Here is a 144179-nt window from a genome sequence, read left to right as displayed (position 1 = left end):
TTTCTTACAGGTTATTTTAACCAATTTGAGTTCAGTGAACCCGACCCGTGTCAATGGGGAGGTTTTTCAGCAGTCTGAATGTTTGAAACATGGAGATCTAATCACAATTATTGACCGTTCTTTCAGGTTTGTGCATCTTATGTCAGTTTATAACATAGTCAGAGAAATATAATTTGGATGTGTTTAATCTGCTTACTGTCTGTTTAAAATTTGATGGACATCATGTCATAGTTGGACAAGTATTTGGCATTTTATACATACACTTGGATAGACAATATGATAATGGCTCTTTGTTTTTTTACATTTCATTTTTTATTTTTCAGGTTTGAATACCCTCCTGCACCCACTCCAAAGAAAAATAGATCTTCTACTGCTAGCAAAAGTGAAACTCCTCAGGTATTATGCATGTTATACACTAAAGTAAAAGCCTGAAGCATATTTGGTAATAAAGCATTACTTACTATTTATATGCACCGTTGAGGAAATCTACTGCATGAATCTCCCTAGAAAGTCTGTGCTCAAGCTGTCTCTGTTTGTCACAGGTTTTACATGAAACCCAAGCGAGGGATACCAGCGCTAAAGATGGAACCAACACTTCTGATGTCAAACCCAAGGAGGATGGAAGTCTTGAACAGAACAAGCCGAGCTCCCCCTTCTGTGAGCTGTACCAAATGTTCAAACAAGATCTGGATTCCAAGACTCCAAAGAAAGCACCTGGAACACCTGCTTCAAGGCTTTGCCCACAGAACCCTATCTCAACCAAGAAAGTGGATGGGGCGTCTGTCATTTCCACACCCAAGAAGGCGGAAACTGAAAATGTGTCACCTATCACTGGAGTGACTCCAAAATCAGCTCAGAAGAAGCGAAAGTCCCTCAAAGGTTTGGTTGTTGAGGGGAATGTGCCAGTTGAAGATTTCATCCAACTGCCTCAATCTATTCAAGAAACTCCCAAAGGTAAAAGGCGTTCTTCAAAGTCCAAAACACCCACTACGGTTGAAGAAAAATCCACCCCTGTTTCTCAGAGGAAAAGTCGCCCGGCAACCCCCGAGAAATTCACTGCTCGTGAAGTGGTTGAGCATATTTCTGAGTGTCCGACTGCAGAAACCCATAAGACACCCACTAGAAGGAGGAGCAAAGAAGCCACTCCAATCAAATCTTTGGTAACTGGGGTAGAACCACCTGCTGATGCTGTCATCTCAAACCAAGACCAGACCGTACTAACTGAGAATTCCACGCCAAGTACTCCTAAGACAGAGTTCTCCCGCTCTCCAAGGTCTGCTGGGAAAAAGCTTCAAGCTCATGATGTGCTTTGTGAGCTGGAGGCGACCACACCCACCAATGGTGAGAAAACAATGCAAGGTTATTTCCCAATGGCGGTCACATTCTTTACGCATACATTTAATGAGTTCAATAATTATTAGCCTACTTTGTTTTAGTTTCAATGTCAATTCTTTGATTATTACATACTGTACGATTATTATGTTTAACCTAATGCCTGTATATACGTATGAACAAAGTTATCGATCATGTGACACCATTCCTATGTGAACACTCAAGTGTATTGAAGTCTGTTAAGATGGCTCTCATGGAGGCAACATGTGCAGTTTGAGCTACTCCAGGAAGTGACTTTGCAGGCTAGCTCAGTGCTGCCTCCTCTCAATGAGTAACTTGAGTTCAAGGCCGACCAGAGTACTGCAGGCCGCCATTAGCGACTAACTTCTTCTGTGTGATATTTTTTAATAATTGGTTCAAGAACACATCTGGTGTATTGGACGCAATTATTGGTACCATGATTGTCTTCAAAACATTTTATTTACACAAAGATTGCGATTTTTCAATTCACTATAATAGGGGATACTGTTTTCTGCTAACAATGCCTGAAGTACTGCGGTTCGCCATGAACTTCTGTGGCTTCAATGAGAAGGGCAGTCGTTCTCCCTTGGTTTAACCTAAGGGGTGCATGCCCTCTTGTGATTGAATGTGTTTGACCGGTATAATAAAACATTTTTCATTTCCATCTTCAGTTAAACAGTCGTCTGCTAAGAAACGGAAGAGTGGAGAACTTGAAACTGAATTTCCAACACCGCTGTGCAAGAGGAAAAGGGTTTCATTCGGAGGTCATTTGGAGCCGGAACTGTTCGATAAACGTCTTCCTCCTGACTCCCCACTATGCAAAGGAGCCACTCCTGGACGGCGAAGCCTGTGTGTCCCCAAAACGAAACAGTCACTCCTCAGGAGAGCGTCTGCAATTGGTCTGATAAAGGTACGTTCAATAATATACTGTAGGTTGTGTGCTGACTTTGCTCCTCATTTCACATATATTGATGATGAACTGATTCTGACTCAATTTTTTTCATTTCATAGGAGCATGAACAATCTGCCCCAGAGAGTCTTAAAGTGAAAGGAAGTCCAGGAAAGAACGCATCTCCCAAGACTCCCTCGCCTGCCAAGAAGTCACCGAAGGCAACTCCCAAGACTCCCTCACCTGCCAAGAAGTCACCGAAGGCAACTCCCAAGACTCCCTCACCTGCCAAGAAGACACCGAAGGCAACTCCCAAGACTCCCTCACCTGCCAAGAAGACACCGAAGGCAACTCCCAAGACTCCCTCACCTGCCAAGAAGTCACCGAAGGCAACTCCCAAGACTCCCTCACCTGCCAAGAAGACACCGAAAGCTAAAACTCCATCTCCGGGTAAAGAGAAGACCCCGAAAACCGCTGTGAAGACTCCATCTCCTGCTCGAAGAAAGTCTCCATTAAAAGATGGATCTCAAACACCCAAGGCTGGAAAAACTCAGAAGACCCCTGCAAGTTTGCCTTCAGCCAACACAACACCCACCGTGCAAGGCCGGTTCTCAGTGTCCCTCATCAGCACCCCATCACCCACCACAGACCAGGACTCTGTCCTACAGACGTCTGTCACTGTAACGCCTCGTGTTCCCTTGAGGCGAACAAGCATGAAGTCTACCTCGAAGACAATACAGAACAGCGCAATAACGAATGCCCTGCAAGTCATCCGTAGAAGAAGTGGTGTTTCTCGGGCATCAATGAAAGGTATGCATCTATTTACTTTATTTTCTCTTTGGGATTCAATAACTTTTTGTTGATTGGGTATTGATTTTATTTTGATTGCAATCTAAGTGTTTAATTTCCATTGTTTCGAGTTGTGAATTCCTGGGCTGACATTGTGAAGTTTGGCCAGACCAAGGCCCAAGCTGTTATCCCAACCAAGAGAACTTCCACCCGAGTGACTAAGACGAAGACTGTTGTACCAAAACCCAAGGTATGCTTCGATTAGTATTTTGCCCTCCATGACTGCACTTCATGAAATGTGTCTAGTGTAGCAAATATGAAGCTTGTTGTTAAGTTGACTTCAATGGTTTTGTCTTGATTTAGTTTTTCTACATTACCTAACCTGTTGATGTTAATTATGTTACAGACGCCTACGAGGAAACTCATAGGACATGTCAGCACTGGTCATGCAGATTCACCTGTGACCATTGTTGTGGGCAAAGCTCACAGGCTGAAAGCCATTCAGCCAAGTGGGGCTGCCCCAAAGCTTGTCCACAACATTGCACTGCTAAGAAATAACATGAGAATGGATGAGGATTTGTCAGGTAATTAGTCAAATTTCCTAATCCCACTACTCTATGTGCATATGTTTTTCATATGGGGTGTGTTGGTAAATTCACTCTAGTGTCAGTGCGCACTGGGACGTTCGTAAATTCACAGAGTTGTTAAGATTGTCCGTTCCTAAATTCAGAGCATTTCTCTCTGGAAGTGCACTCTGGCCGAGGAGTAGGGTTGATCCGAGCGTTCTGACCTCACAACGGCAGTCAAGCACCCAAGCTAACTGGCTAAAGTTAGCTAGCTACTTCCAGACACATGAGAGAACATCTCACTCTGAATATTTTACTCACCCTAGCAGAGCTGATCAGTGTTTTCATGTTATGAAGAGGGTTAGTGACTAACTCTGTTACTGGCAACAATTTAATTACTTTTTTAAGCTTATGTTTATGTAAACCTGTCTTAACAAATGAGTTTAGGGCCTTCGAAAATTCCTCATTTATTCTGCACTCTCAAACCAGGGTGCTCAGAATTCGGAGTAGATTGCCAGGGTGAATTTACGAACGCACCCATGGTATATAAAGGACTTGTTGCATTGTCATATTGTGCTCAAGTAAAGCAACTGGGTTTTGTTTGTGGTTTCAGGAGTTGCAGACATGTTCAAGACCCCTGCAAGGCAGAGTAAGTCTGTGGTCAATGTGCAGAGTGCCCTCAAGACCCCCCAGAGATCCCAGTCTACATCTATGATTGACTCATCACTGATGAATACCCCAGAGGAGACTAGTAAGTGATTTTGGGAGAATCTCAATTGCATACTCCTGTCCTCTCGCCTCTTCTCAAAATCCATTGGAGAAGGTCAGAGGGGCGGGACCTCTGGCTTTCTCATCTAATGGGTTTTTAGGAGGAGAAGGGATGCAAGGAGTATGCAATTGAGATCATGTCAAGATGAGTAGGAATTATGAAGAATCTGGTGTGAGGGATTTCTTTGAATTGTACACTGTGTATTAGATGTTTCATACATTGTTTTCATGCTCGTCAAACTATTCATTGACCACTCGTGCCCTGTGGATGGGGGCATTGTCATCCTATGGGGGAGTAGCCAAAATAATGACCTGCCCAGCATTTTTATACATGACCCTAAGCATGATGGGATGTTAATTGCTTAACTAACTCAGGAACCACACCTGTGTGGAAGCACCTGCTTTCAATATACTTTGTATCCCTTATTTACTCAAGCATTACTGTTATTTTGGCAGTTAACTGTATCAATCATGTTGAAATCAGTTGACACTAAATATACCCTATCTGTTTATTCTCTATCTTCGCAGGTGAAATGGTGGTGTCTCCACTTTTTGTTTCTACTGCTCAACGGGGAGCATACAACAGCGATGCAGTCACTAGACTCCTTCGAGATGATCAAGAATCCAGTTTCATCACTGCAAATGCCACTGAGGAAGCTGACTCACATACTGCACAAAATGAGATTCCTGCCTTAGAGATGTCTTCCGAAGAATCGAAGGAAGAACAGCAGCCAGAATCTGAAAAAATTATTTTGACTCCCAAACAGAAGAAACCTGAACAACCCGAGTGTCTCACTGGAGTGAAGAGGATTATGAAGACCCCAAGACAGAAGGTGCAACCCATTGAAGACCTCAGAGGAAAACTGTTGAAAACTCCCAAACAGAAACTTGAACAACCCGAGTGTCTCACTGGCGTGAAGAGGATCATGAAGACCCCAAGACAGAAGGTTCAACCCATTGAAGACCTCAGAGGAAAACTGATGACAACTCCAAGAGGGCCTAAGGCTGCTCAGGAAGTAAGCTTAGATGGTATGAAGGAACTCCTGATGACCCCCAAACAAATCGCTGAACCTGTTGAAGAGATTTCTGGTAAAGCCCAAGATGATGACAATGTCCACAGCGAGACAAAAGAGGTAAAGGCAACACAGGGCTATTTCTGTGTAGTTTTAACTAATTTTTTGTAACACAGATGTTATTTGGTATAATGGTATATTGACATACCAAAATATGTAAGCATAACTTATTTGCCTGTAATGTTTATTTCATCTTATCCCATGGCTACTATAATAGGTTCTGAATATTTAAACTTCACACATTTTTAATTACAAAGGTCTTATTTTGTTTCATATTTTTTTTTAGATTCAAGGCGACTCTATTTCTCCTAAATGCCTCTCAGGTAACGTATATCTGCTTGCTTGCTAGCTAACATAAGCATTCACAATGCACAGTGACAATAACAGTTAGCTTTGCCCGTCAGTCCACATCAATGTTGGAATAGAAATTCTAAATTGGTGTTTGAAGCTCTGCTTATTCTGCTACCGGTAATTCGTTTACACTGAAGCGCGTGGTTACTTGGCTAGCTAGGTTGGTTAGCATGGTGGCATGCGTGTTCAATGCAGCAATGCATGTTGGTTGGCGATTTCAATTTTTAACTCATGTAACCTACGATTAGTTAACTACTATCAAGAGGCACTGCAATCATTAAATGTATCCTTGCTAGGCAGTAGTAACCATTTTGCACACAGATAATAAATTGTTGCCGTTCTTTTACGAATCGGAAGAACTTGGCTGGCTAGCTAGCGCCAGTAGCTATAATGATTGAGTCAGACACATTTCACACGATTGCTCAATGTCTTTTAACATTTGTTTCTTTTTATTTAGGTAACGTTGAATTCAAAATGCCCTTGTACGGGAAAATTTTTGTAATCAAAAGGAGTGGAGGAGATGGGACTGAGTTTCCACTGACTGCATCATGCTTATTTGGAAGGTGAGAAAAAGCCCCCTGTGCCCATATTCGGCAATACCGTATACCCCGGTGTGATATAGAAATGGTATGAATGTCTGGATACTGCCCAACCCTACTTGGGTCCATTTTTTAATTTGTAAAGAGGCGGGCTTTCTACTGCTGTCTTCGGTTGTTGAGCTTTGTTCACTATTGCAGCGTTTCATAACGTTTCAATAGACATGTCACCACAGACCCTAGAGATCCATTCAGCCTTATCCACTGAAAATGAATTATGGATTGGATTTAGCCAGCTCTTGTTGATAAATTGTCAGGCATTTACTCAACTGAACTTTTGTTTCCATATGTGTGCTGTTCGAACCCCAGGAAGTGTAGCTGTTGCTTTAGTAACAGCTTATGGGGATAAAGATAAACCATGAAATAAAATGTAAATGCCTTAAACAGTAAAACATAATAATGACATAATCCTATATTTGCATAGCTGCTGACAGGTATACAAAAATGTTGACAACCTTTTTACAGAATATTTATTATGTTCTTATTGTCTCTTAGGAAACCTGACTGCGACATTTGCATTAAACTTCCCCAAGTATCCAAGGAGCATTGCAGGATTGAGTTGAATGAAAATAATGAGGTAATTGCAGAGTCAGACAATATAATTGCTGCCTTCAATAAGTCAGTCACTTTAATTTTAGTCTCTGTAGAGCAAATGTTGAAATGCAATTTTTTTTTTCTCTTACAGGTTATTTTAACCAATTTGAGTTCCGCGAACCCGACCTGTGTCAATGGGGAGGTTTTGCAGCAGTCTGAACGTTTGAAACATGGAGATCTAATCACAATTATTGACCGTTCTTTCAGGTTTGTGCATCTTATGTCAGTTTAACGCAATAGTCAGAATAATAATTTATTTAATGTGTTTAGTCTAGAGGCCGACCTATATGGGATTTTTGGATCCGATTTTAGTGGAAAATTCACTGTCACCGATATCTGCCTATTCTTTTTATTTTATATTTTATTACTATAGCTGTATAGGAAAAAAATAACATTTTCTGTATGGATCGTGCTTAAAACAGCCCTACAAAGATACTCAGAAAACGTACTTACTCAATTTGATTAAAGAACGTTAATGTAAGCACCACACAAAATTTAGGAGCACCAGAATGACAAAATTTTTTTGTGGAAAAACTGTTACTGTAGTGAAAGGAGGATAAACTGCACAGATTCCAGCAAATAAATTTGCCTCTGAAGACCGCTGCCTCATGCTAGGCTGCTGGAAAACGACATGGGACACATTTTCAATGTATTGGTATTTACTGTAGCTATGTTGTCAACAGCTGTAGCCATTGAATTCTGGTAGTTGTCACTTAAAATGACAAACATCAATCATAACATTTGCCTCTGGCATATTGATGCGCGTTGCCTCAGTGAACGGTCCTTGCTACCCCATTGAAGTTTAAATGTAAAATGGTAAGGGTTAAGGTTCGGCATAGGTAAGGGTTATGGTTGGGGCAAGGCGAGGCGCATCAATATGCCAGAGGCAAATGTTATGATTGATGGTTTTCATTTTAAGTGACACTGCAAAAAAATATTTTAGAAGCTATAGAAATGCATTTATTAATGTCTACATTCTTTTTTGCCGCATTTATTCTATTACAGACACCTTTTAATTCATACTATTAAATTGTGATCCCCCCACACTTGACTTTTTCCACATATTATTTGGCATGTTAAACCACACACTTGGATCCATATGGTAATGATTTACTGTTTTTAAGATTTCATTTGATATTTTCCTTTTCAGGTTTGAATACCCTCCAGCACCCACTCCAAAGAAAAATATATATTCTAAACAGAACACTCCAAGAGGGCCTAAGGCTGCGCAGAAAGTAAGCTTAGATGGTGTGAAGACCCCCAAACACATCGCTCAACCTGTTGAAGAGATTTCTGGTGACGCCCAAGAGATTTCGGATGCCATGACGACAGTGGAGGTAGTGGAAGAGCTTGCTGCTGCTCCTTCTGAGGCAGTGGAGGAAGAACAACTTGCTGCTCTTGCTGAGGCAGTAGAGGAAGAACAGCCTGCTGCTTTTGCTGAGGCAATGGAGGAAGAACAACCTGCTGCTCTTGCTGAGGCAGTGCAGGAGGTAGAAGAGCCAGTTGCTGCGCCTGCTGAGGCAGTGGAGGTAGTGCCAGTTGCTGCACCTGCTGAGGCAGTGGCGGTAGAAGAGCCAGTTGCTGCACCTGCTGAGGCAGTGGAGGTAGAAGAGCCAGTTGCTGCATCTGCTGAGGCAGTGGCGGTAGAAGAGCCAGTTGCTGCACATGCTGAGGCAGTGGAGGTAGAAGAGCCAGTTGCTGCATCTGCTGAGGTAGAAGAGCCAGTTGCTGCATCTGCTGAGGTAGAAGAGCCAGATGCTGCATCTGCTGAGGCAGTGGTGGTAGAAGAGCCAGTTGCTGCATCTGCTGAGGTAGAAGAGCCAGTTGCTGCTTCTGCTGAGGCAGTGGCGGTAGCACATCTGAACAGTGAAGAGCCTGCTGCACCTTCTGTTCCAGTAAAAGGTAGAAGAGGCAAGAAAACGGAGGGGATTGTTCCACCACCTGCCAGACCATCTGCTAGAGGGAGAGCGGCAAGGCGTAATGAAACCAGTAGCGTTGAGGCACCAGCGGAAACTATGGACTCTGTGGATGTCCCAGAGAAAATGGCAGCTGACCCAGGTCCTGCTGAAAAGCCAAAGAGAGGAAGAAAGGCCAAACAGGCTTCTGTAGAGAAAGTTGAAACCGTGCAGGAGAATGCTGTTGAAAGTGAGAGTGCTGAAATTCCTCCAATTGAGGACCAACAGCCAACTTCTGATGTCCCTGTGGAAAAACCCAGAAGAGGAAGAAAGGCCAAACAGGCTTCTGTAAAACAAGTTGAAACTGTGCCGGAGAACACTGTTGAAGCCGTGAATGTTCCTGTCACTGAGAAGGTTGAGGCCCAGACTCCAGTCTTTAGATCTAAGAGAGGAAGAAAACTGGATTCAGTAGAAAAAGTTGAAGCGGAGGTTCTTGAAATTCCTCCAATTGAGATTGTGGAAGCCAAGGAAATGCCTGCTAGTGTTGCTGTTGAGAAACCACGGGCAAGAGGAAGACGGGCTAAACAGGAGTCTGAAGAAGCCAAAACAATGGAAGAAAATGTTGCTGAAGTTGTGGCGGTTGATATTCCTCCTACAGAAACGGTGGATGCCCTAGTCCCTGTTGCAAAACCCAAAAGAGGAAGAAAGACTAAGCAGGAGTCTGTAGAGCAAGTGGAGTCTGTGATTGTTGAAACTCCCATCGAACAGGTTGAGGCACAGGAGCAGGCCACTGTGGCTCCAGTTGAGAAACCCAAAAGAGGAGGAAGAAAGACTAAGCAGGCTTCTGTAGAGCAAGTTGAGGATCACCCCGTTGAGTCTCTGACTGTTGAAGTCCAGGAGCAGACTAACGTGGCTCTGGTTGAGAAACCCAAAAGAGGAGGAAGAAGGACTAAACAGGACCCTGAGTGTGTCGTCCCGCCAGTATCCACAGAGACTCAGGAGGAAACGTCTGCTCCCCCTACCGAGAAACCTAAAAGAGGAGGAAGAAGGACTAAGCAGGCTTCTGTTGAGCCTGTTGAGGATCACCCCGTTGAGTCTCTGACTGTTGAAGCCCAGGAGCAGACTACCGTGGCTCCGGTTGAGAAACCTAAAAGAGGAGGAAGGACTAAACAGGACCCTGAGTGTGTCGTCCCGCCAGTATCCACAGAGACTCAGGAGGAAACGTCTGCTCCCCCTACCGAGAAACCTAAAAGAGGAGGAAGAAGAGCAAAGCAGCAGAAGGTTCCTGAAGTGGTGGAAGTTGAGAACATGGTAGTGAAGGAGGTCCACCTTTCTGCACAAACTGAGGAGGTTGATGCTAAACCAGAGCGTGAAGAGACCGTTGCTGAGGCTGAAGAACTGCTGGAAGCTCGTGTTGTCAAACCAGGATGGGGAAGGAAGGCAAGAGCTGTTGTGAAGGATGAAGTGCCTGCCAAGCGGGCACGCAGAGGAGCAGCTGATTCCACAAAGGTGACCACTGCTGCAGAAGCAACTGTCGAAGTTCCAAATGAGCCTGTCAAGCGAGCCAGAAGGGCAGCTAAATCCAAAGTCTCTGCGGATGAAACCACCATTGCAGCCGAGAGCGCTCCATTGGAGTCTGAGGTAACAGACACTGAGGTCATGACTGTTGTGGTTAAAAAAGGAAGAGGAAAAGCCCCTAAAAAGGGAAATGTTTCTGAAACTACCTCTGACAAGGCAAATTATATTGAAGGCATGGAAACCATTGACGAAGACTCAAAAAATACCTCAACGTCTGTGAATTGGAAACCTGATTTGGAAGTTACACACAAGGTCACCCCTCTTCCTAAACAGAAGAAATCCAGACGGAATGATACTGTTCCTGTTACTGAGGTTGAAGAACAGCCTGAACGGATTGAAGAACAGCAGGTTGTGAAGGCAGTGCGAGGAAGAAGGGCAAGAACTAATGTCGAGGTCAAAGAGGAGACTGTACAATCAACACCCTCAAAAAGGGCACGCCATAGCGCCCCAGAGACCGCCGCTGCTGAAGCCACGGTCCCCATTTCAAAGCCTGTAAACAAAAGAAATATGAAAACTGAAGAGCCAGATCTCTCCGATAAAGCTGTTCCGAAGGAGCCTGTCAAGAAAACAAGAGGAGCAGCAAAGTCTACTGATGCAGCTACCATTGAGGCCACTAGCACTGCTCCTGCTGTCCCGGAGGAAGTGCCAGAGACCGTCTCAGAAGCCACAGTTGTGACAGCTACAAAAGGAAGAGGTAAAGCGCCAAAAAAGGGAAAAGCTGTATCTCAGGAAATTGACATTGAGCAAGCTACCGAGTCAGAGCAGCCAAGTAAACCCCGCAGAGGTAGAGCGGCAAGAAAATAGAGCATAGGCATTCATAGATTTTTGTTTGTTTAATACTTTGGTATAAAAATGCTAATGCGTGATTGCTCAATTTATTATTTTTATTTTTTGTTGTCTGGTGTTATAGTTAGATGTATAATTGAAGTCCTTAGCAGTGCTTTACTAGATTTAGATTATTGGTCTTAATTGTGGGTATTTTTGCTACATTGTCTTACAATCCTTTTAAAGTGTAAAAAAATATTATGGTTTTCTATTCAGTCTGCAAATACTTTGGGGAAAATGGTTCATATTAAAAATCTTAAATTAAGTTGTCAGAGAATTTCTTACTGTGTTGCAGCATTATTGAGGAGGCATGATTGTTTGATTCTCACAAATTGAGTAGGCTCTGGTACTATACATTTTTATATTTGTCTTTGATTTAACTCAAACACATACAATACCACATGCATGGATGTTATCCCCCACATATAATTCATTCAAATTATTGAGGATAAATTCACTGATTTAAATATTTCCATTGTGGTTGTCTTGGCTAAAACGGCATGCCTGTTAAAGGAATAACAAGGCTTTAATGTTTGACACAACACACACAAATAAAGCAAGGAGGCAGGTCTTATATAAAGTGGCTCCAACAGAACCTGTGAAGAGAACAAATGGTGCAAAGCTCCCCATCTCTGCCCCCAGACCCTCTGAGGAAACAAGTGGTCATCTTTACTGTCAAAAAGAAGCCCTGTGACATGTTGTAAGCTTTAAACATTTACCATCTGCTTAAAGCATGTGTCAAACTCATTCCACGAAGGGCCGAGTGTCTGCGGGTTTTCGCTCCAACCTTGTACTTGATAGATGAATTGAGGTCAATGATTAGTTAGGAACTCCCCACATCTAGTTGTCTAGGTCTTAATTGAAAGCAAAGAACAGCAGACACTAGGCCCTCCATCGAATGAGGTTGACACCCATGTCATAAAGGAATGGACATGCTGACTGTCACAGTTGTCTGGGAGTAAAAAAAAAAAAGGAATATTTCAAAAGTTCACGTACTGTGCAGAAAAATGCATCGTGGCCTAGCCTAGACTACCTCTGACTGCGTCCAGAAATAAAGATAAAGATGCAGTTTTCAGCTGCAAGTATGTTGTCCCTGCCAGATATTGTATTCCTCGTAGTTATAATTTCTAGTCTGTGCAAACAAGCGGTGTAGGCAATGTTCCATGTCTTTTAGCTGCATTATAAACATACAATAATTGTGAGTATGATCATTGACCGTCTTCTACCGAGTAGGAAGGAAGTGCATCTCCCCTAAATATCGCAGAAAGACATGCAACATTCTCTGACCCATCCAGAGATAGAGGGGATGCAGTTTATAGCAGATACTCTGTGAAACAAGTTTTACATGCCATGTCTATCTTAGGTTATTAACATACACTGCTCAAAAAAATAAAGGGAACACTTAAACAACACATCCTAGATCTGAATGAATGAAATAATCTTATTAAATACTTTTTCCTTTACATAGTTGAATGTGCTGACAACAAAATCACACAAAAATTATCAATGGAAATCAAATTTATCAACCCATGGAGGTCTGGATTTGGAGTCACCCTCAAAATTAAAGTGGAAAACCACACTACAGGCTGATCCAACTTTGATGTAATGTCCTTAAAACAAGTCATAATAAGGCTCAGTTGTGTGTGTGGCCTCCACGTGCCTGTATGACCTCCCTACAACGCCTGGGCATGCTCCTGATGAGGTGGCGGATGGTCTCCTGAGGGATCTCCTCCCAGACCTGGACTAAAGCATCCGCCAACTCCTGGACAGTCTGTGGTGCAACGTGGTGTTGGTGGATGGAGCGAGACATGATGTCCCAGATGTGCTCAATTGGATTCAGGTCTGGGGAACGGGCGGGCCAGTCCATAGCATCAATGCCTTCCTCTTGCAGGAACTGCTGACACACTCCAGCCACATGAGGTCTAGCATTGTCTTGCATTAGGAGGAACCCAGGGCCAACCACACCAGCATATGGTCTCACAAGGGGTCTGAGAATCTCATCTCGGTACCTAATGGCAGTCAGGCTACCTCTGGCGAGCACATGGAGGGCTGTGCGGCCCCCCAAAGAAATGCCACCCCACACCATGACTGACCCACCGCCAAACCGGTCATGCTGGAGGATGTTGTAGGCAGCAGAACGTTCTCCACGGCGTCTCCAGACTCTGTCACGTCTTTCACGTGCTCAGTGTGAACCTGCTTTCATCTGTGAAGAGCACAGGGTGCCAGTGGCGAATTTGCCAATCTTGGTGTTCTCTGGCAAATGCCAAACGTCCTGCACGGTGTTGGGCTGTAAGCACAACCCCCACCTGTGGACGTCGGGCCCTCATACCACCCTCATGGAGTCTGTTTCTGACCGTTTGAGCAGACATATGCACATTTGTGGCCTGCTGGAGGTCATTTTGCATGGCTCTGGCAGTGCTCCTCTTGCTCCTCCTTGCACAAAGGCGGAGGTAGCGGTCCTGCTGCTGGGTTGTTGCCCTCCTACGGCCTCCTCCACGTCTCCTGATGTACTGGCCTGTCTCCTGGTAGCGCCTCCATGCTCTGGACACTACGCTGACAGACACAGCAAACCTTCTTGCCACAGCTCTCATTGATGTGCCATCCTGGACGAGCTGCACTACCTGAGCCACTTGTGTGGGTTGTAGACTCCATCTCATGCTACCACTAGAGTGAAAGCACCGCCAGCATTCAAAAGTGACCAAAACATCAGCCAGGAAGCATAGGAACTGAGAAGTGGTCTGTGGTCACCACCTGCAGAACCACTTCTTTATTGGGGGTGTCTTGCTAATTGCCTATAATTTCCAACTGTTGTCTATTCCATTTGCACAACAGCATGTGAAATGTATTGTCAATCAGTGTTGCTTCCTAAGTGGACAGTTTGATTTCACAGAAGTGTGATTGACTTGGAGTTACATTGTGATGTTTAAGTGTTCCCTTTATTTTTTTGAGCAGTGTATTTAGATTTTAATATGTATAGAAAAATGCAAAACAGAATGCAATATTTCCATTTCAAATTATGAAATTAATATTTCTAGCGGAACTAATAATTGAGGTTTGCACATTTACCCGGACGAGAGAGCGGATGGACTAAGGAGAAGAACGCACGGTGAACGACGGAGGGAGATTTGACTGAAGTTTTTTTTTTTTTTCAATAACTTTGCTGAATTGTTTATTTGTTTTCTTTCAAAATGGAAGATTTGGACAAGGACATACGAGCCACTGCGAGAGGTTTTCATTGCATCCTATGCAATGTAAATGTACCAAATAGTAAGTGAATGTCGTAGTTTAGCTATTTGATTGCAGTTAGCTAGCTAACGGCTAACCACAAACCAACCAGCTATATGGCTAACTTACTTTGTAAGATGGCTAACGTTAGCTAGCTTAACTAGATAACTGTTAACTAGCTAGTTCATTACCATATCGTCTCTGTAAACTAATAAGCCAATCTTACAGGTGGCTAGGACAGTAACGTTAGCTAGCTAACCTTTTAGAATTTCTATGATATTTTAGCAATTTCAGTTAGGCTTAGCTAACTATATCAATTCATGACAATTGATATGCACGCTGGCTTAGTTTTACACATGTCTGCTGGATAATCTAACGTTATGCATATCAGTTTTGTGAACAATTTTCTTTACTGACTGGAAAACACTGAATCAACAGAGGCCAGTCTGGATGCCCATGTGAAAGGGCGAAAGCATGTGAAGCTGAGCACTGTGCGGGCGACTCGGAAGGCTCAGGTGGAGAACAGTGTGTTTGTCAGTGGGATCAAACCTGATACAGCTCAAGCCGACCTTGTAGACTACTTCCAAAGGTTTGGACCAGTGTCAGAGGTCATCATGGACAAGGACAAGGTGCGCTCTCTAAGTAGTAGGAGTGCTGATCTAGGATCGGGTCCCTTCTGTCAATATAATCTTATTCATTATGGTCTAAAAGGCTAAACTGATCCTATATCAGGATTCCTACTCTGACACTCATTGTGAATATGGTGTGTTTGAGAGCAGTATGAAAGCTGGTTGGGTAGTAGCTATGGAAATAACCTTTTTATATTGCGATGGATTATCCTTGTTATGGCTTGGAATGGGATTAGTTTTCAACCAACCTTTATTTGGCGATACTTCCTTAATTCTCGACTTGGAAGGCACCAGTTCTAAACTTCCATAGTTTGTTGCAGGGGAACTTTGGAATTTAGGAAATGCTCTGTTATTAAATGAAATAAATTTTTGCACCATGAAGTATTCCAACAATGTATATCTTTTTGATTTCTGATCTTCTCTCAATTATCGAGACAGGTGGGTGTCCACCCCAAAGTGCTACACGCCATGACTGGACTCAGAAATCAAGTGTCGCTTTGAATGGCACTCGCCTTAATCGATCAATGAGAAAATATCAGAAATCGAAAAGATGGCGGCATATACATTGTTGATTACTTCATGACGCAAAACTTAATTACATTTAACGGAGCATTTGCTAAATTCCACCTGCAACTAGCCATGTGAGTTTAATAATAATATGCCATTTAGCAGACGCTTTTATCCAAAGCGACCTACAGTCATGTGTGCATACATTTTTACGTATGGGTGGTCCCGGGGATCGAACCCACTATCCTGGCGTTACAAGCGCCATGCTCTACCAATTGAGCTACAATTGAAATCACTGGTGACTTCCAAGCTGAATTAAGGAAGTATCGGCAAGTAAAGGTTGGTTGAAAAATAATGCCTGATGGATTGAACATCCCAAACCATAACTATTAAAGGAAAACTCCACCCAAAAACTATATTTTGGTATTTGTTTCATTAGTCCATTGTTGATATAGTCCCAAAATGTTTTGCATGTCAGCAATCAAGTTTTCAAGACATGTAACTTTCAAAATACAGAAATCTGGCAGATTTCTTTATTTTGAAAGATACGTATCTTAAACTTGATTGCTGACATGCAAAACATTTAATGGTAGGATAATCTATTGCATTATAAATGTTATTTCCATAGCTAGCCGGAGAGGAATATTCTTTGCAGTATTCTTATGGCCCCCCACCCCTAACAGTTGGTTAATACAATCCTCGGACATACCCCTTGTCATAAGTCTATAATCCATTGTGTTCCGTCCACAGGGTGTGTATGCTATCGTGGAGTTCAGTGAGAAGGACAGTCTGCAGGCCACGCTGTCCCGGTTAGAGCATGACATGAATGGTCTAAAGCTGCGGGTGAAACCCAGGGAGAACAAGGAGTTCAAACTGATCCCTAAGAAGAGGCAGGATTCCAAGAACCTGCAGCAGATACTGGAGCGGCTCACCCCAGAGCTGTGCCAGACTGCTTCTGTGAGTGTTCTTTAGTTTAGTATCTCTCTTCATTTCATGTTCCATTACTCTTTCACTCTGGTATGCGCTAGTAAGGCTTTATTCCCTGTAAGGAATGATAAAGAGGGTAAGTATTAAAGTGCTGATGAATATGATGTTATTGAAGTGGTCCTCTGTCTCCAGGTGAATGAACAGATGCAGAAGGTGGTGGAGCGATTCCAACTGGGGGAGAATGAGAAAAAGGCCAGAGAGTTACTGGTGCAACTGCTCCAGGAGGTGTTCACAGAGTTCTTCCCAGGTAGGCCAACTCTTATTGAGCCCAACTCTCATTGAGCCAAAACATGTAGCTTGAAGTACAAATTGCCCCTAACCACAGATCAAGGATCAGATTACCCCCACTCATAATCTTAACCACAAGGGGGATGAAAAATAGCTAACCCCGTGTCAGTGAATAGGGGCAGAAATTGTGGCCTTTGATGTTTGTGTGTTGGCTTGGTGCAGATAGTCAGATCCTGGCCTTCGGTTCCTCCGTCAACACATTTGACATCCACTCCTGTGACTTGGATCTGTTCCTGGACCTGGACAACACCAAGGTGTTCCAAGCTCGGGCCAAGAGTTCTTCCGAACAGGTGTGGTGGTGTCACCTTTTATAATGTCCCCCAGCGTCTCAATGTCTTTTAAATTAGCACTCCTCTTCCTCTGATGCCCTCCAGGCAGGGGAAGGTCCGTCGGACGACGCCCGCTCTGAGGACTCCATCCTGTCCGACATCGACCTCTCCACCGCCTCGCCGGCCGACGTGCTGGAGCTGGTGGCGGCCATCTTGAAAAAGTGCGTCCCTGGGGTGCACAAGGTCATGCCGGTCAGCGGCGCTCGCCTCCCTGTTGTTAAGTTCATCCACAAGGAGCTCAATCTCCAGGGGGACGTGACTATCAATAACAGGTCAGCCTATACGATGCTACTGTCATAATTAAATAGAACAAGTCATTTAATGTATCTCTATTGCTACTGTACTGTATGTGGCCCAGACCCAAACTGACCCCTAGCCCTACATCCTAGAAACCCAATAATGATCAGAAAAGTCCCCGACAACAACTCTTAGTATTTCGGGTATGAAGATAAGCGTGATGGGTCCCCACCAACCAACCTTCCTAATCTCTCTTCCTCCATCCCTCAGACTGGCGGTGAGGAACACCCGTTTCCTGCAGCTGTGCTCAGGGCTGGACTCCAGGCTGCGCCCTCTGGTCTACACCATCCGCTACTGGGCTAAACAGAAGCAGCTGGCTGGTGAGTGATCTTCACAGCACCCTGTATGAGAAACTAACATCTTAGATCAAAACCATTTTGAACTGTATTCTGTAGGGGGCAGCAGAACCTTGCATGTGGACTTTCTATCACCTTTTTGGTTACAGACAAAACAGTATTATGCTTCTTTGTGCCACATGCTTGTCATGACTGTTTTGTTTCTATGCTGTTTCTCCAATAGGTAATCCCAGTGGTGCTGGACCCTTGCTGAATAACTATGCTTTGACCCTGCTGGTGATCTTCTATCTGCAGAAGTGTGACCCTCCTGTTCTCCCCACATTGGACCAGCTGAAGGGCATGGCCTGTATGTACTTCTTCCTGTCTGCACCGCTTTAAAGCTCAACACAAATACCACATGCATGCTGATAACATACATCTCATCTCAAGTCATTTCTAAACTAAACAAAAATATAAATGCAACATACAACATGTCTGGTGAGTATGCAGGCCATGGAAGAACTGGGACAGTTTCCGCTTCCAGGAGTTGTGTACAGATCCTTTAGACATGAGGTCGTGCATTATCATGCTGAAACATGAGGTGATGGCGGCGGATGAATGGCACGACAATGGGCCTCAGGATATCGTCACGGTATCTCTGTGCGTTCAAATTGCCATTGATAAAATGCAATTGTGTTCATTGTCCGTAGCTTATGCCTGCCCATACCTTAACCCCATCGCCACCATGGGGCCTTCTGTTCACAGCGTTGACATCAGCAAAGACGCCCACATGACGCAATAGACGTGGTCTGCAGTTGTGAGCCCGGTTGGAAGTACTGCCTCATCCTCTAAAATGACTTTGGAGGCGGCATATGGTAGAGAAATTAACATAAAATTCTCTGGCCACAACTCTGGTGGACGTTGCTGCAGTTAGCATGCCAATTGCACGCTCCCTCAAAACTTTTGAGAGAAATAAACTTTTTGTGATTATTGAACAATTCTGGGATCTTTTAATTCAGCTCATGAAACATGGGACCAACACTTTACATGTTGCGTTTATATTTTTGTTCAATGTAATTAGCGTGTACATGACTTCTATTACTATTATGACTAGTATTTGTACCCTATATTAACTGACATAGTCCACTATATGGCAGACAATAGGTTTAACCTGAGGATGTGTATAGTTTTGTACTTAGTGAATTCAATTATTATTTGTGTTCATGTTTTTTTCACTGTTCTTCTCTTCCTCTAAGGTGAGGAGGAAGTATGTGTGATCGAAGGCTGGAACTGCACCTTCCCCAGTCAGCCCATTGCTGTGCCCCCCAGCAAGAACACCCAGGATCTGTGTAGGTTACACCAGAAATTGCATGAAAAATACATCCAACCATGCAGGGAAAAAAAGAATGGGCCGCGTAAAATTATTTATATACAGTGAGGGAAAAAAGTATTTGATCCCCTGCTGATTTTGTACGTTTGCCCACTGACAAAGAAATGATCAGTCTATAATTTTAATGGTAGGTTTATTTGAACAGTGAGAGACATAATAACAACAAAAGAATCCAGAAAAACGCATGTCAAAAATGTTATATATTGATTTGCATTTAATGAGGGAAATAAGTATTTGACCCCCTCTCAATCAGAATGATTTCTGGCTCCCAGGTGTCTTTTATACAGGTAACGAGCTGATATTAGGAGCACACTCTTAAAGGGAGTGCTCCTAATCTCAGCTTGTTACCTGTATAAAAGACACCTGTCCACAGAAGCAATTAATCAATCAGACTCCAAACTCTCCACCATGGCCAAGACCAAAGAGCTCTCCAAGGATGTCAGGGACAAGATTGTAGACCTACACAAGGCTGGAATGGGCTACAAGGCCATCGCCAAGCAGCTTGGTGAGAAGGTGACAACAGTTGGTGCGATTGTTCGCAAATGGAAGAAACACAAAATAACTGTCAATCTCCCTCGGCCTGGGGCTCCGTGCAAGATCTCACCTCGTGGAGTTGCAATGATCATGAGAACGGTGAGGAATCAGCCCAGAACTACACGGGAGGATCTTGTCAATGATCTCAAGGCAGCTGGGACCATAGTCACCAAGAAAACAATTGGTAACACACTACGCCGTGAAGGACTGAAATCCTGCAGCGCCCGCAAGGACCCCTGCTCAAGAAAGCACATATACATGCCCGTCTGAAGTTTGCCAATGAACATCTGAATGATTCAGAGGAGAACTGGGTGAAAGTGTTGTGGTCAGATGAGACCAAAATGGAGCTCTTTAGCATCAACTCAACTCGCCGTGTTTGGAGGAGGAGGAATGCTGCCTATGACCCCAAGAACACCATCCCCACCGTCAAACATGGAGGTGGAAACATTATGCTTTGGGGGTGTTTTTCTGCTAAGGGGACAGGACAACTTCACCGCATCAAAGGGACGATGGACGGGGCCATGTACCGTCAAATCTTGGGTGAGAACCTCCTTCCTCAGCCAGGGCATTGAATATGGGTCGTGGATGGGTATTCCAGCATGACAATGACCCAAAACACACGGCCAAGGCAGCAAAGGAGTGGCTCAAGAAGAAGCACATTAAGGTCCTGGAGTGGCCTAGCCAGTCTCCAGACCTTAATCCCATAGAAAATCTGTGGAGGGAGCTGAAGGTTTGAGTTGCCAAACATCAGCCTCGAAACCTTAATGACTTGGAGAAGATCTGCAAAGAAGAGTGGGACAAAATCCCTCCTGAGATGTCTGCAAACCTGGTGGCCAACTACAAGAAACGTCTGACCTCTGGGATTGCCAACAAGGGTTTTGCCACCAAGTACTAAGTCATGTTTTGCAGAGGGGTCAAATACTTATTTCCATCATTAAAATGCAAATCAATTTATAAAATGTTTGACATGCTTTCTTCTGGATTTTCTTGTTGTTATTCAGTCTCTCACTGTTCAAATAAACCTACCATTAAAATTATAGACTGATTTCTTTTTATAGACTTTTTTTCATTTCTTTGTCAGTGGGGAAACGTACAAAATCAGCAGGGGATCAAATACTTTTTTTCCCTCACTGTATACACTACCAGTCAAAAGTTTGGACACCTACTCATTCAAGGGGTTTCCTTTATTTTTACAATTTTTTACATTGTAGAATAATAGTGAAGATGTCATAACTCTGAAAGAACACATATGGAATCATGAAGTAACCAATAAAAGTGTTAAACAAATCTAAATATTTTATATTTGAGATTCTTCAAATAGCCACCCTTTTCCTTGATGACAGCTTTGCACACTCTTGGCATTCTCTCAACCAGCTTCATGAGGTAGTCTCCTGGAATGCATTTCAATTAACATGTGTGCCTTGTTAAAAGTTAATTTGTGGATTTCTTTCCTTCTTAATGTGTTTGAGCCAATCAGTTGTGTTGTGACAAGGTATGGGTGGTATACAGAAGATAGCCCTATTTGGTAAAAGACCAAGTGCATATTATGGCAAGAACAGCTCAAATAAGCAAAGAGAAACGACAGTCCATCATTACTTTAAGACAGGAAGGTCAGTCAATACGGAAAATGTGAAGAACTTTTAAAGTTTCTTCAAGTGCAGTCGCTAAAACCATCAAGTGTTATGAAACTGGCTCTCATGAGGACCGCTACAGGAATGGAAGACCCAGAGTTACCTCTGCTGCAGAGGATAAGTTCATTAGAGTTACCAGCCTCAGAAATTGCAGCCCAAATAAATGCTTCAGAGTTCAAGTCACACACATCTCAACATCAACTGTTCAGAGGGGACTGTGTGAATCAGGCCTTCATGGTTGAATTGCTGCAAAGAAACCACTACTAAAGGACACCAATAAGAAGAAGAGACCTGCTTGGGCCAAGAAACACGAGCAATGGACATTAGACTGGTGGAAAGTTGTCCTTTGGTCTGGAGTCCAAATTGGAGGTTTTTGGTTCCAACCGCCGTGTCTTTGTGAGACGCGGTGTGGGTGAACGGATGATCTCTGCATGTGTAGTTAGGCGTTATGGTGTGGGGGTGCTTTGCGGGTGACACTGTCTGTGATTTATTTAGAATTCAAGGCACACCTAACCAGCATGGCTACCACAGCATTCTGCCATTCCCATCTGGTTTGGGCTTAGTGGGACTATCATTTGTTTTTCAGCAGGACAGTGACCCAACACACCTCCAGGCTGTGTAAGGGCTATTTTACCAAGAAGGAGAGTGATGGAGTGCTGCACCAGATGACCTGGCCTCCACAATCCACCGACCTCAACCCAATTGAGATGGTTTGGGATGAGTCGGACGGCAGAGTGAAGGAAAAGCAGCCAACAAGTGCTAAGCATATGTGGGAACTCCTTCAAGACTGTTGGAAAAGCATTCCAGGTGAATCTGGTGGAGAGAATGCCAAGAGTGTGCAAAGCTGTCATCAAGGCAAAGGGTGGCTATTTGAAGAATCTCAAATATAACATATTTTGATTTGTTTAACACTTTTATTGGTTACTTCATGATTCCATATGAGTTTATTCATAGTTTTGATGTTTTCTCCAGTATTCTACAATGTAGAAAATAGTAAAAATAAAGAAAAACTGAGTACTGTATATATCCATTTATCAGACACTTTTATCCAAAGCGACTTAGTCATGTGTGCATACATGGGTGATTCCGGGAATCAAACCCTCTATCCTGGCGTTGCAAGCGCCATGCTCTACCAACTGAGCTACAGAAGACCAGACCAAGCTACAGAAGATGTGAGAACAGTTAGCACCTTCAATTCTACTATTGATATTCTATTTGGTTTAGAGAAAAACTAAGAGGACCAAGCCGCTCTTCATAAAAGTAATTGAAATGCCTTAGTTGTATTGGCAGATAAAATCTGTTTTTAGACATATTTTTAAAACTCTGCCGCCGTTTGGCATTCGTTAGGGCGTGATGGTGGAGTTGGATGTATTTTTTTCAGGTTCTTAATGAAATACGTCCTCCTCTTGCCCAACTTGCCCCAAGTAAATCTTTGGTTTAACACCCTCTGATGTTTTTCCACTGATTGATTTTAGGCTGAAGAATAGTGTGAAGCTTTCATTTGTTTTTCTCTGTAGGTGCCCTGCTCTCGGGCTTCTTCTCCTTCTACGCCCAGTTCGACTTTGCCAGCTCTGTCATCTCCATCAGGGAGGGCTGCTCTCTCCCCATCACCAGCTTTCTTAGCCTAGACAAGGTAAAGGGGGAAGGGGCGGCCATGGAGCAGGAGAGGTCCTCAGGCCCTAAGCTGGGCCCCCTCAACGTGCTGGACCCCTTCGAGCTGCACCACAATGTGGCGGGAAACCTAACGGAGCGCAGCCAGAGAAGCTTTCAAAGGGAGTGCCAGGAGGCAGAGAAGTACTGCCGCAGCCTGCAGTACAAGCGCAAGTCCACCAAAGGTAAGGTGTGGGGCCTGGTGCGCCTTTTCACCCCCCGGGACGAGGGCCCTCACCCCCACCACCACAAGAGGGCTGAGGGGGCGGAGAGGGAGCTAGCCATCAGCATCCCCTTCAAGGCGGCTTCGCTCCCCGAGGTGGTCCGCAGCCAGCTGCGCTCTGCAGGGGATGGCTTCCGCCTGCTCTGGTTCCAGAGGGTGTGCTCTGCAGTGGAGGGGGTGTTTCAGGGAGTCCTCAAGTGCAGCCTAACTAACACATTCATGGGGGAAAGTACTGGAGCTGAAGGAATGGATACTGCATCACCGATTGGCAAATCAACAAACAACAATGGTGAGGACACCAGCCGCCGTGACTGCAGCCCCCAGAGCAAGGCCACCCCGGGAGCCAAGAGAGCCCTGCTGTCCTCTGAGAGCAGCGACGCCTCCGTGTCCCCGCAGGGCAAGAGGCCCAGGCTGGACAGTTACATTGGGCCCCAGCCTGGGTCTCCACGCTGGACCTACGTCCAGAGGCACAGGGTGTGGGCGGGCCGTCGGAAGGTAAGGAGGGAGCTGCTAAAAGGGGTGATGGACATGGACTCCAGGCCAGAGGGCAGCAGTGTGGAGCTGGAGACCCAGGTGACTCAGAACATAGTGGACAAGGAGCCGGAGGACAAGGAGCCGCTGGAGTTCCAGGTTCAGGCCCAGGTGGTGGGCGGCACAGAGAGCACCAAAGCCATGATCAAGTTCCGACCCTCTGCCGATTGCGCTGGACTGTTCCAGGACTTCTTTCACTTCTTGGAGATGTTCTTGCCCAAGATGGCCGACACACTGATGGGGAAGACTGGGTAGAAGATGGCAGATGATGCCGGACTGTTTTTTAAAAGGGTTGTGTGTGTTCTGATAATTATCCCTTTTTCTTTTTTTTTTCTGGAAAAGTGGGTGAAACTGGCCATTTACATTATTTTCATATTATTAGATTTTTTTGTTGTTGATAAAAGTAAAGAAGTTGTCTCTTCTTGAAAGCTGTTCCGACCAAGATGGCTCTGAAGTGTTATGAAAGGGCTTGAGTAAAGCTTGTATTGATAAAGCCATGAAAAATATTGATTGTGCGCTGTTATGGAATTAAGTTATGTTTTATTTGTCTTAGATTAAGGTTGGCCATTGTTTTATTTGAAGTGCCCTGCAGCAATACTCCTTTATATTGTTTCAGTGATTTGTTTGATTTGACCTCTTGTTTTAGTGTGCCCCCTTATGAGGGGCAAAAAATTGTTTGAAGGGAATTAATGTAAGTAACAGACATTGCCTCTGCACACAACCACCATTAACTGAGGCTATTGAAAACTGTTCTCAACAGTTGGAATTAAATGAAAAACAACTTTATCAAGCAATAGGACAACTTGAATCTTTTTTTAAATATATTTTTTCATACGCCGACTTTTGCGCTCTGTCCTGGCGGCGTTGTGCCACAGAATCTATCCAATGTTTAAGTATTGTAGAAGCTCCCATGTCCATAAATCACAATGGTAGGCAGTCCACTTTAGGTCTCCAGGAGGACTTGTCTGTTTGTTACACAGGTCATAAATACATGCATGCATCATTGACCCTCTGTCCACCATTGAAACAGCCTGGCAGACACAGGTCTATGCCAGGGGAAGTGTGTTTACTGGAAGCCTGGTCCAGATAGGCCCCTCTGCTCATACGACTCAGACAAACAACTGCAGTTGTTAGTTTGAATCCCTGAGCCGACAAGGTGAAAAATCTGTCTGTTGCCTTGAGCAATGCACTTAACACTAATTGCTTCAGGGTCGCCATTGATAATGGCAGACCCTGGCCGTGACCCCACTCGCCAAACCAAATAGGACAAATATAAGCACCCACCGAATGTGTATTATTATTGTTATTAAGCAGGAGCCACAGCTCCGGGAGGCGCAGCGCTCACAACCCCATGCTCAGATTAACATCGTACATCTCATCTTTTGGCCAAATCAGATTAATAGCAGTAGACTTCAGCTATCATATGTGTCTGTTGGTGGCCACTGGTCACATTATCTGTGTTTGATGTTGGTGTCTAGCAATGTTCTTCTTGGATCCAACCTCATTTAAATTAGAACTATGCCATGATTATGAATGGCTGGCTTGGAACCCATTTTTTTTCTCCAGTGGAATAAAAGCACTTGATAATGATGGACATCTGTGTATATTTTACAAAAATAATGTGGACACCCCTTCAAATTAGTGGATTGGGCTATTTCGGCCACACCCGTTGCTGACCGGTGTATAAAATCGAGCACACAGCCATGCAATCTCAATAGACAAACATTGGCAGTAGACTGGCTTGTAATGAAGAGCTCAGTGACTTTCAATGTGGCGCCGTCATAGGATGCCCCCTTTCCAACAAGTAAGTTCGTCAAATTTTTGCCCTGCTAGAGCTACCCCGGTCAACTGTAAGTGCTGTTATTGTGAAGTGGTAACGTCTAGGAGCAACAACGGCTCAGCCGCGAAGTGGTAGGCCACACAAGCTCACAGAACGGGACCGCCGAGTGCTGAAGCGCGTAAAAATCGTCTCTCATCGGTTGCAACACTCACAACCGAGTTCCTAACTGCCTCTGGAAGCAACGTCAGCACAAGAACTGTTCGTCAGGAGCTTCATGAAATGGGTTTCCATGGCCGAGCAGCCGCACACAAGCCTAAAATCACCATGCGTAATGCCAAACGTCGGCTGGAGTAGTGTAAAACTCTCCGCCATTGGACTCTGGATCAGTGGAAACACGTTCTCTGGAATGATGAATCACGCTTCACCATCTGGCAGTCCGACAGACAAATCTGGGTTTGCCGGATGCCAGGAGCACGCTACCTGCCCGAATGCATAGTGCCAACTGTAAAGTTTGGTGGGGGAGGAATAATGGCCTGGGGCTGTTTTTCATGGTTTGGCCTAGTTCCAGTGAAGGGAAATCTTAACGCTACAGCATACAATTACATTCTTGACGATTCTGTGCTTCCAACTTTGTGGCAACAGTTTGGGGAAGGCCCTTTCCTGTTTCAGCATGACAATGCCCCCTTGCACAAAGCGAGGTTCATACAGAAATGATTTGTCGATCGGTGTGGAGGAACTTGACTGGCCTGCACAGCGCCCTGACCTCAACCCCATCGAACACCTTTGGAATGAATTGGAATGCAGACTGCGAGCCAGGCCTAATCTCTAAACATCAGTACCTAACTTCACTAATGCTCTTGTGGCAGAATGGGAGCAAGTCCCCGCAGCAATGTTCCAACATATAGTGGAAAGCCTTCCCAGAAGAGTGGAGGTTATTATAGCAGCAAAGGGGGGACCAACTCCATATTAATGCCCATGAATTTTTAATGAGATGTATGACGAGCAGCTGTCCACATACTTTTGGCAATGTCGTGTAGCTACTAGAACCATGCCATCACTGAAGACTGAAGTGTCCACAGAACATAATGTACTGTAGCATGTTCAATACATGAAACAAAGGCTAAAGGCTCTGTCACAATTGCCAATTCAGTGAGCACCCATCATTCCTGTACAGTCTTTGAAGCCTGTCTTGGCAGCTACATCAAAGACTCACAGAAACTCTGCTTCTTTGTGAGATGTTTTACACATTTCCTAGAACACAGCTATGTCAGAAAATAACAAGGCTGGAAGAAATTGAATAAAAAATGGAGTTTTGCCATATGGCAAAGTACCTGCTATTGTCCTCAATGATCAGTCCCAAAGAAGTCCAACAGGGAAGCTCCATCATTGAACCCCTCACAAACCACCTAATTTAATATTCAGTGTCATTGGTGTCCATGTACAGCCACTGCGTCCATTAGTCCTAACTCCCAATAAACTTTGAGTCAATCGAAGTTACCCATGAAAATAGGGATTATGTGGCTGTCTTTTCTGTCAACAACAGATATATCAGGTGGCTTTCTATTGGTTTAATTAGTCAGATCTGTTTTTAAGGAGGGAAAAAAACAGTTAATTGCTTCTACAGGCAGACTGGCTTTGTTCCTCTGGAGATGACGATTTGCATCTGTTGTGAGGGAAATCAAAGCAACGTTTCTCATCCATAGCTAGCAGAACTGATGGCTGCCGATTTGTGGTGAGAGACATGGAGTTTAATATGTTGCGTGGGTGTCATTATGAGAAGTAATATGTATACATAGAGGGATTTATGTGTAAAAAGAGTAAACCCTTTTTGGACACATAAGCTACAAATGACATACCGATAGCCAGGCATTTCTTACTATACCTATTCTCTCCCATGTGTGGTGACTCAAAGGTTATATTCCTCACATTAAAAGGATAACCCCGTCTCATTGTTTGGTTTGTGTCTTTCGATAGTGCTTCTGAGTGACACTCAGAGGGTTTTCAGGGCAGTTCATGTATTCATCAATTATTGCGCTAACAGTCGTCAACCTCCGTTTTCTATCCAATGAAGAAGTCTGCAGTGCAAACAGACCGGGTTGACTGGATCACTGGAAAGCACTCTGCTCACATTAGTGGCTGCCTCACTTGGAAGATAAGGCTAAATAAACCTCGCAATACTACCGGAAGGAGTCAGAGATTTCTTTGGGGAGACATCCATGATATGAAGCCAGTCAGTGTCAGTGTATTAGTCCTCCCTCTACTACACTACTATATTTAGAAGTAGCAAGCGTCATGAGTACAAAATAGGGTACAATCATGTTGTCTAGTCTTCAAAGCGAGAGGTTTTTCAAACAATAGAGGATTTTGGTCTAGCATTCTAACATGCATACTAACATAGTATTAGCATATCTGGTTTTCCATGGAATATATTTATATTTAAATATCAAATGTTCACTGTTAAAGAAGGATCATCAGCACATAAATTGGTATCAGTTATATCTGTAATTGAGTAGTGGGCACAACAACATTAGTAACAAAATATGGCAAGGCCTGATGCAGATGTGAAACATCATAAATCCAGTGTACTGTAATCTCAGCCAGATTCTGTTGGCATTGAGCCAGGTTGTGACTGAGTTGGAAATGAGTTGTATCTCCTGCTGTCTTGGAGTGCATTAGCCTGAGACTTATCTGGGGGAGTTTATTGGGCCCGATGAGCCATGGAAATACTCAACTGTTTGCCTTTTTGTTATCTTCCATCACTTCTGAATGTTTACCCGTAGAGACGGAGATCTAGTGAGGAGATGAGTTTGCCTTCTGCCTGTTGTTGTTTCTTGTCATTGACTTTTATTGCGAGTAGGGTAAACAGAAAGAGGCAGCAGATTGTGATCACGGGAGAACGGACAAGTTGTAGTGGGATACACTGTGCTTTTACTGCTATCCCATAGACAAGATGTGAGGGGTGCAAGAGAAAGGTACAGTGGGGTCCCAAATTATTGACACCCTTGATAAAGATGAACAAAAATGACTAAAATAAATAATGCAAAACTGAGCTATTATTGTGTGCTCCAGAAAATTGGGAAATTATATTTTATATTAATACAATTGCTCAGAGAAAGATATTTTGTTTAACAAGTAAAAATTATATTTCTCAAAAAGGTAGGGGTCAAAATTATTGACACCCCTGTTTTCAATACCTTTCAATACCTCACCTTGCAAGGATAACGGCACTGAGCCTTTTTCTAAAACATTTCATGAGTTGGAGAACACATTGGGAATGATCTTAGACCATTCCTCCATTCAGAATCATTCCAGATCCCTGATATACTTTGTGTACTGTAAAATATGGTGGCAGGTCTTTTATGTTATGGTGCTATTTTGCTTCTACTGGTCCTGGGGCCCTTGTTAAGGTCAACAGCATCATGAACTTTACCCAGTACCAGGACATTTTAGCCAAAAACCTAGTTGCCTCTGGCCGCAAGTGGATCTTCCAGCAAGACAATAACCCCAAGCACACATCAAAATCCACAAAGAAATCAACATTTTGCAATGGCCATCTCAGTCTCAGGACTTGAAACTAATTGAAAACACTTTGGGTTTCTACAGCACAACAGCAGAGTCATGCCGTAAGTGTAAAACTAATAATGACTCAATAATCCATGCTTTCTGGGAATGCTATAAAGTCCAGAAATTGTGGGCAGAGCTAGAAAGCTGGCTGTCAGAAGTATTACAATGTACATTTTTAATCTGTGTGTCTGCATATTTCAAGACATGGCATATGGGGTGTAGTGAGAGAGCCAATGGGCTGTACTCATCACACATCTTGAAAAAATGTGGAAATCAATCAATCTGCCATCATTAACACAATGGAAAAGTCAAATGATTATTGAAATATTGAAATAGCATGGGTGACTGAGAAAAACAAATGGATACAATTTGCAGGCAATAATGCATGCGCTAGGAATGGGGGCGTGAACATGCGGGTCTGGGAAGATTAGATGCAGTCATTGTGTGCGTCTGTAAGTTGTTGTTCGTATGAATATGTTTTTATATGGAGTTGATAATTTTTTTTATTATAATTGAAAAAATAAAACCTGTGGTTTGAATTGAAGAGGGCAGTCCATAAGCGCAGACGAAGGATATCAAGGATCTGGAAAGATTCAGTTTGGGGGAAGGATCTAAGATCCCTCCCAATGTGTTCTCCAATCTCATAAAACATTTTTTAAAAAGGCTGTCGTTATTCTTGCAAGGGTAGGGTGCTGGAATACAGAAAACGGGTGCCAATCAATTTTACCCCTATCTTTTTTTAGATTTTTTTTTATTACGTGTTAAACAAAATCTCTTTCTCTGTATTAGTATAAAATAATATAATTTCAACAAAAACAATATCATACAATATAGCTCAGTATTAGTTTTTGTTTGTTTTTGATACAGTATTTTTTGCTCTTCTTTATCTTTATGAAGGGTGCCAATAATTAATTCATTTGTATACCTAATTCTTATGAGGGATTCTCTATATATCATTTAGCATTTGTTCTCAGCAATGATTCCGATTATGCAAAAAATCCTGGTATTAACACGTTTCATATTGCTTTTCAGGCTAGATAAGAGGGATACACTTGGGGATGAGCAGTCGCAAACATAGTTTCTTCCCCCATCTCTCTATGTATCGACATCACAGTCAACTTCTCAGACACCAGGAAATGAGTCTCCATGTCTCACACACACACACACACACACGTCATAAGAATATATGCACTCACACATGCAAAAGAATGTACGCACTCCCACACGCACACCAATCTTTCTGCCTACGTACCATTACTATAACTACGTAAGTGCTGTGACTCAGTCTAATGTGTGGGACCAGGCCAATGGCCTCTGTTTATCTTAGATCTTCATGGTCGGCAGGTAGCTTAGTGGTTAAGAGCGTTGTGCCAGTAACCGAAAGGTTGCTGGTTCTAATCCCCGAGCCAACTAGGTGAAAAAACTGTCGATGTGCCCTTGAGCAAGGCACTTAATCCTAATTGCTCCTGTAAGTCGCTCTGGATAAGAGCGTCTGCTAAATGACTAAAATAAAAATAAATAAAATAATGGTCAAGAACATTATGCCTATTACATTTACATTTACGTCATTTAGCAGACGCTCTTATCCAGAGCGACTTACAAATTGGTGCATTCACCTTATAGCCAGTAGTACAACCACTTTACAATGTTTTTTTTTTTTTTTTTTATTGATTTAATTTTTTTTTTAAAAATTAGGGGGGTGGGTTGGGGTAAGGGGGGGGTAGAAGGATTACTTTATCCTATCCCAGGTATTCCTTAAAGAGGTGGGGTTTCAAATGTCTCCGGAAGGTGGTGAGTGACTCCGCTGTCCTGGCGTCGTGATGGAGCTTGTTCCACCATTGGGGTGCCAGAGCAGCGAACAGTTTTGACTGGGCTGAGCGGGAACTATGCTTCCGCAGAGGAAGGGGAGCCAGCAGGCCAGAGGTAGATGAACGCAATGCCCTCGTTTGGGTGTAGGGACTGATCAGAGCCTGAAGGTACGGAGGTGCCGTTCCCCTCACAGCTCCATAGGCAAGCACCATAGTCTTGTAACAGATGCGAGCTTCAACTGGAAGCCAGTGGAGTGTGCGGAGGAGCGGGGTGACGTGAGAGAACTTGGGAAGGTTGAACACCAGGCGGGCTGCGGCATTCTGGATGAGTTGTAGGGGTTTAATGGCACAGGCAGGGAGCCCAGCCAACAGCGAGTTGCAGTAATCCAGACGGGAGATGACAAGTGCCTGGATTAGGACCTGTGCCGCTTCCTGTGTAAGGCAGGGTCGTACTCTCCGAATGTTGTAGAGCATGAACCTACAGGATCGGGTCACCGCCTTGATGTTAGCGGAGAACGACAGGGTGTTGTCCAGGGTCACGCCAAGGCTCTTCGCACTCTGGGAGGAGGACACAATAGAGTTGTCAACCGTGATGGCGAGATCATGGAACGGGCAGTCCTTCCCCAGGAGGAAGAGCAGCTCCGTCTTGCCAAGGTTCAGCTTGAGGTGGTGATCCGTCATCCATACTGATATGTCTGCCAGACATGCAGAGATGCGATTCGCCACCTGGTTATCAGAAGGGGGAAAGGAGAAGATTAGTTGTGTATCGTCAGCGTAGCAATGATAGGAGAGGCCATGTGAGGATATGACAGAGCCAAGTGACTTGGTGTATAGCGAGAATAGGAGAGGGCCTAGAACTGAGCCCTGGGGGACACCAGTGGTGAGAGCACGTGGTGCGGAGACAGCTTCTCGCCACGCCACTTGGTAGGAGCGACCGGTCAGGTAGGACGCAATCCAAGAGTGAGCCGCGCCGGAGATGCCCAGCTCGGAGAGGGTGGAGAGGAGGATCTGATGGTTCACAGTATCAAAGGCAGCAGACAGGTCTAGAAGGATAAGAGCAGAGGAGAGAGAGTTAGCTTTAGCAGTGCGGAGAGCCTCCGTGACACAGAGAAGAGCAGTCTCAGTTGAATGACCAGTCTTGAAACCTGACTGGTTTGGATCAAGAAGGTCATTCTGAGAGAGATAGCAAGAGAGTTGGCTAGAGACGGCACGCTCAATAGTTTTGGAGAGAAAAGAAAGAAGGGATACTGGTCTGTAGTTGTTGACATCAGAGGGATCGAGTGTTGGTTTTTTGAGAAGGGGTGCAACTCTCGCTCTCTTGAAGACGGAAGGGACATAGCCAGCGGTCAAGGATGAGTTGATCAGCGAGGTGAGGTAGGGGAGAAGGTCACCGGAGATGGTCTGGAGAAGAGAGGAGGGGATAGGGTCAAGTGGGCAGGTTGTTGGGCGGCCTGCCGTCACAAGTCGCATGATTTTATCTGGAGAGAGAGGGGAGAATGAAGTCAAAGCATAGGGTAGGGCAGTGTGAGCAGGACCAGCAGTGTCATTTGGCTTAACAAACGAGGATTGGATGTCGTCAACCTTTTTTCAAAGTGGTTGACGAAGTCATCCACAGAGAGGGAGGAGGGGGGGGGGGGGGGATTCAGCAGGGAGGAGAATGTGGCAAAGAGCTTCCTAGGGTTAGAGGCAGATGCTTGGAATTTAGAGTGGTAGAAAGTGGCCTTAGCAGCAGAAACAGATGAAGAAAATGTAGAGAGGAGGGAGTGAAAAGATGCCAGGTCCGCAGGGAGTCTAGTTTTCTTCCATTTCCGCTCAGCTGCCCGGAGCTCTGTTCTTTGAGCTCGCAATGAGTCATCAAGCCACGGAGCTGGAGGGGAGGACCGAGCCGGCCGGGAGGATAGGGGACATAGAGAGTCAAAGGATGCAGAAAGGGAGGAGAGGAGGGTTGAGGAGGTAGAATCAGGAGATTGGAGGGAGAAGGATTGAGCAGAGGGAAGAGATGATAGGATGGAAGAGGAGAGAGTAGCGGGAGAGAGAGAGCGAAGGTTGCGACGGCGCATTACCATCTGTGTAGGGGCAGAGTGAGTAGTGTTGGAGGAGAGCGAGAGAGAGAAGGATACAAAGTAGTGGTCGGAGACATGGAGGGAAGTTGCAGTGAGATTAGTAGAAGAACAGCATCTAGTAAAGATGAGGTCAAGCGTATTGCCTGCCTTGTGAGTAGGGGGGGACGGTGAGAGGGTGAGGTCAAAAGAGGAGAGGAGTGGAAAGAAGGAGGCAGAGAGGAATGAGTCAAATGTAGACGTAGGGAGGTTGAAATCCCCCAGAACTGTGAGGGGTGAGCCATCCTCAGGAAAGGAGCTTATCAAGGCGTCAAGCTCATTGATGAACTCTCCAAGGGAACCTGGAGGGCGATAGATGACAAGGATATTAAGCTTAAATGGGCTAGTGACTGTGACAGCATGGAATTCAAATGAGGAGATAGACAGATGGGTTAGGGGGAAAATTGAGAATGTCCACTTGGGAGATATGAGGATTCCTGTGCCACCACCCCGCTGACCAGATGCTCTCGGGGTATGCGAGAACACATGGTCAGACGAGGAGAGAGCAGTAGGAGTAGCAGTGTTTTCAGTGGTAATCCGAGGGATTGGAGGGTAGCATAGGCTGGGATGAACTCTGCCTTGTTGGCAGCAGAACGGCAGTTCCAGAGGCTGCCTGAGACCTGGAGCTCCAGGTGAGTGGTGCGTGCAGGGACCACCAGGTTAGAGAGGCAGCAGCCACGCGGTGTGAGGCGTTTGTGTAGCCTGTGCAGAGAGGAGAGAACAGGGATAGGCAGAGGCATAGTTGACAGGCTGCAGCAAATGGCTACAATAATGCAGAGGAGATCGGAATGAAATGAACTAAACATCTGGGAAAGGAGAGAGCGGGGCCTCCCTCACCACAACTCCCAAATATAACTCCCAGTAAACCTTCAATGGTAAATATGATGTTTCGTATATACGGACTCTCTGAGATGTCTCGCAGGACACTCCAGAGAACTAACACATTGTTCCAGAAACAATACCCAAATACTCTGACAGAGGAAGTTTCCCACTTCTCTGCTGGCCAATTAGAGTAAAGGACTGAGTGTGGTTTAAACTTACTCAGCCAATTCATTGATTCAGAGGTTGGTCTCATCTCTTCGGCGCCATTTGTTACACACTTCAGCCAGGCACAAGATTATCATAACAACCTATCATAGTGAGAAGAGCCAGCTCCCTTAGACATCATTCCTACGTCAAAGGAAGGCTCACAGGTCACAAATAACTATTATAGTCTAGCATTTGAAGACACAATCCTTATCTTATTTTTACCCCCTAAAACAGCTCTTCACATCAATCACAGCCTTGCCAGGTGTCACAGCCTACATTAGCCCAGTCAAGAATGCATTCTTTCTAAGTTAGTCATCCCATCAGTTTAGGAGAATAATAAATCCCTAATATGACTTACCCCTAGCAGCTACTGTTAGCTAGCCAAGTGCAAAGCTAGCCACTGAATTGACTCAGCCAGTTCGCGTCTGTTCGCTAGGTCGTTCCAGCTATTGTTTACTAGTAGCTATCCAGGTAGCAACAAGCTAGCTATATTTCAAGCACAGTAGCCACTTGCTACCTAACGTTAACGGCCTATGTCCCTACAGTCCTTATTGTAGGGTATTGATATCAGTCAACTTGTTCCATTTAATTCAAATAACTTTTATTTCCTGAGAGGGAACTTCATGTGTGGTGACGGATTGGTACACACAAGACACATAACAACTTAGAACACAAAATCATGTTCAGTATTAAAGGATTAGAAGCATTCTATGCAATCACAGGTTATACACATTTATATTTGCTATGATAACGTAGAGATGTGTAAGATTGTTTGTGTGTTCTTTAAGGCTGTATTTTTATATGATCAGACTAACAACCATATTATTATTCTGTGACTAGTCTTTGATTCTGACCTCTCACTCCACCAGGTCATATAGAGACCGCGTCATACAGTCATTCTATCTACAGTGCATTCAGAAAGTATTCAGACCCTGAATAATGCTGTAACGTAACAAAAAATGTGGAAAAAGTCAAGGGGTCTGAATACTTTCCGAATGCCCTGTATAATGCAAACTGGAATTATGAGTGTTTATATTCAAAGCACAGGTGTAGGCCTACAGAATTACTGCTATTTTGGGTTTATTTGTCCCTCAGCTGGTGTATTTTATAGGCTACTTCATATGAATATTTCAAAAATAAATGACTCATTAGGGTAATTCATACATACACCCACACCAATATGGGTGCTTTTATGATAGTTTTACGCATTTCTCTGCAATTGCAAATACAACGATTTATTGGCTATTCTTGTCTACACATAACTGACTTATTTGGGTATTGTAAGCATGCAACAAAGTTATCAATGTAACATTTGTTGAAGAAAAAAAATTATAGGCCTAGTTTTGATATTAAATGAAAGAATGTAGGCTTTTATGCACTGGCCTATCCTGTTACCAAATTACACATGGAGCTAAATTCCCATTAATTACACATCCACAGATGAGACTGGAGTCAATAGAGACAATTTGAACACTGATTATAATCTTCTCCCGAGCAGCGACTCATTAAAACAAATGCTCCAGATTAATTAAACAAGCTCCTCCTGTAGGCTGGTATTACTGAACCCGCGCGCCATCCCACTGGGCACACACTTGTTGAATCAACGTTGTTTCCACGTCATTTCAATGAAATGATGTTGAACCAACGTGGGATAATCAAATCATTAATTTATTTTTATTTATTTTTATTGATTTTTTTGTCATTTAGCAGACGTTCTTATCCAGAGCGACTTACAGTTAGTGAGTGCATACATTATTTTTTTATTTTTCATACTAGCCCACTGTGGGAATCGAACCCACAACCCTGGCGTTGCAAACGCCATGCTCTACCAACTGAGCTACATCCCTACATTGTCACTACATTGTCACATGCGCCAAATACAACAGGTGTAGACCTTACCGTGAAATGCTTACTTACAAGCCCTTAACCAACAATGCAGTTTTAAGAAAAATAAGAGTTAAGAAAATATTTACTAGTTAAACTAAAGTAAACGCCCAGTGGGATGGCTCCAAATTAAATCGACAAAGGTCGCGTGCGGGGTGTAGTGTAGTCTCAATCAATGATGTCAACATGTGACTAATTTAGAGTCCCACCATTCACTCCTAAAGATCATTCTAAATACGAGAACTGGAGAATTTCCATTGCAATGCAGAACCAGATGGCGAATAGTGAATGGAGGGAGTTGTTTGGTGTTCAACTTTCATATTTAAATGTTTTATTGGCCCATCCACCACTCCCCCTATTCGGAGGACAGAAATAACTTTTTATTTTTTGTTACATGTACATTCTACACACATTTTACAAACATGGCACTTTTTTACACAGTAGTTACATAGCAAAAATATAGCAATTTGATATACATCACATCTGGATACATAGTACTTAAACACATCCGGTATACATTATATGCAGTGCCTTGCAAAAGTATTCATCCCCCTTGTCGTTTTTCCTATTTTGTTGCATTACAACCTGTAATTTAAATAGATTTTTATTTGGATTTCAGGTAATGGACATACACAAAATAGTCCAAATTGGTGAAGTGAAATTAAAAAAATAACTTGTTTCAAAAAATTCAAATAAATAAATAAAAACAGAAAAGTGGTGTGTGCATAGGTATTCACCCCCTTTGCTATGAAGCCCCTAAATAAGATCTGGTGCATCCAATTACCTTCAGAAGTCACATAATTAGTTAAATAAAGTCCACCTGTGTGCAATCTAAGTGTCACATGATCTGTCACATGATCTCAGTATATATACACCTGTTCTGAAAGGCCTCAGAGTCTGCAACACCACTAAGCAAGGGGCACCACCAAGCAAGCGGCACCATGAAGACCAAGGAGCTCTCCAAACAGGTCAGGGACAAAGTTGTGGAGAAGTACAGATCAGGGTTGGGTTATAAAAAAATATCTGAAACTTTGAACATCCCACGGAGCACCATTAAATCCATTATAAAAAAATTGAAAGAATATGCCACCACAACAAACCTGCCAAGAGAGGGCCGCCCACCAAAACTCACGGACCAGGCAAGGAGGGCATTAATCAGAGAGGCAACAAAGAGTCCAAAGATAACCCTGAAGGAGCTGCAAAGCTCCACAGCGGAAATTGGAGTATCTGTCCATAGGACCACTTTAAGCCGTACACTCCACAGAGCTGGGCTTTACGGAAGAGTGGCCATTGCTTAAAGAAAAAAATAAGCAAACACGTTTGGTGTTCGCCAAAAGGCATGTCCAAACATATGGAAAAAGGTACTCTGGTACTAAAATTCAGCTTTTTGGCCATCAAGGACAAAAAGCCATAGAGTTACATTAGAAGTGCCCATCCAAGAAGGCTCAAGGTCATTGGCCACAGATAAAATGACGTCAAATCACGTTATATCTACCATAGCTTTGATTTGACTGATCATGTGTCACGACTTCCGCCGAGGCTGCCTCCCCTCCTTGTTTGGGCAGGTTTCGGCGTTCGTCGTCACCGGCTTACTAGCTACTGCCGATCCCATTCTCATCACTCCACTTGTCATGTCTTGTCTTGTCAATCACACACACCTGGTGCTCATTCCCCTAATTAGTATGTGTATAAGTGTTCCCTCTGTTCCCCTTGTCTTTGTGAGTGATTGTTTCATTGTGAGAGCGAGTAGCTCGGTTGAGCTGTTATTGCCAAGGTGGAATATTTCCCTTGTGATAGTTTCGTTTTGACGCTTGGTGCGTTTTATTCTCTGGACTTCGGTGTTTAACCTCCTGCGCCTGACTCCTTCATTCACACCTCATCACAGAATCACTCACCCGCTGAATGGAGTCAGCAGGAGAAGACGGCATGCCTGGAGTTGTGGCAAGGGTCCAGGAGCATTCCTCGATGCTGGTCAGCTTGGGGGAAGCGATGGATCGGGTTCTTCAGGTAGTACAATGCCTGGAGAAGAGAGGACCCGATCTATCAAGACCAGCTGGTCAACCGGATCCAGCCACCTACACCCCAGCCCATGGACGGATCCAGATATCCCGGCCACCGGCGTTTGATGGGACGGCAGCGTGATGTAAGGGATTTCTGCTCCAACTAGAGTTATATTTCTCCAGCATCAGGCCGACGCCACTGGAGCGGGAGAAGGTATCTGTCCTCGTTTCCTGCCTTTGTGGGAGAGCCCTGGAGTGGGCCAACACGGTGTGGAACGAGGGAGGTGCCGCGTTGGAGGACTACGGGGAGTTTGCTCGCCTCTTTCGGGCTGTTTTCGATCACCCGCCTGAGGGTCGAGAGGCGGGCGAACGACTGGTCCATCTGAGGCAGGGGCAGAGGACCGCACAGGACTACGCGCTGGAGTTCCGGACGCTGGCAGCGGGGTCCGGGTGGAACGAGCAGGCCCTGATCGACCATTTCCGGTGCCACCTAAGGGAGGACGTCCGACGGGAGCTAGCCTGCCGTGATGCCATGCTATCGTTCTCCCAACTGGTGGACATGGCCATCCGGCTGGACAATCTGCTAGCAGCCAGAGGACGTCCTGGTAGGGGTCTGCCCGTTCCCACTCCGGACAACTATGACCCCGAGCAGATGGAGCTGGGGGAGCCGCCAGTCGAGAGAGCGGAGGAGGACAGCGACAGTGCCACTCTGTTGGCACGAAGGGACAATCCACCTCACGTCGCAGTCAACGTTCCTTTGGGTCTGGAGGCGGTAGGCAGGGTACTCACACATCACCCCAGGTAACGAACACCCAAACTTGTTCAGAGCCCTTTGCAGCTTACTGTACCTTATCTACAGTGGGGAAAACAAGTATTTAGTCAGCCACCAATTGTGCAAGTTCTCCCACTTAAAAAGATGAGAGAGGCCTGTAATTTTCATCATAGGTACACATCAACTATGACAGACAAAATGAGGAAAAAAATTCCAGAAAATCACATTGTAGGATTTTTAATGAATTTATTTGCAAATTATGGTGGAAAATAAGTATTTGGTCAATAACTAAAGTTTCTCAATACTTTGTTATATACCCTTTGTTGGCAAAGACACAGGTCAAACGTTTTCTGTAAGTCTTCACAAGGTTTTCACACACTGTTGCTGGTATTTTGGCCCATTCCTCCATGCAGATATCCTCTAGAGCAGTGATGTTTTGGGGCTGTCGCTGGGCAACACGGACTTTCAACTCCCTCCAAAGATTTTCTATGGGGTTGAGATCTGGAGACTGGCTAGGCCACTCCAGGACCTTGAAATGCTTCTTACGGAGCCACTCCTTCGTTGCCCGGGCGGTGTGTTTGGGATCATTGTCATGCTGAAAGACCCAGCCACGTTTCATCTTCAATGCCCTTGCTGATGGAAGGAGGTTTTCACTCAAAATCTCACGATACATGGCCCCATTCATTCTTTCCTTTACACGGATCAGTCGTCCTGGTCCCTTTGCAGAATAACAGCCCCAAAGCATGATGTTTCCACCCCCATGCTTCACAGTAGGTATGGTGTTCTTTGGATGCAACTCAGCATTCTTTGTCCTCCAAACACGACGAGTTGAGTTTTTACCAAAAAGTTCTATTTTGGTTTCATCTGACCATATGACATTCTCCCAATCCTCTTCTGGATCATCCAAATGCACTCTAGCAAACTTCAGACGGGCCTGGACATGTACTGGCTTAAGCAGGGGGACACGTCTGGCACTGCAGGATTTGAGTCCCTGGCGGCGTAGTGTGTTACTGATGGTAGGCTTTGTTACTTTGGTCCCAGCTCTCTGCAGGTCATTCACTAGGTCCCCCCGTGTGGTTCTGGGATTTTTGCTCACCGTTCTTGTGATCATTTTGACCCCACGGGGTGAGATCTTGCGTGAAGCCCCAGATCGAGGGAGATTATCAGTGGTCTTGTATGTCTTCCATTTCCTAATAATTGCTCCCACAGTTGATTTCTTCAAACCAAGCTGCTTACCTATTGCAGATTCAGTCTTCCCAGCCTGGTGCAGGTCTACAATTTTGTTTCTGGTGTCCTTTGACAGCTCTTTGGTCTTGGCCATAGTGGAGTTTGGAGTGTGACTGTTTGAGGTTGTGGACAGGTGTCTTTTATACTGATAACAAGTTCAAACAGGTGACATTAATACAGGTAACGAGTGGAGGACAGAGGAGCCTTTTAAAGAAGAAGTTACAGGTCTGTGAGAGCCAGAAATCTTGCTTGTTTGTAGGTGACCAAATACTTATTTTCCACCATAATTTGCAAATAAATTCATTAAAAATCCTACAATGTGATTTTCTGGAAAACATTTTCTCAATTTGTCTGTCATAGTTGACGTGTACCTATGATGAAAATTACAGGCCTCTCTCATCTTTTTAAGTGGGAGAACTTGCACAATTGGTGGCTGACTAAAAACTTTTTTTGCCCACTGTATCTCCTTTCCCGATCACCTGGTAGTTTCCCAGTGTAAGGCGCTAGTCGATTCAGGCGCAGCTGGGAACTTTATGGACAGGGCATTTGCACGCCGTCAAGGCATTTAATTGGTTCTCCTATCCATTCCACTCCCCATCAGAGCACTTGATAGTCGACCATTAGGGTCCGGGTTGGTTAAGGAGGTTACTGTACCAGTCACCATGATTACACAGGAGACGCATGTTGAGCAGATCACTTTTTTGATTATTGAGTCTCCTGCTTACCCTGTAGTCTTAGGTATTCCGTGGTTAGCCCTTCACAACCCCAATTTTTCATGGCTGCAGAGGGTTCTTACAGGGTGGTCGCGTGAGTGTCCGGGTAGGTGTCTAGGTGTTTCCGTTGGTGCGACCACCGTGCGCATTCCCCCCAAATGCCATGATCTGGCGCTCACGTTTTCCAAGACGCAAGCGACTAAATTACCACCTCATCGGGAGGTGGATTGCGCGATAAACCTTCGGGTAGACGCTGTACCTCCCAGGAGTCATGTGTATCCCCTGTCGCAGGCTGAGACGGAGGCTATGGAAACATACGTCACCGAGTCCCTGCGCCAGGGGTATATACGTCCCTCCACTTCACCTGCTTCCTCAAGTTTCTTCTTTGTGAAGAAGAAAGATGACGGTTTACGCCCATGCATTGATTATCGACCACTGAATAAGGTGACGGTACGATTTAGTTATCCTCTTCCCCTCATTCCTTCAGTGATTGAGTCAACGCATGGGGCCCATTTTTTCACCAAATTAGACCTCAGGAGTGCCTACAACCTGGTGCGTATTCGGGAAGGGGATGAGTGGAAAACAGCATTCAGCACAACATCGGGGCATTATGACTACATGGTGATGCCCTACGGTTTGATGAATGCGCCATCCGTTTTCCTGTCCTTTGTGAACAAGGTGTTTCGGGACAAGCTTGGTCGCGGTGTGGTGGTCTACATCGATGACATCCTGGTGTATTCCTCTACGCGCGCCGAGCATGTGTCCCTGGTTCGCAAGGTACTGGTCCGACTGCTGGAAAATGATCTTTATGCCAAGGCAGAGAAGTGTGAGTTTTTCCAGCTGTCAATCTCCTTCCTCGGATACCACATTACTACCACAGGTGTGGAGATGGAGGGAGATCACATTTCAGCCGTGCGTAATTGGCCGACTCCAACCACAGTGAAGGAGGTGCAGCGCTTCCTTGGCTTTGCCAACTACTATCGGAGGTTTATTCGGGGCTTTGGCAAGGTCGCAGCTCCCATTACCTCCTTGTTGAAGGGTGGGCCGTCCCGGCTCCGCTGGTCTGCTGAAGCTGATTTGGCCTTCAGTAGATTGCGGGGTCTGTCCACCTCCGCCCCGGTACTGGCTCACCCCGATCCATCACTACCGTTCGTAGTGGAGGTGGATGCGTCCGAGTTATGGATAGGCGCTGTCTTATCCCAACGCTCAGGCACGCCACCCAAGCTCTGCCCCTGTGCCTTCTTTTCAAAGAAGCTCAGCTCGGCGGAGCAGAACTACGGTGTTGGTGATCGGGAGCTGCTGGCTATTGTCCGAGCTTTGACGGTGTGGAGGCATTGGCTCGAAGGGGCGAAACACCCTTTCCTCTTCTGGACAGACCACCGTAACCTGGAGTACATTCGGGCAGCGAGGTGGGCCCTCTTCTTCACCCGGTTTGATTTCACACTCTCATACATTCCGGGTACGAAGAACGTCAAGGCAGACGCACTCTCGGCTGTATGACACAGAGGAGAGGCCCAGAGACAACACCACCATACTCCCGACCTCATGCATTGTGGCGCCAGTAGTATGGGTGATGGACGCGGATATAGCGCAGGCATTACGCACAGATCCATCTCCACCGCAGTGTCCAGCTGGGCTGCAGTACGTGCCTGTGTTCATCCATGATCGTCTGATCTACTGGGCACACATGTCACCCTCCTCTGGTCATCCAGGTATCGGTCGTACAATGCGCTGTCTGACCGAGAAGTACTGGTGGCCTACCTTGGCTAAGGACGTGAGGGTGTATGTTTCCTCCTGCCCAGAGTAAGGCACCTAGGCATCTCCCAGCGGGTAAGCTACAACCTTTACCAGTTCCACAACGACTATGGTCTCACCTTAGTATTGATTTTCTTACTGATCTTCCCCTCTCCCAAGGTTACACCACTATCCTGGTCGTTGTGGATCGCTTTTTGAAGTCTTGCCGCCTCCTTCCTCTGCCCGGTCTCCCCACAGCCCTACAAACTGCGGAGGCTCTGTTTACTCACGTCTTCCTGCACTACGGGGTACCAGAGGATATAGTGTCTGACCAAGGTCCCCAGTTCACGTCTAGAGTCTGGAAGGCATTCATGGAACATCTGGGGGTCTCGGTCAGCCTGACCTCTGGATTTCACCCGAGAGTAATGGGCAGGTGAAAGGGTGAATCAAGATGTGGGTAGGTTCCTGCGGACCTACTGTCAGGACCGGCCGGGGGAGTGGTCGGTGTTCCTGCCATGGGCAGAATACGCTCAGAACTCTCTCTGCCACTCCTCCACCAACCTAACACCCTTCTAATGTGTTTTGGGTTACCAACCGGTCCTGGCACCGTGGCACCAGAGTCAGACCGAGGCTCCTGCGGTGTATGACTGGTTTCGGCACGCGGAGAGGACTTGGGACGCTGCCCACGTTCGCCTCCAGCGCGCCGTGCGTCGTCAGAAGGCGAACGCTGACCGCCACCGCAGGGAGGCCCCGGTTTTCGTACCAGGGTATCGGGTCTGGCTCTCGACCCGGAATCTACCCCTCCGGCTGCCCTGCCAAAAGCTGAGCCCGCGGTTTGTGGGGCCGTTTAAAGTCCTGAGGAGGATAAGGGAGGTTACATACAGGTTGTTAATCTCCCCTGATTACCGTATTAACCCCTCGTTTCATGTGTCTCTCCTCAGGCCGGTGGTAGCTGGTCCGCTCCAGGAGTCTGAGGTGCGGGAGGTTCCTCCACCTCCTCTGGACATCGAGGGGGCCCCGACGTACTCTGTCCGTTCCATACTGGATTCGAGGCGTTGGGTGGGGGGCCTTCAGTATCTCGTGGAGTGGGAGGGGTACGGTCCGGAGGAACGGTGCTGGGTCCCAAGGAGGGACATCCTCGATCCCTTCCTGTTGAGGGATTTCCACCGTCGCCATCCGACTCGCCCTGCTCCGCGTCCTCCTGGCCGTCCCCGAGGCCGGGGTCGGCGCACTGCTGGAGCCGCGCGTCAGGGAGGGAGGGGGGGGGGGGGGGGTACTGTCACGACTTACACCGAGGCTGCCTCCCCTCCTTGTTTGGGCAGGTTTCGGCGTTCGTCGTCACCGGCTTACTAGCTACTGCCGATCCCATTCTCATCACTCCACTTGGCATGTCTTGTCTTCTCAATCACACACACCTGGTGCTCATTCCCTTATTAGTATGTGTATAGGTGTTCCCTCTGTTCCCCTTGTCTTTGTGAGTGACTGTACATTTCAAAAGTGCTGAACAAATAGTTATATTGACTACGTCCGTCCTAGCTCGCTCATTAATGTCTTAATCGAAATTACGGGTTGCCTCTTATCCGCTTGTCGTCCCCTTATGCCATAGTTTGTACATCTCAATTGTCAGTAGAAACCACATTTGTTTAAGCATGTCAGCCATATCAGCTATGTTTTTTTTAAGGCAGTAAATGATGCTGAATGAACTGTTTTGCTGCCAGACAAGGCTCCACTGATAGCCAGGTGTAGCAGTGGTAAGGATTCACTCCATGGTGCTGAAAGGAAAGCTCTGCTGTTGGGACAGCTTTATGTAGGCCCTAACAGTTTGTGGGCACCGTTTGTCACCGTTATAGTGTAATTCATGTTGTGTTGTGTAGTCTCATGCATCTAAAAAAAATGATGGGGAGTTAGCTCCACCAAGATTTACATGCTAAAATCACCACTGACTACATGGCTAAAAGGATGTGGACACCCCTTCAAATTAGTGGATTTGTCTATTGCACCCACACCCATTGCTGACAGGTGTATAAAATCCAGCACACAGCCATGCGATCTCCAAACATTGGCAGTAGAATGGCCCGTACTGAAGAGCTCAGTGACTTTCAAAGTGGCACCGTCATATGATGCCACCTTTCCAACAAGTCAGTTCGTCAAATGTCTGCCCTGCTAGAGCTGCCCGGTCAACTGTAAGCGCTGTTATTGTGAAGTGGAAATGTCTAGGAGCAACAGCAGTTCAGCCTTGAAGTGGTAAGCCATACAATCTCACAGAATGGGACTGGCGAGTGCTAAAGTGCTAAAGCGCGTAAAAATCGTCTGTCCTCGGTTCCAACACTCACTACCGAGTTCCTGTGGAAGCACAAGAACTGTTCATCGGGAGCTTCATGAAATGGGTTTCTATGGCCGAGCAGTCGACACACATAAGCCAAAGATCACCATGTGCAATGCCAAGTGTCGGCTGGAGTGGTGTAAAGCTCGCCGCCATTGGACTCTGGAGAAGTAGAAACGCGTTCTATGAAGTGATGAATCGTGCTTCACCATCTGGCAGTCCAACGGACGAATTTGGGTTTGGCTGATGCCAGGAGAACGCTACCTGCCCCAATGCATAGTGCCAACGGTAAAGTTTGGTAGAGGAGTAATAATGGTCTGGGGCTGTTTTTCATGGTTCAGGCTACGCCCCTTAGTTCCAGTGAAAGGAACGCTTAACGCTACAGCATACAATGACATTCTAGACGATTCTGTGCTTCCAACTTTGTGGCAATAGTTTGGGGAAGGCCCTTTCCTGCTTCAGCATGACAATGCCCCCGTGCACAAAGCGAGGTCCATACAGAAATGGTTTGTCGAGATCGGTGTGGAAGAACTTGACTGGCCTGCACAGAGCCCTGACATCAACCCCATCAAACATCTTTGGGATGAATTGGAACTCGCCGACTGCGAGCCAGGCCTAATCACCCAACATCAGTGCCCACCTCACTAATGTTCTTGTGGCTCAATTCCATATTAATGCCTATGATTTTGGAATGAGATGTTAGACAAGCAGGTGTCCACATACTTTTGGTATATCGTTCATGACATTTGGACGGTTGCTACAATCCATTTATAATAGAAAAAACAAATATTATGTGTGTCGTTATTGCTTGAAATCATTATTGCTTGAAATCAGACAAAAGTAGGCTATCTCTGGCTGCACTGATAAAACATATATATTTTTAAATTGTCAAGACTCCAGCCACCCAAGTCATAGACCAGGTGTTCCCAAATATAAATTGAAAAATTATATTCCCTAGTTAACGCTGTTTGATCATATTCACTCAATTTTGGGTCTGGCATGCTGTCCCAAATCATAATAACGACATGAAAGTGCATTAAAGTCCCTTAGTTGACACTGAAAGGTTGTATTTTATGCTTCGCACAGCAAGCGGTACTGATGCACCAAGTCTGGAACCAACAGGACCCTGAACATCTTCTACACCTAAGCCATGACTGACAAATAGTTAGTTCAATAGTTAACCAAATAGCTACCCCGAGTATCTGCATTGGCTCTTTTTGCACAACTTTTTTGACTCATCACATTAACTGCTGCTACTGTTTATTATCAGTCACTTTATTCCTAGTTATATGTTAAAAGTACATATCTACCTCAATACCCCTGAACATCGACTCGGTACTGGTACCCTGTGTATATAGCCAAGTTATCGTTACTCATTGTGTATTTATTATTACTTTTAGTATTACGTGTTATACTTTTCTATTATTTATCTATTTTCTTTCTCTATGTATTGTTGGGAAGGGCTCGTTTATGAAGCATGTGACGAATAGAATTTGATTTGATACTTTCAATCCGGAAAGAATGCTTCCGTACTCTGCTCGTTTTCGCTTGCGTAAATTTAGTTGAAAACGTCATTTTGCGGTGTCTCATGGCGCGCGCATCAGGTAGCCTTGTCTATATAAACCATTCGGATTTGGGAATTACAAAACACACAACAAGAACAAAGTGAAAACCGGTTAAGCAAGTCTGCTGCAGAGTGAGTAATGAATTACTTTTTGCTCTCTGTGACTAGGCTGAGTTTGGGAGGTTTTGACTGTTGAAGTAGTTTTAGCAATTGGGTCGTTTTTGAAATGCGGTGGCATTTGGGCATGCCATTTAGGAAAGAATTAACTACATTTTTCTTTATATTTTTCTTTATTTAAATGTAGGCTATTTGGGTATCTTCCCATTCTAAATCTACTAATATGGCAGCTTAATGACGACTATCAGTAACATTTCAACTATCTACTAACCCTAGCCCTAACCCTAAACTTAATCCTTATCCTTATCCTAACCCTAAACTTTACCCTAGCCCTAACTCTAACCTTAACCCTTACCCTTATTCTAAACCTTACCCTATAACACTAATCTAATTTTAGGAAGCACTTGCTTATCAACAGATAGTCAGTTGCTTATCAACAGATAGTTTGTTAATAGTATGACCGTACTATCCAAATAAAGTGTGACTAATAATGTTTACCATTATGATAACTTTGCACATACTACAAAGTAGGATCAATGAGTTAGCCAGCTAACTTTGATAAACAGCCAAAAATAACCATTGATTTTCTGGTTCATTATGAAAGCTAAACTTAGATATGTGTTTTTGTTTGTTGAGTGAATTACACCATGCCCAAAATAAAAAGTTATTTCAGAACATTTTGGCAAGTTAGTTGGCTAACTCCTTGATACTGCGTTGTAGTTAGTACACCCTACAGGTGTAGTGGAACGTTTGTGCTTGAGGGTAGTGTACTATGGTAATTTAGCAACCTAATCACTACAGATGTTATCGGGTTGTTGCTGAATGTGTACTGTGCAGCATTTGTATCTAATGAAGGAAATGTAATTTCCTTTATTAGATATTCTAAAATACATAAACATATGTTATTTTAGTAGTTTATAACATCTCAAAATTGATTCTACTAGACGCTATATAGCACATAAACAGTATAGTATGATGGTGGAAGATATTAAGAAGGAAATAACAAGAGTAGAAAAGAACATGTAAGAAAGGAAGTATAGAAATGAGACTGAATTTACGAAAGGGGTCAGCATTTGGGGAATAATAGAGCTGTTTTGTGATCAAGTAAAAGCTGTGCAGAGTCCTTTAGTTCGATTTTCACCAAGAGCTTGGAAGGTCCCCAAATACATTTTACAAGGGCATGGAGAGGGTCTAGTATAATGTCATTGACACAATTGTTAAAACAGAGTGTGTTATATATAAGCCTCTACAAAGTCTCTTTGATGATTTCATAACAAGTGGCAGGTGAAGTGGGACATTCATGTATTTCTAATGAGAAAATAGTGCCCCACTTCATCTACTAAAGGGTCCCACTACAACTGAAAGACACGCTTTAGCAAAAGTAGGGGTCTGATGATGTTTTAGGGATTGTAGCATCCACAGAATAAACAGTTATCCACTTGTTTCGTCATAAACATGTAGATAAGACCTTCATTAATTAAAATAAACATTACTTGAGTAGGGTAGGCTGATTTTGATTGTCTACATAGCGATTTACCAAAACTGTCCCTCTAATGCTGACTTCACCCTAGGAGTAGTAGACTGTGCCTTAAAACAGCTTGGAAAATTCCAGAAAATGATGTCATGGCTTTAGAAGCTTCTGATAGGCTAATTGACATCATTTGAGTCAATTGGAGGGGTACCTGTGGATGTATTTCAAGGCCTACCTTCAAACTCAGTGCCTCTTTGCTTGACATCATAGGAAAATCAAAAGAAATCAGCCAAGACCTCAGAAACAAAAATGGTAGACCTCCACAAGTCTGGTTCATCCTTGGGAGCAATTTCCAAACGCCTGAAGGTACCACGTTCATCTCTACAAACAATAGTACGCAAGTATAAACACCATGGGACCACGCAGCCGTCATACCGCTCAGGAAGGAGACGCATTCTGTCTCCTAGAGATGAACGTACTTTGGTGCGAAAAGTGCAAATCAATCCCAGAACAACAGAAAAGGACCTTGTGAAGATGCTGGAGGAAACAGGTACAAAAGTATCTATATCCACAGTAAAACAAGTCCTATATCGACATAACCTGAAAGGCCGCTCAGCAAGGAAGAAGCCACTGCTCCATAACCGTCATAAAAAAGCCAGACTACGGTTTGCAACTACACATGGGGACAAAGATCATACTTCTTGGAGAAATGTCCTCTGGTCTGATGAAACAAAAATATAACTGTTTGGCCATAATGACCATCGTTATGTTTGGAGGAAAAATGTGTAGGCTTGCAAGCCGAAGAACACCATCCCAACCGTGAAGCACGGGGGTGGCAGCATCATGCTGTGGGGGTGCTTTGCTGCAGGAGGAACTGGTGCACTTCACAAAATAGATGGCATCATGAGGAAGGAAAATGATGTGGATATATTGAAGCAACATCTCAAGACATCAGTCAGGAAGTTAAAGCTTGGTCGCAAATGGGTCTTCCAAATGGACAATGACCCCAAGCATACTTCCAAGGTTGTGGCAAAAGGGCTTAAGGACAACAAAGTCAAGGTATTGGAGTGGCCATCACAAAGCCCTGACCTCAATCCTATAGAAAATGTGAACTGAAAAAGCGTGTGCGAGCAAGGAGGCCTACAAACCTGACTCAGTTACACCAGCTCTGTCAGGAGGAATGGGCCAAAATTCACCCAACTTATTGTGGGAAGCATGTGGAAGGCTACCCGAAACGTTTGACCCAAGTTAAACAATTTAAAGGCAATGCTGCCAAATACTAATTGAGTGTATGTAAACTTCTGACCCACTGGGAATGTGATGAAAGAAATAAAAGCTGAAATAAATCTTTCTCTCTAATATTATTCTGACATTTCACATTCTTAAAATAAAGTGGTGATCCTAACTGACCTAAGACAGGATTTTTACTAGGATTAAATGTCAGGAATTGTGAAAAACTGAGTTTAAATGTATTTGGCTAAGGTGTATGGAAACTTCCCGACTTCAACTGTAAATAAAATACAACGGTATTTTAATAGCCTTCTTTGTTTTTATTGATCTATACAATATATTAAAGACTTGTGTTTACTTTCTAGCATTCAAAATAATAGATAGATATCTCTAAATCCCCAAAACATGTAACTACAACTCTACTCATCACTACTGGGACAAGCCAATTTGCTTGCCCTAGGTACTTTAAATAATGCATAAACATAACCTTTTGCAGTATAAAGGACTTGCATTATGTTCTATCATTGATAAACACACAAATATAAACAAAAACATGTAGGATGTTTAAGTATTTGTAATTTGAAAGTGTTTTTCATGGTTGCAAAGGCAATGGACGCAAAGCCACAGTAATTACAGTCGCAATTAGCAAGAGTAAAGAAGCGATTCTTCATTATCATTACTTAACACAATATAATGTTCCATAGCATTGTAGAATCAATAGGTTGAAGACCAATTGATTTCTTTCGTAAGCAACTTTGGCACACATTTAAGCACCATAGATAGTGCACCTGCTAATGTGTCTCTGATAAAGCCTGCTGTCAAAAAGACGAAATCTTACTCATCAAAAAGCTTTGCCTAAAACAAAACTGATGATAACTTTATGATTCTGATGTCAAGAATGCCAAGCTTTTGTTAAAGTCCAGCAGTCGTCAGGGAAATGCTAGTCTACATTCTTTAATTACAGATGGCCAACATACTGAGACCCTGGTTGATCCTCGTAGCCCTCGTGCTGTGCGTGCTGGTTTGTCTGGGCACCTTCACGGATGCCTACTCGACCAAGCCGGTGAGCCCCGACAACAACGCGCCTCCGGAGGAATGGGCCAGATACAACATGGCGCTGCGACACTACATCAACCTCATCAACAGACAGAGGTGAGTGAGTTCAGCACTCTGTAGGCTAACATGTTATCAACATGGGAAAACCTTGTCTTAGATATGGCACAAGAGTCAGAGATAATGCAACGTTTCAGCCTATTAGGGGGGAAAACAATTTATCAAACCAGGTTTATGGGAATGGAACCTCCTACTGACAATCAATAGATTGATAGCATATTCCTTCACTCAATTTTAATACAAAGGCAACAAAAAAATCCCACTCCTAAATTCCAATAAAATGTTGCTGATATTCTTAAGAGGGTCAAATTACCACTATAGCCAAGGTCACAGGAGAAGTTCTGAGGGGACAAGAGACATTTGAACTAAGCCTGAGAATAATGATGTTCTCTTGGCTTTCCAACCAGCCTGTTGTTCTGAACACTGTTATAACATAACTTCATTCCAGTTTTGGCAAGCCACATATGCAGCAGCATTATACAGACAGAGAGATTAGTATTTTGAGAACAGAGTGCAGTTATTAAAAATAATGATGGTATGGACAGGAAGGAAAAGGAGCCTGGTTTTGCTATAGGCATTAAGTTAATGTCCTGCCTCTGTGTTTTGTGGGCAAGAGGAAAGCTCAACATGAATTGCTCCTGTCTCTCTCTGTGTGTGTGCGTGTGTGTGTGCGTGTCCGTGCATCCATGGTGTGTGTGCATATGTGTGTGTGCCTGTGTATATGTATATGGGCTTGTACGTTTGTGGCTCAGAGATTTCATGTAGGCCTATAGAGTTTGATGGATCCTGAAACCAATCCAGTCTCAGACTGCAGTCTATCATTAAATAGATTATCCGGTACTTTTGTATACTTTTTAGGCAGTAGTTCTAAAAGCAGCACTCATGAGCCAAAAGTGGTCCCCGAAAATTGCTTACGTATGTACCTATTGCGTACATATTGCGTACATATATGCACTACGTCATTGCTCTCTCTCTCTCTCTCTCTCTCTCTCTCTCGCTCTCTCTCTCTCTCTCTCTCTCTCGCTCTCTCTCTCGCTCTCTCTCTCTCTCTCTCTCTCTCTCTCTCTCTGTGCTGTGTCTACTGAGCCATTGGGCACGCCCTGCAACCTCAATGGATAACGCTGGGCCGACTTCTTGATAGCTGTCACTCAAATGCGAGGGGCTGAAACTCATTGGCTAGAACTCGAATTGCTAGGGGGCAGGCACACGTGGGGGGAAATGTAGGGAAAATGGCACGGCACAGCTTCAAGAAAACAGTCGCTTTCAAACTAGGGATTTCGTGGCTAATTGAGGTAAAACAGTAATTCTGCTCATAGATTCTGCATGTATGAACTACACATTGACACATCCAGCCCAAAGCGCAAGGTTTAAAAAATACTTTCTTAGTCGTCAATGAACCGGAGCATGTCTTTAAGAGGGCTGGAGCTGTCAATGCACTACAAGAGCTGTGTGCCATGCAGTTCAGCCCCTCTTGTTCTCACACAAAGGGAGATTCACTCCTCATTGGCAAAGCATTGATTTCAGTAAAGATGATTTAAAAGCCTTGGCACTGTCTGTGGAGCCGAGGATTGCTTGCCTTGCTGAGCATTGGGCATTGGACTTTCAAATCTCTCCTCGTTTGGAGCTAATTGCTTGAGATATGTGTTCTTGCCTCTGGAGATAAAAATGGTATAGGTGATTAGTGAGTAGTGAGTACACACACTTGGGCAGGGGTCCCCATTACATTCAGCCGTGGGCCTATTTTTCCTTGCGAGGATGGTCGGGGAGCCGGAACACACAGTAGTTATAAATCATTTGTACACTGCAAATTGACAGCAAGAATTCCAAACAGATATAGTATTTGACAAAAACTGAATAATTACATACCTTCATTACATTGGGATATGATCACAAATTCCTCGCTATTTATGCGTGGGAATCCTTGCGAACAGATTTCCTAAATTAAAATCACTTTGAGCTGATTTCCTGGTGATTTTACAGTCTTTTATGTCCAACAATAATACTTATCAAATATTTTGCTCAGAAGACTTGGGGGGTCAAATAAAATCCCCTGTGGGCAGAATTTGGCCCACGGGCCACCTATTGGGGAACCCAGCAGTAGGGTATTCATACCGATAATGCCTATGTATTTTCTTGAAACTTTGGCTCTATCTCAATACATTTTTCCTCGATTCTTGGCATCCTCTTTCTTAAAACGCATTGAGAAGGAGTTCTGAAGGGAAGGACCTCGGATCTTCTCCTCCAATACGGTTGCGAATAAGGCAAGAACACGAGGAATCTCGGAAAGACAAATTGAGGTAGTGCCTTGGAATACATGGGGCTGTCGACGATGAGGTGGGCAGGCTATTCATTGCCACAAGGGGACACGATATGATCATAGGATCCCTGTTAGCATACTCCAGCAAGTAATGTAAATCTCTTGGTGACATACAGTATGTGATGGTCTCTGTGTCCACTAGGTATGGGAAGAGGTCTGCATCTGAGTCAGCTCTGGCGTGGTTGCTGTTCAGAGACGAGTCGGAAGGCGACTTAACACCACGGTGAGAGAATAAAGAGACTGGGGGAAAGGATGATTCAAAGTGACTGTCTGCTATTTGTTACAACAGACTCATACCTTGAGTATATCAACATGACCCGTGCACACACCTGCAGTAGCAATGTGTCAGTCCACTCAGAGTTTCCAAAAAGTAGTGCCCACACTGGATAGCAATATCTAAGTTTGATCACTTGATATTGAGTTTAGTGAGTTTGAAAGGGCAGGTACTGACTTTTCTATGACTTTTCTAACAGTTTGGATGGCAGTGATCTAGGATAAATCTGGGTCCTGTCCCACTGGCATGCTGCTCTGCTGTTCCACTCAAATGGTGGGCCTTACAACAACTCAAATAGGCGGCTCAACTGGAAACCTTCACTGGACTGTGTGGCACACTATTTATTTTCGACATGTATGCATGCATCTCTCTCTCTTTCTCGCTCTCTCATGCCAACACATAATTGTCTGAATATGTTTTGACATAATTTGTAATTAAATTAAACAGTGAATAATAAATAAATGTGTTATAATACATCTTGTCACAGTGAGCTTTTGTTGAAAGCCTTTCTTTTTCTGTAACTCACCAGATAAGCAAAACCATATTTATATCCAAAAGCCATGATTGGAAATTATCCTCGACCACCCACCACTTCAAGCCTATTATTAACCATGGTTACAAGAGTAACATCATTGTGTGTGTCATATTCATACCACTAGGTGACAGTATATTACAAGGAAGTGCAGTTACTGCAAACATTTTCTCTTCACCTTATTTGCCATTGGAGTTGTAATTTATGCATTAGACCACATATTCTACTGACCTTGCTGCAGGACATGGACAGCCTACACATTTACCATAATTCCTCACAATGGTATTGAAGTATCAGCATTTTAATACAGTTTCCTATGGTGAAGATGAAACTCATTATTTCGAAACTTTTGGAAACAGTATAGTGTACTATTTTCTTAATTTGTTTATGGTACATTGTATATTATATTGTCTTATCACGTGTGATATTCCCCTCTTTAAATCGTCTAGACTCAAGACCTGCATTCAAACCGCAGTTCGGTGGGATCTGCACTGTGGCAAACATACGGTTTCCCCTTTTATCTTCAGCAACCGTGCTCAGGGATTTGACATTTCATCCGCGCGGTCTAGCTCTCGGCTCGAATTGGACAGTGGAAGCAACAGAAGCAAGGTAACCTAATATGAGCTCCTAAAGTAGTGATTTGTTGAATACAATGAATGATGTTGTTGATATAGAAGATGATCATTTCTTGTCGCCATCGTTTTCTTCTTTGTACCCCGGCTATTTAAAATCTATTGTGATTCTGCCGTGATGCGCGCGTGGCACCAGGTGGTTTGTTTTACGCTAGTATCCATCATATGACGAATGAATGGACTGTACATTGTGAATTGTTGATAGTGGTGGTATCGCAATATCAAGAAGGATGATAGTGCACATGATAGCATACTCCCAGCACTTTACCTCCTCTAGTTTACGCTACGTCCATAGGCGATGGTTATGGTTATTACGCAGGAGCCTATTGGTGTGCATACAAAGCCCACAGATGGTGAGGAATAGTCTAAGAAAAAAGCATTTAAGCAAACTATTTTTGATTTATTTTCTTATCCCACGTACGGTACTCAATAGGTGGCAAGTTGTGTGAGGGTATACAATGTAGTCTAACTCTTGTCCGGTCTTCCATCTTTTGTGCTCGTGAACAATATATCACTGACTTTACAAGTATGAACAATAACCTATGAGTTAATGATTAATAATCAATCATACTCTTGGAAATGCAATTGGGACTGGGAGAGAATGGCTGTTTTACAATAGCAGAATTCCAGACCTTATGTAGCCATAAGGACAGTCGGATCGGACATCAAAATGAACCTGTTCCCTGGTGCATGCCACGTCACCCCCTACGCACCAAATTTCGCTTACAGTTTGAATCTGATTATATGAATAAACAAACATAAAACAAACACATGATAAGGTGTAATTTTGTTCTGAGAGTAATAGCCTACAGTAGCTTATTGAGTAATAACATATTGTAGCAAATTCGAGGGGTAGCCCCGACCGGGACTCGAACTAGGGTCCAGGACTGTCAAGCAAACACTTTAACCCAGAGATGGGCACCTTGCGAGCAAACATTTTTAGAGGCCCTCCCTCTTGACAGTGGAGAGAACGTTTTCGAATTAATTTCCTGCAATTCCCTACTGTGCACAGACTTCAGTTCAAAGTCTAGTTGGTTGAGTTGTCAACTAACGTGAATTCAACGTGAAATCAACAAAACATTTCACCTTCATTGGATTTAGGTAAAAAGTTGGGTGAATTTTTTTCTCCTTACATTGATGACTTTTTACAAATCGAATCAGTTTTCCACAAATGTATTTTTTGTTGAAATAACGTGGAAACTCAACCATACCATTCAATCAGAACATCATACCTGGTGGATGAGACCATGATGTAAACACTTTCAATTCATTTTGACCACTTCTCTAACAAAGTAATTGGGAGAGGGAGTAGTCTAGCTCACCTACTGAATGAGCACTGAGGACCTTTTCAACCATCATAGTGTCCTTTAAATGTTACACTCACATTTACAGTGAGATGATTATGTCTAAAATCATAGATCATATCATATTAGGTGCTTGGGTGGAGATGAGTTGCAGCAGTTATTCAAGTATTCTAATACAGTTTTTTACACATCAAAACTGTGAAAAGTCTTATTCTGGAGTGCTTTTAGCTCAGATTAAAGGAACTTCATCCTTCTTAATAGTCTCCTTTTGAGAACTTGCAGCTGCAACATGATTTTTGGCGGGTTTGACAGCTGTGTGATGCTGCAAGATCAGTGGGCTCCACAGAAATGCTACCTAAGCGTAGTCCCCTGTAGCTCAGTTGGTAGAGCATGGCGCTTGCAACGCCAGGGTTGTGGGTTCGTTTCCCACAGGGGGCTAGTATGAAAAATGTATGCACTAACTGTAAGTCGCTCTGGATAAGAGCGTCTGCTAAATGGCTAAAATGTAAATGTAAGCACTTCCTTACACAGTATGAAAACACAGCCAGATTTGGGGTGATTCTCAATTGGGGAAGGTCTAGACTCCTCTGTCATCCTCTCCATGACCGGGAAACCTATAAGTGGTCGCCATATGTAGGAGTGTCAATTTGTTAATAGGCGAATGGAGGAGTTTGCTCCTCTACTCGATTGCCTCCTCCGGCGAAGGATGTTCAGGTGTATCCTACCGCAGAAGAGTTTTGAAATCTGCCACACCCCCTTTGAAACAGCTGTTGTTTTCTCGGATGAGAAAATCATGCACACATTTAAAAACGATATGCTACTTATCCTTTTATTAATGTGTAGCACAACTAGCTACATTTCTTTTGACCATTTTACAGATGCATTTTGGGATTCCACGTCTGTAAACGTCATTTGCCTGATGACGCACTAGAGTAGGATAGCCTCATTTCATATACAAGCGCATTTGTTTCCACATTTCCTTGCCTCCTCTCCTTGATTACCTTTGACCTTTTTCAAAAGGAGACGAGGCGAAGACGTGAGGAATAGAGGAAATCCAATTGAGATTCTCCCATAGTCTTAAGCCTTCCTTACTTCTTCCTTCTATCCTTACTTCCTTTCTTCCTTGAGGCAATGACTGCAAGGTAACCAGTTTATTAATTCACAATCCAACCGTGTCAGATCAGTGATTAAGGAAGGAAGGAAGGATCTCTAAAATATTTAAACAGGGCCTAGGATAGCCTCAAATCTCACAATTGTAAGGTTATGATGGGGTAACCTAACATAGCAGGCGTAAAATAAACATTTACGTCATTTAACAGACGCTCTTATCCAGAGTGACTTAGAAATTGGTGCAGTCACCTTATAGCCAGTGGGATAACCACTTTACAATGTTGTTTTTTTTTGTTTTTTTTTGGGGGGGGGTGTAGAAGGATTACTTTATCCTATCCCAGGTATTCCTTAAAGAGGTGGGGTTTCAAATGTCTCCGGAAGGTGGTGAGTGACTCCGCTGTCCTGGCGTCGTGAGGGAGCTTGTTCCACCATTGGGGTGCCAGAGCAGCAAACAGTTTTGACTGGGCTGAGCGGGAACTGTGCTTCCGCAGAGGTAGGGGAGCCAGCAGGCCAGAGGTGGATGAACGCAATGCCCTCGTTTGGGTGTAGGGACTGATCAGAGCCTGAAGGTACGGAGGTGCCGTTCCCCTCAAAGCTCCGTAGGCAAGCACGATGGTCTTGTAGCAGATGCGAGCTTCAACTGGAAGCCAGTGGAGTGTGCGGAGGAGCGGGGTGACGTGAGAGAACTTGGGAAGGTTGAACACCAGACGGGCTGCGGCATTCTGGATGAGTTGTAGGGGTTTAATGGCACAGGCAGGGAGCCCAGCCAACAGCGAGTTGCAGTAATCCAGACGGGAGATGACAAGTGCCTGGATTAGGACCTGTGCCGCTTCCTGTGTAAGGCAGGGTCGTACTCTCCGAATGTTGTAGAGCATGAACCTACAGGATCGGGTCACCGCCTTGATGTTAGCGGAGAACGACAGGGTGTTGCCTAGGGTCACGCCAGGGCTCTTCGCACTCTGGGAGGAGGACACAACGGACTTGTCAACTGTGATGGCGAGATCATGGAACGGGCAGTCCTTCCCCAGGAGGAAGAGCAGCTCCGTCTTGCCAAGGTTCAGCTTGAGGTGGTGATCCGTCATCCATACTGATATGTCTGCCAGACATGCAGAGATGCGATTCGCCACCTGGTTATCAGAAGGGGGAAAGGAGAAGATTAGTTGTGTGTCGTCTGCGTAGCAATGATAGGAGAGGCCATGTGAGGATATGACAGAGCCAAGTGACTTGGTGTATAGCGAGAATAGGAGAGGGCCTAGAACTGAGCCCTGGGGGATACCAGTGGTGAGAGCACGTGGTGCGGAGACAGCTTCTCGCCACGCCACTTGGTAGGAGCGACCGGTCAGGTAGGACGCAATCCAAGAGTGAGCCGCGCCGGAGATGTCCAGCTCGGAGAGGGTGGAGAGGAGGATCTGATGGTTCACAGTATCAAAGGCAGCAGACAGGTCTAGAAGGACAAGAGCAGAGGAGAGAGAGTTAGCTTTAGCAGTGCGGAGAGCCTCCGTGACACAGAGAAGAACAGTCTCAGTTGAATGACCAGTCTTGAAACCTGACTGGTTTGGATCAAGAAGGTCGTTCTGCGAGAGATAGCAAGAGAGTTGGCTAAAGTCGGCACGCTCAAGAGTTTTGGAGAGAAAAGAAAGAAGGGATACTGGTCTGTAGTTGTTGACATCAGAGGGATCGATTGTTGGTTTTTTGAGAAGGGGTGCAACTCTCGCTCTCTTGAAGACGGAAGGGACATAGCCAGCGGTCAAGGATGAGTTGATCAGCGAGGTGAGGTAAGGGAGAAGGTCACCGGAGATGGTCTGGAGAAGAGAGGAGGGGATAGGGTCAAGCGGGCAGGTTGTTGGGTGGCCGGCCGTCACAAGTCGCAAGATTTTATCTGGAGAGAGAGGGGAGAAAGAAGTCAAAGCATAGGGTAGGGCAGTGTGAGCAGGACCAGCAGTGTCATTTGACTTAACAAACGAGGATCGGATGTCGTCAACCTTCTTTTCAAAATGGTTGACGAAGTCATCCACAGAGAGGGAGGGGGGGGGGGAGGGGGAGGAGGATTCAGCAGGGAGCAGAAGGTGGCAAAGAGCTTCCCAGATGCTTGGAATTTAGAGTGGTAGAAAGTGGCCTTAGCAGCAGAAACAGATGAAGAAAATGTAGAGAGGAGGGAGTGAAAAGATGCCAGGTCCGCAGGGAGTCTAGTTTTCCTCCATTTCCGCTCGGCTGCCCGGAGCCCTGTTCTGTGAGCTCGCAATGAGTCTATTTACCATTTGGCCCGCGGGCCGAAGGTTGAGGAACCCTGCCCTACTGTACATACTGTTCTTGACGAGAAGAAAAAAACTGTCGGTGGAGGTTCTCTTCTGCACTGTTTAACCAATCCAGTAAATATGGATGAGGAAGTTGCATCACAGGCTCTCTTTCCATTTCCTCTGAAAACCGGAACATCCGGTTGTTGACAACTCGGGTAGTGTAATTTATGTAATTCATTTTGGGGAAGCTACTCTGAAAATGTTGTTTACCAAGCTACCAATTACTTCACACTGGAACAAGTTAAGCTAGACTAAAGCTAGCCTTTATTTTAAAAAACTATAAAAATATAGTTTACTTAAAGAGATTCTCTGGTACTTTTGTATAGTTTTTAGCCAGTAGTTCTGAAAGTAGCCCTCACAAGCCAGCCAAAAATGGTCCCCAAAACATACGTATTACGTCACATATGTGCAGATATGTGCACCAGGTCATTGCTCTCGCTCTGCTGTGTGTGCATCTTGCTCATTGTCTAGAACTTAAATTGCTAGGGGGTTGGCCCACGTGGGGAAAATTTTAGGGAAAATGGCGCAGCATAGCTTCCAGAAACAGTCGCTAATTGAGGTAAGACATTGATTCTGCTCATAGATTATGCATGTATGAACTACACATTGACACATCCAGCCCAAGGTGGGAGGTTTAAAAATTACTTAGCAGTCGCCAAAGTTCCGGAACATGTCTTTAACTAAAGTTACTTTGAAAAACTACTATGTGAAAAATTATCATATCTAAATCTGAAATGTCATAGACTACAAATTGCAAGAACAGATCATTCTGAAGTCAGATGTTAATAACAGAATGTGTAATTTAGCCGATTAAACACAAAAACAGTTTCAAGTGAGTATTAGGCAGGTCTGCTGTCAAAAAAAAGGAAATTCTTGCCTACTTTGCAAAGAAATAGTGTGTAGTTTCCAGTAGTTAGCTACACCGCTACATGGCAAGATTTGAATTTAGTTAAACTACCACCAAGTTACTGCAAATTTGTAGTTAAATTACTAGTTGAACTACATGTAGTTCACTACTCCCCAACACTGGATCCTAGATCTGGTTATCAGTCATCTCGGTTAACCCAGGACTAAAATCTCACGTAATTTGTACCTTTGATGTTTATGTAGTCTGTCCACGAAAGGTTATTGGCAACTTCTATCTTGAATACTAAACCTAATTGTGCCTATATTCATATGAACTATTCTCCTTTTGCCGCTCCACAGCTCTGTATCCTTAGCTGTAGGGAGAGACTGTGTTGCTGAGAGAGAACTGAGCCTCCCAGGCTTTGATTTTTTCTCTGGCTGAATCAGCTGTCGGCAGAGAAAGTGCAGAGGTATGTCCAGACACAGAAGAGGAAGCAAAACACACCCTCGCTGTTTTTTCTGCTTTAATGAAAGTCAATGAACTAAGTAGACCAGACCCAGCTGCTATTGCATTGGGATCTATGGGAGACACACCCCGTTAAGGAGACCAGAAGTGACCTTTTTTTTAAAGGGTAAACGGCCTGAAAGGAACTATCTTCATTTATCCACCATAATTGTTGGCACGGTGAGTCGGCATGGAGATTAACCAGCGACGGTGTACAGCAACTATTCCTGTGGCACCCCTTCGCCCATCACCCTTCGCTCCACATTTAAAGCAACTGGGAAACGTCCATGGCAGGTATTGTTGTCACCTTAGATTGCTACATAAGGAATGATAGAAAGCACGAGCACCACCACCAATCAGCTCACACCACAGCGCACACACCTGTCGTTACTATGACAACTAGCGTAGCCATGTCAGCAAATTACTGCTGTCTGAACACACACAAATCCGATTTGGTCACTTGTAACTTGCTGTTTGGACAGTCAGTATTCCAAAACGGATTTGAAAAGCAAAACTGATTTGACCATTATGGCCTGCAGTGTGAACAATGCTTATGTCTCCCCTGCCACTACCACAACAGACCAGTCTGGATGGATTTAGGGGTTGTAACCATGGTGACACAGCTACTGTAAAATGGGCATGGCTGCTGCATTCTTTTGTATGGATTGGCTGTATAGGGACAGGAGTTTTTCTTCCTGTTCAGGTGAGCTCACGTGCTCTGGAAAAACTCAGGGCCACTAGAGCAAAGACAGTTTAAAGATAGGCAGAAACTGCTTCTCCAATAGAAATCTCTGATCACATTGCGACATTGGCTAGCTAAACTCGTGCAGAAACACGTTGTTTAGCGCCGAACTGTACATGTGCAGGCTGTCAAATCAAAGGCACTCCTTCGATATAAAGTTGTTTTTGACGAAAATGAAAACGTGTCAGTTTGTCACTTTCACCAGGTTGGAGTGATAACAAGTTCAACTACTTAAGACATTTCTCGAATCTAGGTTGTGCCTTTGGATTTCAAGAAAACTAAGGAATACTTTTTCACTTCTCTCACCAGCTATGTTTCCATCCAATTGGCGACAGATTTTCATGCAAATATTCTAAAATCTGCATAAAGAAAATATGCGTATATTCCCACCAGTGGTGTGTTCCACCAAACCGACTTGTTGCGGATAGAAATCAGTGCATGATGAGGTAGTGCACACAAAATGTACTTTTTCGCTGAAGTTTTCATGTACTAAATACATTTTTTTTACGTGTTTCCATCACATTTTCAACTCTACAAATAGTTTTGTCACAAAAACTGTTGCGTTAAATTGCAAATGTATCTGCTCTGGTTTTGGCACCTGTTCTCTAGCCAACAGCTCGCAGATACTGTGCGAGTAGGCTGTGTGGGTTGGCTAGTCTACATGATGAGATTATTATGGATAAGAGCAGACGGCAATGAAGCATCAATCATCATGTCACCAGAATAAAACCCTCAATATTTATTGGAAAGGAGCATCAAGCTCATCACTGTGCACTTTCACCACCCTGTGAAGTTCATCATAACTTATTTAATCTGTAGCATAATAAATTGCATGCTTTCCCGAGTCGTAGTGGGAGGAACACACACCATATCATCGCGTGACTCAAAGTTTACTTTGATATGATGGTTATTATACCAATATTTGTGCGTTAAGGCGTTTCCACTGCCATTTCCCGCATTATTAATTTTACAGATACAAAAAGAGCCCACCATGTTGAACGAACAAATTATCTGTAGGCATTAATAAAATTGTACCTAGACCTGTTTCCATCACAGGTGTCGTGATTTTTTCTATACGGTATGACTTTACTCGCATAAAAACTGGTTACTGACTTCTCAAACCCCAAACCCCGGCCTGGTCGGCTTGGTCTGTTTCGCAAGTGTTCTCACGATGTAGGGCTGCCGAGTGGCGCAGCGGTGTAAGGCAATGCATCTCAGTGCTAGATGCGTCACTACAGAACCTGGTTCGATTCGGGGCTGTATCACAATCCGCCCGTGATTGGGAGTCCCATAGGGCGGCGTACAATTGGCCCAGTGTCAACCGGGGTAGGCAGTCGTTGTAAACAATAATTTGTTTTTAACTGACCTGCCTAGTTAAATAAATAAAAATGTGCGCCTCTGGGTTTAGAAACTCTATGACTAGAGTATCACATCACAACATTGCCTTTGAAGGCCTCATATCGTATCTGATCAAATTGTATATCATATCATACTGTATCGTATCTGTAAAATTTGGTCAGAAACTCCCATTGCATCTTCAGTCAAGAGGTATGTTGGTGACATTGAACCAAGGCCTGTCATTACTCAGTCTTATTCCATCAGTACTTCCTTGACTGAATTACCTGCAACAGGGACCTTGACTGAATCACCAGCTACAGGGACCTTGACTGAATCACCAGCTACAGGGACCTTGACTGATTTACTGGCAGTAGAACCACTTCACTGCTAAGGCTATTGTGTGTATGGCTAAAATGTTATTTTCCAGTTGAGTTGGGGCTATCACTGTCTATCTCAGGGCAATTTAGGTAGCTAACTATAGTAACACCTTGTGTGCATCAATATACATGAGGTGCTGAGAATGAAAACAGTGTTGAACATGCATATCTCAGATCTCAGTCAACCATGTGGCACGTACTAGCTTCAAATGACATTTAAATTAGTTTGTTTCTCCTCCCTACCAAATACTATTTTGTTTTGATGTTGTCATTTCAATTTATTTTGGGCTGCTGTTGTGTGACGCAGAGTCACAGAAGGTAGAGTTAGAATAATTAATTAATTTGAGCTTGTTTAGGAGGAATTTAGGTCACACCTGATTTCACAGCTATTAAATCAATTAAGTAAAACATTTAATCTGTTATTCAAAAGCTCCTTATAAATGTTCTGGAATTCTCTACCTTTAGGTTTTCATGGAGAAATCAGGGCGGTGTCAGAGCCGGTCTCAGAGTGGGATCAGGTCCTTCCTGTCCATGTAATCATATTCATTATGATCTAATAGGCTAAACTGATCGTACATCAGCACTCTTACTCTAAGACACTTTATGAATACCGCCCTGGCCCCAGGCCAAATGCACCATACGCTTGCCACTCAAATATTGCACCAGTGGACCTGAATATAAACTATATAAACTGTACAATCAGACACACACCCCTGAAGTTTATTCAAGCACTTTGGTGAGACATGATACATATCTGAAATCTGAAATCAAGTTAATCAGTCTTTCGGGTGAGAGAGTACATTCACAAATACATTTTTCATTGAGAGCTTTCATCATATACCTCTGACTTGGCCTTTTAAACTGCCATTAAAGCCAAACCTTGTGATCCAGCTTGTGTATCTCACTGTGCTGTGATCGATTCCACTGTGATTAGTTTTGAAGGCAATACTCTGGATTTCAATGGTGCTGTTCACCCTCTACAATTCATTCTCAGTATTGTTTTGATATAAAAACTACAACACAATAGCAAAGATAAATTAAACTACTACCATTTACTTTTCATTTTCCCCCAATTGAGTACAATTGCAATTCGCTCTCCCCTTATGATTATTTTACGCATTTTTCCTTGTTGCCATGGCAAACCGGTGGAAAAAAGGAAAGAGGTCCTTGCGGTTGTCTTGGATACGAGCATTTTCCCCTTGTGAAGTAATGAGAGGAGGAGAGGAACCTGTGGGAGTGCGGGCAGGGTTATTTTTAGGCATGACGTGAGCCACGCGTGGATTAGGACTTGTTTGGTTGTGGTGTGTGTGTGTCTGATTCTTTCATAGTAGGTGTATGTCAGAGAGTCTGTGTGTGTCAGTAACAGTGTGTGTGTGTGTGTGTGTGTTAGCATCACAGCTTTAAGGTGGAATCTTCCTGGTGGGGGTAGATATAACACCTGTGTGCCAGTGCCACACATTAAGGAAGTAGGTGCTGGCTCCTGTGCAAGGGGGGCCAGTATGAAAAAAATGTATGCACTCACTAACTGTACGTCATTCTGGATAAGAGCTTCTGCTAAATGACTAAAATGTAAAAAATTTATGATGACACTCTAATGGATCCAAGACACCTAGCTTATGTAATAACAAACCTATTAAAAAGATATATCAGAGACCTGTAAATGACTGTATAGAAATGGAAACGCTACCCTCTCTGAGATTATGTGGGCTAATCCTGTTGTCGTCCGTCCCCCTGTTTGTGTGGCCCTGGCCAAGTGTCAGTATTTCTCTCCACTACAGCTGGGCTCTTCTCTTAATTGGTTAGCAGTGTGGAGAGATGATGATTGCAGGCCTGCGCTGTGAGCATGATGTCATAGCAGCTGTGGTGTAGGTGTGGCCTCGGCTCAGTATGACAGAGAACATGGGACTTTGGAGGCAGAGACAATGGATGGTTGGGTGTGTGTGTGTGTGTGTGAGTGTGTGTGTGTGTGTGTGGGGGGGGGGCAAGATCACACCAAAAGACAAAGCAGTTCACACAATCAATAAAAAAGACCTACCAGGAACATTGAACTCTACAAACCCTGATCTCTGTTGTAGAATCTAATGCTACTATTGTACATTCATATACCCTTATTATTTAGATTGGAAAGTGCTTTATTAAGGCTTAATCGCTTGATTGCAATTTCATCAGTTTTCATAATAGGCTAAGAAAACGATATCATTTGATGTGCAGCGTCAGTGCAATCGGCTTGACTCCTAAGCTGCCTGTATACTTTTAACAAGCTCTGTAATTTGTGTGTGTGTGCGTGTTTGTTTGTGTCTATGTGTGAGAGAGCAACTGTGTGTGTGTGTGCGTCTGTGTGTGCTTTATCATGTGTGTGCGTGCGTGTGTGCTCTGTCATTTCCCAGTGCAAACACCGGAGGGCTGGGGAGGGCTGGGGAGGGCTGGGGAGGGCTGGGGAGGGCTGGGGAGGGCTGGGAAGGGAGGGATAAGCTGTGGGGACTGGTGTGAATGTTTTAAGAGCCAGATCTGCATAGATCAGAGTTATGCAAAGCCCTGGGCAGTGGTAGAGTACATCTCACACTCTGGGTTTCAGTATGTTTCAATGGTACAGCAGGAACTACAATTCGAGCTTCGGCCTGTTTAAGTGTTAATGTGGTGGTAATCTACTCATCTGCACAGACACACATTTTTTAGATGATGATTGTGCTTTGTGCTTTATACTGTAAGAAGTGTGTGTGTGTGTGTCTGTGTGTCTCTGGATGAGGGGGTTGAATGATAGACTTTCCCTCCTATTTGGCTGCCACCCCTTCACCCTGACCACAGTCTGCAGTATATTGTCATGGCAACCAGGAATTAACATCCTTGGATACTGTTCTCCCTCATCGACTTCTCTTTTTCCACCTTTGTTCCATCTCCATTCTCTCTCTCTCTCGTCTCTCACACACTCCCGTCTCACTCACCTCTTCAATCCGTCGCTACTTGTCCTTGATCTCGCACTGCTGTAATGTAATGCAATTCTTTAAATCTTCTTTGCAAATCTATCAGCAAACTATTTATTTAGCCCATGTCTGAAGTTGTTGAGCCTCTCTAGCCAGTTCCTGACGACATTAGGCCTAATGCCAATGGGTTCAATCAGATGCCTTAACGATCCTCTCCAAGCTAGTACAACATCTTATCCTGCCCACTCACTTACTGTAGCCAACCTCTCTAACTAGCGATAGTAGACTTCGTGGAAACTGAGTTGGACAGTGTGGGTGTTACCTATAATTAGACACTGACAACAGGAGAATGGGCATGTGTGGGCATGGGAAACTATACTGGGACTGGGTGGGTGTAAATAACATGAGGGAGAACTCCCTCAGTCTCCCTCTACTGCTCTTTGTCAGCTTCTCTTATCCTCCCTCCCTCCTCTTGGTCCATTTCTCCAGTTTGGGGTTTGAGGTTGGTCATATTCATAACTGATCAATAATTAATGTGTGTTTACCATGTTCTTCTCCTTCTTTTTCCCCTCTCTCATTCTCTCTCTCCAGTTGACCTAACAAGATTCAGAGAAGAGGATTTGGGAAGACCAGATTTCCAAAATGCCCGTGGCATCAGCCAGCTCAGACTCTGGTAAGTGGCTTGGCCTCACCGTGACAGAGAGATAGAAAGAGACAGAGACAGAGAGAGAGAGAAAGAGGGGTGAAAAGTGTGTCTGTGTCTGTGTGTGTGTATATGTATGTGTGTGTGTGTTTGTATGTGTGTGCGTATGTGTGAGAGAGAGAGAGAGAGAGAGAGAGAGAGAGAGAGAGAGAGAGAGAGAGGGGTAGTGATCCAAAGTTTTAACCGTGGACAGGTTTTAACCTTGGGTGAGGTGAGCGAGAAAGAGAGAGGGTGAGAGCGAAAAAGAGGGTGAGGGAGAGAGGGATGTTTCAACCTTCTCTGATGAATGAAACTGGATGACTGACCCCCCACTCCAGCATATTTCCACATAACATGAGAGGGATGGAAGAGAAATGATGGAGGGACAGAGATAAAGCGTTAAAGTAGGAAAGAGAGAGAGAGAGAGAGAGAGAGTAGGGAGGGACAGTTTATCACGTGGGGCCCTGCAAGATATCTCCACTCGCACTAATGATGTGCCTAATGGAACAGTGAATTCGGACTCCAACTCAGATTTATCAGTCTGGCTGTCTGGAAGAATCTGTCTGTTATTAGCCCTCACTACTCTCCAATGGAGGCACACTGACCTTGGTGCATGCCCCCCGACGAGACTTCTCTAGTGGGTGTTAGTGTTGGGGTGAGATGGGGGTTTGGTCGTTTTGGGATTGGGTGATGAGCATTATTAACTCTTCAAATAAATGCTTTAAATTCCCTGATTGTTTGGCCAGGCTTTGTACCTGCTTTGTGGGCTGATTTATGTGTTTGCTATTGGACAGGGAGAGGGAGTGGGAGAAGGACATTGACAAGGACAAGGACACAGACAGACTTGGACAGACACATACACAAGGACAAAGACAGAGACAATAAGATCATATACATGTATCTAACCACTGGGAGGGCAAGTGAAGGAGAGAGAGATGGAGGAGAGGGAAAATCCTCTTATTTGAAGTGTTTTCACCAATGGTTGGCTGACTCAATGTATTACCGGAAGTTTTATGGCGTCTGATGTGCAGTAGATGTATCTCAGGAGTTTGAGCTGGCGAGGAGAGGAGGGGAATTTAGATTTATGGCAGTTCAACTCCCCTGAGATATTGAATGTGCATTAAATCTGTTTTTAGAAATGGCCCGCATGTCAATCTCTATTTGTAAACTAGCCAAGGGAGAGGTCTCATTGACTGACGTTTTCAGTAACCTAGAATAAATTGTGCCTCGAAACAATTTCATGTCTCCTGGTTATCAAAAATGGTTGCATTTAATATTATGGATATTTTTTGGCACTGATATGCAGCCGGATACAATTACACTTTTATTTGTATTGCACTCAGTCAATGAAGCCGTAATGTTTTTATGTGTACTGCTTCGTGAGCAAAATGCTAATAGATAGCTACAGCCACAATAAAGTGCACAGAGAAGGTTAGAAATAGTTTATTGAGTTTCATAGCTTTCCCAGTCTCTCTTATTACTTGGATTTTGGCTACGTGTCAATTCTCCACCCTTTTCCAGAAGCGTGCATTGCACAGTCCTGTCATGAATTTAAAAGTATAGGATTGGTTGGAAGGAGTTTTCATCATTGTTAAATTAATGTGGAGAATCCGGACACAGCCAATGTGTGGTGAACCATGATGATGTCACTAAACAGGAAGGAAGTTCTTGATATAAGCGCCAATCAGAAGATTCCTCCCTCAGCCCCCAAGCTCTCCCTCCCTCTCAACACACACGGTAGTGGCTAGTAGAATATCATTGTGCCTTGCCTCACCCTTCCTTTCCAAGCATCACACCTCCCTTGTGAGATGCATCACTCTACCCTCCCCCTCTTTCCCCCCTCTATTTCTCTCTGGCCCCTTCCTCTCTCCTCTGAGAGGCTTCCGTTCAGTGGGAGTAGGCTCAGTCATCCTTGGCAGCTCTCAGGAGCTGCAGGTATTGAGAGAGAGAGAGAGAGAGAGAGAGAGAGAGAGAGAGAGAGAGAGAGAGAGAGAGAGAGAGAGAGAGAGAGAGAGAGAGAGAGAGAGAGAGAGAGAGTGAGAGAGAGAGAGAGAGAGAGAGAGAGAGAGAGAGAGAGAGAGAGAGAAGAGAGAGAAGAGAGAGAGAGAGAGAGAGAGAGAGAGAGAGAGAGAGAGGGAGGAGCTTTTCTCAGGAGCTTGTCTCAGGTGTGAGTGTGTGAGTCGTCGCTAGGTGTGTGTCGTGGTGGTGTGTGTGTACCACATGGCTGGCAGCCTGTTTGGAAGGTTCTCCCTGGAGGAGGAGGACTCTGTCATGTCCCTGGAGTGCCTGGAGCTCAGTGGGGAAGGTAAGGACAGGCGGCTGGGGTGATGCTGATGGTGATGGGGGTCATAGAAAGGATGAGGGTTTTAATGGTTTATCTATGGTGAAAGGATGAGGGTTTTAATGGTTTATCTATGGTGAAAGGGTGAGGGTTTTAATGGTTTATCTATGGTGAAAGGATGAGGGTTTAATGGTTTATCTATGGTGAAAGGATGAGGGTTTTAATGGTTTATCTATGGTGAAAGGATGAGGGTTTTATTTGTTTATCTATGGTGAAAGGATGAGGGTTGAACTCTGTTGATAGGGGTCATAGATAGGATGAGGGTTTTGACTCTGTGGTTCATCTATGGTGAAGGGATGAGGGTTTGGATTCTATGGTTCAGCTATGTTTGGACGTGTTCCACTTACTCCTTGTATGTATTGGTCTAGAACTAGAAGTGAAGTGTGGTTGTGAGAATTATGACCTATCTGGGAGAAACAAGGGAGACAAATGAGTACTCAAGGCAATAGGGTGTGGATGTGCGAGACTCATTGCTAAGGTGTGAAACTGTATAACAGCGGAATCTCAAGCATACAATAATAATATGCCATTTAGCAGACGCTTTTATCCAAAGCGACTTGCAGTCATGTGCGCATACATTTTTACGTATGGGTGGTCCCGGGGATCGAACCCACTACCCTGGCGTTACAAGCGCCATGCTCTACCAATTGAGCTACAGAGGACCACATATGGGACTACTTATCATTTTTCATTTTGTATGGTATTCCTGTCCTTAATTTGACCATTGATCAAGTGGAATTATTACATACTGGCTAAACTAATGTATGTATCGATCCAGTGTCCCTTATGACTGAAGGAAAATGAGAGAGTGCATAGAGAGAAAACATGTACTACTTTACACAAAGCCCTCATATAGCCATAGAAATATAATCAATCTATTTGATTCTATTTCTATGATAATAACCATTATACTCTTTATGACAAATATGGCTGCCCGTAACAGTAAATGGCCGTGTGTTACAATAACCAGAAGATAGATAGTGACAGCCTCCCATAGAACAAAGCTGAATGATAATACATTGATAATACTGTATGTGCTCTCAGTGTGTGGGGCAAGTGCTCTTGTAGATTCTATCCATAATTGATGGTGGTGTTACAAATTGCATTTATTGCATACTTTACTGCATCCGTGTCCATGCTGTTCACATTGATTGTTGTTTGTCATACTATTCAACATTATGTTCAGTCAGTGAAATCACAGCCGCTAAGGAAATGTATCACTGTACAAATGGATAGTGGTTGAAATGGAACATGAAGGGAAATGGGATACCTAGTCAGTTGCACAACTGAATGCATTGAAGCTTTCACAGGATGTACTCGAATCATATGCCTTTGCTAGACAAAATGTTGCGTCAACGATCATAATATGTCATTATATAATATACATTATAGAAACAGCAAGAGAGAGAGGTGAATGAGGAATGAATAAGATAACGCTTGTGGTACGTACTGCTGTACAACACAGTGCGGTCGAGATGTATCTCCTAATACCATTTGACGTGACAGACAAGACAGTCTGTCAGTACATTCACATTAGTCCTTCATTGACGAGCTCCCTCCTACCCGGTGCATTGTGTATTCTCTATTATGAGGTTATTCCTATGCAACAGTGCGCTTCTCAGAGCGTCCCAACCTTCAAATAACATCCCTCTCTGGACCAGGACCTGTCAGATGAATGCTCAATAAGTAATGTCCCAGGAAAGAGATCATTGCTAATGTCCCAAATGGCACCCTATTCCCTATATAGTGCACTACTAACCATAGGACTCTGGTCAGAAGTTGCTTACCATAAAGGGAATAGTGTGCCATTGAGGACGCACCCATCATCAACACCATTGATGATGAGTAAGGGGAGTTTTCGTGTATGACGAGGCTGTGTGGTGCCATAGAATGGTGACTGCTGAGTGCATTCTTTCTGAGTGAATTGGACTCACTGTGATGGTCTTACATCCTGATTTGATTATGTGGTTTGGTAATGCTAACAATAATACCTGGGTTTTATATAGCCATTTTCAAAGACCCAAAGATGGTTGGTTTGGTGACACAATGGTGACATCTTCCATCTCTGTCATGTTATCTCATGTCATATTGCTATTGAAATGTTATTATAAACTGGGTGGTTGATGCCCTGAATGCTGATTGGCTGACAGCCGGGGTATATTTAAGCAATAAGGCCCGAGGGGGTGTGCTATATGGCCAATATACCACGGCTAAGGGCTGTATCCAGGCACTCTGCGTTGCGTCGTGCTTAAGAACAGCCCTTAGCTGTGCTATATTGGCCATATACCACAACCCCTCGGGCCGTATTGCTTAAATATACCACGGCTGTCAGCCAATCAGCATTCAGGGCATCAACCACCCAGTATGACTACAAAGTATGACTACTCCACACATTTGTCTTTGTTTCTTTCCTGACAGCCATCATATAATAGGCCTGTTGTTCCATTCCTGTCATCTTTTCCTGGACATACTACGATTCAATATAATGGGAGGTGCAAGAGTGAAATGTCACTAAATATCACTGGTTGTTGTCTGGACTGATGACCTTCAGCTTGGTAATGAGGTTGGAGCCCTTCTGAGGCACGCAGACTGGGAGCAACGACCATCACCATGGTTTCAATGGCTGCTATACTGTAGGCCCTTCAGAGGGTTTGTTGTGCTCTCAACAGGGAAGGGGGTTTGGTAATATCTGACTGTCAGGAGGTGTTACACACATATATTGTATACTTGCATTAGACACAGGCACATGCATGCACACATGAACACACAAATGTATGCAAATACACACACACTGCATGCACACGCACTGTATGCAAAAATCAGCCCAAATCAATTGTCTTAACAGTAAACTTACTGTGTCACTGTGTGAATGTTGATTTCAACTCTGAAATCTACAAACTAGAACTCTGTTCACACACTAGGCTGGCTCAATTTATAATACAATACCTTGTGTTGGATGACATTTTGGATTCTATTTGATGTAGCCTAGATCTCAATTGACATTAAAATGACTAAAACAAAATCAAAACTGTCTAGAAATGATAATGAACCTACATTTATAGTCTCCTCACTCTGTCCAGCTTGCTAACAGTCATGGAAGCGAGCGCTAGACAGTCAGGGACCATCGAAAATTGAAAAAGCGATTTTTTTAGGCAAATTGTAACGGCAAGGAAATATAATACATTTTAAATGTTGCCCTCCAGCCCTCGGTGAAGACCGAATTCGTCCCGTGGGGAAATTGAGTTTGACACCCCTGACCTAAACCATCTAAACTAGAACTATGCTGGTCTATACTGTTTTTTTCAGCAGGGAGGACAAGCTATTGATTAAAAGTGCATGTTCCATCATAAATTGTTCATCAGTTACAGATCACTCAGGAATAAGCTCCACTCCAAGACATTTACTGAATATTGTCTACTGACACTCATCTTTACCTGAGGCCTTAGTTTAATTACACAACTCTGTAGGAAAGCAGGGGAAATTATTATATTACAGTTTCATATCTCTGTCAAATGTAATGTTTTAAAGTTCTTACTCCCGATAGGTAATCTAGGCGAATTTGTCAGTCATTGTCAATGTGGAATTTATTTGATTTATAAATCGCTCCTAAGCAGTGCACTCACTTAAAAAAAGCCATTTAACAGCAATTACTTACAGTCATATCAAACACCTCATTGATTTACTTAGAGGGAGCAAAGTCGAAGAGGATTTCAGGGAAACTACCCATATAGCTTACAGAAACACTACCTGTTAAGACCCTCGAGACATGCCAGTATGAATTACTGAGTAGTCCTTTAGCACATTCAAATCCCACATTTTGGCTGTCTTCAAATGCTTTATCTCTAGACATCATTAGTCTGTATTTCCTACATCCTTCAAACCTCTACAAAACCAATATCCACTGTACATCCTGTTGTTATTGTCAGGCGCTCCATAGGGGAGTGTGTATGTGTGTGTGTGTGTGTGTGTGTGTGTGTGTGTGTGTGTGTGTGTGTGTGTGTGTGTGTGTGTGTGTGTGTGTGTGTGTGTGTGTGTGTGTGTGTGTGTGTGTGTGTGTGTGTGTGTGTGTGTGTGTGTGTGTGTGTGTGTGTGTGTGTGTGTGTGTGTGTGTGCGTGTGTGTGCATGCATGCACTAGGAAATGGCCCTGTGTAGCTCAGTTGGTAGAGCAAGGCGCTTGCAACGCCAGGGTTGTGGGTTCGATTCCCACGGGGGGCCAGTATGAAAATGTATGCACTCACTAACTGTAAGTCGCTCTGGAGAAGAGCGTCTGCTAAATGACTGAAATGTAAAACCAGTGTCTGCTCCTCTGTGCCCGGATCTGTATGTACTTTAGCCAACCCCTCTGACATATGTATGGCAAGACAACGACAGACAGATCTCAGACCAGTATATTCCCTATGTGGATTCACTACACAACAAAAACACCCACATCCCCTGTCTCCCTCACTGGAGCTGTAGTGCTCCATAGCAACCGGTTGCCTCCACTAATGCTGAGGTTAATGTTCCCCTCTGTGGTCCTGAAGCAGTAACCTAACGTAGCAGGTGTAAAAATGTCAGTTCTTTCTTTCCGGTCCTGACGAGAGAAAAAAAAACTGTCGGCGGAGGTTATCTTCTGCACTGTTGAACCAATCCAGTAAATGTGGAGGAGGAGTTAAGATGGAGTGTTGCCTTGTTAACGTCCAAAAGCGGAAGTCGTGTCACAGACTCTCTTTCCATTTCCCCTGAAACCGTATGCATCCGGTTGTGATAATCCCGCAGAGGGTGCCGAACCACAAACAATAAGAACTTTGATTGTTTCGGTGATGTGCAACATTGGTGCTTTAATTGCAGCTCTTTTTAGAGGTGACCTCACCGCATAGCATGAGAATGCATGAGTGGGTGTGTAACTCAAGGTAGTCCCCTTTCCCTATTATATTCTGAGCTATTTTCAGGTTTAAAGACGTCTACCAGTTTCTCTAAAGCAAACAGAGGTTATTACAACCGTTATTACATCCGGTTGTATGGTTTTCGTTGTGGGACCTTAACGGCTTCCCGATGAGATCAACTGAAGCTTAGCAGTCAAAGGCTGGTCACCTGTGGCCTCATGGTGCTGTTTTGGGTGAAAACGGACAAGGAGGGAGCATTCTTTGACGTAGTTTTACCTTTTGTGATGGGGTAGCCGCCAAGCCTCCGTCTGTCTGCCATCTTAGGCTGTTAATAAAGCCAGTGGAATGTGGTAATCTTGCTGACTGCTCTACACACTTATACAGGGCGCAACTTTGGTTTTGGAAGTGGGGGGGGACAACATTATTTTATTATTTTAATTTTTTTAATCCAGTCGGATAAACACACCAAATAGCCTTCCTGACGCTCGGAGCAGTTGCCTCATTTTGTATCACATTCCAATAATAAAACTTGGGGGGACAAAAATGCAATTTCAGAATATGGGGGGACATGTCCCCCCCGTCCCCAGTGAAAGTTGCACCCCTGCTCTTATTTTTTTTAAAGGGTTATTCGGCTGTCCCTATAGGATAACCATTTTTTATTCCAGGAAGAACCCTTTTGGGTTCCATGTAGAACCCTCTGTGGAAAGGGTTCTACATGGATCCCAAAAGGGTTCTACCTGGAACCAAAAAGGGTTATTCAAAGAGTTCTGCTATGGTGACATCTCTGTGGAAAGGGTTCTACATGGAACCCAAAAGGGTTCTACCTGGAAACAAAAGGGTTCTACCTGTTGTTGAGCCTTGCGCTTCAACGCTCTTAGTTGTTGCAGAAATTGACCCACTATACTGTTTACTTTCTGCATCTATGTCATATCGCTGAGTCTGTCTTTAAACTGTAATTCAAAGCAACACTGTAATAGTTGATTATTGTACAAATGCTTGCGTTTTTGACTGTTTTTACTGTGTATATCAACTGTGGGATAGAGATAAATGAGTACTTCTTTAGCGTGGTTGAAACTATTATTCTTGGCAATGGTAGCTGGACACAGTTCATAGGGGAGGATTTCATAGTAACCGGTCCCCTAGTAATTTAATATTCTGCATAAAGATTATACTGCTTTTTAATTTGAATCACAATAGCATGCATTACACAGTGTCACACCCTGGCTCTGGGGACTCTATATGTTGAGCCAGGGTGTGTAGATTCTATGTGTTGGTGTTCTGTGTTGTAGATTCTAGTTGTTGAATTTCTATGTTGGCCAGAGTGGTTCTCAATCAGAGGCAACGAGTGTCAGCTGTTGCTGGTTGTCTCTGATTGGGAACCACATTTAGACAGGCTGTTTTCCCACAGTAGTTGTGGGATCTTGTTCCTTTTGGTTTGTACCGTAGGACTGCACGTATCGTTTGTTGTTTTGTTCGTGTTATCACTATTAATAAAAATAGTATGTTTGCCTTCAACGCTGCGCCTTGGTCCACTCACTATAACGATTGTGACACACAGATTCTGCAGGTCATATACTATGGGAAAGGGATCATCTGAACTAATACTGACATCTAAACCTACATATGTTGGTGAACTTCTGACGTGTACTCTTCTTATACAACTCTTTTATTGTAGTGTAGGTCAGGGAAAGTGAGCGAGGCAACCCAATCTGGCAACTGACACAGAACAGCAAGGCAGTGAGACACAAGAAGGAGGCCATGTTGGATTTGTAAAAATACAACAATGGCAGCAGTAACCAACATACACACTGTTGAATAGGGACATTATTCTCTTGTCGCGTTACATTTACATTTACATCATTTAGCAGACGCTCTTATCCAGAGCGACTTACAAATTGGTGCATTCAACTTATGATAGCCAGTGGGACAACCACCTTTATTTTTTATTTTATTTTTTATGGGGGGTGGGGGAAGAAGGATTACTTTATACTATTCCAGGTATTCCTTAAAGAGGTAGGGTTTCAAGTGTCTTTGGAAGGTGGTCAGTGACTCCGCTGTCCTGGCGTCGTGGGGGAGCTTGTTCCACCATTGGGGTGCCAGAGCAGCGAATAGCTTTGACTGGGCTGAGCGGGAACTGTGCTTCCGTAGAGGTAGGGGAGCTAGCAGGCCAGAGGTGGATGAACGTAGTGCCCTCGTTTGGGTGTAGGATCTGATCAGAGCCTGAAGGTAAGGAGGTGCCGTTCCCCTCACTGCTCCGTAGGCAAGCACCATGGTCTTGTAGTAGATGCGAGCCTCAACTGGAAGCCAGTGGAGTGTGTGGAGGAACGGGGTGACATGAGAGAACTTGGGAAGGTTGAAAACCAGACGGGCTGCAGCGTTCTGGATAAGTTGTAGGGGTTTAATGGCAAAGGCAGGGAGCCCAGCCAACAGCGAGTTGCAGTAATCCAGACGGGAGATGACAAGTGCCTGGATTAGGACCTGTGCCACTTTCTGTGTAAGGTAGGGTCGTACTCTGCGAATGTTGTAGAGAATGAACCTGCAGGATCGGGTCACCGCTTTAATGTGAGCGGAGAATGACAGGGTGTTGTCCAGGGTCATGCCAAGGTTCTTTGCACTCTGGGAGGAGGACACAATGGAGTTGTCAACCGTGATAGCGAGATCATGGAGCGGTCAGTCCTTCCCCGGGAGGAAGAGCAGCTCCGTCTTGCCGAGGTTCAGCATGAGGTGGTGATCCGACATCCACACTAAAATGTCTGCCAGACATTCAGAGATGCGATTCACCACCTGGTTATCAGAAGGGGGAAAGGAGAAAATTAATTGTGTGTTGTCTGCGTAGCAATGATAGGAGAGACCATATGCGGATATGACAGAGCCAAGTGACTTGGTGTATAGAGAGAATAGGAGAGGGCCTAGAACTGAGCCCTGGGGGACACCAGTGGTGAGAGCACGTGGTGCGGAGACAGATTCTCGCCACGCCACCTGGTAGGAGCGACCTGTCAGGTAGGACGCAATCCAAGAGTGAGCAGCGCCGGGAATGCCCAACTCGGAGAGGGTGGAGAGGAGGATCTGATGGTTCACAGTATCAAAGGCAGCGGATAGGTCTAGAAGGATAAGAGCAGAGGAGAGAGAGTTAGCTTTAGCAGTGCGGAGAGCCTCCGTGACACAGAGAAGAGCAGTCTCAGTTGAATGACCAGTCTTGAAACCAGACTGGTTTGGATCAAGAAGGTCATTCTGAGAGAGATAGCAGGAGAGTTGGCTAGAGACTCTAACCCTAGGAAGCTCTTTGCCACCTTCTCCTCCCTGCTGAATCCTCCTCCTCCTCCCCCTCCATCCTCCCTCTCTGTGGATGACTTCGTCAACCATTTTGAAAAGAAGGTTGACGACATCCGATCCTCATTTATTAAGTCAAATGACACCGCTGGTCCTGCTCACACTGCCCTACCCTATGCTTTGACTTCTTTCTCCCCTCTCTCCAGATGAAATCTTGCGACTTGTGACGGCCGGCCGCCCAACAACCTGCCCGCTTGACCCTATCCCCTCCTCTCAGTGTGAGCAGGACCAGCGGTGTCATTTGACTTAATATATGAGGATCGGATGTCGTCAACTTTCTTTTCAAAATGGTTGACGAAGTCATCCACAGAGAGGGAGGAGGGAGGGGGAGGAGGAGGTGGATTCAGCAGGGAGGAGAAGGTGGCAAAGAGCTAGGGTTAGAGGCAGAGGCTTGAAATTTAGAGTGGTAGAAAGTGGCTTTAGCAGCGGAAACAGAGGAAGAGAATGTAGAGAGGAGGGAGTGAAAAGATGACAGGTCCGCAGGGAGTCTAATTTTCCTCCATTTCCGCTCGGCTGCCCGGAGCCCTCTTCTGTGAGCTCGCAATGAGTCGTCAAGCCACGGAGCAGGAGGGGAGGACCGAGCTGGCCGGGAGGATAGGGGACATAGAGTCAAAAGATGCAGAAAGGGAGGAGAAGAGGGTTGAGGAGGCAGAATCAGGAGATCGGAGGGAGAAGGATTTAGCAGAGGGAAGAGATGATAGGATGGAAGAGGAGAGAGTAGCGGGAGAGAGAGAGCGAAGGTTGCGACGGCACATTACCATCTGAGTAGGGGCAGAGTGAGTAGTGAGAGCGAGAGAGAAAAGGATACAAAGTAGTGGTCGGAGACTTGTAGGGGAGTTGCAGTGAGATTAGTAGAAGAACAGCATCTAGTAAAGATGAGGTCAAGCGTATTGCCTGCCTTGTGAGTAGGGGGGACGGTGATATCGATTCAGCCAGTTCGCGTTCACACCTTCGCTCGTAATCTGCCAAGACAGCAAACATATTCCAAAAGCATGGCTAGGCTACTTATTTCCCCCCTCCGTTATTTAGCTCTCCTTCATATCTTACTCAAGCCATGTAAAGAGCCTACTGTGTAACGTTACATGATGTCAGCATTGTAGGAACTGATGGGAATAGGAATAATAATAAGCCATTTAGCAGACACTTTTATCCAAAGTGTGCATACATTTTTACGTATGGGTGGTCCGGGGATCGAACCCACTACCCTGGCGTTACAAGTGCCATGCTTCTACCAATTGAGCTACAGAGGACCAGGAGGGATTGCGAGGAGAGAGAGAGAGGATGAGAGAGGATGTGTGAGAGAGAGAGAGAGAGAGAGAGAGAGAGAGAGAGAGAGAGAGAGAGAGAGAGAGAGAGAGAGAGAGAGAGGAGAGAGAGAGAGAGAGAGAGAGAGAGAGAGAGAGAGAGAGAGAGAGAGAGAGAGAGAGAGAGAGAGAGAGAGAGAGAGAGAGAGAGAGAGAGAGAGAGAGAGAGAGAGAGAGAGAGAGAGAATGAGAGAAGCAAGGAAGGGCCCTGTAAACTAAAGTGTAAACAAACCCTGTGTGAAGCCGAAGTGGAGTAGTAGAACCGACGTTTCATGGGAAAGTGCAGAGTGGGCACACTGCGGTGGGTGTTGGTGATTAAAGAGAATTATGCAGGGCCTGGAAAAGCTGGGTCGGCATTTTGATCTGTTCTCTGCAACCTCCGCTCCAGATTTTGATCTGCAACCTCTGCTCCAGATCTCCAGATGACAGTAAGGGTTTAGGGGGAAGAGGAGAAGAGAGGATGAGGGGAGAAGGGGCGGGATAACAAGCTTTTACCACTGCACGCTACATCTAATTATTTGTTTAGGGGAGGCAGAGGGAGGCTGGGTTTTGTAATCATGGAGGGTCTTCCTTCCTTCCTCTTCCTTCCTTCCTTCCTGTCCCGGTGGAAACCAAGACCAGGCTGCATCTTTATGTTTTGCTATTTACATCTGTGGGTGGATGTGTTGAAACTGCAGAAGCTGTCTAGGATGAGTATAGCTACAGTAATATCTATATTATTGGGGAGAGGTCTGTAATGATAGGACAGATGTAAAAAAATGATAGGGAACGCAACACAAACCATGAATCAGTATCCTCTTGAAAATGAACAGTATTATTCTGACCATCAGGGATTTTGTGGTAACAGACCCTTTGTGTGTGTGTGAGATTCATCATAGATTCGTAGCACGTTTCTCTTAAAATGTGACATGCCTGAGGATTTGGAGTAGACTAGAGTGTGTGACTTCCATTTATTTTGACACAAGTCAAGGCTGTGTCTGATGTACAATGCATGACTGACCTCAGAGCTCTTTATAGCCTTACTGTGATTGTGTCTCTACAGTGAGTACAGAACTACTTGTAACTCTTGGCCATGATTCACACTGACCCTCATGTTGGAAAAGATGCACAACTTCTTTACTCTACTCTCCTCTTCTCTCTATATTTTATGTCATCTTACCCGTCTGTCTCACCAGAGCTATGGTGTTATGGACTAAGGTGGAGTTAGTAGAAGTTGCTCCTAGCCACTATTACAGGGTCAGATGTTCTCTTTCTTTATTGTTAAAAATAATCTTTATTAAAGTTGTTTTAATGTTTGATTTTACAAACAAAATAGATTAATTAATATAAATACAAATCTGTTTTCACATCAAAACATAGGTTCATTATTAGGCTACTTAACATCATTTGCATATTTCATAGTGTCCAGCTTTCTAATTCTTTTTAATTCCGTTTTGATTTGTTTACAAAAAATGTTTGAGGGGACAAAAAGTGATTTTATAGTCATCATACATCATCATACATCATCATACATCTTGTCCTCCAAATCTTATTGTTCACAATAGATGTGGTCCTCTGTAGCTCAGCTGGTAGAGCACGGCGCTTGTAACGCCAAGGTAGTGGGTTCGATCCCCGGGACCACCCATACACAAAAATGTATGCACTCATGACTGTAAGTCGCTTTGGATAAAAGCGTCTGCTAAATGGCATATTAATTAATAAAAATAATTAATAATTAATAATCTTTAGTGTTGTCATCCATGTGAGTATCAAAAACACGTGCCTCCCCCCTTGCTTGAGGAACAATAGAGGAGCAATAGAGAACAAAAGAGGAAAGGCCCACCCCCACACTTGTGATATTTCATGACTTACCTGGACCACCTATTGAGATGTGCCTTTTGTTAAGTAAATCAGGTGATAAATTAGCTGAAAACTGGAGTAGGACTTTAAGGGTTGGATCTGTTTTATAGTTTTTTACGGTCTCTGGTAGGGTAGGGTAATCATATCCTTGATCTGTGGTTATAAGAAAACAATATTATAGTGGGAGGCAGTAAATGATCCAGGGTCGTTGTGTCTCCAAATTTGCAGCACAGTCACTCCTAATGGAGGTGATTAAATTGATAAGCTGCGCTCTAGTTGGACAGGTCATCTCTGAGTTACATATCACGCCCTCATTAGGGAATGATGCCTCGTTAGCAAGTGATGACATGGGAAAAATAGCTCTAGTGCAGGGGTTCTCAAACCTTTTGGGGCCGGGGACCCCTTTTTATGATAGCAAATATATAATGGACCCCCTCATAATGAGAACACAACTCGAGTCAGGGGCGCAACTTTGGTTTTAGAAGTGGGGGGGGACATAATTATAATTTTTATCAAGTTGGATAAACACTCCAAACAGCCTACCCGACCGCTCGGAGGTGTCCGCATGGTGGTAAAGCACACCGTTGCCTCGTTTTGTATCACATTCCAATTATAAAACTGGAGGGGGAACAAAAATACAATTTCAGCATGTGGGGGGGACATGTCCCCCCGTCCCCAGTGAAAGTTGCACCCCTGACTTGAGTGACACAGAAAAAGCATACAAGGAGTTTTACTATGACTTTGGCAGTGCATGGCAGGACAAACCAAGTCTCGGGCCCTGGGAAGGAACATTTTAAAGGCCTGCCTCTTGGCATCGGAGAGAAAATGTTGCACATTTCCTGCAATTCTACAAATGTTGTCATGGGGCAGAGAGATTTTTTGTTGTTGCAGCTTTGAAGCTAATATCCTGCAATTCTACATATTTTGCCATGAGGCAGAGAGAAAATGTTGCAGTTTTAAAGTTTAAATTACAATGCATTTATGTTTGATAAAAAAACTGCAAATTTGGGAATACAATAAGTATTGAGTTAAAAATGTATAATTGGTGGAGTACTGCAGTGGATACCAATATACCCGTGAGCCTCCCAGGCCCATGATGCCCAAGGTTAAGAACCTAAATTGTAGATTAATGATATATAATGATATTACATTGTATTATTGTATTACACCCTTTAAACTTATTCCACGGATCCCTTGGCCAAAATGTGTTTAATCTGTTGTTGTTAGTAATATTCAGTAAAAAAATGTAATGCATATACACTACCGGTCAAAAGTTTTAGAACAGCTACTCATTCAAGGGTTTTTCTTTATTTTTACTATTTTCTACAGTCTTGAAGGACTTTCCACATATGCTGAGCACTTGTTGGCTGCTTTTCCTTCACTGCTTTTCCTTCACTTTCCAACTCATCCCAAACCATCTCAATTTGGTTGAGGTCGGGGGATTGTGAAGGCCAGGTCATCTGATGCAGCACTCCTTCACTCTCCTTCTTGGTAAAATAGCCCTTACACAGCCTGGAGGTGTGTTGGGTCATTGTCCTGTTGAAAAACAAATGATAGTCCCACTAAGCCCAAACCAAACCAGTGGTAGCCATGCTGGTTAAGTGTGCCTTGAATTCTAAATAAATCACAGACAGTGTCACCAGCAAAGCACCCCCACACCATAACACCTCCTCCTCCATGCTTTACAGTGAGAACCACACATGCAGAGATCATCCGTTCACCCACACCGCGTCTCACAAAGACAGGGTGGTTGAAACCAAAAATCTCAAATTTGGACTCCAGACCAAAGGACAACTTTCCACCGGTCTAATGTCCATTGCTCGTGTTTCTTGGCCCAAGCAAGTCTCTTCTTCTTATTGGTGTCCTTTAGTAGTGGTTTCTTTGCAGCAATTCGACCATGAGGCCTGATTCACACAGTCTCCTCTTAACAGTTGATGTTGAGATGTGTCTGTTACTTGAACTCTGTGAAGCATTTATTTTGGCTGCAATTTCTGAGGCTGGTAACTCTAATGAACTTATCCTCTGCAGCAGAGGTAACTCTGGGTCTTCCATTCCTGTGGCGGTCCTCGTGAGACCCAGTTTCATCATAGCGCTTGATTGTTTTTGCGACTGCACTTGTTCCGTATTGACTGACCTTCATGTCTTAAAGTAATGATGGACTGTCATTTCTCTTTGCTTATTTGAGCTGTACTTGCCATAATATGGACTTTGTCTTTTACCAAATAGGGCTATCTTCTGTATACCCCCCTACCTTGTCACAACACTACTGATTGGCTCAAATGCATTAAGAAGGAAATAAATTCCACAAATTAACTTTTAAGAAGGCACACCTGTTAATTGAAATGCATTCCAGGTGACTACCTCATGAAGCTGGTTGAGAGAATGCCAAGAGTGTGCAAAGCTGTCATCAAGGCAAAGGGTGGCTATTTGAAGAATCTCAAATATAAAATATATTTTGATTTGTTTAACACTTTTTTGGTGTTATTTCATAGTTTTGATGTCTTCACTATTATTCTACAATGTAGAAAATAGTAAAAATAAAGAAAAACCTTTGAATGAGTAGGTGTTCTAAAACTTTTGAGCGGTAGTGTATACAGTTTAATATTTTTTTGATCTGGCCGTGGACCCCCAGTTGGCGGAGATACTGCAGGGGGGTCCACGGCAAGATATAAAATATATATACACTACCGTTCAAAAGTTTGGGGTCACTTAGAAATGTCCTTGTTTTCTAAAGAAAAGCAATTTTTATGTCCATTAAAATAACATAAAATTGATCAGAAATACAGTGTAGACATTGTTAATGTTGTAAATGGCTATTGTAGCTGGAAACGGCTGATTTTTTATGGAATATCTACATAGGCTTACAGAGGCCCATTATCAGCAACCATCAGTCCTGTGTTCAAATGGCACGTTGTGTTTGTTAATCCAAGTTTATCATTTTAAAAGGCTAATTGATCATTAGAAAACCATTTTGCAATTATGTTAGCACAGCTGAAAACTGTTGTGCTGATTAAAGAAGCAATAAAACTGGCCTTCTTGAGTTGTGGGTTCGATTACAGAATCAAAATGTCCAGAAACAAAGAACTTTCTTCTGAAACTCATCAGTCTATTCTTGTTCTGAGAAATGAAGGCTATTCCATGCGAGAAATTGCCAAGAAACTGAAGATCTCGTACAACGCTGTGTACTACTCCCTTCACAGAACAGCGCAAACTGGCTCTAACCAGAATAGAAAGAGGAGTGGGAGGCCCCGGTGCACAACTGAGCAAGAGGACAAATACATTAGAGTGTCTAGTTTGAGAAACAGACGCCTCATAGGTCCTCAACTGGCAGCTTCATTAAATAGTACCCGCAAAACACCAGTCTCAACGTCAACAGTGAAGAGGCGACTCCGGGATGCTGACCTTCTAGGCAGAGTTGCAAAGAGAAAGCCATATCTCAGACTGGCCAATAAAAAGAAAAGATTAAGATGGGAAAAAGAACACAGACACTGGATAGAGGAATATTGGAAAAAAGTTTTATGGACAGACAAATCGAAGTTTGAGTTGTTCGGATCACAAAGAATAACATTTGTGAGACGCAGACCAAATGAAAAGATGCTGGAGGAGTGCTTGATGCCATCTGTCAAGCATGGTGGAGGCAATGTGATGGTCTGGGGGTGCTTTGGTGGTGGTAAAGTGGGAGATTTGTACAGGGTAAAAGGGATCTTGAAGAGGAAGGCTATCACTCCATTTTGCATTCGCCATGCCATACCCTGTGGACGGCGCTTGATTGGAGCCAATTTCCTCTGTAGTTGCTGCAAATGGAGGATTCTTTGACGAAAGCAAATTTTGAAGGACACAATTATTATTTCTATTAAAAATAATTAATTCTAACCTTGTCAATGACTACATGTCCTATGCATTTTGCTATATTTCCTATTCAAACTCATTTCATGTATGTTTTCATGGAAAACAAGGACATTTCTAAGTGACCTCAAACTTTTGAACGGTAGTGTATATATATGCATTACGACTTTGAGAACCCCTGCCCTAGTTGACTCCCACTGTGACTTCTCTGACAATTTACATGTCTGATGCATTGCTATAGGTTGGGGATGGGACAAGACAGTGAAGATGAACGAAAAGCTATCCAGCATAATGAGGGAAGAATAATGTCGTTATTGTAAAAGAAAATGTGTTCTCAATGACATACCTGGTTAAATAAAAGCCACTCAGTCAGTCAGTCAGTCAGTTAGTGACAGTCCGTCAGTTAGTCAGTCAGTCAACTACTATGATGTGTCCCTTTTGTTGTATAAAATCAGTGGACGAACTGCACTGCCAACCTTCCTAGTTATACAAGTGGAGTTGCTTTGAAGGGAGTTGTTGACGTGACTTCCTCAGATCGTACAGTTCCTGCTGCCCCGACTCTCTCTCTGTGACTCTACCGCAGAGAGATAAGAGAGAGAGAGAGACGGAGGGGAGGTGAGATGTGGTCCCCACTGACTGAAATAAACTTCACAGGGAATTGACTGACAGTGGTGAGATTGCTTTGGAAAGGATGTGAGACATTTCATCTCTCTCTCTGTATGTCTTTACTTTTTCTCTAGGTCATTTTGCTCATGCTTCCGGTGAACATCTCTATTCTCTCTCTCTCTCTCTCTCTCTCTCTCTCTCTCTCTCTCTCTCTCTCTCTCTCTCTCTCTCTCTCTCTCTCTCTCTCTCTCTCTCTCTCTCTCTCTCTCTCTCTCTCTCTCTCTCTCTCTCTCTCTCTTCATTCTCTATGTGTTTATTTTCCTTATGAGCTGACCAATGGTGACTAATCAAAAGAAAACCATTGCACTCTCCCAAAGGGTTAGTATGTGTGTAAAACCAGCGAGTATAGATATACAAACAATATAATAGATCTGCACTCAAAAAGTTGCTGCAAAGAGCTTACTTAATTATTCATTTTTGTAAAATGATATTCACTGCACAGGGGGAAAAGTGGAACGGTGAGTAACCTGTAGTCCTAACTGTCCTCTTCTCTCCTGTGTCTGTCTCCAGCTATGCAGCAGGTTCTGGACACTCTGAGTGACAGCACCAGCTCCACCATAGCCAATGACCTGGACCTCATCTTCCTCAAGGGCATCATGGAGAGTCCTGTGGTGAGAATATATGTATACCTACAGTGCACTTACTTTTCTATGGATCTGTTCCACTGTGTTGGGTTTGTCGGTATAAGGCTATAGCTTTCTTGAACAAAAGACAACTGTATTGTCATGGGCGTTTTGATTCAAGGACATTATGAACTTCCTGTATGAGACACAAAGTAACTTCTCTGTACAACCTTACGAGGCACAAAGTTCACCAAAAAGTACAAAGAAGCCACTTTCTTGTGAGAGAAGAGATACCAAAACAATAACTTGCCTTATCCACTGTTCTTTTTAATGATGACTGCAACTAGTTTTCCAACATACAGTGGGGAGAACAAGTATTTGATACACTGCCGATTTTGCAGGTTTTCCTACTTACAAAGCATGTAGAGGTCTGTAATTTGTATCATAGGTACACTTCAACTGTGAGAAAATCACATTGTATGATGTTAAAGTAATTTTATTGCATGACATAAGTATTTGATACATCAGAAAAGCAGAACTTAATATTTGGTACAGAAACCTTTGTTTGCAATTACAGAGATCATACGTTTCCTGTAGGTCTTGACCAGGTTTGCACACACTGCAGCAGGGATTTTGGCCCACTCCTCCATACAGACCTTCTCCAGATCCTTCAGGTTTCGGGGCTGTCGCTGGGCAATATGGACTTTCAGCTCCCTCCAAAGATTTTATATTGGGTTCAGGTCTGGAGATTGGCTAGGCCACTCCAGGACCTTGAGATGCTTCTTACGGAGCCACTCCTTAGTTGCCCTGGCTGTGTGTTTCGGGTCGTTGTCATGCTGGAAGATCCAGCCACGACCCATCTTCAATGCTCTTACTGAGGGAAGGAGGTTGTTGTCCAAGATCTTGCGATACATGGCCCCATCCATCCTCCCCTCAATACGGTGCAGTCGTCCTGTCCCCTTTGCAGAAAAGCATCCCCAAAGAATGATGTTTCCACCGCCATGCTTCACGGTTGGGATGGTGTTCATGGGGTTGTACTTATCCTTCTTCTTCCTCCAAACATGACGAGTGGAGTTTAGACCAAAAAGCTATATTTTTGTCTCATCAGACCACATGACCTTCTCCCATTCCTCCTCTGGATTATCCAGATGGTCATTGGCAAACTTCAGACGGGCCTGGACATGCGCTGGCTTGAGCAGGGGGACCTTGCGTGCGCTGCAGGATTTTAATCCATGACGGCGTAGTGTGTTACTAATGGTTTTCTTTGAGACTGTGGTCCCAGCTCTCTTCAGGTCATTGACCAGGTCCTACCGTGTAGTTCTGGGCTGATCCCTCACCATCCTCATGATCATTGATGCCCCACGAGGTGAGATCTTGCATGGAGCCCCAGACCGAGGGTGATTGACCGTCATCTTGAACATCTTCCATTTTCTAATAATTGCGCCAACAGTTGTTGCCTTCTCACCAAGCTGCTTGCCTATTGTCCTGTAGCCCATCCCAGCCTTGTGCAGGTCTACAATTTTATCCCTGATGTCCTTAAACAGCTCTCTGGTCTTGGCCATTGTGGAGAGGTTGGAGTCTGTTTGATTGAGTGTGTGGACAGGTGTCTTTTATACAGGTAACGAGTTCAAACAGGTGCAGTTAATACAGGTAATGAGTGGAGAACAGGAGGGCTTCTTAAAGAAAAACTAACAGGTCTGTGAGAGCCGGAATTCTTACTGGTTGGTAGGTGATCAAATACTTATGTCATGCAATAAAATGCAAATTAATTACTTAAAAATCATACAATGTGATTTTCTGGATTTTTGTTTTAGATTCCGTCTCTCACAGTTGAAGTGTACCTATGATAGAAATTACAGACCTCTACATGCTTTGTAAGTAGGAAAACCTGCAAAATCGGCAGTGTATCAAATACTTGTTCTCCCCACTGTATATGGGATAAGTGTTCTTCGTTTGAGTTCAATTTGGAGCTTTTCAGCTTTTGAAGAGACTGAGGATGGAGGGAAGGAGGAGGGTGAGGGATAAAGGGAGTTGGGAGTAGCAGACTGGCTATTGAGAGCAGCGCCCCACTGAGCTCTGAGTTGTCTTTTTTATCCCAGAATTTAAACGTCCTAATTTTCCCGAAAAGAAAAGTGCATGATTCCAAATTCAACGCCCTTAAAAATATTTTAATTTTACAAAAGCTATTAGAATGAAAAGTTCACAGTTGATAAACAACATAATAAAAAGTCAATTTAAGTTTAGAACCTTGAGAAGGAAATTAACAAATCAAACTTGACATTAACATTGTAATTATTAAAATTACAACATAGTTCTGATTGTTACATCATCTATTCAAATGCAGTTGAGACCTAGGAACTGTCAGAAGCTCAGAGCTTTTACAGTCCCATATCCTGGGGGATACTCTGTTCTTTGCCATGCTCTCAAAGAAAGAACAGACTCGCAGGCTCACTAATGCTGTGTGGTCTTTCTCTCTCTCCGATTCAGAGCATTCAGACAGAATGTTTTCTGGAAGCGAGAAGGAGATGAGAGCTCTTTGGGGAGCACTGCATCAAATGCATCCAGTTGCATCTCTCTCTCGCTCTCACTCTGTCCTCCACTCCGCTTCTCTCAAGGCTGATTTATATTCTGGGGGAGATTTATTATTTGTGCGTGTGTGTGTCTATCTGTGTGTGTGTGTGTGCCCATTTTGTCTATCTATATATGGAGAACTCCTAAAGGATTAATTCACAGATGCATGCTGTAAGAACATTGTTCTATGTTCAAGTATTGAAACTGGCGTTTTGAACAGTGTACTGTAGCTTGCCATTGACCTCCAAGCAGGTCTATTGTATTATTCTTCATGGTATTCTTCATAGAGCAGCTATGCCAAAAGCCATTCACAAAGCTACAGTACATCATGATCAATTATCAACGTGGCAGCTACTGCTTGGCTCCTTATCAGAACTATTGCTCCTTTATTGAAACATTGAAGTAGCTCATGAGATAACAAGCGGGCAATTGCTCTTGCTCTCACTCACGTATTGAGGTGGCCTATGTCTTTTAAATGAGACGACACAGACTTAATATGCTACACTATTAGAAGAAAAGGTGCTATCTAGAACCTATAAAGGTTCTTCGGCTGTCCCCATAGGATAATCCTTTGAAGAACCCTTTTTGGTTCAAGGTAGAACCCTTTTGGTTCGGTTCCATGTAGAACCCTTTCCACAGAGGGTTATATATGGAACCCAAAAGGGTTCTCCCTGGAACTAAAAAGGGTTCTACCTGGAACCAAAAAGGATTATCCTATGGGGACAACTGAAGAACCCTTTTGGAACCCCTTTTTTTCTAAGAGTGTATGCATACAGTCCTCTCTGTGTTAGTTTTGTCAATGCTCCCATATAATATTTCCAATTTGCATATAAAGTAGCTTACAAAGCCAGACAACAACAACAGAGACTAAAGGTAGCTATTCTCGTCAATTTAGGTGGTCTACAGAATGTATTTTAAACAAGACAACAAAGACTTAAAATGCACATGCAGGTCTTTCGCTCTATTTGGATTCTTCAGCCTCCCATATTTTCAATTTGCCTGTGAAGTAGCTATCATAGCCAGACAACAACAGCAGAGAACCAAGGTAGCTGTTCCACGGGGGCTGAACCTTCTGGCTGTCTGTCTCCCCACCCCCTGATCTAAGCAGCAGTATTTGTGTTGTTCTGCTGTCCAAGGGCCACTTTCTGACAGCTTGCTCCACCAGGTTGCCAGACCCGTGCCAAAGCACATTGAGTAAACCCAGTCCTCCTGCAGAAGAATCCTACACAGTGTGTGTGTGAGTGGAGGTGTTTGTGTGGGTGTGGGTGTGTGTGTCTCTTTGAGTGTGTGTCTGTGTGTTTGTGGGTCTCTTTTTCTGTCTGCCTGTATGTATGTCTGTCTGTCTGTCTGTCTGTGTTTCTGCGTCCGAGCGAGTGTTTGTGTGTATTCATATCCTGTTCAACAGCAGGGGTGCGTTCCCTTCCCTCACGTAAACAAACAGCCATAGCTGCCAGACCAGACAACAGGCCCATGGGAGCATGTCTCTGTGGGATTTACTGTCTCTGTGAATCTACCCACAAAACAACATGTCTATTTGTATCTGTTTGGGAGTAATGTAGCAGGGCGGTGGAATGGTAAATGATATATGATCTATCTTTATAGTCTATGCAGCAGCAGATGAACTGCTATGCATAGAGATCCTTATTTGAGTTGACTTCTTAGTGTTCTTATTAATTTCTCTGGTGCTAATTTGAATCAACACTGTAATTACACTGTACTTGCCTCAACACTGTAACACTGCCTCAACATTGTAATTACACTGTATCTACTGTATAATGGTTGAAGCCAGCATAAGTTGATATAAAGTGGAACCATTTAATTAAGCACTATACAGCGTTTCAAACTTCTAAATGAATTAGAGGATTTTCTGTTAATGGGAAATAAACTCTTGGAGATTGAGGGGCAGGAGCACATTATGATTTAGTTCACAAGTCCAACATGGGTGGTGGGTCAGAGGCCAGTTGTGTTAAAAGGTGAGGACATGTTCAGGAAAGTAGTCCCAGTGCCCTCGGTGCGAGAGACAAAGTGAAATATTCATATAAACTAAAATATTGATGCTCCACAGCACAAGGAGAAAACACACAGTGTATATGACTGTTTTAGGGCAGACGCATATTTTTAGGTGAATCGTGACTCAAAATGGTTTGTTGCTGCACTGTGTTTCTTTAGGTGTTTTCTGTCTTTTTACAGTACATTGACTTTATTGCTAGAAAATAACTGAGTTAATAGTAAATACTATGTGACTATTTGTACGGCCTAAGTATGTCGTGAGATTTGGCATACATTTTCTATAATTTGGTACTAATGGTCCTGTGTGGCTCAGTTGGTAAGAGCATGGTGCTAGCAATGCCAGGGTCGTGGGTTTGAATACTAAAATATATACACTCACTGCACTGTAAGTTCCTTTGGATAAACGTGTCTGCTAAATAGTACATATAAATAATTACTGCAATGGGCTAAAATGACCAACAAAGATTGCTAGTTATTAACAATAACTTTTTGACCTTCAGTTCCCGTCTCCCTGCTACCCGCAGGCCCATGAGAGACTGGAGGAGCCCAAGCTGGAGGCAGTGAGTGAAAACAACATGGAGCTGGTGCAGGACATCCTGAAGGAGCTCACTCCCCTCACGCACAGGAGCAAGGCCGCAGACGAACTGGCACGCATATTGAAGGAGCCACACTTCCAGGTCGACACATTCAATGTTTTAGTTCATGCTTTATATCATAGCTGATCTAGAATCAGGTCCCTCATGTCCATGCAATCTTATTCATCATGATCTAAAAGGCTAAACTGATCCTAGATCAGCACTCCAACTCTGAGACTTCTACTCCATTCTCAAAGAAATACCTTATTGAGGGGAAACTGACCTAACTGATATAGCTACCATGGATGCCATGCTACTTTGTTTAATGTATCCAATGCAGTCTTCTTAAGATCAGTTGTGAATATTACTGTCTTACTAGAACAATTCTATCCTACAGTATGTGCCATGCCATCATCAACATCATGATCCTCTGCCCCTATTGGTCCACAGTCTCTCATGGAAACCCATGATTCGGTGGCCTCCAAGACCTTTGAGACTCCTCCTCCCAGCCCCTGTTCCTTCATGGACGCTGCCTTCAACAACCAGCCCGTGCCCCCAGACGCAGTCAGGATGGTGGGCATCCGCAAGGTGTCTGGAGAGCACCTGGTAAGACTCAGTGAGGGACAAGAAATGCTGGACACCCTGGCAGCCATTTTGAAATGGCTTACTTTACAGGGGTTTACAGTGCAACTGTTTGTTGAGTTGTGGTGTGGTTCTTTATGAAACTAAGAAAGAAAATGGTGGTCCTTGTTAAACCTTTGTTAGTACTTCTATTCATGGTCATGGATGTTTTCCTCTTCTTTGACTCGGCTCAGGTAGGTAAAAACCAATGGAAACAGTAATGTAAAATAAAGTGCTACATCTTTGTCTTTGTAGGGTGTGACATTTCGGGTGGAGAGTGGAGAGCTGGTGATCGCCCGCATCCTTCACGGCGGGATGATTGACCAGCAGGGCCTCCTCTACGTGGGTGATATTATCAAGGAGGTGAATGCAAAAGAGGTGGGCAATGACCCCAAGGTGCTCCAGCAGATGCTGAAGGAGGCCAGCGGCAGCGTGGTGCTCAAGATCCTCCCCAGCTACCAGGAGCCTCACACCCCACGCCAGGTGAGTTGAGCCCTGACCCTTGATCCCTCTGTGACCCCATACATTGACCCATATGACCTCAGCAACGGCTGACGAAGAGGTGGGGAATGACCCCAAGGTGCCCCAGCACAGAACTACTCCCTTCACAGAACAGCACAAACTGGCTCTAACCATTACATTTTACATTTACGTCATTTAGCAGACGCTCTTCTCCAGAGCGACTTTCAAATTGGTGCATTCACCTTATAGCCAGTGGGATAACCACTTTACAATATATATATATATATATATATATATATTATTATATATATTTTTTCTTTCTTTGGGGTGGGGTAAGGGGGGGTAGAAGGATTACTTTATCCTATCCCAGGTATTCCTTAAAGAGGTGGGGTTTCAAGTGTCTCCGGAAGGTGGTGAGTGACTCCGCTGTCCTGGCGTCGTGAGGGAGCTTGTTCCACCATTGGGGTGCCAGGGTAAAGTTTTGACTGGGCTGAGCGGGAACTGTGCTTCCGCAGAGGTAGTGGGGCCAGCAGGCCAGAGGTGGATGAACGCAATGCCCTCGTTTGGGTGTAGGGACTGATGAGAGCCTGAAGGTACGGAGGTGCCATTCCCCTCACAGCTCCGTAGGCAAGCACCATGGTCTTGTAGCAGATGCGAGCTTCAACTGGAAGCCAGTGGAGTGTGCGGAGGAGCGGGGTGACGTGAGAGAACTTGGGAAGGTTGAATACCAGACGGGCTGCGGCATTCTGGATGAGTTGTAGGGGTTTAATGGCACAGGCAGGGAGCCCAGCCAACAGCGAGTTGCAGTAATCCAGACGGGAGATGACAAGTGCCTGGATTAGGACCTGTGCCGCTTCCTGTGTAAGGCAGGGTCGTACTCTCCGAATGTTGTAGAGCATGAACCTACAGGATCGGGTCACCGCCTTGATGTTAGCGGAGAACGACAGGGTGTTGTCCAGGGTCACACCAAGGCTCTTTGCACTCTGGGAGGAGGACACAACGGAGTTGTCAACCGTGATGGCGAGATCATGGAACGGGCAGTCCTTCCCCGAGAGGAAGAGCAGCTCCGTCTTGCCGAGGTTCAGCTTGAGGTGGTGATCCGTCATCCACACAGATATGTCTGCCAGACATGCAGAGATGCGATTCGCCACCTGGTTATCAGAAGGGGGAAAGGAGAAGATTAGTTGTGTGTCATCTGCGTAGCAATGATAGGAGAGGCCATGTGAGGATATGACAGAGCCAAGTGACTTGGTGTATAGCGAGAATAGGAGCGACCGGTCAGGTAGGACGCAATCCAAGAGTGAGCCGCGCCGGAGATGCCCAACTCGGAGAGGGTGGAGAGGAGGATCTGATGGTTCACAGTATCAAAGGCAGCAGACAGGTCTAGAAGGACAAGAGCAGAGGAGAGAGAGTTAGCTTTAGCAGTGCGGAGAGCCTCCGTGACACAGAGAAGAGCAGTCTCAGTTGAATGACCAGTCTTGAAACCTGACTGGTTTGGATCAAGAAGGTCATTCTGAGAGAGATAGTAAGAGAGTTGGCTAAAGAGAGCACGCTCAAGAGTTTTGGAGAGAAAAGAAAGAAGGGATACTGGTCTGTAGTTGTTGACATCGGAGGGATCGAGTGTAGGTTTTTTGAGAAGGGATGCAACTCTCGCTCTCTTGAAGACGGAAGGGACATAGCCAGCGGTCAAGGATGAGTTGATGAGCGAGGTGAGGTAAGGGAGAAGGTCACCGGAGATGGTCTGGAGAAGAGAGGAGGGAATAGGGTCAAGCGGGCAGGTTGTTGGGCGGCCGGCCGGCACAAGTCGCAAGATTTCATCTGGAGAGAGAGGGGAGAAAGAAGTCAAAGCATAGGGTAGGGCAGTGTGAGCAGGACCAGCAGTGTCATTTGACTTAACAAACGAGGATCGGATGTCGTCAACCTTCTTTTCAAAATGGTTGACGAAGTCATCCACAGAGAGGGAGGAGGGGGGGGGGGGGGGGGGGGGGGGGATTCAGCAGGGAGGAGAAGGTGGCAAAGAGCTTCCTAGGGTTAGAGGCAGAGGCTTGAAATTTAGAGTGGTAGAAAGTGGCTTTAGCAGCAGAAACAGAGGAAGAAAATGTAGAGAGGAGTGAGTGAAAAGATGCCAGGTCCGCAGGGAGTCTAGTTTTCCTCCATTTCCGCTCGGCTGCCCGGAGCCCTGTTCTGTGAGCTCGCAATGAGTCGTCAAGCCACGGAGCAGGAGGGGAGGACCGAGCCGGCCGGGAGGATAGGGGACATAGAGAGTCAAAGGATGCAGAAAGGGAGGAGAGGAGGTTTGAGGAGGCAGAATCAGGAGATTGGAGGGAGAAGGATTGAGCAGAGGGAAGAGATGAAAGGATGGAAGAGGAGAGAGTAGCGGGAGAGAGAGAGCGAAGGTTGCGATGGCGCATTACCATCTGAGTAGGGGCAGAGTGAGTAGTGTTGGAGGAGAGCGAGAGAGAAAAGGATACAAAGTAGTGGTCGGAGACATGGAGGGGAGTTGCAGTGAGATTAGTAGAAGAACAGCATCTAGTAAAGATGAGGTCAAGCGTATTGCCTGCCTTATGAGTAGGGGGGGATGGTGAGAGGGTGAGGTCAAAAGAGGAGAGGAGTGGAAAGAAGGAGGCAGAGAGAAATGAGTAAAAGGTAGACGTAGGGAGGTTAAAGTCACCCAGAACTGTGAGGGGTGAGCCATCCTCAGGAAAGGAACTTATCAAGGCGTCTGTCACGTTCGTTATGAGAAGAAACGGACCAAGGCACAGCGTGATAAACGTACATCTTTTAATGAGTACTTTAACCATAACAAAATAACAAAACGATACGTGAAGTCTAAAGGTTCACCAACACAAACCTATACAGAACAAGATCCCACAAAGACTAGTGAAAACAGGCTGCCTAAGTATGGTTTCCAATCAGAGACAACGAGCTACAGCTGCCTCTGATTGGGAACCAACCGGCCAACATAGAAAACACGATCTAGAATCTAAACATAGAAAACACAACATAGAACAAACACATAGAAACTACACACCCTGGCTCAACATTTCAGAGTCCCTAGAGCCAGGGCGTGACAGTACCCCCCCCCCCCCCAAAGGCGCGGACTGCGACCGCGCCACACAAACACAACAGGGTAGGGACCGGGTGGGCATTACGTCTCGGAGGCGGATCCGGCTCCGGGCGTGACCACCACTTTCTCTCCACTTCCCCGTTGCGCCCCTGATCTGGTCTGGCACCGCTGACTGGAGCTGGACCCGACGACGGTGGATCAAACCGTACAGGCTCTGGACTGGAGCCGCTGGCCGGAGCTGGACTGGACCCCGGTGGAGCGGATTGCTCTGGCTCCACCGGTCCAGGCACCGGTGGATCAGGCACGGGCCGTGCCGGACTGGACACACGCACCACTGGCTTGGTGCGGGGAGAGGGAACAGGCCGGACCGGGCTGACGACGCGCACCACTGGCTTGGTGCGGGGAGCAGGAACGGGCCGGACCGGGCTGACGACGCGCACCACTGGCTTGGTGCGGGGAGCAGGAACGGGCCGGACCGGGCTGACGACGCGCACCACTGGCTTGGCGCGAGGGACAGGAACAGGCCGGACCGGGCTGACGACGCGCACCACTGGCTTGGTGCGGGGAGCAGGAACGGGCCGGGCCGGACTGGGAACACGTAACACTGGCTTGGTGCGGGGAGCAGGAACGGGCCGGGCCGGACTGGGAACACGCACCACTGGCTTGGCGCGAGGGACAGGAACAGGCCGGACCGGGCTGGCGACGCGCACCACTGGCTTGGTGCGGGGAGCAGGAACGGGCCGGGCCGGACTGGGAACACGCAACACTGGCTTGGTGCGGGGAGCAGGATCGGGCCAGGCCGGACTGGGAACATGCACCACTAGCTTAGTGCGGGGAGCAGGAACGGGCCGGGCCGGTCTGGGAACACGCACCACTAGCTTAGTGCGGGGAGCAGGAACGGGCCGGGCCGGACTGGGAACACGCACCACTATCTTAGTGCGGGAAGCAGGAACAGGCCGGACTGGACTGTGGAGACAGACTGGAGGCCTGGAGCGAAGAGCTGACACAACCCGTCCTGGCTGAATGCCTATCTCCACACACTCTGTGTGAGGCATCAGCACAGGACGTACAGGGCTGTGCACTCGTACTGGCACTACAGCACGTGGCACTGGCGCAGAATATCCGGGCCCGAGGAGGGGTACTGGAGGCCACGAGCATTGAGCCGGCACACTCCGTCCTAGCTGCATGCCCACCTTAGCACGACACGTGCGTGGTGCTAGCACAGGACGTACAGGACTGTGCCGGCACACTCGCGGCACAGTACGCAGCTCCGCATAACTCAGAACCTGCCCAGTCTCACGCTGCCTAGCCTGAGTACGGGGAGTTGGCTCTGCTCTACCTCTAGGCTCCGCCAACCACCCTTCCAGCCCCCCAAACCTGGTGGCCTCCTCTCCTAGTCTGCAGCTTCGCCCTGTCGCTGCCTCCTGCCGCCTCGTCGTCCACGCCGTGTGCCCCCCCCAAAAAAATGTATTGGGGTTGCCTCTTGCGTGTCCGACGTCGGCACGGTTGGCGCCGCTGCTCCTCTCTATGGCGTGCCTCCACAGTCTCCTCCCACGGACGGCGATCCATTCCGGCCTGGATTTCCTCCCAGGTCCAGGATCCCTTCCCGTCCAGGATCTCCTCCCAAGTCCAGGCTGTCTGCTCCTGGACACGCTGCTTGGTCCTGTTTTGGTGGGATCTTCTGTCACGTTCGTTATGAGAAGAAACGGACCAAGGCGCAGCGTGATAAACGTACATCTTTTAATGAGTACTTTAACCATAACAAAACGATACGTGAAGTCTAAAGGTTCACCAACACAAACCTATACAGAACAAGATCCCACAAAGACTAGTGAAAACATGCTGCCTAAGTATGGGTCCCAATCAGAGACAACGAGCTACAGCTGCCTCTGATTGGGAACCAACCGGCCAACATAGAAAACACGATCTAGAATCTAAACATAGAAAACACAACATAGAACAAAGACATAGAAACTACACACCCTGGCTCAACATTTCAGAGTCCCCAGAGCCAGGGCGTGACAGCGTCAAGCTCATTGATGAACTCTCCAAGGGAACCTGGAGGGTGATAAATGACAAGGATGTTAAACTTGAATGGGCTAGTGACTGCATAATCCCAGAAACCCTAGACCCACTCCAATTTGCATACCGCCCCAACAGATCCACAGATGATGCAATCTCTATCGCACTCCACACTGCCCTTTCCCACCTGGACAAGAGGAACACCTACGTGAGAATGCTATTCATTGACTACAGCTCAGCATTCAACACCATAGTGCCCTCTAAGCTCATCACTAAGCTAAGGATCCTGGGACTAAACACCTCCCTCTGCAACTGGATCCTGGACTTCCTGACGGGCCGCCCCCAGGTGGTAAGGGTAGGTAACAACACATCTGCCACACTGATCCTCAACACGGGGGCCCCTCAGGGGTGCGTGCTCAGTCCCCTCCTGTACTCTCTGTTCACCCATGACTGCATGGCCAGGCACGACTCCAACACCATCATTAAGTTTGCCGACGACACAACAGTGGTAGGCCTGATCACCGACAACGATGAGACAGCCTATAGGGAGGAGGTCAGAGATCTGGCCGTGTGGTGCCAGGACAACAACCTCTCCCTCAACGTGACCAAGACAAAGGAGATGATTGTGGACTACAGGAAAAAAAAGAGGACTGAGCACGCCCCCATTCTCATCGACGGGGCTGTAGTGGAACAGGTTGAGAGCTTCAAGTTCCTTGGTGTCCACATCACCAACGAACTATCATGGTCCAAACACACCAAGACAGTCGTGAAGAGGGCACGACAAAGCCTATTCCCCCTCAGGAGACTAAAAAGATTTGGCATGGGTCCTCAGATCCTCAAAAAATTCTACAGCTGCACCATCGAGAGCATCCTGACTGGTTGCATCACCGCCTGGTATGGCAACTGCTTGGCCTCTGACCGCAAGGCACTACAGAGGGTAGTGCGTACGGCCCAGTACATCACTGGGGCAAAGCTCCCTGCCATCCAGGACCTCTATACCAGGCGGTGTCAGAGGAAGGCCCTCAAAATTGTCAAAGACTCCAGCCACCCTAGTCATAGACTGTTCTCTCTGCTACCGCACGGCAAGCGGTACTGGAGTGCCAAGTCTAGGTCCAAAAGACTTCTCAACAGCTTCTACCCCCAAGCCATAAGACTCCTTAACAGCTAATCATGGCTACCCGGACTATTTGCACTGCTACTCTGTTAAGTATTTATGCATAGTCACTTTAACTCTACCCACATGTACATATTACCTCAACTACCTCAACTAGCCGGTGCCCCCGCACATTGACTCTGCAACGGTACCCCCCTGTATATATAGCCTCCCTACTGTCACTTTATTTTACTGTATATATAGCCTCCCTACTGTCACTTTATTTTACTTCTGCTCTTTTTTTCTCAACACTTTTTTTGTTGTTGTTTTATTCTTACTTTTTTTGTTTAAAATAAATGCACTGTTGGTTAAGGGCTGTAAGTAAGCATTTCACTGCAATGTCTGCACCTGTTGTATTCGGCGCATGTGACCAATAAAATTTGATTTGATTTGATTTGATTTGACTGTAACAGCATGGAATTCAAATGAGGAGATAGACAGATGGGTCAGGGGAAAAAGAGAGAATGTCCACTTGGGAGAGATGAGGATTCCTGTGCCACCACCCCGCTGACCAGATGCTCTCGGGGGATGCGAGAACACATGGTCAGACGAGGAGAGAGCAGTAGGAGTAGCAGTGTTTTCAGTGGTAATCCATGTTTCCGTCAGCGCCAAGAAGTCGAGGGACTGGAGGGTAGCATAGGCTGAGATGAACTCTGCCTTGTTGGCCGCAGAACGGCAGTTCCAGAGGCTGCCGGAGACCTGGATCTCCACGTAGATCGTGCGTGCAGGGACCACCAGGTTAGAGAGGCAGCAGCCACGCGGTGTGAGGCGTTTGCATAGCCTGTCCGGAGAGGAGAGAACAGGGATAGGCAGAGGCATAGTTGACAGGCTACAGAAAATGGCTACAATAATGCAAAGGAGATCGGAATGAAATGAACTAAACATCTGGGAAAGCGAGAGAGCGGGGCCTCCCTCACTTACGTTTCACTGAAACACCCAAATATAACTCTCCCAACTTCCACCTCAGAAACTATAATTGATGTAAACTACAGCGGTTCAATGTTTTCTAGGAATAGACTAACTTAGTTTATTCAGCTAGCTAGCTTGGTACAGTATTCTTCCGTGAAAAACCGTCCAGAACTAACCAGAATAGAAAGAGGAGTGGGAGGTCCCAGTGCACAACTGAGCAAGAGGACAAATACATTAGAGTGTCTAGTTTGAGAAACAGACGCCTCGCAGGTCCTGAACTGGCAGCTTCATTAAATAGTACCCGCAAAACACCAACAGTGAAGAGGCGACTCCGGGATGCTGACCTAGGCAAAGTTGCAAAGAAAAAGCCATATCTCAGACTGGCCAATAAAAAGAAAAGATTAAGATGGGCAAAAGAACACAGACACTGGACTTTTTCTTTGCAACTCTGCCTAGGTCAGCATCCCGGAGTCGCCTCTTCACTGTTGACGTTGAGACAGGTGTTTTGGGGGTACTATTTAATGAAGCTGCCAGTTGAGGACCTGTGAGGCATCTGTTTCTCAAACTAGACACTCTAATGTATTTGTCCTCTTGCTCAGTCGTGCACCGGGGCCTCCCACTCCTCTTTCTATTCTGGTTAGAGACAGTTTGCGCTGTTCTGTTAAGGGAGTAGTACACAGTGTTGTACGAGATCTTCAGTTTCTTGGCAATTTCTCGCATGGAATAGCCTTCATTTCTCAGAACAAGAATAGACTGACGAGTTTCAGAAGAAAGTTATTTGTTTCTGGCCATTTTGATTCTGTAATCGAACCCACAACTCAAGAAGGCCAGTTTTATTGCTTCTTTAATCAGCACAACAGTTTTCAGCTGTGCTAACATAATTGCAAAAGGATTTTCTAATGATCAATTAGCCTTTTAAAATGATAAACTTGGATAAGCAAACACAACGTGCCATTGGAACACAGGACTGATGGTTGCTGATAATGGGCCTCTGTACGCCTATGTAGATATTCCATTAAAAATCAGCCGTTTCCAGCTACAATAGCCATTTACAACATTAACAATGTATTTCTGATCAATTTGATGTTATTTTAATGGACAAATAAATTGCTTTGCTTTCGAAAACAAGGACATTTCTAAGTGACCCCAAACTTTTGAACGGTAGTGTACATGAAATTCAATTAGGCTTTTCAGATAATACTGTAAAGCCAATGTTTGCCTCCTGCAGTCTTTAACCTTGTGCAAGAATACGCATCCACTGCAAACTCCTCAAGTGGGCTGGCAATTTTCCTTTGACCTCTTTAATCATGTTTTCAAAATATTTGGAGAGCTTAATCCTACTAATGGCTTTTCACTCATGAATAATGAATTAGCTACTGGAGTCACCATGAGTATGATTTAGAGCAACCCAAAAACAACCCGGGAAAAAAACGGATCTGTACAGTAGATCTGTTCCAACTACAAGGAAAATGTTTCGATGTGTGATGTATGATTTCCAGCCACAGCCTCAGCATTTCAGCTGACAAAAAATGTTGTATATAAGAGTTTTTAAGACTTGCACACCATTTGCAAGAGTTGTAACTTTTACAGTTAGTAAGTTATTCGAAATGGTGGATTGTTCCCCTTAGTATGCACCCTCAAGGAATAGACCCAAAACACATTACTGGTTACTATAAGTCCTCTTAAACTTAATCCCTTTCCATTTAGAGGCCCATTCTTTGAATTTGTTGTTGGTATAGTGTCCTTAGCCTTGTGAGTGTTTAACCCTGGAGACTAGCTAATGGACACAGGGTCTCTAAGGAGCCAAAGAGTGTGATAGACTGAATGTACACAGCGACAGCATGGCCCAAATGAAGGAGAACAAGGAAAAACTCACACCTGTCTCAAATAACAGTAATTCATGTAATGCCAATACCCCACAGTTCTATACTGTCCATCCGTTCCACTGACCTGCCAAGGCCCAATATGAGCTGGACAGCGGCCCTGGGCCAGACGCCCTTTTGAAAGAGTGCCTTTGAATCGGCCCCTCATGGCTGACTGGATAACATCAGATCTGGGCTATTCCTTTAGAAATCATTTTGGCCGCATTTCAAAAGGTTCGGACAACAAAAGAGGTTACTGTCTTGAATTTCTTCCTGACGACCAACGAGGGTCCATTTTGAATTATTTTGATTGCCGGAGGCGACTTCAAGCTGTCCAAACCGAGAGCTACTGCAGAATGTTATCTCTGAAAGGGAGAAAGATGACAGATAAGAGACGATTGTCTGTTTGTACAGACATTTCCCTTGCATCTGAAAACTGTTCCATCATCACAGCACGTTGCCAACCATGAGAAAAACTGTTTGTCAAAACACAATTCCATTCCCATATAAGGATCTACGTGCAGGTGGGTGCTACAGTACATGTTGATAGTAGATAATATATTCCCCTTAAGTGCTTAATAAATCCAGTCCATTAAAGAGATGTTCAACTCTGTATATTACACAGTATCAACAATAACCATCTCTCTGTACTGTGTTCTGGTGTATGCTGAGGTGACCAAGCTAAGTAGACAACTCCTTTTACCCAGTGCCCTCTCTGACTCCTAGTGCCACGGTGCTAAAGTCACTGTAGAAGGGGTGATGGGGGCTAGAGTATCTCAGGGGCTGAGGGGAGCATTTAATTCACGCTTCAACTCACTGGCTTTGGAAATCACTGTAGAGCATAGGAAACGGTTGCCATGGCTACCCGTTTTGGCTCTACCTCCTTTCGACTTTTCCATTTTTAGGAGAAGGGATACATGGGTGGTGCTCTAGCTTTGTAATGTCTGGGAAAGTAAGAGGCAGATGAATACGTTTCAAGTGAGCAAGGCCGTCTGATTTATATGGTCTTGAGCAGATACTGTAGCTATTCACCAGGGACCATTGAGACCACACACTGGTTGACAAGATTGTGTTTATAGTAGTATGGCATGTAAACTACGGTAGTTTGACTATAATGTACTAAAGTGTTCAACTTTGCATTTTGTAATAAGCAGTATATTGAGCAATGGATATTATATATTATGACACACATGATAAGACACGCACTCTTCACAAACGTACACATGGATGTTGTATTGTGTATTGTAAATATGTGAGAGTGGAGTAGTGGCCTGAGGGAACGCACTAAATGTATTGGGTAAAGTGTTATGAAATGTAATGTCATGTAATATTTTTAACTGTATATAACTGTCTTAATGTTGCTGGACCCCAGGAAGAGTAGCTGCTGCCTTGGCAGCAGCTAATGGGGATCCTTAATAAATACAAATACCTCTACTCAAGCTCTGATAATGGTGCCGGAGGGGATGGCTGCCGGTTTACAGGCTCCTAACCAACTGTGCCATTTTGTGTGTTTTTTCGCATTGTTTGTAACTTATTTTGTACAGAATGTTGCTGCTACTGTCTCTTATGACCGAAAAGAGCTTCTGGATATCAGGACAGCGGTTACTCACCTCGAACTGGACAAATCATTTTTCTTTAATGAGTCCGACGCAAAGGATATACTGCTTCTCCGAGATCGTGGTGCCTTGTGAGAATTCGTCGGCGAGTGGGTAACCCGCCTCTACCAACCGTTTTATTGGCCAACGTGCAATCACTGGAGAATAAACTGGATGAGCTCTGTTCAAGACTACCCTACCAACGGGACATTAAAAACTGTAATATCTTATGTTTCACCGAGTCGTGGGTGAACGACGACATATAACAGCTGGTGCCCGATGTCAAATATAAGGAAGTCTTCGAGGTATTGCTCGCCTGAGGTAGAGTACCTCATGATAAGCTGTAGACCACACTATCTACAAAGAGAGTTTTCATCTATATTTTTCGTAGCCGTCTATTTACCACCACAAACCGATGCTGGCACTTAGACCGCACTCAACGAGCTGTATAAGGCCATAAGCAAACAAGAAAATGCTCATCCTAGTGGCCGGGGACTTTAATGCAGGCAAACTTAAAACCATTTTACCAAATTTCTACCAGCATGTCACATGTGCAACCAGAGGAAAATTAACTCTAGACCACCTTTACTCCACACACAGAGACGCATACAAAGCTCTCCCTCACCCTCCATTTGGCAAATCTGACCATAATTCTATCCTCCTGATTCCTTCTTACAAGCAAAAACTAAAGCAGGAAGTACCAGTGACTTGCTCAATATGGAAGTGGTCAGATGACGCGGATGCTACGCTACAGGACTGTTTTGCTAGCACAGACCGGAATATGTTCCGGTATTCATCCAATGGCATTGAGGAGTATACCACCTCTGTCACCGGCTTCATCAATAAGTGCATCAACGACGTCGTTCCCTCTGTGACCGTATGTACATATCCCAACCAGAAGCCATGGATTACAGGCAACATCCGCACCGAGCTAAAGGCTAGAGCTGCCGCTTTCAAGGAGCGGGACTCCCGGAAGCTTATAAGAAATCCCGCTATGCCCTCAGACGAACCATCAAACAGGCGAAGCGTCAAGACAGGACTAAGATTTAATCCTACTACACCGGCTCTGATGCTTGTCGGATGTGGCAGGGCTTGCAAACTATTACGGACTACAAAGGGAAACCCAGCCGCGAGCTGCCCAGTGACGTGAGCCTACCAGACGAGCTAAATGCCTTTTATGCTTGCTTTGAGGCAAGCAACACTGAAGCATGCATGAGAGCACCAGCTGTTCCGGACGACTGTGTGATCACGGTCTCCGTAGCCGATGTGAGCAAGACCTTTAAACAGGTCAACATTCACAAGGCCAAGGGCCAGACGGATTACCAGGATGTGAATTCAGAGCATGCACGGACCAACTGGCAAGTGTCTTCACTGACATTTTCAACCTCTCCCTGACCGAGTCTGTAATACCTACATGTTTCAAGCAGACCACCATAGTCCCTGTGCCCAAGAAAGCGAAGGTAACCTGCCTAAATGACTACCGCCCCGTAGCACTCACGTCGGTAGCCATGAAGTGCTTTGAAAGGCTGGTCATGGCTCACATCAACACCATCATCCCAGAAACCCTAGACCCACTCCAATTCGCATAACGCCCCAACAGATCCACAGATGACTCAATCTCAGTTGCACTCCACTCTGCCGTTTCCCACCTGGACAAAAGGAACACCTATGTGAGAATGCTGTTCATTGACTACAGCTCAGCGTTCATCACCATGATGGCCACAAAGCTCATCACTAAGCTAAGGACCCTGGGACTAAAAACCTCCCTCTGCAACTGGATCCTGGACTTCCTGGCGGGCTGCCCCCAGGTGGTAAGGGTAGGCAACAACACATCTGCCACGCTGATCCTCAACCCGGGTGCCCCGCAAGGATGCGTGCTTAGTCCCCTCCTGTACTCCCTGTTCACCCACGACTGCGTGGCCAAGCACGACTCCAACACCATCATTAAGTTTACTGACGACACAACAGTGGTAGGCCTGATCACCGACAACGATGAGACAGCCTATAGGGAGGAGGTCAGAGACCTGGCAGTGTGGTGCCAGGACAACAACCTCTCCCTCAACATGAGCAAGACAAAGGAGCTGATCGTGGACTACAGGAAAAGGAGGGCCGAACACGCCCCCATTCACATCGACAGGGCTGTAGTGGAGCGGGTCGAGAATGTCAAGTTCCTTGTTGTCCACATCACCAACAAACTATCATGGTCCAAACATACCAAGACAGTCGTGAAGAGGGCACGACAACACCTTTTCCCCCTCAGGAGACTGAAAAGATTTGGCATGGGTCCCCAGATCCTCAAAAAGTTATACAGCTGCACCATCGAGAGCATCCTGCCGGTTGCATCACCGCCTGGTTTGGCAACTGCTCAGCATCCGACCATAGGGCGCTACAGAGGGTGGTGCGTATGGCCCAGTACATCACTGGGGCCAAACTTCCTGCCATCCAGGACCTATATACTAGATGGTGTCAGAGGAAGGCCCAAAAAATTGTCAAAGACTCCATTTACCCAAGTCATAGACTGTTCTCTCTGCTACCACATGGCAAGCGGTACCGGAGCGCCAAGTCTATGTCCAAAAGGCTCCTTAACAGCTTCTACCCCCAAGCCATAAGACTGCTGAACAAATAATCAAATGGCCACCCGGACTATTTACATTGACCCCCTCCCCCTTTGTTTTTACACTGCTGCTACTCGCTGTTTATTATCTATGCATAGTCACTTTACCCCTTACCTCGACTAACCTGTAAGCCCGCACATTGACTCGGTACCCGTACCCCCCTCATTATTGTCTATTTCTTGAACTGCATTGTTGGTTAAGGGCTTGTAAATAAGCATTTCACGGTAAGGTCTACACCTGTTGTACTCGGTGCATTTGACAAATAACATTTGATTTGATTTGATTTGACCTACCACCAAGCTCCCTCTCCATCTTCCTCAGGCATATGTGAAGTGTCACTTTGACTACGACCCGTCCCATGACAACCTAATCCCCTGTAAGGAGGCAGGCCTGGGCTTCAGCAGTGGAGACATTCTGCAGATCTTCAACCAGGAGGACCTCAACTGGTGGCAGGTCAGTCACTTCTAATGGACAACCACTCTTAAGTCTTTCACTTTATCGTGTTCATCCTAAATAGTTTTCAATGTATTGTTGTTTAATGTAGTGATAGAACAGCTTTATGTATTTATTTCCATCACAGGCATGTCACCTGGAGGGGGGCAGTGCAGGCCTCATCCCCAGCCAGCTCTTGGAGGAGAAGAGGAAGGCTTTCGTTAAGAGAGATCTGGAGCTGGTTACAACAGGTACTGTAAATTATATATGCATTATTCCTTATACTGTATTATAACCCATAAGGGCTGGAGGACACAAAGTAGCTTAACATCTTCTACACATTAAAGATAACGCTCTCAATTCCTAAGTTGAAAACATTTACTCCTCGACATTTGTCATGGAAATAACATAAGGCAAGAAAAACTCAAATGGGATAAGGTATGATGATACTTTTTTATTGTCTGAATGTGCAAAAATATGGTCCACAAAACAAAAATAACATGAAGCATGATGGAGACAATGGAGACAATAGAAAGGTTTGTTGCTCTGGGTGTTTTGTGTGTACACTGTGCACGTATACGCTTTAGCCGCCTGCTTGTCCCCCAGTCAACCTTCAAGACGGTTGTTTCATCAGTGAAGAGGGACTAGCAATAAGCAGCAGGCTTAGAGAGATATGACTCTCTAAGGCAGGCTGATTCAATCTGTTCCTCATTAAGCTCATTCTAAACAGAGGGGTCAGGTCACATTCCTACTGTAGCACACTAGGACAGATGGTGGGTGGTGAGTCAGCCTGCAGCTACATTCACTTCACTTGTCCCCTGTGGCTCAGTTGGTAGAGCATGGCGCTTGCAACGCCAGGGTTGTGGGTTTGATTCCCATGTGGAACCAGAAAGAAATATGAAAATGTATTCACTCACTACTGTAACTCCCAGAGTGTCTAGTAAAAGTAACTTCAGTAGGTGGCAGTCAGCTAAGGTGCTAAGACTGCTCTTGGGCCTGTTGTAGACACTTGTGGGGGCTATTCACGCAGTATATGATATAAAATCCCAAGCTACTTGTATTGATTGTATAAAGTCAATATATGAATCAAACACACAACAGTAGTGTTGCCATGGTCCTACTGACTGAGCCATTGGAACCAGCATGCAGTATATGATCACGATTTCAATGTGATCGAGCCATATTTAAAAAGCAGAAGTGATCATTGTCAAAGGGCCAGCTCTTTTAATGCATTCCATCAACATATTGATCCACTGTGTCAATATCAAAGTCGTATATCTACTCAACAAAGAGACACACATCAAAAGGTTATGTCATGCCCATTGTTGTCCCTGCTTCAAACAAACGTCCTCAAAGCCCACCTGCCAGCTATACTGAAGAGACGACTGGGCAGTGACAGTGATTCCCAGTTGTACTGTTGTAATCAAATGGAACTGCCATCCTTACTGTAATGCATAGGCATACTGCCCTCTGGTGGTACATGCTATCTATTGCACCCTCAGCAGACCGGATTTACGATTCAGAACAGCAACACTGTAAAAGGCAACAGACCCTGAATGGCAGGCGCTGTTCATTAAATAGATAAAGACTCAATTGAAGTGGGTTGAGAAGTACTGAATGAAGACCGAACATTTTGTGTGTTGCCTTTCTCAGGTCCTCTTTGTTCTGGAATGGGTGGGAAGAAGAAAAAAAAGATGATGTATTTAACGACCAAAAATGCAGGTACGTTTTTTGCACCAAAATGCCAATTTGTAAACGTAACAATGTTTGAAACTGCTGCGAATGTAGTCTTTACTTGTAAACATTGTTAGACAAAAGTGTAAACTCTTGTCAATGCAGTATGCTAGATTGTGTATGTGCAGCATTAATTAGATTAGGTAAAGTAATACCGTTAGTAATGCGGGTATCTGATATGAATATGTTGACTGTTCAGAGTTTGATCGGCACGAGCTGAGGATCTACGAGGAGGTGGCCAAGGTTTCCCCTTTCCGTCGGAAGACGTTGGTTCTGATTGGAGCACAGGGAGTGGGCCGCCGTAGTCTGAAGAACAAACTGTTGGTGTCAGACCCCATGCGCTATGGGACCACCATCCCCTGTGAGTAGTACTAACGTTCAACACTGACAGAGCCACTAACACTGACACTTTGATTTACTCTGGTTTTCTGTAATCTATGCCATATTAGAAAAGTATACAAAAAAACATAAACAATTAAAAAATACAAATACGGTATACACATTTCTATGAGATACAAAGACTACATTTGTGATTCTGTGTGCGTTGTTCAGCACTGTATTTGTCGGTTGCTATACCTTAATGTACGTAACCAAACAACAACCATCAATCTGTCTTTATCACCAGTTACCTCGAGGAAACCCAAGCTGGATGAGAAGGATGGACAGATGTACTCGTTCATGACTCGCAGTGAGATGGATTTGGACATTAAGAACGGGCGCTTCCTGGAGCACGGCGAGTACGACGGGAACCTCTATGGCACCAAAATCAACTCCATCCACGAGGTGGTGGATGCTGGCAAGATCTGCATCCTGGATGTCAACCCACAGGTAGACTATAGTATCTGGGGATCTTTGTTCATTCAGATATTATCCTCTATAAAAAAAAAATGGTATCAATGTCCAGGGAAGAGGTTGATCTTACCGTTTTTTATTTTAAAGGACAACTGAATTCTGTCCCCCCTTCGTATTTTATTGTTTTGTTGAGATTGTTGGCTGCATTACCACTATGCTAAACTTCGGCACATAGATCGGTAAAGTAATAGGGTTAATATTATCCCGAGTGGCGCAGTGGTCTAAGGCACTGCATCGCAGTGCTAGCTGTGCCACTAGAGATCCTGGTTCGAATCCAGGCTCTGTCGTAGCCGGCTGCGACCGGGAGACCCATGGGGCGGCGCACAATTGGCCCAGTGTCGTCCAGGGTAGGGGAGGGAATGGCCGGCAGGGATGTAGCTCAGTTGGTAGAGCATGGCGTTTGCAATGCCAGGGTTGTGGGTTCGATTCCCATGGGGGGCCAGTATGAAAAATTTATGTATGCACTCACTAACTGTAAGTCGCTCTGGATAAGAGCGTCTGCTAAATGACTAAGACGTAAATGTAATATATAATGTTCTCATAGTTTAACTAAAGCCAGAGATTGAATTACAGAGCTGAAACTGAAGGAATGGAATCCTTTAAGGAGACACATTTTCAAGTGATTCATGGCCAATTTGATTAGCTCGTTACGTCATTAGGATCTAATAATAATATATTATTACAGCTACTTTTCAACTATTGAATTCCTTGCTGCAGGCACTTAAGGTCCTGCGGACGTCAGAGTTCCTTCCCTACGTGGTGTTTATTGAGGCTCCAGATTATGAGGTCCTCAAAGCCATGAATAAGTCTGCCAAAGAAGCCGGCGTGATGACCAAACAGTTAACGGTGAGTCCCAGACAGACTGGACAGTTGTATTACAGCTACATCATTGGTCCTGTTACTGTTAGCAGACCATGTTGTTAGACACTCAGTAAAATGTAGGGTTGGTATGTTCAAAATGCATTAACCCTAGCAATTCATCATCTTTAATAAGCCCATTCACGCCAATTAATTTCTGACTGTGGACCACCAATCTCAGTGTTTACATCGTCCCTTGTTACCTTCCCAGTCATGCCATGGGATCAGTTTGGCCTTTTAGATCACAATCAATAAGATTGTATGGACAGGGAGGATCTGATCCTAGTTCAGCACGTCTACTCTGAGATGCTTTTTGAATGGGCCCAATTATTGATACGCAAACAAGTCATAGTTGTCCATGATGACCACTATCATCACCCTGTTGTTCTTCCCATGCAGGACTCAGAGCTGAAGAGGACAGTGGATGAGAGCGAGAGGATCCAGCGGGCCTACGGACATTACTTTGACCTGAACATCATCAACGACAGCCTGGAGGGGGCCTTCTGCGGCCTGAAGACGGCGCTGGAGAGACTGGGCTCAGAGCAGCAGTGGGTTCCTGTCAGCTGGGTCTTCTAAAGGCCAATCAGAGGTCAGAGCTAGAGGTCAGGATGTCATCTGGAGGTCATGAGGAGGTCGGAAGAGGCGTCAAAGGTCTGAGGAGTTGGTACAGGCTGCAGGTAGAGCGGTACCATTCAGGAGAGAGTAAATTGCAAAGGGGTAGAGCTTCCCTCCACAGCTTGTGACGCTATTGGTTGGAGGTCTGTTGTAAAGGGCCAATCCCGATGTTCCAGTGCAAGGGGTCTGCCTCATGGTAGACTTTTGCACAAATTATAGTTCCTCTGCAGACATGATGTCAAACTGCAATTTTTGTAAAAACAAAAAAGATGTTAAAAATAAATGAATAACAAAATATATGTTGGTATTTGTTGAGGAGGCTTTAGAGGTGATTTGACGTACAGTGCGTAGCGTGTGAGTGACAGTATATTATATATGTTGAAGTAGGCTTATATAATTTGCAAAAACTGTGCTGGCGGTCTTGGAGTATAACGAATATTGTTATACTACTAGGAGTTCACTGAAAATGATTAGCCTTCCCAAATCTTAAAAAAACTATGTAGTGCAATGTTTACATTGAATGTTTCGTTTTGTGGCCGATTTAAAGAATACAAAGGTACCAACTGTCACACTATTCTTTATATAAAATTCGGTTTATTTTGTCATATGAGCGTACGATTGTAGATAATTGACAGCTGTCCTGATGTTACTGTACTTAATCTTATTTATGTTCTCTTTGTTGAAAAAAAGAAAGCATAGCAATACATGATCTGAGACGAATACAAAAATGCACGCATGAATGCATACGCATACGCACTCACACAAAGACATACACACAGCAATCAACAATGCATACACATCAATATGCTCTATTTTCTCACTCTGAGAATTGAATATTTGAATGTCATCTTTCATTTCTTTGTTCTTTGTTACCATGTTTTTATCTATTTTCTTTGTTTTTTAATCAGTTTATTGTGTGAGATGTTGGAATTTAGGCCCCTAAGAAATGTTTTAGATGATTTAAACTATGTTTAATTGAAACTGTGTAATTGTTTGATTACTGTACACACAGTTTACTTAATGTGGACTATCACTTACAGTGTCTGACTCTTTCTGGGTAGAAAGTTTGTTTTGATGGACATATTTAGTTTATTTTCAATGTTGATTATACAGGTTATATATATATATATATATAAAAATAAGTGGCTTCCAACATGCTTACTTTGCCTTAACATGGTACAGAGGCCAAGGATATACTGTACACTAGTTATAGGTTGAATTGTTATCTATTTTTCACATGCTACAGCATGATTACTGTATGTTATCCCTCTCCCTAAGATAAAAAAAAAAAAAAAGTATAATTCCAGTGATTTAATCTCAGAATTTCGTAAATATTGTACTGTAACAAAGGTTATATATAAAGAAACACTTTAGTGCTCTGGGTTACTATACTACTGTGTTGAGGTAGTGGGGCAGCTACACAAGATTGTAATTCTGATGTTCATAGAAAAATATTAAAGATGAAAAATCTTGTAGAACATTGACTCGTCCTCATGGTTTAAGGTAGATTTTCTTCTAAATGTGCTTCCTTGTGTTACAAATGGAGGTTAGTTAAGGTTAGTTAGTAGTTAGGTGTACAGGTAGGCTGAATCCCAAACCAGCCCCTTCCCCTCACTCCTCGGCTCTCCATTTGGGCGTTCACGTACACCTCCGCCATATGCACAAGTGTCCCAAAGCTGAGGGAGTGAAAATAATTGAGGGTGTAGGTGCTAATTAGAACCTCCGATAGCCACTTCGACCAAACCAGCAAGGCTGGAGACTCCAGGCGAAGTGATATCCCAACATGCACTGCAATGTGTTTGGAGTTTGCGTAATTTCATTCAAAAGAATGGAGAGGCGTGCCTAATTATATGTCACGTGCATTTGTTTGTGTCTGATTTCGAGGCTTGACACATGTAAGAAATGAAATTCCACCCAAATTAAATATTTAACTGTTACTGAGGTTTACATCTTGTAAAAGTACAGGGGGGATATGTTCATTTGAATTTCATGCTTGTTTTATTATTTAAATATGGAGCATGAATTGCATCATTCAAGTCACCAGTGTGTCCCAAGGTTTATGGGTTTATTTGATCCGCTTGCCACTCTGGAAGTCAACCTTTGAGTTTCGTCAGTGAACAAGGTACAAGGGAGGGCCCACCGAGCGAGTAGGTAGGGGCGAGGGGCTGGTTTGGGACACTGCACTTCCACACTCCATCTCTAGGTGGCAGCAGTAACCGGGTCAGGTGCTGACCTCTTCCAGGAAGCCTTGATAAGTGATGATTCCACAGGTGTGTGTGTGTTTGGCAATCAGTAGCTATCTATTTACCGCCACAAACCGATGCTGGCACTACGACCGCACTCAACGAGCTGTATAGGGCCATAAGCAAACAAGAAAATACACATCCAAAGGAGGCGCTTCTCGTGGCCAGTGATTTTAATGCAGGGAAACTGAAATCCGTTTTACCTCATTTTTACCAGCATGTCACCTGTGCAACTAGAGGAAACAAAACTCTAAATCACCATTACTCCAACACACAAACGCATACAAGGCTCTCCCTCGCACCTCATTTGGCAAATCTGACCATAACGCTACCCTCCTGATTCCTGCTTACAAGCAAAAACTCAAACAGCAAGTAACAGTGACGGGCATACTGCCCCAACAGATCCACAGATGAAGCAATCTCTATTGCACTCCACACAGCCCTCTCCCACCTGGACAAGAGGAACACCTGTGTGAAAATGCTGTTAATTGACTACAGCTCAGCCTTCAACACCATAGTGCCCACCAAGCTCATCACTAAGCTAAGGACCCTGTGACTGAACACCTTCCTCTGCAACTGGATCCTGGACTTTCTGACGGGCCGCCCCCAGGTGGTGAGGGTAGGCAACAGCACATCCGCCACGCTAACCCTCAACACGGGGGGCCCTCAGGGGTGCGTGCTTAGTCCCCTCCTGTACTCCCGGTTCACCCACGACTGTGTGGCCGCGCATGACTCCAACACCATCATTAAGTTTGCTGACGACACGACGGTGGTAGGCCTGATCACCTACGATAATGAGACCGCCTATAGAGAGGAGGTCAGTGAACTGGCAGTGTGGTGTCAGGACAGCAACCTCTCCCTCAACGTTAGCAAGAAAAGGAGCTGAAGGTGGACTACAGGAAACGGAGGGCCGAGCACCCATCCACATCGACAGGGCTGTAGTGGAGCGGGTCGAGAGCTTCAAGTTCCTCGGTATCCACATCACTAAGTAATTAACATGTTCCACACACACCAACGCAGTTGCGAAGTAGGCACGATAATGCCTCTTCACCCTCAGGAGGCTGAAAAGTTTCAGCATGGACCCTCAGATCCTCAAAAAGTTCTACAGCTGCACCATTGAAAGCATAATGACTGGCTGCATTACCGCTTGGTTTGGCAACTGCTTGGCATCCGACTGCAAGACTCTACAGAGGGTAGTGCGTACGGCCCAGTACATCACTTGGGCCGAACTCCCTGCCATCCATGGCCTCTATACCAGGCGGTGTCAGAGGAAGGCCTTAAAAATTGTAAAAGACTCCAGCCACCCAAGTCACAGACTGTTCTCTCTTCTACCGCACGACAAGCGGTACCCAATGCACCAAGTCTGGAACCAACAGGACCCTAATCAGCTTCTACCCCTAAGCCATAACACTACTAAATAGTTAACCAAATAGCTACCCAGACTATCTACATCTAACTATATAACTCTTTTGACTCATAACAAACGCTGCTGCTACTGTTTATTATATATAATTTTGCCTAGTCGACTCGGTACTGGTACCTTGTGTATAGCCAAGTTATCCTTACTCATTATGTATTTAATCCTTGTGTTATTATTTGTACTATATTTTTCTCTCTGCATTGTTGGGAAGGGTCCGTAGGTAAGCGTTTCACTGTTAGTTTACACCTGTTGGTTATGAACTCAATCATCAAGTTTGCAGACGACACAACGGTAGTAGGCCTGATTACCAACAATGACGAGACAGCATACAGGGAGGAGGTGAGGGCCCTGGGAAAGTGGTGCCAGGAAAATAACCTCTCACTCAACGTCAACAAAACAAAGGAGCTCGTGGACTTCAGGAAACAGCAGGGGGAGCACGCCCCTATCCACATCGATGGGACCGCAGTGGAGAAGGTGGAAAGCTTCAAGTCCCTTGGCATACACATCACTAATGATCTGAAATGGTCCACCCACACAGACAGTGTGGTGAAGAAGGCGCAATAGCGCCTTTTCAACCTCAGGAGGCTGAAGAAATTTGGCACCTAAAACCCTCACAAACTTTAACAGATGCACAATTGAGAGCATCCTGTCGGGCAGTATCACCGCCTGGTATGGCAACTGCACCGCCCGCAACCGCAGGGCTCTCCAGAGGGTGTTGCGGTCTGCCCAATGCATCACCGGGGCAGAAACAGCTTCTATCTCAAGGCCATCAGACTGTTAAATAGCCATTACTAGGCAGCTTCCACCCGGTTACGCAACCCTGCACCTTAGAGGCTGCTGCCCTATACACATATCCTTGGAATCACTGGTCACTTTAATAATGGAACACTAGCCACTTTAATAATGTTTACATATTTTTGCCTTACTCATCTCATATGTATATACTGTATTTTATTATATTCTACTGTATTTTAGTATATATATTTCTTAATTCCATTCTTCTACTTTTAGATTTGTGTGTATTGTGTGTATCGTTGTGAATTGTTAGATACTACTGCACTGTTGGAGCTAGAAACACAAGCATTTCGCTACACCCGCAATAACATCTGCTAAAAATGTGTATGTGACCAATACAATTTCATTTGATTTGATTTGAAGCATGTGACAAATACAATTTCATTTGAGATGGACAGGAGCCTCCTGGCATGGCGGGGCCTTCTCTGAGTTTGTTTGTGTAAATACTTTTGTATTTTCCTTTTTGTATGTTATTGTTTGGTCAGCACAACTTAAAGGACTATAAGCTTATTGGGCTGGAGGAGTCAGAACTAAGCTAGCTCTCTAGAGCGCCATACAGCCATTGAGTTCTCATTCAAACCATTGACCACAGCGCTGCCAATGTGTACAACAGTCCTGACGCTTTGTCTAACCGTTAATAATCATCGCTTGCAATGCGGTTTTGGAAACCCCAGAAACTCTACTTTCATATCGCTCCAAAATAATTACAGATACACTTACTGTGCGCCATTTTAACATGATTCCCACAGAGTTGTTTTGTGTTGCACACCTTTGGGAATACCTTTGGGATTGAAATGGTTATACAGTACCAACTGTTACAAAACCACCTAGCCAGCCTACTGCTAACGCTAAACTCGCCAGGTCTAGTGGGTGCTAGGCCTGTCTGTATGTACATTAACATGATAAGTAAGAGTATGCGGTCCATGTTGTATGTGGGTTTATAGTAGACAGCAAACTTTTGGGCGCCCTAAGAGAGATTTGGTCGGGGGGCCCCCCACCCTGGAGGCAAAATGTTTTAGTGAGTGTATATGAAGAGGTGGCTCTGAATCTAATTAATTGAATTTGGTAGCATACACAGCCTACCTTAGGAACAATTCATTCAAGACACTGTGACAAAGGGGATCTTACATTTACATTTAAGTCATTTAGCAGACGCTCTTATCCAGAGCGACTTACAGTTAGTGAGTGCATACATTATTGTTTTATTTTTCATACTGGCCCCCCGTGGGAATCGAACCCACAACCCTGGCGTTGCAAACGCCATGCTCTACCAACTGAACTACATCCCTGCTGGCCATTCCCTCCCCTACCCTGGACGGCGCTGGGCCAATTGTGCGCCGCCCCATGTGTCTCCCGGTCACGGCTGGCTACGACAAAGCCTGGATTTGAACCAGGATCTCTAGTGGCACAGCTAGCACTGCAATGCAGTGCCTTAGACCACTGCACCACTTGGGAGGACATCTTGGCAGTGTTTCACTCCTATATGGAGTGGATAATGTCTTTTGTTTTTAGATTTGCTGCAGCTTCTTCCTTGAGTGCTGTATCCGCATTAGAAAGAAACAGGAAGCATCATCAGGTATAAAAGTGTTGCATAGTTTTTTTTCTCATTTTGAATAGAAATTACATCAAAATAATGTACATTAATGTAAACAATATAATTTATATCAGCACTATTTGTCAAAATATGACAAATATAAAGGTGCATTAATTCACCATTATACCTTCTTCGCTAGAAACTCTTTCCAAAAGATAAAGAGAAAATACTCCATGCAGTGTTCATTTTGGCACTCTTTTTTTAGATTTAGTCTTTTCTTAGTCATTTTGACTAAAATATCATTAAGTCTTAGTCATATTTTTGTAATTTGAATAACTATTTAGTCTAGTTATTGTCAAAATGACAAAAACAGTGGGCCATTTTAGTCAAATAAATCCCCTTTCATTTTAGTTACATTGTAGTCACATCACATTTGCCTCAATTTATAGTAAACACAAATCACTTACTTCCATGTGCACAAACATACATAACATTGTCCTACTGACATATTTTTCTGCATAACATCCTATTCTCTTCCCAACAGCAGAAACATGACAAACATATATAATAATTATATTATATAAGAATTATCTGGCCATGTAAATTCCTAATTCAGCCTACATAGATATTGCACATTACATACAAAACAAACAGACAAGAGAGAGAGACAGACTCAATCACCAGATGGTGCCGCAAAGTATGGGTTGCACCTCCATCACTCGGTCGTGTCATTACCAATGTTATCAATGTTCCACAGATGCCACATTGATCTCCAAAAGTAGAACAGGGGCTAATGATTTTGGAAGAGAGCTAATAACTGTTTTGCCCAGTTATTAAAATGAGTCACTAAACCTCGAGTCTGAATCGAGTCCCAAGTTCCCTGTGCTCGAGTCCAAGTCACAAGTCGAGTCACAAGTCCCTATGGTTGAAGTCCGAGTCCCAGTGCTTGAGTCTGAGTCACTGGGTCCACACATTAACTCAAAATATAGTTATTTACCCGGTCAGATTTAGCGAGGTGTCTAGAATAACTTTGTCAATAAATTGTTTGCTATCCATTTTCCTTTCTGTGCCAGAAAATGTTTGCATATAGGCTACTGGTAGTTAGCTATAGCTAGCTAATGAAGTAACATGACTGAACAAGGTGTAGCCTAAACAACTGGTTAACGGTCCGGTCCGCAAGTAGCCTAGTTTTAGAATGACCTGCAATATGCTTTATGAATGTAAAATGTGGCCTGCCAGTGCACGATAGAAGAAAGATAAATGGAGCGCCGGTATTATGGGTCATGTCTTTTGAATGGTAGCCTAAAGGCTTAAATCAAGCCGTTTTCTCTGTGGAAAAGAGGGACACTTGACTACAGAACCTGTATATGAAATGCAGTGGGAAAAGTGGGAGGGTTGAAGGAGACTACAAATTCAAAGACTACTTTTCTATAGCCAACTCAATGCTGCTATTGTTTTTAATTTGGTAAAGCAGCTTGTATTTCTTAACCAGCAAAGAGTATTCTAGCTAAGAAGGCTGGTGGTGGTGACTGGTTAAGGTGAAGCAAGAGTATTGCCTGGGTGATGTGTATAATCAGAGGCGGAGCCAGAGTGGAGCCTGTCTGCCTGTCTGCCTGTCTGCCTGTCTGCCCACACTCATTGCTTGCTCCCCCACAACTCACCAGCTGATGAAGGCTGTGTTTGCTGTGCTGCTAATATTTATCGTGCTTATCACTGAAAAGCTCTCAATCTCTCCAAAAACTGTTGTCCAGTCCATTTAGTAGTCAGATTATAGTCACAGAGATAATTTTGTCTCATCTCGTTTTAGTCAACTGAAACAATCATTTTCGTAAAAAAAATTCTGGGGTCTATTTAGTCAGTTATAGTCTCGTCAATTGCTACTGAAAAATAGGTGTTTGACGAATATTTTAGTCACTATTTTTGTTGACGAAATTAACAATGACTACATGATGGCCCAGTCTTCTACACAAGCCAAACCAGATACTTTACAGTACAATGTCACGTCAGTGACCAAAATTGTTCAATTTAAATAAGATACCACTATACAGTATTTCAGGTCCCGAGTTTTCACTAACCGGGAACAACTCTAGGCCCCACCTGTATCACATAAATCCAAAGTTTCCTCAAAAACATAGATTAATCAGCATTGTTCTTTGGATGGCCTGCTTATGTATGTTCAGAGCTCTATATGAACCCAATGGAGTTAGCAGACATAGCCTGGTCCCAGATCTGTTTGTGCTGTCTATAGGTGTTGGCAAGACAGCACAAACAGATCTGGGACCAGGCTGTAGCAGTGCTGTGGGATAAAACGGAATTCTCGATTGTGCAAGTTGCGTCCATGTTAGGGTCTTGGTAACGGGGGTTGGGCATAACCTGGACTTGGGTGTAAGGGGGGTGAGACTGGGGGCAGTGGCGGATACCAGGCAGATGGAAGGTCATCTGGCACCACCACTGCTGAGTAGACAGGTGGTATGTCCTCTATCACCGCTCGGTAGGAAGGTGGAACGTCCTCTGAGTCCTTTGGGTCAAACTGCAATGGAGAGGAGTCAGGTTCATGTTAGTGCCAAGTTGAAAGGTTATAGTCACTGATACCTCTGTTTGTGTGTAGTTTCTGTTTCTTCAAGAGTAGTAGATCACTGAATGTGAAGTGATCATATGTTTCTAGTGGTTCGGTCACTGGACTGCTTAGAAGATTGCACTGCCTGTGTTTTTAAAAGCAAGTTCTTTTTTTCTATCTTGATTCAAGTGAAACATAGTGAGTACAGCATTCAGTCTGGTTTTGCAAGGCTGATGTTTCCACCCTAAATTACAAAATGGGGGAAAGCATTGACAGCCGCTGAATGTCTTTATAATCAAGATGTCTGTTGACAGTTTGAGGAGGTCAACCTAGCAGTGGAGTGATGTCGTACCGGAGTGTATGGTGGTGCGGGGTTGATGAGGTCCACTGAGCTATACGGCGGCAGTTCCCTATAGGGAGGTCTGTAGACAGTCGTGGGTAATGGTGGAGGGGTTGGGGCCCTTGAGGGCCGAGGAGGTCTACTGGGGGGCCTTGGCTCCTCTCTCCGTCCTTCTGTCCTCTCTTCTTCATGCATAGGGATGACATAGATAGAGGAGTCATCTGACTCTTCTTCCTGAGTGCACAGCCACTTGCTACGGCAACAAAGCAGGTACAGCGCTATGCATATGAAAGGCACGATAAAGAACCTGGGAATGGTAGTTTGAGGAATGTAGGATTTAGTCAGGAGTCAGACAGTCTACTAAAACCACAACTATATATTACACAACCTCTTAAACGTCCCTATATTTGGGGACCCTATTTGATTTTTATTATTCAGTCTGGTATGAGAACGGTAGCCCCTATCTGCAAAAGCAGGGTCTGCGGAAAGCTGAGTATCTTGGCTATTGATCGGTGCCTTCAAATCTTTGGTGTGACTTACTACCATATATGGGCATACGAATTTATAAGGGCAGGCCGAGCCGACGACCTCATTTCAAGACGCCTACTACCTACATTCTGGTTAGCGTTGTGAAGCATAAACAAAATAAACATGGAATATGTTGATACACACCGAAAGCCGGGACTCCACAGATCATGATGATATCTAATTTGTCTGCCTGTGAACTACTGTTACTGATCACCAGCCCCGAGAGTCAAAATGTTTATTTTACACAACGTTTTCACCAAACAGCAAACATCTTACAAGGTAAGCTTCGATTTGGTCTGTGTTTGAACTATAGCTACATGGGGGGTATCAAATTAATCCATAGGTTGGTAGGAACAAATCTAGCCTATTGCCATCTGATGATGTATGACTTAATGCAACATCGAATGTCCACTGAGTGACTATATCTTTGCGCATCAAAAATATGATGTTACCTGCTTACGCGCTGTAGGCGTCCATTACACAGGTGATTGGCTACTATGGCATCTTGACAGTCTTGTAGCCAATGAGATAAGCTTTCCAGGGATATGCAGTCAACCTGGGTGGGACAAAGCAAGGCCTAGAACCTTTTATGCGTAATGCAAACTATTGCTACCTGGCTCAGAGACTTAGAAACGTCCCATGACCACACCTGACAACACTTACTAAAATATCGGCCTATTTCTAGTTGTTAGGTCTATCAATCCCATTTTTTTCTGATATTGTTCACATGTTGTGGAAGCCATCTGATGTGTTTCCAGCTCTAGATATCAATAATTCACTTATAGCTTGTCAATGAAAGATGACTTTCAAAATAAGAAATTATAAAAACGGGTATTTTGTGTGTGCTTAACTTTGTGTATTCTGAACTATGTAACTCCTATCTATCTTCTGATCATTTCCTCGTAATCTCCCAGATGTCTTCTTTCCAAATATACCACGTTTTTGCATGACAGAATCATGTAATTACACATGAATAGCAGTTACTTTTGGGTATGTCTATTTAGGCGAAATCTGGATCGTCACTTAGTTTTGCTCGTTGACATCTTTGTTAAACTATTCCCTGTACTGTATATCATGAAATCATAATTTTAAGTGGTCTCTCTATTGCCAGGCGAAGTTGGGCAAGTCAAACTAATGAATGTGCTCTTTTGAATGGGATTGTGTAACATAGTGCTTTAGTACAGTACATTAACAAGGTGTAATTATAGACATGCGGTGATGGTACATTTATAATTATTTTCAAATTTTTTGTTTATTGGATAGGACAGAAGAAGAGAGTAAAAATAGAGGAGAAGGTGTGTTGAAATAGCAGTGGGCCAATTTCGAACCCATGCTGAAGCAGTATGCGTGATCCGGAGGCTGCTTGACCACCCTAGGTCAGATCTGCAATTATTTTTATAGTAATATAACAAAGAGCCTTTTCTAAATACAGCAACTCTTTTTGTCTTGTGTGAGGTCTGTTGCAATGCTTTGGTAGAAAATCTGCAGATATCAAAGAAACTAGAGGTAGGCTAACTTAAATGGGGAATCTGCAGTTCAAACAACTACAGTTTTGGTAAACAGTTGAGGGATGGGGCTGGAGAAATGTAACCACTCTCAAATTCATAGACATACAGTACCAGTCAAAGGTTTGGACACACCTACTCATTCAAGGGTTTTTCTTTATTTTTACTATTTTCTACATTGTAGAATAATAGTGAAGACATCAAAACTATGAAATAACACATATGGAATAATGTAGTAACCAAAAAAGTGTTAAACAAATCAAAATATATGTTATATTTGAGATTCTTCAAATAGCCACCCTTTGCCTTGATGACAGCTTTGCACACTCTTGGAATTCTCTCAACCAGCTTCACCTGGAATGCTTTTCCTACAGTTTTGAAGGAGTTCCCACTATAAAAGTAATCCTTCTACCTCCCCCACCCCCCCATAAAAAAAGTGGTTGTCCCACTGGCTATCATAAGTTGAATGCACCAATTTGTAAGTCACTCTGGATAAGAGTGTCTGCTAAATGTAGTAAGGTGGATTTACATGTAAATGTAAATAGAGTGAGCATTTGTTGGCTGCTTTTCCTTCACTCTGTGCTCCGACTCATCCCAAACCATCTCAATTGGGTTGAGGTCGGGGGATTGTGGAGGCCAGGTCATCTGATGCAGCACTCCATCACTCTCTTACTTGGTAAAATAGCCCTTACACAGCCTGGAGGTGTGTTGGGTCATTGTCCTGTTGAAAACAAATGATAGTCCCACTAAGCCCAAACCAGATGGGATGGCGTATCACTGCAGAATGCTGTGGTAGCCATGCTGGTTTAGTGTGCCTTGAATTCGAAATAGATCACAAACAGTGTCACCAGCAAAGCACCCCCACACCATAACACCTCCTCCTCCGTGCTTTATGGTGGGAACTACACATGCAGAGATCATCCGTTCACCCATACCACGTCTCACAAAGGACAAATTTCCACCGGTCTAATGTCCATTGCTCATGTTTCTTGGCCGAAGCAAGTCTCTTCTTCTTTGCAGCAATTCGACCATGAAGGCCTGATTCACGCAGTCTCCTCTGAACAGTTGATGTTGAGATGTGTCTGTGACTTGAACTCTGTGAAGCATTTATTTGAGCCGCAATTTCTGAGGCTGGTAACTCTGGGACTTCCATAATGAACCTATCCTCTGCAGCAGAGGTAACTCTGGGTCTTCCATTCCTGTGGCGGTCCTCATGAGAGCCAGTTTCATCATAGTGCTTGATGGTGTGGTCCTCTGTAGCTCAGCTGGTAGAGCATGGCGCTTGTAACGCCAGGGTAGTGGGTTCGATCCCCGGGACCACCCATACATAAAAATGTATGCACGCATGACTGTAAGTCGCTTTGGATAAAAGCGTCTGCTAAATGGCATATTATTATTATTATTATTATGGTTTCTGCGACTGCACTTGAAGAAACTTTCAAAGTTCTTCACATTTTCCATATTGACTGACCTTCATGTCTTAAAGTAATGATGGACTGTCATTTCTCTTTGCTTATTTGAGCTGTTCTTGCCATAATATGGACTTGGTCTTTTACCAAATAGGGCTATCTTCTGTATACCCCCCACTACCTTGTCATAACACAACTGATTGGCTCAAACGCATTAAGAAGGAAATAAATTCTACAAATTAACTTTTAAGAAGGCACACCTGTTAATTGAAATGCATTCCAGGTGACTACCTCAAGAAGCTGGTTGAGAGAATGCCAAGTGTGTGCAAAGCTGTCATCAAGGCAAAGGGTGGCTATTTGAAGAATCTCAAATATAAAATATATTTAGATTTGTTTAACACTTTTTTGGTTACTACATGATTCCATATGTGTTATTTCATAGTTTTGATGACTTCACTATTATTCTACAATGTAAAAAATAGTAAAAATAAAGAAAAACCCTTGTATGAGTAGATGTGTATGAAAACAAAAATGTATGCACTCACTAACTGTAAGTCGCTCTGGATAAGAGCGTCTGCTAAATGACTAAAATGTAAATGTGATGTGTCCAAACTTTTGACTGGTAGTGTATATAGCTATGGATGCAAGGACTGAACATCCATGAGATCAAAATAATAGCTATAATTTGTACGCCAAATTCATCACATTTTATATTAAACTTTTATATTTGGATATTGTCTTTTGAAAATTATAAACTGGGTGGTTCAAGCCCTGAATGCTGTTTGGCTGAAAGCCGTGGTATATCAGACCATATACCATGGGTTTGACAAAACAGTAATTTTTACTGTTCTAATTACGTTAGTAATCAGTTTATAATAGCAATAAGGCACCTCAGGGGTTTGTGGTATATGGCCAATATGCCATGGCTAAGTGCTGTATCTAGGCACTCCGTGTTGCGTCGTGCATAAGAACAGCCCTTAGCCGTGGTAGATTGGCCATATACCAGACCCTTCATGCCTTATTGCTTAAATATAACCTCATGTTATTGCACACATACTGTTGTAATGTGTAGTATACAGTACATCCACATTTGTGTATTAATTGGAACATCAGTATGTTTGTTTCCCTTTGGTAGAGGTGATCACAAAAAATATGAAAAAGATAAATGAAGACTTACTTTATTATATCAAGTAACCAACTGTCAATCTGCATGATGCACAGTCTGTTGTTGTGACAGGCCTCGGTCTCCATGTGGAGAATACATGAAAGAGAATTCTAAAGTACAGTTCAAGGAAATTCCTTACATTTCTATTCAGCAGCCTTCTCATCATTATAACTTTCAAAAGATCTATGTGAACCAACAGTAAGCGCTTGTCAATCGGTCATGTTCAATTCCTATTCAATGTCAGAATCAGCTTCATGACCCAGAAATAACCCATCTCAACGCCTTTTTGTGACCGGTTGAGAACCACTTACATAGTACATTCTCAGAAGTCATTTCATTTTCTAGGTGCCCCAGATTACATAAAATGTACAGTACCAGTCAAAAGTTTGGACACACCTACTCATTCAAGGGTTTTTCTTTATTTTTACTATTTTCTACATTGTAGAATAATAGTGAAGACATCAAAACTATGAAATAACATATATGGAATTATGTAGTAACCAAAAAAGTGTTAAACAAATCAAAATATATTTTATATTTGAGATTCTTCAAATAGCCACCCTTTGCCTTGATGACAGCTTTGCAGACTCTTGGCATTCTCTCAACCAGTTTCGACCATGAAGGCCTAATTCACACAGTCCCCTCTGAACAGTTTATGTTGAGATGTGTCTGTGACTTGAACTCTGTGAAGCATTTATTTGGGCTGAAATTTCTGAGGCTGTGGTAACTCTAATGAACGTATCCTCTGCAGGAGAGGTAACTCTGGGTCTTCCATTCCTGTGATGGTCCTCATGAGAGCAAGTTTCATCATAGCGCTTGATGGGTTTTGCGACTGCACTTGAAGAAACTTTCAAAGTTCTTGAAATGTTCCGTATTGACTGACCTTCATGTCTTAAAGTAATGATGGACTGTCATTTCTCCTTGCTTATTTGAGCTGTTCTTGCCATAATATGGCTTTGGTGTTTTACCAAATAGGGCTATCTTCTGTATACCCCCCTACCTTGTCACAACACAACTGATTGGCTCAAACGCATTAAGAAGGAAAGAAATTCCACAAATTAACTTTTAAGAAGGTACACCTGTTAATTGAAACCCATTCCAGGTGACTACCTCATAAAGCTGGTTGAGAGAATGCCAAGAGTGTGCAAAGCTGTCATCAAGGCAAAAGGTGGCTATTTGAAGAATCTCAAATCTCAAATATATTTTGATTTGTTTAACACTTTTTGGGTTACTACATAATTCCATATGTGTTATTTCATAGTTTTGATGTCTTCACTGTTATTCTACAATGTAAAAAATAGTACAAATAAAGAAAAAACGTTGAATGAGTAGGTGTGTCCAAACTTTTGACTGGTAGTGTAGGTAAGAATTACACAAGTCTATCAAGTCTGCTTCCTTGAAATGTATTCTAAAGGCCAAACGCAGCGGACTTTGAGCAGGCCACTGATCACTGATCAGCAGAGATAGATGTGACCAGGGGTGTATTTATTACGGAAACGGTTTACCGTTAAAGAATCAATCGGAAGCAAACAGAGCAAACGGAACGAAACGGGAAGGGACTTACCTGAATTTGTCCATTAGAAACTCTTGTTTACGTTTTCCTTTTGAAGTAAACAGTTTATGTTGCTAAATGTTTTGCAACAGACAAAACGTTTTGCAACAGAATCGGCGTAATGATTACACCCCTGAAGTCACAGACAACCGAATAAGCTACATTTAATTGTACTAATTTGACCTCTTTTACAAATTAAAACAAGTAAACTGGAGCATAAACCTTTGACCCTTTTGTCCATAAATGCCCAATGACAAAGCCCCTGTCAACAGCCCTTTAATACAATGCTACAAGCTAATGGAAAAGTTGTGCTAAAAAGCACGCTTTATATACTGTTACAAAGAGGGAGGCGTAGTTTTTATGCTGCCTCCCTCTACCAAACCATGACCATGTTAAAATAATTGAACTGGGTTGAATGAATTTGGTACTTGTATGATGTACTAATGTACTTCAAGGTCTAAATGAAAATCAGTTGGATTTGGAGTAAGACAACAGTCATACAATAGCATGCCACCAATGCATGATTACTACATTATTACTGCTTTTCATATTAATAGATGTATTCAAAATGCACCTTACCTTAACAACCAAGACCTCTGAATGTACAGTAACCTGTATGTCAACCTGTGAGTTGCTTTCATAATCTGTCACAGGAAGTACGCAAATACAAACACTTTTACAGCCGTTATTGACCTGTTCGATGACACAGCACCCTAAGCCTGTTTACTGTCAGGTACTATCAGTGACTCACAACACTTTGAAGCTACATCGGCATCCCAAATGGCACCCTATTCTCTATTTAGTGCACTACTTTTGACCAGAACTGTACCCATAGGGCTCTGGTCAAAAGTAGTGCACTATATAGGGAATAGGATGCTATTTGGGACATAGCCTACATCGGCCAATTGCTTTGAGGCACATAAAATGGAGACTGAAATGGAGATAATGCTATTAAACATACTGTATAAGAGATATGATATACACTGCTCAAAAAAATTAAGGGAACACTAAAATAACACATCCTAGATCTGAATGAATGAAATAATCTTATTAAATACTTTTTTCTTTACATAGTTGAATGTGCTGACAACAAAATCACACATAAATTATCAATGGAAATCAAATTTATCAACCCATGGAGGTCTGGATTTGGAGTCACCCTCAAAATTAAAGTGGAAAACCACACTACAGGCTGATCCAACTTTGATGTAATGTCCTTAAAACAAGTCAAAATGAGGCTCAGTAGTGTGTGTGGCCTCCACGTGCCTGTATGACCTCCCTACAACGCCTGGGCATGCTCCTGATGAGGTGGCGGATGGTCTCCTGAGGGATCTCCTCCCAGACCTGGACTAAAGCATCCGCCAACTCCTGGACAGTCTGTGGTGCAACGTGGCGTTGGTGGATGGAGCGAGACATGATGTCCCAGATGTGCTCAATTGGATTCAGGTCTGGGGAACGGGCGGGCCAGTCCATAGCGTCAATGCCTTCCTCTTGCAGGAACTGCTGACACACTCCAGCCACATGAGGTCTAGCATTGTCTTGCATTAGGAGGAACCCAGGGCCAACCGCACCAGCATATGGTCTCACAAGGGGTCTGAGGATCTCATCTCGGTCCCTAATGGCAGTCAGGCTACCTCTGGCGAGCACATGGAGGGCTGTGCGGCCCCCCAAAGAAATGCCACCCCACACCATGACTGACCCACCGCCAAACCGGTCATGCTGGAGGATGTTGCAGGCAGCAGAACGTTCTCCACGGCGTCTCCAGACTCTGTCACGTCTGTCACATGTGCTCAGTGTGAACCTGCTTTCATCTGTGAAGAGAACAGGGTGCCAGTGGCGAATTTGCCAATCTTGGTGTTCTCTGGCAAATGCCAAACGTCCTGCATGGTGTTGGGCTGTAAGCACAACCCCCACTTGTGGACGTCGGGCCCTAATACCACCCTCATGGAGTCTGTTTCTGACCGTTTGAGCAGACACATGCACATTTGTGGCCTGCTGGAGGTCATTTTGCAGGGCTCTGGCAGTGCTCCTCCTGCTCCTCCTTGCACAAAGGCGGAGGTAGTGGTCCTGCTGCTGGGTTGTTGCCCTCCTACGGCCTCCTCCACGTCTCCTGATGTACTGGCCTGTCTCCTGGTAGCGCCTCCTTGCTCTGGACACTACGCTGACAGACACAGCAAACCTTCTTGCCACAGCTCGCATTGATGTGCCATCCTGGATGAGCTGCACTACCTGAGCCACTTGTGTGGGTTGTAGACTCCGTCTCATGCTACCACTAGAGTGAAAGCACCGCCAGCATTCAAAAGTGACCAAAACATCAGCCAGGAAGCATAGGAACTGAGAAGTGGTCTGTGGTCACCACCTGCAAAACCAGTTCTTTATTGGGGGTGTCTTACTAATTGCCTATAATTTCCACCTGTTGTCTATTCCGGTAGCTTAGTGGTTAAGAGCGTTGTGCCAGTAATCGAAAGGTCACTGGTTCTAATCCCCACGCCGACTAGGTGAAAAATCTGTCGATGTGCCCTTGAGCAAGGCACTTAACCCTAATTGCTCATGTAAGTCGCTCTGGATAAGAGCGTCTGCTAAATGACGTAAATGTAAATCTATTCCATTTGCACAACAGCATGTGAAATGTATTGTCAATCAGTGTTGCTTCCTAAGTGGACAGTTTTATTTCACAGAAGTGTGATTGTCTTGGAGTTACATTGTGTTGTTTAAGTGTTCCCTTAATTTTTTTGAGCAGTGTATATATGTAAGACTATTAGAGGGAGGGAAATTAAGAATAAAAGGATCATGAGAAAAACAAGGGGTCCACGTTAAGGCATGTAACTGAGGAATGCAGCCTGGGCATTGTTGGGACACGTTCGGGGTAGTTTGAATGAGCTGCTTTACATCGGTAGGAATGTGCACTTTTGGAGGGGATTTTGTGAAAGATATGTAGGCTACAGTAGCCTGGTCCCAGATCTGTTTGTGTTGTATGGTCTTCGTAGTGGTATTGTTGTTGTCAAATGAATATTAGAGTAAGTATATAACTGTATAACTGAATTACCGTATAACGGAATAACTGTATAACGGAATAACTGTATAACAGAATAACTGTATAATTGAATGACTGAATAACTGTATAACTGAATGGAGGACCATAACATAACACTGGTGGCCATAGAGGTAATTTCTGCAATACACAACAAAGCAAAATATAGATGTAAAAACTTAATTTTATGCAGAATCCTGTCATCAATATACTTGCAAATTGAAATAAATCAAATTTTGTTTTATACATATTCATAAAAACTCAATCATGATCACACACTCTATACCTGTTACATACCATATTCAGTTCAATTCATTGCTGTGCCATGTTATCATGTAATCCTTACATAGCAGAAGGTAGATAGGGAAGACATAACAATATACGTTATGGAAGAGGAGGAGGTGGGGGTGGTGGAGGAGGTGGGGGCACCTTAGTGGAGGTACCAGGGAGAGGAGGAGGTGGTGGAGGAGGAGGAGGAGGAGGAGGAGGAGCATTACCCATTGAACCAGGTGGAGGAGGCGGAGGAGGGGGGAAGCTATTTGATGAGCTGGGAGGAGGGGGGAAGCTATTTGATGAGCTGGGAGGAGGTGGAGGAGGAGGTGGAGCATTACCCATTGAACCAGGTGGAGGTGGAGGGAGTAAGCTATTTGATGAGCTGGGAGGAGGTGGAGGAGGAGGTGGAGCATTACCCATTGAACCAGGTGGAGGAGGTGGAGGAGGAGGAGGGGGGAAGCTATTTGATGAGCTGGGAGGAGGTGGAGGAGGAGGAGGGGGGTAGCTATTTGATGAGCTGGGAGGAGGTGGAGGAGGAGGTGGAGCATTACCCATTGAACCAGGTGGAGGAGGTGGAGGAGGAGGAGGGGGGAAGCTATTTGATGAGCTGGGAGGAGGTGGAGGAGGAGGTGGAGCATTACCCATTGAACCAGGTGGAGGTGGAGGGAGTAAGCTATTTGATGAGCTGGGAGGAGGTGGAGGAGGGGGTGGCGGAGAGGGAACATTAGGGGATGCATTCGGTGTAGGAGGAGGGAGGTTATACGATGAGGTCATGGAGGGTGTAGGAGGAGGAGGTGGAGGAGGACCAGTGCCCATGGAGCCAGGTGGTGGAGGAGGAGGAGGTGAGATGTTGGAGTCAAACGTGGATCCAGGAGGGGGTGGTGGGCAGTCTTGGGTGAGGTTTGAGGAGGCTGGCACGGTGGGCACTGATGGTAGGGCCACATTAATGCCAAGATTGGACCTGGGAGGGTAGAATGAGAAGGTTCCATTCAATGAATGTATCCCCTTTATATTTGAGACAGTTAAAGCGATGTAATACTAACAGGTGTTACTGGTTATAAGGGCATTATTGGATTTCATGATGAGTTTAACTACAGTATGCTAACTGGTCCATATCCCATCACCACTCACCACCCTAACTAGTGCTGTGCTTACCTATAGAGATCCTTATTGACGCTGGCTGAGGAGGGTTCCCCAGGCTGGGTATCAGGAGCAACAGGACACGCCACAGGGCCACAGCTCCCTGTACTCCGCACGCTCTCTGTGGTCCCTGTTCTTTTCCGAGGCTGCAACTCATTGAGCTGGGGAAGACAATACATTGAGAAAAACACCACAACAATATTACTGCTCTAAAGTCATCATCATCTAGATGGCCCAATAGCATTGCTCTGGCGGGATTGAATTACAGACAAAGTAAGTAGGTGCTAATAAGTAACTAAGTGCTAGTAAGTCTAATGACAGTAATGTAGACTGCTATTTATTATCTGTGGACAGTCTTGTTTATGTGCTGCTGGCATTGTAGAATCAATATCATATTACAAAACAACTAAAATCTATGCTAAGTCTAATGGGATAAATGTATCCATAAGGGAAACATTGTCCCAGCTGTCCTCACATTAAAGCTGTGGCCCAGTGTGTCCAGTTCGGTGAAGGATATCGATCTTCTGATGTAGCAACCCTCCGGCTCCCGGCCAGCTTTGGGAGGGCTCATTAATTTGGTGCAAGCCAACTTCGTTACTATGGTGAAAACTCCCATCTCTCTCCGAGACACCTTCTCCTGATGGATAGCTACAGCCTGGGAGATAGCACAGGTATTACAACACTGAGTTTGGGTCCCAAATGGCACCCTGTTACCTATATAGTGAGGTAGTGCACTATATATGGAATAGGGTGCCATGTGGGACGCGAAACTGTACTGTACTTCGTCTATTGAGCAAAAGTCCCATACTGCACTGTAGTCTCATGAACTAACTGACCCATAAAGTGGCAGTGTTTCTCACCAGAGAGAGGAGGTTGAGGGAGTTCTCCATGTCTTTCAGCTGCATGGCCTGGGTGTCCAGCAGTCTCAGGACAGAAGTGGCTAGGCTGTTGATCTGGTAGGCCACACTGGCCAAAGCCTGAGTGGTCAAAGCCTTGGTCTCCTCCAAACCCCTCCATGTGTCCACATCCTTAATCATTTTTCAAGCATTATTTTCTTGGCAAAGATATGGTATATCAAAACTTCTTACAGTGTTCCTATACTTTTCGACACAGTCAGAATACTATGATATACAGAAAAGGGCACAACTTGCCCTTTCATATGCCTCTATGTTCCCTCAAAACGTATAGGCCTAAGGCTTTAACTTAAAATGTATAATGTTTTATAACTACGTTATAAAGAAGGCATTGTACAGTTTTTGTTCCAAAGACAGAAATAGAAAGATCACACTAAGCAAGTAAAAGTAATTCACAATTTCCCCAAAATATATTCAATAAACAAATAAATAGACTAAGCCTATTAGAAGAATTAAGTTAGTTAATTCTGTTATCATTGCCAAAAATGCTCACCTGTAGGCCTAAATAATTATTTTCACAGTAATCGGCCACTTTGTGAAGGTTGTTGTAGTTGTCAATAAGAGCTTTTCTCGACGTGGGAGCCTCTTTTAATATTTGCGTAGCAAGTTCAGAACACTTATTTTTCGCTGTCATTTTGGACTTTGTTCGATCCGGAAAGAATGTGCAGAAGTTAACTCCAAAGTAAAGGTGTGTCAAACTCGGTGGGTGTGTTCTTATTTCAATAGTCGAGGAGGACGAACGAAAGCGTCCCGCCAGCAAGCCAGACTACAGGGGTGCATTCATTACTCCAATTCCGTTGCAAAAAGTTTGATTTTTTTGCAAAACGTTTTGCAACGGAAACAGTTTACTCCAAACGGAAAACGTTTTGCAACGAAAACGAGTGTTTCTATTAGACAAATGCAGGTAGGTCCCTCCCCGTTTCGTTCCGTTTGCTGAGTTTGGTTCCGTTTGGTTCCTAGAGTAAACCGTAAACGGCTTCCGTTGCAAAACGTTTTGCAATAGACCAAACGTTTTGCAACGGAGTCCGACTATGAAGACACTCCAGCTGAAGTGACACAGGCGAGGCATGCTGTTGCAAGGAGTTGCTGCTGAATGCGGAATAACCGCAGGGTATGAGTTTTGGCTCCAACTAGGCTACGGTGTTAATATTATAGGCTAAACTTAATAACCAACCATACGATTTAGCACGGTGGATAATAATCTAATTAGGTAGCCGAAAGCTAGGCTACTTGGATAATCATCATTTTATACAGTGAAATTATTAAATTTATAGGCCTACGTTTTTAATGTCAGCACCCAATATTTATATTTTTATTTAATTAACAACATTGCTTAGGCTCGCCTTTTTGGTTATTTTTCTAACCTAGTCTTTATTTCAAAGACCCCAATGAAAGGAAAAGTACAAGGTCCATAAATACATGGACAAGATAAAGCTATAGCCTACTCTACTGAACCTCCACTAGAGGTCAGTCTTATAATGCATTTTCTACTATGGCCTCAGCAGTTCAAATAGGTCCCTTCTCATTAGCTACCTGCCTGCCTGCATTCCTGTCTGTGTGTCCATCTATCTTTTTGGGCTATGTGGCTAATTCTCTCTATACATCCATCTAAATCAATAGCCTACTCTATCTCCATAATGGCATAAAATGATGATAATAGTCAAATCTATGTTTTTACATAAAAAACCTTGTGCGTCCATAAAGGGTGCTTCCTCCTGTCTATGTGCTGCATTGTAAGGTACCTTCCTTCTTGCCATCATCCATAGATAGGCTCCTAACAAACAAGCCTGCAGCGAAGATTGTAAATCAATCAATTAATCAATCAAATGCATTTATAAAGCCCTTTTTACATCAGCAGATGTCACAAAGTGCTATACAGAAACCCAGCCAAAAACCCCAAACAGCAAGCAATGCAGATGTAGAAGCACAGTGGCTAGGAAAAACTCCCTAGAAAGGCAGGAACCTAGGAAGAAACCTAGAGAGGAACCAGGCTCTGAGGGGGTGGCCAGTCCTCTTCTGGCTGTGACGCGTGGAGATTATAAGAGTACATGGCCATTTAAGGCCAGATTGTTCTTCAAGATTATCAAACGTTCATAGATGAACAGCAGGGTCAAATAATAATCACAGTGGTTGTAGAGTGTGCAACAGGTCAGTATCTCAGGAGTAAATGTCAGTTGGCTTTTCATAGCCTAGCATTCAGAGGTTGAGACAGCAGGTGCGGTAGAGAGAGAGAGTCGAAAATAGCAGGTCCAGGACAAGGTAGCACGTCCGGTGAACAGGTCAGGGTTCCATAGCCGCAGGCAGAAAAGTTGAAACTGTAGCAGCAGCACGACCAGGTAGACTGGGGACAGCCAGGAGTCATCAGGCCAGGTAGTCCTGATCCTAGGGCTCAGGTCCTCGGGGAGGGAGAGAGGGAGAGAGAGAGAATTAGGCACCAGATAAGACAGGAGAATTACACCAGATAAAACAGACTGACCCTAGCCCCCAGGCACATAGACTATTGCAGCATAGATACTGGAGACGGAGACAGGGGTGGGTCGGGGGACACTGTGGCCCCTTCCGACGTTACCCCCGGACAGGGCCAACCAGGCAGGATATAACCCCACCCAGTTTGCCAAAGCACAGCCCCCACACCACCAGAGGGATATCAACAGACCACCAACCTACTACCCTGAGACAAGGCTGAGTATAGCCCACGAAGATCTCCTCCACCGCACGAGCCTGAGGGGGCGCAAATCCGGACAGGAAGAGATCACGTCAGTGACTCAACCCACTCAAGTGACGCACCCCTCCTAGGGACAGTATGGAAGAGCACTAGTAAGCCAATGACTCAGCCCCCGTAATAGGGTCAGAGGCAGAGAATCCCAGTGGAGAGAGGGGAGCCGGCCAGGCAGAGACAGCAAGGGCGGTTCGTCGCTCCAGTGCCTTGCCGTTCACCTTCGCACCCCTGGGCCAGACTACACTCAATCATAGGACCTACTGAAGAGATGAGTCTTCAGTAAAGACTTAAAGGCCGAGACCGAGTCTACGTCTCTCACATGGATAGGCAGACCATTCCATAAAAAAGGAGCTCTATAGGAGAAAGCCCTGCTGTCCAGCTGTTTGCTTAGAAATTCTAGGGACAATAAGGAGGCCTGCGTCTTGTGACCATAGCGTACATGTAGGTATGTACGGCAGGACCAAATCGGAGAGATACAGTGGGGGAAAAAAGTATTTAGTCAGCCACCAATTGTGCAAGTTCTCCCACTTAAAAAGATGAGAGAGGCCTGTAATTTTCATCATAGGTACAAGTCAACTATGACAGACAAATTGAGATTTTTTTTCTCCAGAAAATCACATTGTAGGATTTTTAATGAATTTATTTGCAAATTATGGTGGAAAATAAGTATTTGGTCACCTACAAACAAGCAAGATTTCTGGCTCTCACAGACCTGTAACTTCTTCTTTAAGAGGCTCCTCTGTCCTCCACTCGTTACCTGTATTAATGGTACCTGTTTGAACTTGTTATCAGTATAAAAGACACCTGTCCACAACCTCAAACAGTCACACTCCAAACTCCACTATGGCCAAGACCAAAGAGCTGTCAAAGGACAAAAGAAACAAAATTGTAGACCTGCACCAGGCTGGGAAGACTGAATCTGCAATAGGTAAGCAGCTTGGTTTGAAGAAATCAACTGTGGGAGCAATTATTAGGAAATGGAAGACATACAAGACCACTGATAATCTCCCTCGATCTGAGGATCCACGCAATATCTCACCCCGTGGGGTCAAAATGATCACAAGAACGGTGAGAAAAAATCCCAGAACCACACGGGGGGACCTAGTGAATGACCTGCAGAGAGCTGGGACCAAAGTAACAAAGCCTACCATCAGTAACACACTACGCCGCCAGGGACTCAAATCCTGCAGTGCGAGACGTGTCACCCTGCTTAACCCAGTACATGTCCAGGCCCGTCTGAAGTTTGCTAGAGTGCATTTGGATGATCCAGAAGAGGATTGGAAGAATGTCATACGGTCAGATGAAACCAAAATAGAACTTTTTGGTAAAAACTCAACTCGTCGTGTTTGGAGGACAAAGAATGCTGAGTTGCATCCAAAGAACACCATACCTACTGTGAAGCACGGGGGTGGAAACATCATGCTTTGGGGCTGTTTCTCTGCAAAGGGACCAGGACGACTGATCCGTGTAAAGGAAAGAATGAATGGGGCCATGTATCGTGAGATTTTGAGTGAAAACCTCCTTCCATCAGCAAGGGCATTGAAGATGAAACGTGGCTGGGTCTTTCAGCATGACAATGATCCCAAACACACCGCCCGGGCAACGAAGGAGTGGCTTCGTAAGAAGCATTTCAAGGTCCTGGAGTGGCCTAGCCAGTCTCCAGATCTCAACCCCATAGAAAATCTTTGGAGGGAGTTGAAAGTCTGTGTTGCCCAGCGACAGCCCCAAAACATCACTGCTCTAGAAGAGATCTGTATGGAGGAATGGGCCAAAATACCAGCAACAGTGTGTGAAAACCTTGTGAAGACTTACAGAAAACGTTTGACCTGTGTCATTGCCAACAAAGGGTATATACCAAAGTATTGAGAAACTTTTGTTATTGACCAAATACTTATTTTCCACCATAATTTGCAAATAAATTTATAAAAAATCCTACAATGTGATTTTCTGGATTTCTTTTCCTCATTTTGTCTGCCATAGTTGACGTGTACCTATGATGAAAATTACAGGCCTCTCTCATCTTTTTAAGTGGGAGAACTTGCACAATTGGTGGCTGACTAAATACTTTTTTCCCCCACTGTAAGTAGGAGCAAGCCCATGTAATGCTTTGTAGGTTAGCAGTAAAACCTTGAAATCAGCCCTAGCCTTAACAGGAAGCCAATGTAGAGAGGCTAGCACTGGAGTAATACAATCACATCTTTTGGTTCTAGTCAGGATTCTAGCAGCCGTGTTTAGCACTAACTGAAGTTTATTTAGTGCTTTATCCGGGTAGCCGGAAAGTAGAGCATTGCAGTAGTCTAATCTAGAAGTGACAAAAGCATGGATGTCACGCCCTGACCTTTAAATGCCTGTTGTTTCTCGTTGGTTTGGTCAGGGTGTGAATTTCTATGTATAGATTCTATGTTATTGTATTTCTATGTTGGCCGGGTGTGGTTTCCAATCAGAGGCAGCTGTCGATTGTTGTCTCTGATTGGGGATCATACTTAGGTAGCCATTTTGCCTACCTATGTTGTGGGATCTTGACTCTTGTTTGTGTGTAGCCATTGTGAGCTTCACGTTACGTTGCGTTTGTTGTTTTGTCGTGTGTTAACTTCGTAAATAAACATGTATGCATTCCATGCTGCACCTTGGTCCAATCCTGTATTCAACGAACGTGACAATGGATTAGCTTTTCTGTGTCATTTTTGGACAAAAAGTTTCTGCTTTTTGAAATGTTACCAAGATGGATAAAAGCTGTCCTTTAGATATTCTTGATATGTTAGTCAAAAGAGAGATCAGGTTCCAGAGTAACACTGAGGTCCTTCACAGTTTTATTTGAGACTACTGTACAGCTGTCAATATTAATTATCAGATCCAACAGCAGATCTCTTTGTTTCTTGGAACCTAGAACTAGCATCTCTGTTTTGTCCGAGTTTAAAAGTGAAGCATTTGCAGCCATCCACTTCCTTATGTCTGAAACACAGGCTTCAAGGGTAGGTCATTATTGGGCTTCACCATGTTTCATCGAAATGTACAGCTGTGTGTCGTCCGCATAGCAGTGAAAGTTGACATTGTGTTTCCGAATGACATCACCAAGAGGTAGAATATATAGTGAAAACAATAGTGGTCCTAAAACAGAACCTTGAGGAACGCCAAAACGTACAATTGATTTGTCAGAGGACAAACCATCCACAGAGACAAACTAATATCATTCTGACAGATAAGATCTAAACCAGGCAAGAACTTATCTGTGTAGACCAATTAGGGTTTATAATCTCTCCAAAAGAATGTGGTGATCGTTTGTGTCAAAAGCAGCTCTAAGGTCTAAGAGCACGAGGACAGATGCAGAGCCTTGGTCTGATGCCATTAAAAGGTAATTTACCACCTTCACGAGTGCAGTCTCAGTGCTATAATGGGGTCTAAAACCAGACTGAAGCATTTCGTATACATCATTTTCTTCAGGAAGGCAGTGAGTTGCTGTGCAACAGCTTTTTCATTTTGTTTTTAGAGGAATGGGAGATCCGATATATGTCGATAGTTTTTACATTTTCCGGGTCAAGGTTTGGCTTTTTCAAGAGAGGCTTTATTACTGCCACTTTTAGTGAGTTTGGTACACATCTGGTGGATAGGGAGCCATTTATTATGTTCAACATAGGAGGGCCAAGCACAGGAAGTATCTCTTTCAGTAGTTTAGTTGGAATAGGGTCCAGGATGCAGCTTGACGGTTTAGAGGCCATGACTATTTTCATGAATGTGTCAAGAGATATAGGTTTAAAAAACTTGAGTCTCTCCTTTGAACCTAGGTCCTGACAGTTCTGTGCAGACTCAGGACAACTGAGCTTTGGAGAAATGCGCAGATTCAAAGTGGAGTCCGTAATTTGCTTTCTAATGATCATGATCTTTTCATCAAAGAAGTTCATAAATGTATCACTGCTGAAGTGAAAGCTATCCTCGCTTGTTGAATGCTGCTTTCTAGTTAGCTTTGCGACAGTATCAAAAATACATTTTGGGTTGTTCTTATTCTCCTCAATTAGGTTGGAAAAATAGAATGATCGAGCAGCAGGGAGGGCTCTTCGATATTGCACGGTACTGTCTTTCCAAGCTAGTCGAAAGACTTCCCGTTTGGTGGAGCGCCATTTCCGTTCCAATTTTCTGGAAGCTTACTTCAGGGCTCGGGTATTTTCTGTATACCAGGGAGCAAATTTCTTGTGACAAATGTTTTTTGTTTTTAGGGGTGCGACTGCATCTAGGTTAAATTACGATCCTCGATTTTTGTACTCCGATGTCCTTGGGTAGGTGGAGGGAGTCTGGAAGGGCATCTAGGAATCTTTGGGTTGTCCGACAACTTATAGCACGGATTTTGATGATCCTTGGTTGGGGTCTGAGCAGATTATTTGTTGCGATAACAAACGTAATAAAATAGTGGTCCGATAGTCCTGGATTATGAGGAAAGACATTTAGATCCACAATATTTATTAAATGGGACACAACTAGATCCAGGGTATGACAGTGGCAATGAGTAGGTCCGGAGACATGTTGGACAAAACCCATTGAGTCGATGATGGCTCCGAAAGCCTTTTGGAGTGGGTCTGTGGACTTTTCCATGTGAATATTAAAGTCACCAAAAATGTGAATATCATCTGCCATGACTACAAGGTCCGACAGGAATTCAGGGAACTCAGTGAGGAACGCTGTATACGGCCCAGGAGGCCTGTAAACGGTAGCTATAAAAAGTGATTGAGAAGGCTGCATAGAGTTCATGACTAGAAGCTCAAAAGACGAAAACAGTCATTTCGTTTTTTGTAAATTGAAATTTGCTGTCATAAATGTTAACAACACCTCCGCCTTTGCCGGATGTGCGGGGGATATAGTCACTAGTGTAACCAGGAGAATAGGCCTCATTTAACACAGTACATTCATCAGGATTGAGCCATGTTTCAGTCAGGCAAATCACATCAAGATTATGATCAGTGATTAGTTCATTGACTATGACTGCTTTGGAAGTGAGGGATGTAACATTAAGTAACCCTATTTTGAGATGCGAGATATCACAATCTCTTTCAATAATGGCAGGAATGGAGGAGGTCCTTATTCCAGTGAGATTGCCAAATCGAACACCGCCATGTTTTGTTTGCCCAACCTAGATCGAGGCACAGACACGGTCTCAATGGGGATAGCTGAGCTGACTACACTGACTGTGCCAGTGGCAGAGCCCTGTCTATGTTCATAGATAAGATGAGAGCACCCCTCCAGCTAGGATGGAGTCGGTCACTCCTCAGCAGGCCAGGCTTGGTCCTGTTTGTGGGTGAGTCCCAGAAAGAGGGCCAATTATCTACAAATTCTATCATTTGGGAGGGGCAGAAAACAGTTTTCAACCAGCGATTGAGTTGTGAGACTGCTGCAGAGCTCATCACTCCCCCTAAATGGGAGGGGGCCAGAGACAATTACTCGATGCCGACACATCTTTCTAGCTGATTTACTCACTGAAGCTATGTTGAGCTTGGTGACCTCTGACTGTTTCATCCTAACATCGTTGGTGCCGACGTGGATAACAATATCCCTATACTCTCTACACTCACCAGTTTTAGCCTTAGCCAGCACCATCTTCAGAATAGCCTTTACGTCGGTAGCCCTGCCCACTTGTAAAGAGTGTATGATCGCTGGATGGTTATTTTTAAGTCTAATATTGCGGGTAATGGAGTCGCCAATGACTAGGGTTTTCAATTTGTCAGAGCTAATGGTGAGAAGCTTTGGCGGCTCAGATCCCGTAACAGGTGGAGGAGAGACCTGAGAAGGCTCGTCCTCTGACTCTGACTCGTTGTTTTAATGGGGAGAACCGGTTTAAAGTTCTGTCAGCTGAACGAGCGACACCGGTTGAGCATGCCGACAGCATTTCTTTCCAGAAGCCTTTAGAAAATTGTCCAGCTGCGGGGGGATTTATGCTACTATCTGGTGGCACAGACGCTGTTTCATCCTTTCCTACACTTAAATTGCCCTTGCCTAACGATTGCATCTGAAGCTGTGCTTGCAACACGGCTATTGATCCACATTGAATGAGGTCAATCAATAAGTGAAGTGGTGCCATGTAGCAATGTCTAGGGCCGGACTGGCCATCTGGCATTTTGGGTAAATGCCAGATGAGCTGGTCCATTTTTAGCCCAGTGGGCCAGTCTGACTTGGGTTTTTGCCCAAAATGATCATTATCTGGCTAATAATGGGGCTGGTGTGTTAGTAAGATGGGTTAAAGAAGGATTTTAAAGCCTTGAGACAATTGAGACATGGATTGTGTATGTGTGCCATTCAGAGGGTGAATGGGCAAGACAAAATATTTAAGTGCCTTTGAACAGGGTATTGTAGTAGGTGCCAGGCACACCGGTTTGTGTCAAGTACTGCAACGCTGCTGGGTTTTTCCATGCTCAACAGTTTCCCGTGTGTCTCAAGACATCCAAAGGACATCCAGCCAACTTGACACAACAGTGGGGAAGCATTGGAGTGAACATGGGCCAGCATTCCTGTGGAATGCTTTCGACACTTTGTAGAGTCCATGCCCTGATGTATTGAGGGGGGGGGGGGGTTGCAACTCAATATTAAGAAGGTGTTCCTAATGTTTGGTATACTCAGTGTACATCTGTTGGCGATGAAATGGACTACAGATTCAATTGGAATTGTTTAGCTCGTTGAACATGATTGTAGCTGAGAAAAATAATGCACAATAATAATGAAGTCTCCAATCATTGTTCAAAGAGAATTACAATTGGGTTGCATACAAATATAATACCTTTCATATTATGTAGTTCAGTCAGTCTATTGAGAGGTAGATACAAAGAAGAGCAGAAGTTTAGGGGTCCTTTCCTTGTTCAACATTAAGCAGTAGAAGTATACTTTGTTGCATATTTACATTTACATTTTAGTCATTTAGCAGACGCTCTTATCCAGAGCGACTTACAGTTAGTGAGTGCATACATGTTTCATACTGTGCAGTATCTCCCTGAGGATGCATTCATTTGTATAAGAATACTCCCGTTTCTTCCTAATAGAGTGTTTTGTGCAGCACTAAGCGTTCCCCCCAGTCTGACATTGAGTAATGTCTGTTATTTCATAGCAAGGGTTTGTTGTTCTGATCTGTTTAATAAGCCTTGTAATGGATACCCACAGAGAGAGTAGCTTGTTACAATACGATAACACTGACTACATTTAGAATAAATTAAGCAATTATTCATATTGTGAATGATGAATTGTGATGAAATATGAATGCTTAAAAACGAATTATAATACAACGCCCTTGTTGTTATGCCGGGGACAGTCCACACTCATGTACCATAGAGACTACAATAATGTACTATAGAGAGACCACACTGATGTACCATAGAGACTGCAGAGAGACCTCAAGGTTGCTCTCTTCAGTGTTCCTCTCACTGTGTTCCCATTGACCTCGAGTCATTACATCAGTAGCTCTCTGAGCTTGTTGAGTGCAGAACAGGCCTTTTGGAACCATTACATCAAATCAAATCAAATCAAATTGTATTTGTCACATGCGCCAAAAACAGTGTAGACCTTACAGTGAAATGCTTACTTACAAGCCCTTAACCAACAATGCAGTTTTAAGAAAGAATACCAAAAAAAATCACACAAAAATACAATATAAAATAAAACTAAATAAAAGTTACAAATAATTAAAGAGCAGCAGTAAAAATAACACTAGCGAGGCTATAGGCTATATACAGGGGTTACCGGTACCAAGTCAATGTGCGGGGGCACTGGTTAGTTGAGGTAATTTAGGTAATATGTACATGTAGGTAGAGTTATTAAAGTGACTATGCATAGATAATAAACAGAGAGTAGCAGCAGCTTAATAGAGGGGGGGGGGGGGGGGCAATGCAAATAGTCCAGGTAGCCATTTGATTAGTTGTTCAGGAGTCTTATGGCTTGGGGGTAGAAGCTGTTTAGAAGCCTTTTGGACCTAGACTTGGTGCTCTGGTACTGCTTGCCGTAAGGTAGCAGAGAGAACAGTCTATGACTAGGGTGGCTTGAGTCTTTGACAATTTTTAGGGCCTTCCTCTGACACTGCCCGGTATAGAGGTCCTGGATGGCAGGAAGCTTGGCCCCAGTGATGTACTGGGCCGTACGCACTACCCTCTGTAGTGTCTTGCGGTCGGTGGCTAAGCAGTTGCCATACCAGGCAGTGATGCAACCAGTCAGGATGCTCTCGATGGTGCAGCTGTAGAACCCTTTGAGTCTCCTTAGGGGGAAAAGGTTTTGTCGTGCCCTCTTCACGACTGTCTTGGTGTGCTTGGACCATGTTAGTTTGTTGGTGATGTGGACACCAAGGAACTTGAAGCTCTCAACCTGTTCCACTACTTAATGATGGTGTTGGAGTTGTGCCTGGCCATGCAGTCATGAGTGAACAGGGAGTACAGGAGGGGCCTGAGCACACACCCCTGAGGGGCCACCGTGTTGAGAATCAGCGTGGCGGATGTGTTGTTACCTACCCTTACCACCTGGGGGCGGCCCATCAGGAAGTCCAGGATCCAGTTGCAGAGGGAGGTGTTTAGTCCCAGGGTCCTTAAATTAGTGATGAGCTTTGAGGGCACTATGGTGTTGAACGCTGAGCTGTAGTCAATGAATAGCATTCTCACATAGGTGTTCCTTTTGTCCAGGTGTGAAAGGGCAGTGTGGAGCGCAAAAGAGATTGTATCATCTGTGGATCTGTTGGGGCGGTATGCAAATTAGAGTGGGTCTAGGGTAGTCATTTAGGCAGGTTACCTTAGTGTTCTTGGGCACAGGGACTATTGTGGTCTGCTTGAAACATGTTGGTATTACAGACTCAGACAGGGAGAGGTTGAAAATGTCAGTGAAGACACTTGCCAGTTGTTCAGCGTATGCTCAGAGTACACATCCTGGTAATCCGTCTGGCCGTACGGCCTTGTGAATGTTGACCTGTTTTAAGGTCTTACTCACATCGGCTACGGAGAGCATGATCACACAGTCGTCCGGAACAGCTGATGCTCTCATGCATGTTTCAGTGTTACTTGCCTTGAAGCGAGCATAGAAGTAATTTAGCTCGTCTGGTAGGCTCGTGTCACTGGGCAGCTCGCGGCTGTGCTTTCCTTTGTAGTCTGTAATAGTTTCAAGCCCTGCCACATCCGACGAGCGTCGGAGCCAGTGTAGTACGATTAGATCTTAGTCCTGTATTGATGCTTTGCCTGTTTGATGGTTCGTCGGAGGGCATAGTGGGATTTCTTATAAGCTTCCGTGTTAGAGTCCTGCTCCTTGAAAGCGGCAGCCCTACCCTTTAGCTCAGCGCGGCTGTTGCCTGTAATCCATGGCTTCTGGTTGGGGTATGTACGTACAGTCACTGTGGGGACGACGTCATCGATGCACTTATTGATGAAGCCAGTGACTGATGTTATGTACTCCTCAATGCCATCGGAAGAATTCCGATTCCTATTCCAGTCTGCGCTAGCAAAACAGTCCTGTAGCTTAGCATCTGCTTCATCTGACCACTTTTTTATTGACCGAGTCACTGGTACTTCCTGCTTTAGTTTTTGCTTGTAAGCAGGAATCAGGAGGATAGAATTATGGTCAGATTTGCCAAATGGAGGGCGAGGGAGAGCTTTGTACGCGTCTCTGTGTGTGGAGTAAAGGTGGACTAGAGTTTTTTTCCCTCTGGTTGCACATTTAACATGCTGGAAGAAATGAGGTAAAACTGATTTAAGTTTCCCTGCATTAAAGTCCCCGGCCACTAGGAGCGTTTTCCTGTTTGCTTATGGCCGTATACAGTTCATTGAGTGCGGTCTTAGTGCCAGCATCGGTTTGTGGTGGTAAATAGACAGCTACGAAGAATATAGATGAAAACTCTATTGGTAGATAGTGTGGTCTACAGCTTATCATGAGATACTCTACCTCAGGCGAGCAAAACCTCGAGACTTCCTTAGATATCGTGCACCAGCTGTTGTTTACAAATATACATAGACTGTCACCCCTTGTCTTACCAGAGGCTGCTGTTCTATCCTGCCGATACAGTGTATAACCCACCAGCTGTATGTTATTAATGTCTTCGTTCAGCCACGACTCTGTGAAACATAAGATATTACAGTTTTGAATGTCCTGTTGGTAGGATATTCGTGCCTGTAGTTCGTCCACTTTATTATCAAGCGATTGTAAGTTGGCCAATAGTATCAATGGCAAAGGCAGATTAGCCAATCGTCGCCGGCTCCTTACCAAGCACCCCGATCTCCTTCCGCGATATCTCCTTTTCTTTCTACTGCGAATGACGGGGATGAGGGCCCTGTCGGGTGTCTGGAGCAAATCCCTCTCGTCCAACTCATTAAATAAAAATTATTTGTCCAGTTCAAGGTGAGTAATCGCTGTTCTGATGTCCAGAAGCTCTTTTCGGTCATAAGAGACGGTAGCAGCAACAGTATGTACAAAATAAGTTACAAACAATGCGAAAAAACACACAAAATAGCACGGTTGGTTAAGAGTCCATAAAACGGCAGCCATCCCCTCCGGCGCCATCTTCACCATTAATGACTTGTTTTAGGATTATGCTGAACACTGATTACTTTGCTATGATGAAGCACTTTCTAGCTGCTATGTTACGAAATATTGTTTTTAAGATTGCAAACAGTAGTTCCGGAAGGTTCCACGTGTTATGGAAAGATAATCTCTTGGCTTGAGAATAAGGTACAGTTTCACATTTAATTTGACAAAAATCGCTAGGCTTATATCGAGGCCAGTGTGAAGTTAAATAGTACCCAGTGTGGCAGATCAGGGGGTTTGGTCAGCTGTTTGAGACCGTCGTAGTTAGCCGCGTGTTTGTCGTTAAGGTCCCAATACGCGTTTTGGGCATTCCCGGACAGGAACGGGGCCAGCAGACTGGCCCATTTCGCCCTTGGCCACCCTTCCCGGAGCGCTGTCCGTTCAAACGTGCAGAGGTATGTTTCGACGTCATCGTCCTCCGTTAGCTTAATTAAAAACGGGTTTGGATGCTATTCAGTAGGCGCTCCTTCTTGTAGCTTCCTGATTTCCTCAACCAGGCGGACATTCTGTAGCCGCTGTTCCTCCAGCGTTCGTTCCTGAACCACCTTTTGCGCTTGTTGGGTCTGGACGAACTGAGCTATCAACTCGTCCATGCTGATGCTGTATAAACGTCAACCCTGAACTGACCACGTTATCAGATTGCCCGCATTCTCAACCACTTGTGGCAGATCCGGGGGTTTGGTCAAGACGTTTACACTGATCAGACACGGACACAAGTGTGATAGCTCGGTTTCAAGGGTGTTTATTTAAATAAAAAAGAAAGAGAATGGAATAGGTCTCCTCCAGGAGACCTCCTTGGATCCCGTCTTCTGGGCTCTGGGGTAACAAACCGAACTCCCTCCGTTGTCTGGTTCTGAGCACGACTATATGGGAGTAACCTCTCTTCCCCAGTTCCAACCTCCCGTGTGCTGCCTTTCTGGCAGCTTTATGGGACATGTCTGGCTGGTGAGCAATCAGCCCCTTGATTACACACCAACCTCAATCAGCACCAATTAGTCCTGGCCAGAGAGCCCGTCGAGACCTGGCACATCCAGCAGAGGGAGCCATCGTCTGCCACCAGGCCTCAACAAGTCTCCCCCTGGTGGCTAACCTGCGGTACGCCACACCAGACATTGCTATTTGAGTAATGCCATAACCACCACAAGGCAACCAATTATTTTTCTTCAGAATCTGTTTCACAGCAGTATCCCATGCATGTGTTTCTTCTACAGCCAAGAGGCTAGGATATAATATTACTCATTGGGTATAGTCATTATAGAACCTATACGCCATGTACATTCCATGTAAATTCAGCCATCCATGGACATTTAATTGGATTAAACCTTAAATGCAAATAAAGTGCATCACAAAATATTCCCAAGAGATTAAACTTCCTCAACACATATTATAATTATTTTATGATGAGGGCCAGGGAGGCTGAAACGTCTGTTAAGAAATTGATCACGATATCCTTATTGAAGTGATTTGCACTTCTATTTTCTATCATATACAGTACTACTATACTATAACCATACCAAAGACACTGATGCTATTTTGATGTTTTCTAAGATGTCACTGGCAGAAAATAATGTCAATGTTGTGTGCATCATGTTATTGTGTGATATGGATCGTATCTGCCAATCACAATCCACCGGAACAATGAAGATAGCGAATTGATTGAAAACCCCCCCACCAATAATCAGGATGTGGAGATGAGGAGAGTAGGGGACCGTGACAACATCTCTGTTTACTCCAATCCCTGCTATAG

General features: G+C 44.4%; 5 protein-coding genes and 1 long non-coding RNA gene across 11 annotated transcripts in view; 4 read left to right on the top strand and 2 right to left on the bottom strand.

Annotated features, from left to right (window-relative positions):
• Window positions 1-11534, top strand: part of LOC311136709 (uncharacterized protein) — a 13835-nt gene extending 2301 nt beyond the window's left edge. The window contains exons 4-17 of the mRNA XM_084170955.1: window positions 11-126; window positions 324-396; window positions 543-1341; window positions 2025-2263; window positions 2365-3052; window positions 3163-3281; window positions 3438-3615; window positions 4211-4348; window positions 4894-5498; window positions 5725-5761; window positions 6247-6352; window positions 6881-6962; window positions 7071-7186; window positions 8130-11534. Of these exons, the coding sequence (XP_084027081.1) occupies window positions 11-126; window positions 324-396; window positions 543-1341; window positions 2025-2263; window positions 2365-3052; window positions 3163-3281; window positions 3438-3615; window positions 4211-4348; window positions 4894-5498; window positions 5725-5761; window positions 6247-6352; window positions 6881-6962; window positions 7071-7186; window positions 8130-11256 (6423 nt within the window). The 3' untranslated portion in view covers window positions 11257-11534. The remainder of the gene's footprint in view (window positions 1-10; window positions 127-323; window positions 397-542; window positions 1342-2024; window positions 2264-2364; window positions 3053-3162; window positions 3282-3437; window positions 3616-4210; window positions 4349-4893; window positions 5499-5724; window positions 5762-6246; window positions 6353-6880; window positions 6963-7070; window positions 7187-8129) is intronic.
• Window positions 11535-14349: 2815 nt separating this feature from the next.
• On the top strand, window positions 14350-25367 carry tut1 (terminal uridylyl transferase 1, U6 snRNA-specific). Its single transcript, XM_084159254.1, has 10 exons — window positions 14350-14544; window positions 14941-15131; window positions 16389-16595; window positions 16758-16872; window positions 17076-17203; window positions 17288-17514; window positions 17750-17859; window positions 18059-18181; window positions 19071-19163; window positions 22887-25367. The coding sequence occupies exons 1-10, from the start codon at window positions 14466-14468 to the stop codon at window positions 24026-24028; spliced, it is 2415 nt and encodes an 804-aa protein (XP_084015380.1). The 5' UTR covers window positions 14350-14465; the 3' UTR covers window positions 24029-25367.
• Window positions 25368-46368: 21001 nt separating this feature from the next.
• LOC311128888 (peptide Y-like) lies at window positions 46369-53231 on the top strand. Its single transcript, XM_084161111.1, has 4 exons — window positions 46369-46402; window positions 50053-50240; window positions 52661-52741; window positions 52992-53231. The coding sequence occupies exons 2-4, from the start codon at window positions 50053-50055 to the stop codon at window positions 53014-53016; spliced, it is 294 nt and encodes a 97-aa protein (XP_084017237.1). The 5' UTR covers window positions 46369-46402; the 3' UTR covers window positions 53017-53231.
• A 12807-nt stretch (window positions 53232-66038) lies between these two features.
• mpp2b (MAGUK p55 scaffold protein 2b) lies at window positions 66039-108999 on the top strand (the record flags this gene model as incomplete). Of its 4 annotated transcripts, none has more annotated exons than XM_084147869.1 (12): window positions 66039-66069; window positions 84781-84881; window positions 89939-90091; window positions 90440-90595; window positions 90866-91093; window positions 104617-104748; window positions 104876-104978; window positions 106381-106449; window positions 106661-106822; window positions 107087-107289; window positions 108031-108159; window positions 108571-108999. In XM_084147869.1, the coding sequence occupies 12 exons, from the start codon at window positions 66039-66041 to the stop codon at window positions 108745-108747; spliced, it is 1644 nt and encodes a 547-aa protein (XP_084003995.1). In that variant the 3' UTR covers window positions 108748-108999. The 4 variants fall into 4 exon arrangements, with proteins under 4 accessions (XP_084003995.1, XP_084003994.1, XP_084003993.1 ...); XM_084147868.1 differs by having other exon boundaries at window positions 89915-90091; XM_084147867.1 differs by lacking the exon at window positions 66039-66069 and adding an exon at window positions 68299-68383.
• A 5817-nt stretch (window positions 109000-114816) lies between these two features.
• On the bottom strand, window positions 114817-124495 carry LOC311129818. Of its 3 annotated transcripts, XR_014613314.1 has the most exons (4): window positions 124414-124495; window positions 122295-122362; window positions 117688-117982; window positions 114817-117308 (listed from the first exon to the last, which is right to left on the bottom strand). It is a non-coding gene; the product is annotated as an uncharacterized lncRNA (long non-coding RNA). The 3 variants fall into 3 exon arrangements; XR_014613315.1 differs by lacking the exon at window positions 124414-124495 and having other exon boundaries at window positions 122295-122688; XR_014613316.1 differs by lacking the exons at window positions 122295-122362; window positions 124414-124495 and having other exon boundaries at window positions 117688-119905.
• A 2536-nt stretch (window positions 124496-127031) lies between these two features.
• Window positions 127032-129845, bottom strand: abi3b (ABI family, member 3b). The gene is made up of 5 exons (XM_084165074.1): window positions 129686-129845; window positions 129139-129306; window positions 128754-128933; window positions 128294-128439; window positions 127032-128099 (listed from the first exon to the last, which is right to left on the bottom strand). Exons 1-5 carry the CDS (start codon window positions 129824-129826, stop codon window positions 127250-127252), a joined length of 1485 nt encoding a protein of 494 aa, XP_084021200.1. The 5' UTR covers window positions 129827-129845; the 3' UTR covers window positions 127032-127249.
• Window positions 129846-144179: the final 14334 nt, after the last annotated feature.

The sequence above is a fragment of the Coregonus lavaretus genome (genome assembly GCF_964263955.1).
Source record: "Coregonus lavaretus genome assembly, chromosome: 1".
Classification (NCBI taxonomy): Eukaryota; Metazoa; Chordata; class Actinopteri; order Salmoniformes; family Salmonidae; genus Coregonus; species Coregonus lavaretus.
This window is presented reverse-complemented; position numbering and strand designations above follow the sequence as displayed.

Excerpts from the sequence above, each read along its gene's own strand:
- tut1 (XM_084159254.1), top strand. The coding sequence starts at position 14,466 with ATGGAAGATTTGGACAAGGACATACGAGCCACTGCGAGAGGTTTTCAT. Across the intron at positions 15,132-16,388 it reads TCATCATGGACAAGGACAAG|GGTGTGTATGCTATCGTGGA; the intron begins GTGCGCTCTCTA and ends TTCCGTCCACAG. Across the intron at positions 17,204-17,287 it reads CCAAGAGTTCTTCCGAACAG|GCAGGGGAAGGTCCGTCGGA; the intron begins GTGTGGTGGTGT and ends GATGCCCTCCAG.
- LOC311128888 (XM_084161111.1), top strand. The coding sequence starts at position 50,053 with ATGGCCAACATACTGAGACCCTGGTTGATCCTCGTAGCCCTCGTGCTG. Across the intron at positions 50,241-52,660 it reads AACCTCATCAACAGACAGAG|GTATGGGAAGAGGTCTGCAT; the intron begins GTGAGTGAGTTC and ends TGTGTCCACTAG. Across the intron at positions 52,742-52,991 it reads GAAGGCGACTTAACACCACG|TTTGGATGGCAGTGATCTAG; the intron begins GTGAGAGAATAA and ends CTTTTCTAACAG.
- abi3b (XM_084165074.1), bottom strand. The coding sequence starts at position 129,826 with ATGACAGCGAAAAATAAGTGTTCTGAACTTGCTACGCAAATATTAAAA. Across the intron at positions 129,307-129,685 it reads ATAATTATTTAGGCCTACAG|GATGTGGACACATGGAGGGG; the intron begins GTGAGCATTTTT and ends AAAATGATTAAG. Across the intron at positions 128,100-128,293 it reads GTCAATAAGGATCTCTATAG|GTCCAATCTTGGCATTAATG; the intron begins GTAAGCACAGCA and ends CTACCCTCCCAG.